General features: G+C 49.3%; 3 protein-coding genes and 1 non-coding gene across 4 annotated transcripts in view; 1 reads left to right on the top strand and 3 right to left on the bottom strand.

Moving 5' to 3' along the window:
• Window positions 1–1,638: 1,638 nt before the first annotated feature.
• On the bottom strand, window positions 1,639–61,952 carry Gnb1 (G protein subunit beta 1). Its single transcript, XM_051172214.1, has 12 exons — window positions 61,839–61,952; window positions 44,676–44,724; window positions 37,400–37,496; window positions 29,343–29,381; window positions 27,830–27,936; window positions 21,182–21,245; window positions 17,554–17,716; window positions 8,686–8,752; window positions 6,469–6,670; window positions 4,699–4,915; window positions 2,621–2,736; window positions 1,639–1,917 (listed from the first exon to the last, which is right to left on the bottom strand). Exons 3-11 carry the CDS (start codon window positions 37,454–37,456, stop codon window positions 2,630–2,632), a joined length of 1,023 nt encoding a protein of 340 aa, XP_051028171.1. The 5' UTR covers window positions 37,457–37,496; window positions 44,676–44,724; window positions 61,839–61,952; the 3' UTR covers window positions 1,639–1,917; window positions 2,621–2,629.
• A 17,279-nt stretch (window positions 61,953–79,231) lies between these two features.
• Window positions 79,232–80,779, bottom strand: Tmem52 (transmembrane protein 52). The gene is made up of 5 exons (XM_051171222.1): window positions 80,649–80,779; window positions 80,516–80,579; window positions 80,366–80,407; window positions 79,745–79,923; window positions 79,232–79,660 (listed from the first exon to the last, which is right to left on the bottom strand). Exons 1-5 carry the CDS (start codon window positions 80,716–80,718, stop codon window positions 79,416–79,418), a joined length of 600 nt encoding a protein of 199 aa, XP_051027179.1. The 5' UTR covers window positions 80,719–80,779; the 3' UTR covers window positions 79,232–79,415.
• A 2,297-nt stretch (window positions 80,780–83,076) lies between these two features.
• Cfap74 (cilia and flagella associated protein 74) overlaps window positions 83,077–122,526 on the bottom strand; it is a 51,550-nt gene continuing 12,100 nt past the window's right edge. Inside the window, exons 7-39 of the mRNA XM_051171706.1 lie at window positions 120,928–121,101; window positions 119,976–120,086; window positions 119,245–119,347; window positions 117,705–117,862; window positions 116,363–116,564; window positions 115,414–115,572; window positions 114,324–114,503; window positions 113,870–113,988; window positions 110,085–110,151; window positions 109,676–109,765; window positions 107,635–107,799; window positions 106,865–107,000; window positions 105,815–105,891; window positions 105,035–105,157; window positions 104,224–104,345; window positions 99,192–99,320; window positions 96,118–96,205; window positions 95,395–95,568; window positions 94,809–94,942; window positions 92,366–92,642; window positions 90,735–90,833; window positions 89,504–89,643; window positions 87,016–87,150; window positions 86,776–86,885; window positions 86,564–86,619; window positions 86,350–86,469; window positions 85,976–86,131; window positions 84,843–84,972; window positions 84,529–84,683; window positions 84,173–84,305; window positions 83,750–83,880; window positions 83,418–83,552; window positions 83,077–83,291 (exon numbers count right to left, since the gene is read on the bottom strand). Coding sequence (XP_051027663.1) covers window positions 83,190–83,291; window positions 83,418–83,552; window positions 83,750–83,880; window positions 84,173–84,305; window positions 84,529–84,683; window positions 84,843–84,972; window positions 85,976–86,131; window positions 86,350–86,469; window positions 86,564–86,619; window positions 86,776–86,885; window positions 87,016–87,150; window positions 89,504–89,643; window positions 90,735–90,833; window positions 92,366–92,642; window positions 94,809–94,942; window positions 95,395–95,568; window positions 96,118–96,205; window positions 99,192–99,320; window positions 104,224–104,345; window positions 105,035–105,157; window positions 105,815–105,891; window positions 106,865–107,000; window positions 107,635–107,799; window positions 109,676–109,765; window positions 110,085–110,151; window positions 113,870–113,988; window positions 114,324–114,503; window positions 115,414–115,572; window positions 116,363–116,564; window positions 117,705–117,862; window positions 119,245–119,347; window positions 119,976–120,086; window positions 120,928–121,101 — 4,390 coding nt within the window. The 3' untranslated portion in view covers window positions 83,077–83,189. The remainder of the gene's footprint in view (window positions 83,292–83,417; window positions 83,553–83,749; window positions 83,881–84,172; window positions 84,306–84,528; window positions 84,684–84,842; window positions 84,973–85,975; window positions 86,132–86,349; window positions 86,470–86,563; window positions 86,620–86,775; window positions 86,886–87,015; window positions 87,151–89,503; window positions 89,644–90,734; window positions 90,834–92,365; window positions 92,643–94,808; window positions 94,943–95,394; window positions 95,569–96,117; window positions 96,206–99,191; window positions 99,321–104,223; window positions 104,346–105,034; window positions 105,158–105,814; window positions 105,892–106,864; window positions 107,001–107,634; window positions 107,800–109,675; window positions 109,766–110,084; window positions 110,152–113,869; window positions 113,989–114,323; window positions 114,504–115,413; window positions 115,573–116,362; window positions 116,565–117,704; window positions 117,863–119,244; window positions 119,348–119,975; window positions 120,087–120,927; window positions 121,102–122,526) is intronic.
• LOC127212132 (U6 spliceosomal RNA) lies at window positions 115,875–115,978 on the top strand. The gene has a single exon (XR_007833513.1). It is a non-coding gene; the product is annotated as a U6 spliceosomal RNA (small nuclear RNA).

Raw genomic sequence — 122,526 nt, 5'->3', positions numbered from 1 at the left:
GTTATACAGCTGTCAGGTCGGCAGTCGGGGCCCGAGCTACCCCCAGCACTGAAGCTGACCCTCAGGAATAACCACCACGCCAGAGTCCCTCATGTCAAACTGCTTTATTACATCTTAAATAACAGTACAGTTTAGTATAGTATCTACCTTGCATCCAGCCTCCTTGCAGTACACTGACTTAAAATTAAATACAAAAGGTGAAAAGGGTGCAGGGTGCAGAGAGCTCTACAGAGTCGTTTGGTAGGAAGAGAAGGGGCTTCGCTGTATCCCTTTGCCAGGTCCAGGCCTACCGCACAGTCACAGCACAGTTTTGTACAGGACGCTGCAGAAAACAGGACGGCGAAGCCACTACTGCTATGTGGGTGCAGGGTACGGGGGGCAGGGGGGAGAGGGCCCACAGAACACTGCTGTCCAAACGCTGCTGCTCAACATGGCTTGAGATGACCACCACGAAGATCTGCATGGTGTAAAGGGGTCGCCTCAGATGCAAAAAGGCTGTTCCATGGAGGCTGCTTCCAGGAAGTGGTGACGACGCAGCAGAGCGGCTTTCCCCTCCCACCTGAACCCAGCAGCCATCATTCCCAACAGGACGGTTTGTTTTGTTTTTTAAAAGTAAAGAAAACAGTGACTTATCCCACTACTCAGTGTGTAAAGCGCTTGCTGCTTCCGATATGTGTGCAGAGTAGCAACAGTAATGGACAAAGCCGCCACGGTTACAACTTGAAGAGGTTATTTCTTAAAAGAAAAAGGACATCTAAGGACTGAGTCCTATATGCACTTTAGAGCATTTCTACAGCATGCGATTCTAAGAGTAAACCCACCCAATATGGCAAACAATCAAATTGTTTAAAATTTAACTTAGAAAGTCTGAGATCATTATTTTCAAAACATTGATTTGTACATTGTTTCATACACAAATAACCAACTGACTATCCAAGCACAGGACAGGGACCTCTCTGGAAGAACAAATCTCTGACAGCAGGGGCAGGACGGCTAGTGTCACATGACTACAAACTTCCCTCCAACTTACAGAAAACCCAAGGTAAGAGCAGAGACTAGACAGCCGGGCGGGAAGGGTGCTGGGGGAGTTCACTGCTGAGCAAAGGGGAGGGGCTGACCAAGCGTTTGTGGCCATCGGAACATGTGCTTGGCTACTTTGCTTCGGAATTTTTTTCTTCCACTATGCTGTGTTTGTGCGAAACAGTCATCTGTGACATGAGACAAAAAAAAAAAAAAGAGAAGAAAAGAAAAACCAAACCAAATCAAAACAACAACAAAAATCAACTGATTGAGCCAGGGACAAAAATGCATCATAAGTCAGAGACTATCATAAGCTCTGGTTTTCTTAACTACTGAACATAAAGGAATATATTTAAGAAAGAAATATGAGTGATTCCAAAGACCTGTTACAAATGATTTGTATTTAGAAACAATTACAGATAAAAAATTCACCTTGTTTTTCATGAATGTCACAGAACAGAATCACTAAAATGCAAATGAATTAGAAATAGACGTGTCTGTTCTCACAATCACACTCAGGGTTACCTTCTGGTTAACATTTTTATTGTATTTCCTTTTAAAATTCACCCAAAACACCCCCCCCCCAAAACAAAAACAGAAAAGAAAAAACAAAAAACCAACAACAACAACAAAAAAGAAACAGAACCAGAACAGAAAACAGGACAGTGGCCCCGGAAGGAATGCACAATTTGTTTAGTTACAGCACAGAGATCCTTCTGTCAATGGGAGTTGTGCTCTTGGTTTCAGCAATAAGTGAAGGAAAAAAGATCTTGCCCTTTTGAAGTTCTGAGGGGAGGTGTGGGTGTCCGTGTTAGTATGGTATGGTTGGACAGGATATGCTATCGCTGTAGCGCGTCACGGTTGGAATGGTCTTCCAGTCACCATGGCATCCATCCACTGCTGCTGTGAACAGAGCCTGGGGTCAGTGTGTCAGGAAAGAACCTGAGCTCTTCCCACAGCTGCACTGTCTGTCACAGCTGCGGCCGTCCTTCTGTTTGCTACAATGCCAGATCAACAACATCCCCTTTGTTAACCTATCACCCTGCAGGAAAACGTCGCATGCTGAGATCTATGTGCAACTCCACTAACAGGGCTGCTGCACTGCCCACTGGCCTTACTAACAGGGCTGCTGCACTGCCCACTGGCCTTACTAACAGGGCTGCTGCACTGCCCACTGGCCTTACTAACGGGGCTGCTGCACTGCCCACTGGCCTTACTAACGGGGCTGCTGCACTGCCCACTGGCCTTACTAACGGGGCTGCTGCACTGCCCACTGGCCTTACTAACAGGGCTGCTGCACTGCCCACTGGCCTTACTAACAGGGCTGCTGCACTGCCCACTGGCCTTACTAACAGGGCTGCTGCACTGCCCACTGGCCTTACTAACGGGGCTGCTGCACTGCCCACTGGCCTTACTAACGGGGCTGCTGCACTGCCCACTGGCCTTACTAACAGGGCTGCTGCACTGCCCACTGGCCTTACTAACAGGGCTGCTGCACTGCCCACTGGCCTTACTAACAGGGCTGCTGCACTGCCCACTGGCCTCACTAACGGGGCTGCTGCACTGCCCACTGGCCTTACTAACGGGGCTGCTCCATTACCTACTGGCCTTAGTTCCAGATCTTGAGGAAGCTGTCCCAGGACCCTGTTGCCACAGCCATGCCATCATCAGTCACCCCCAAGCAGCTGACTCGGTTGTCGTGTCCAGCTAAGACACCTGGGAACAAAAACAGCATGATCACACACGTGATGTTTTGACAAGAGCAGATGGCTCCCCTTGATGGACAGCACTCCAAGGCTCTGCTTCCGCAATTAGCTGAGAGCAAGGGAAGGGCACTAGGAAGGGAGAAGACGCTGGCCCAGTAGGAATTAGCCTGCGGTCTGTGGCAGGGCGTCCAGGCACGGCAGATTCTTTCTATCCAGGACACGGATGCATGGCTCAGGAGGACAACAAGGTGACACGCACTCAAACCTAGAGGAAGAAATCCAGACCCCGCCCCTTGTGTCAACTCACAGAAGCAGCTTAAAATTATACGAAGAGCTAGGCAGCGGTGGCACATTTGTGTGAGTTCCAGACCCACTTGGTTTATAAAGCAAGTTCCAGGGCAGCCAAGTCTACAGAGAAACCCTGTCTCAAAAAACCCAAATAAATATTTTGTTGTTTTTCAAGACAGGGTTTTTCTCTCTGTAGTCATGGTTGTTCTGGAACTCACTTTGTAGACCAGACTGTCCTCTAACTCAAAGATCTGCCTGTCTCTGCCTCCCAAGTGCTAGGATTAAAAGTATCCAACCCCACTGCTCAGTTAAATAAGTCTTACCAACTCCCTCCCCCTAAAAAAAACAAAACAAAACAGAACAACAACAACAACAACAACAACAACAAAAACACCAAACTCATCCCCCAAAAACCTGAAAACCTAACAACTGCCCACATGAGTATACGAAGCCTGAAGTGGAGATCATGGAGCTGTCACACAGCACAGCACAGCCAGGACTGTTCTCCCATGGAAGGGCCTGACGTTTCAGAAACACGTTCCAGCTCCTGTGGCCACTGATGCACCAATTGACACCAGAGCTGGAAGGCTTCCTGTAACCCAGTTTCAGCTTCCCTGGTCTGCAACACCAAAAGTCACAACGTTTTTTTTTGGGTTTTTGTTTTTTGTTTTTTTTTTGAGACAGGGTCTACACAGCCCTGGCTGTCCTGGAACTCAGAGATCCAGCTGTCTCTGCCTCTGAGTGCGGGGACACTTCAGCAGTCTGACAGGGTATTTGAAGCCACAGTGGGGGCCAAGACTCTGGGCCACAATTCCCTCTTCTACCTCCTCCCCCAAAACACAGATTTGCTGAAAAAAATTAAGCATCTACTTTAACTTCAAGTTTAAGGCTAGCTTGAGCACAAAGGGAGACTTTTTAAAAAAAGATTTACTTTTTTTTTTTTCTTTAAATATGTGAGTGCTCCAACTGCATACAGAGCCTGCAGGCCATAAGAGAACATTGAACATTAAATCACATTATAGATGGCTGTGAGCCACCATGTGGGTGCTAGGAATTGAACGCAGGACCTCGGGAAGAACAGCCAGTGCTCTTAACCTCTGAGCGATCTCTCCAACACACAAAGGGAGACTCTTGAAACAAGAATGTTCTCATCTTTTGTACAACTTGTATTTAACCCACTTGATTCCGATTCATAAACTTCATCAGCACACACTGCTCAACAGCCTTGCAGTGAGGAAGACCTATGGCGGTGCATCAGTTGTCAAAGCTGCACAGGCTCAGAAAGCTCAAGATGGAACTGGCCACGGTGGCAAATGACTGACCAGGATGAGTCAGGGGAAAATCGATGGCACTTGCCAATAATGCAAGGACGACATCCTGACGTACTAGAGAGTTCCAGGCTAACCATGGCTACTTTGTAAATACCCACATAGAACAGATGGCACGTGGACAGAGCTCAGAGTGTCGGGCGTGCTGTCATCTCATGCACTCCCCTCACACAAGAGCTTCCAGCATTCCCTGCTGAGCCAGAGCCCAGGCTCTGTGGCTTTTAACTGTGCCTGTGCTGGGCTGCGCCACAGCAGGGCTGATGACACAAGGTCCATGCTTCAGCTCATCTCAGTCTCACTTCCCCACAAAGAAGCAAGTGAATGTTCACGAACACAAAGACCATGTGGCCACTGACCTGCTCTGTCAGCCTTGAGTGCATCCCAGACGTTGCAGTTGAAGTCGTCGTACCCAGCAAGGAGGAGGCGGCCACTCTTGGAGAAGGAGACAGAGGTGATGCCACAGATGATGTTGTCATGGGAGTAGGTCATGAGCTCCTGGTCTGCACGGAGGTCAAACAGCCTGCAGGTAGCATCGTCTGAGCCTGTGGCAAAGGCATTGCCATTGGGAAAGAACTAGGAAAAAAAAGGCAAATCAAGACATACATACGCATTAAGGCCTGGGACCCAGGTTGGCTGATACAACACTTGCCTAGCATGGGTAAGGTCCAGGGTTCAGTTACAGGAACAGAGGGGAAAGTGTGGTGGTTCCTATCTGTCAACCTGAATTTTTTGCACGCATGCGCACGCGCACTCATTGAGAAATAATGTTGGTCCCAGCACTTGGAAGGCTGCGGCAGGTAGATCTTTGAGTCTGAGGTCTACACAGTGAGTTCTAAGACAGGCGGGGCTACACAGAGAAACCTGTCTCAAAGAAAGGAAGGAAGGAAGGAAGGAAGGAAGAAAAAGGACTAGAGAAATGGCCCAGCAGCGACCCAAGTTTGGCTCTTAATTAGTTAGCTTATAACATCGTTTTTCATGGGTTTTGGGGTTTTTTTGAGACACGGTCTCTCTACGTAGCCTTGGCTGTCCTGGACTCGCTTGTAGACCAGGCTGACCTCAAACTCACAGTGATCTGCCTGCCTCTGCTTCCTAAGTGTTGGGATTAAAGGTGTGCACCACCACCGCTCGGCCACAACAGTTTTTTAAATCCGGTTCCAGACAGGCGTGGTGAGGCACGCCTTTTAAAATCCCATCACTTGAGAGGCACATGAGTTTGAGGACAGCCTGGTTGACAAAGCTAGTTCAGGACAGCCAAGGCCACACGAGAAACCATGTCTTGAAAAACAAAACTGTTAAAACAAACAAACAAACAAACAAAACCCCCCACAAAATCCAGTTCCAGGGCATCCACCACCCTTGTCTGGATTCTGTGAGCACCTGCACTGACACATGCACATCCCACCAACAGCAGCAGACACACTTAAAAATGTTTACTATAAAATGAAGTATTTTACTTATTTTTATCTGTATGGGTGTTTTGCCTGTATCACAGACATACAAAGCCCCTGGGACTTTGGGACAGTTGGAAGCCACCTGCTGGGAATCAAACCCAGATCCGTTGAAAGAGCAGCCAGTGCTCTTAATGCTGAGGCATCTGTGGCTATTTGGGTGGGTCCTGGACCCACTTGTATACCAGGCTGGCCTCGAACTCACAGCAATCCACCTGCCTCTGCCTCCCGAGTGCTGGGATTAAAGGCGTGCATCACCAAGCTGGGTCCATTTGTGGTGGTTTGAATGAAAATGGTTCCCACAGGGTCAAGTATGAATGATTGGTCTTCAAATGGTGGCAATGTTTAGAGGTATTTTAAGGTAGAGCCTTGCTGGATCTCACTCCCAGGCAGCGGCCTCTCCCCGCCCTGTTACTGGACCACACACTGTAGGCCCGTAGCTGCTTCTCTGGCGAGGCCTGCCTGCTGCTGTGCTCCTCACATGGATGGCCATGGACTCACACTCCGAGACTCTAAGTGCCATTAAATGCTTTTCTCTGTAAGTTGCCTTGATCGTGGTGTTTGTGAAGGAAACAGAAAAGTAACTATTCTGCTACCTCTCCTGTCCCTAAAAAACTATTATAACAACAACAACAATAGAGAAGTGAAGAGATCTAGTGCGACACAAGCTGAACTCACACATATGGCGTTGATGTCGGACTCGTGTCCTGTAAAGGTCTGCCGGCACATCCCTTCTCGCACATCCCAGAGCTTGGCTGAAGCATCACAAGCACCAGAGACAAACAGTCTGGTGTCAGGAGCAAGAGACAGACTCATGACATCTCCAGTGTGCCCAGTAAACGTGGTTGTCTGCTGGCCGGTCTCGATGTCCCACAGGGCACTGAAGCAGGAGTAAATGGCAAGTCAGCATCAGTCACACATGGGGACCACCAGCTGCCTAAAACAACATCAACTTTTTTTTTTTTTTTTTTTTTTGGTTTTTCGAGACAGGGTTTCTCTGTGTAGCCTTGGCCATCCTGGACTCACTTTGTAGACCAGGCTGGCCTCGAACTCACAGCGATCCGCCTGCCTCTGCCTCCCGAGTGCTGGGATTAAAGGTGTGCGCCACCACGCCCGGCTACATCAACTTTTTTTTTCTTTCTTTCTTTTTTTTGAGACAGGGTTTCCTCTGGGTAGCCCTGGCTGGCCTTGAACTCACAGAGGTCTGCACGCTCTGTCTCCTAAATGCTGGGATTAAAAGCGTGCACCACCGCACCTGGCAACATTCTTTATACTACCCAGGGTCACAGGTGTGTGAAGACACACACATTTACTTCTGTAACCAGATTTTGTTTAGGAAAAACAAACCAAGGAAACCAACACCCACATGGATAAGCATATGGGCCTCATGGCTGCTATTCCAGGTCGCCGCACACCAGCCTAAAAGAAAGGAGCCTGCTGAACCTCTGTACCCCCATTTTCCAATTCATAGACACCATGGAGAGAGTGCTGGGTAAATACATGGCTCAGAGCAACTCTGATGCCCCAGATCCTCTTTCATAGGGCCATAAACTGAGGACAGTCATCATGGATACACATGGTATTCCAAGGGCCTCTGCTTGACAGTGCTGAAAGGTTAATGACACCAACAGCTAAATCAGCAGCTGGCTCTGAAAGTGACAGCTCTGTGTACTTCCTACTGAACCTGCAGAAGCAACAGCATGGGAAACTGCCCGTCTTGTTAACCTCAGAGAAAGCCTAGCAACACAAATCCAATCAGCCCATTTCAACATAACCAACAGGCTATCTTTGCTAGGCATGAGACACCGGAAACATTTGAAGCACAAGTTTCATACATTTCATCCAAGAAAAAAAAAAAATCAACACATGAAATTTGTGATGACTAATCTTCCGTTGTCAACTTCACTACATTTGGAATCACCTAAAGCCCAAGCAGCTAAAACCTGGGCCACACTTTCTGGTGGCAAATCACATAAAAGGACATGGAAAAAGGAAACTTAGAGCCGGGCGTGGTGGTGCACGCCTTTAATCCCAGCACTCAGGAGGCAGAGGCAGGTGGAGCGCTGTGAGTTCGAGGCCAGCCTGGTCTACAAAGCAAGTCCAGGACGGCCAAGGCTACACAGAGAAACCCTGTCTCAAAAAAGCAAAAAAAAAAAAAAAAAAAAAAAAAAAAAAACAAACAAACCACAAAAACACAAAAACAAAAACAAAAAAAACCAAACAAACAAAAAAAGCAAAACAAAACAAAACACCAAGGAGACTTAGCTTTCTGCCCTTTCGCCTTCGCTCTTAGCGGCAGGTTCATCTCTCTTAGTGTTCAGACATTCCTTTACTGGTATTAAAACCTACTCCAGGCTTCCACTGTAGAGCGGAAGTAGGCTGAGACATTCAGGTTTGTGCACTAAACAATCCAGAAACCCAGAAGAGCAGCTCACATCTACAGCTGCTCTCGTCAGACAGCACCTGGTCGCTGCGATGCTGCGAGGGGAAGGGTTATGGGAGTGTGTTCCCATCTACTCCATAAGGAAATCGGAAAGGGCTGGCGCTGAGCGCTCTGCACTGAGCTGCACTGAGAGAGTGGAACACAGCCCACGGGGCAAAAACACCACACATATGAGTAAAAATAAACAGAGAAAAGTAAGAAAGACATGCACTCAATGTACAATTATAGTCTAATATCTGCATTTTTGCTTTGTTCAAACCTAAACTCTGCACATCTACAGACAGTGAATGAATTACATACTGCTAGTCTTGTGGTTTTAAATTACCAGGCCACAATCAAAAATCTAGACAGTCTTAACTAGTGACAAGAATCATCTCACAAGCCTCGCCCTACTAGAGTGAACCAGAACGCAGGGTTCTCAGGCCTCATTCCCCGCCTTGTCAGGTACTCACCATGTGGTGTCTCCAGAGCTGGTAACTATCTGATTGTCATCCAGGAACCGGCAACAGGACAGATAACCTGGAAAAGAGCAGACCCAAGTCTAGCAAGGCCCAATCCTATCATCTTCTCAATATAGAAATTTTGGTAGTGAAAATACCCAGAACTTCTGTTTTGGTGGGGACAGGAGCCCTGACTGTCGCGGTGTGGGTGAAGCTACGGCTGGGCAGTCAGTGACAGACAAGGGACAGTGCCTCAGACAGCACCACACCCTGCAGAGCACACAGTGATAAGCCATGCCTGGGAACACTCAGCCCTCACTCTGCCTTTCCACCTCTACCTGCTCCTCCTTCTTTTTGACTTTTCAAGACAGGGTTTCTCTGCGTAGCCTTGGCTGCCCTGGACCCTCTTTGTAGACCAGGCTGGCCTCGAACTCAGAGATCCACCTGCCTGCCTCCAGAGTGCTGGGATCACAGGCGTGTGCCACCATGCCCAGCTTGCCTTTCCATCTTGCGGTAAGGGCTCCCTTTCCTTTTGCCCTCATTTGCTTGCTCATTTACTTGCTGAACGAAAACTGGCTCAGGGCCTGATGGGGCAGCCGGGACACAAAGGAGCTCCGAGCCCAATGAGTAGAGAGACAGCAATGGAATCAGGATAGGAAGGGCTTACAGGCCTAGCAAGAGGGACAGGAAAAGACGCCAGCTCCATGGCAATGTTCAGTGGGAACATCCACACATGAGTGGACTTGCTTTCTCAAGAGCTGTGATGTAAGCCAGGCGTGGTGGCGTACACCTTTAATCCCAGCACTCGGGAGGCAGAGGCAAAGGCAGGAGGATCTCTGTGAGTTCCAGGCCAGCTGGGTCTACACAGTGAGTTCAGGACAGCCAGGGTGGTTACGCAGAGAAACCCTGTCTCAAAAAACCAAAACCAAAGTAACCAAACAAAAAGAGCTGTGACATAAAGAAGACATGGAAAAGCTCTGTTCCTGCTGATGCTCACTGGAAGGATTTCCTGGAAGGTATGGATAGAGCAGGGATAATAAGACTGTGTCAAAATATAACAAAAGTTGAGAGAAAAGAGTTAAGTCATTGAAAAATAACAGTCATATAGTTTCGCTATGGAGGAGGAGGAAAATCTGCTAAGCAGAGGAACAAAGTGTGAACAGTTACATAAAGCTCTACAAGATGGCAGTGCACTGACAACTCCCAATGTGGAGTCTGCGGACAGCACTTGCTGGACGTTGGTTGCGTGGCTGTCCCTGAAAGTGGCACCTCCTTTCTGTTGGAATGACATGGAGGGAAGCCGAGGGTGAAGCACCTGGGCTTCGCTCCTGTCTGGGATTTTCACAAGCCAGTGAGAGTAGGACACCAAGTTGGGTGGCAACAGAAATAATTAATTTCCCAGGTGTAACTTTCAGAGCAGACTTAGCCTGGAGATAGAATCATTTCTTTAATATCCAAGGTCACGTCAGGGAAAATAAAACAATAGAAAGAAAACCAAACCAAGGCAACAATAAGAAAAAAACAAAACCCACTGTGTTCATAAATACGTAAAATATCAAATTTCTCATTAGATGCAGAAATTATACACAGAAAATGATTTAGCCACTCACTCGACCAAGCAGCAATGCTGAATGGCCATGCTACGCTTCACCAGAAGAGCAAAGTGTGCCTGCTGGACCAGAATATTCCAGAAAAGTATCTGACACTACACACGGTTTTAGAAGGGAAGCTCAGCCCGGGCCTCAGGGATCAGCACCGAGACCAATCAGTGTCTCAATTTCAGCCTCCTTGAAAATAGTATCTTTGTATGTGTATGCCTGCCCTCAGAATTATTATTATCATTATTATTTTTTTTTTGGTTTTTCGAGACAGGGTCTCTCTGTGTAGACTTGGCTGCCCTGGACTCGCTTTGTAGACCAGGCTGGCCTCGAACTCACACCGATCCACCTGCCTCTGCAACTAGGCTGGCCTCAGATATTACCCTGGATTTGCCTCCTGAGTGCTCGGATTAAACATGTGTACCACCATGTCTGGCTAATTATTTTCAATAAAACAATTTAGAATATGTATTCTGCCTGTAAGTTTTAAAATATTAACATAAATAAAACAGTAATAATGAACGCTCTGTCTCAGTTGCCTCTACACTCTATTGTGTTTTAAAGCCTTGGAGGGCTTCCTGCCTGGGAGCAATGGGACACAGAGCTGACTACCAGAAGCCAACGGTGCGTCTCTCATGCTGCTGGAGAGTCCAAGGACTCAGTCACCTCCTGGAACACCCTTCAGACATGCCAACGCAGCCTCAGAAGTCCTCAAACACATTGCCAGGGATTCGATAGTTAGCAGCAAAACCACACAGGCAGCGAGCACACCCACACAGACAGCTCAAGTGACAGGAAGACAGGTAAGAGTTTTGATGCTATGTGTTTCTTAACCCGATGAAACCAAACAGGTATTTCAGAGGAACATAACCAAATCCAGAGTTGCTATGACAATTATAATGCCACGGCTGTAATTCAAACCTACCACACTAAGAAATGGCACACTGTCATCCATACTCAAGAGGAAAGGGCCATGAACACATACCTCAAGATCAGATGCTACAATTAGCCGACATTTAGCAGTTAGCGCTTGTAATTATGCAAAAACATGAGAAATAATCTTGTTATAAATAAGACAACAGAAAACCTGTGTGTGTGTGTGTGTGTGTGTGTGTGTGTGTGTGTGTGTGTGTGTGTGTATTGAAGGGATCTTTTTTTAAAGATTGATTTATTATTACGTACAGTGTTCTCCCTGCACGTACACCTGCAGGCCAGAAGAGGGCACCAGATCATATTATAGATGGCTGTGAGCCACCATGTGGTTGCTGGGAATTGAACTCAGGACCCCTGGAAGAGCAGCCAGTGCTCTTAACCTCTGAGCCATCTCCCCAGCTCTAGAAGGGATCCTTACAAAAGCTTATCTGACTGTGCTTCCAGGGTTCGCCAGCACGCTGAGCATTCTCGTGTCTACTCTCAGGTGAGCTTCCCTCATCGCTGGCCATTGCCAGGAAGGTGGGAACGGTAGCTGTTGTCTCCTGCTGGTGATACAACCAGGGCAGGAAGTAGGAACTGAAGAAGTTCACCCCAAAGCTATGAAAACCACCGTAACAATTTAGCGAAAGACAAAGACCTGTGGGTTCCAAATGCCAAAACGCAATGACTACCAAAAAAGTCACAACCTAGGCACAGCACAATCAAACTGCTTAAAATCGAGGATACACCTTTAATGTGTTCTTTTGTTGTTTTCCTTTTATATGCTGAAAACTGAAAAGATGGCTCCGTTGATAAGGACACTGGCAACTTTCCTAGAGGGTAGCTCACAACTATCTTAACTCTGGTTCTAGGAGAGGCCCAACGCCTCTATGGCTTTGCTGGTACCAGGCATGCGTGTGGTGCACCAACACTCATACAGGAAGATACCGTGCACATTAGGTTGACAGTGAACTCAAAATTCTGTATGCCCAGCAAAAACATCCTTCCGTCTAGGGCAGCAAGAAGGATCCGTGTGTACTGGTGTAAAGTGTGTACAGGTGCTTGATGTCAAGCCTGACCAGCCCAGTTTTGCAGGAACTACATGGCAGAAGGGAAGAGCTAACTTCCCACAAGCTGCCCTCTTAGCTACGCACACAAGCATCCACACAGAGGTCAAGGGCTGGCAAATGGATCATCGGGTAGAGGAATTTACTGCCACACCAGAGTTTGGTCTTGAGAATCCACACACAAGGATAATCATTGGATTATCCTTGATTTCCACATGCATGACCCTCCCACCATGCAAATAAACACAATAAACATTATTTAACCCAGAGGTGGTAATGGTGCATGCCTTCAATCTCAACACTCAGGAGGTAGAGACAGACGGATCTCTGTGAGTTCAAAGCCAGCTTGGTGTACAGAGCCAGTTTCAGGACAGCCAGAACTACACAGAAAAACCCTTTCTTCCCCCCACAAACCCCACCCCTAAAACTAATAAAGGCCAAATAGGCCTACCCTAACCACTGTAACCTCATCTGGCTTCAGTTAATACATGGGAAACCTAGAAAATTCCAGATCAAGATAAATAAATAAATAGATTTCTTAGAGGTATGGTAAACCCTGTCCTTTTTGTTTGTTTTGGTTTTTCGAGACAGGTTTCTCTGTGTAATCTCGGCTGTCTTAGACTAACTTTGTAGACCAGGCTGGCCTTGAACTCACAGAGATCCGCCTGCTTCTGTCTCCTGAGTGCTGGGATTAAAGGCGTGTACCACCATGCCCAGCTGCTTCTTTGTTTTTTCAAATTCAAATCATAATGTTATTCTTTCTGACTTATCAGTAAGTGGTATGGCCTTCCAAAGATGCTGGCTAGCAGCAATGAACTGAGGCTCTCAGTTAGGATGTGAGAATGTTAAACAGGCAGCCTAGAGTGTCTTCACTACAAGGACATATGGGCCCATGATGCTGGTGCACACTTCTAACACTCAGGAGGCAGAGTTAGGCAGAGTTCTCTAAGCTCAAGACCAGCCTGATAGGGATCTGCAGCAGGCTTGAGTTTAACACTGATATTCTAAACTTTCAAAGGATTTCAGGACATAACCCCATCGTAAGTCAGGGAAACTGTGTGTAAAATATGAGCTTACCCATATGTAGGAAGAGGGCTTCACCCAGCTACTTTCTTTGTTCTCAAAAGCAGCCTCTCATGTAGTTCAGGCTAGTTTCAAGCTCACTATATAGTAAACAATGAGCTTCGACGTCTCACGTTCCTCCACCTTCCATCTCCTAAGTGCGTGGGCAATACGGGTACACCGCCAGACTCAGCTTTATGCTGGGCTGAAGATCTAACCTAAAGTGTCATGTATGGTGGATAAACACTATTTCCAACTGAGCAATATTCCCAGCTCCTAAAGGCAGAGACTTTAAACACAATGAAAACCAAGACTTAACTCTATGCTGGGTATAAAAGATACTTTACTAGAAAAACAATCAACAAGAAAAAAATAACATAATGTAGATAGGCAGTGAGCGTGAGGCTGAGCTGGCTAAAAAACCCAGGTAAGAGCCGGGCGTGGGGCACAAGCCTTTAATCCCGGCATTTGGGGTGTGCGGGGTGGTGGTGTTATGAGGGGGGGGGGGGGGGGGGGGGAATCTCTCTGAGTTCAGGCCAGCCTGGTCTACACAGCCAACACTACAAAGAGAAAACATGTCTCTAAAAACCAAAAAAAAAAAAAAAAAAAAAAAAAAAAAAAAAAAAGAGAGAGAGAGAGAGAGAGAGAGAGAGAGAGAGAAACCCAGATGAAGTAGATTCACAGCAGAGTACTCGTGAGAGGGGCACTAGTCATAACAAAAAGAAGGGACAGCGACAATAAATGCACACGCAACGCACCTACTATCAGTGCTCAATACACAAACGTAGGTTCTGCTATGTCAAAAATCTTTTTCCTAATGAACATACAAACACAAATGCCCAACTGCTAGAGAATACAGTTTATTTCCACATTTTTGTAGCATGGTGTCTTGGTAGACCACCAACTCAAATTAAGAATTGTGCTGAGTCCGGTGGCAATTAGTTAAAAACTAGTAAGTTACATATTTCTTTTAAAAAATTTTAGTGTAGGGACTGGAGAGATGACTCAGAGGTTAAGAGCACTCACTGGCTGCTATTCAAGAGGCCCTGAGTTCAATTTCCAGTAAACATATGATGGGTCACAACCATCTATAATGAGATCTGGTGCCCTCTTCTGGAAGGCAGGATGTTATAGACATAAGAAAAAAATATAAAAAAGAAAAAAAAAACAGAACAGCAACAAAATTTTAGTGTGTGGATGCTTTGCCTGTGTAGTGGCGTGAATAGAAATGGCCCCCATAGGCCCATAGGGAGAGGCACTATTAGGAACCCCACATTGCTAGAGTAAGTGTAGCCTTGCTGAAGGAAATATGTCACTGGGGGTGGGTGGGATTTGATGTTTCAGGTACTCAAGTCAGGCCCAGTGTGCCTCTCTCCTGCTGCCAGAGAATTCAGGGGTAGAACTCTCAGCTACCTCTCCAGCACCATGTCTGCCTGCCGTGTTGATAATGGACCAAGTCTCTGAACTGTAAGCCAGCCCCAGTTAAATATCTCCTTTAAGGGGACTGGAGTGATAGCTCAGCAGCTAAGAGCACTGACTGCTCTTCCAGAGGTCCTGAGCTCAATTCCCAACAACCACATAGTGGGTCACAACCATCTGTAATGGCATCTGATGCCCTTTTCTGGTGTGCATGAAGACAGTGTACATAAGATATAAATAAGTGAGCCAGGCATGGTGTTACAAGCCTTTAACCCCAGCACTTGAGAGGAAGAAACAGGTGGACTGCTGTGAGTTCCAGGCCAGCCTCCACAAAGTTGAGTCCAGGACAGCCAAAGCTACACAAGAGAAACCCTGTCTTGAAAAACAAAACAACAAAAAGATAAATGAGTGAATCTTTAAAAAAGTTTTCCTAGCCAGGTGTGGTGGTGCACGCCTTTAATCCCAGCACTCGGGAGGCAGAGGCAGGTGGACCAATGTGAGTTCGAGGCCAGCCTGGTCTACAAAGCAAGTCTAGGACAGCCAAGGCTACACAGAGAAACCTTGTCTTGAAAAAAATAAATAAATAAAGGTTTCCTTTATAAGAAATGCCTCGGTCATGGTGTCACACCACAGCAGCAGGATGGCCTGAATGGATGCCTATATAACACATCCATGCCTAGTGCTCACAGAGGTCAGAAGGCACAAGATTCTATGGAACTGGAGTTCCATACGTATGACTGTGGGCCACACATAGGTGCTGGGAATTGAATTCACGGCCTCTGGAAGAGCAGCCAGTGTTTTGAGCCAACACTCCAAATCTCTAAATAAGAAATTTTAGATATCGATTTTACTTTTGATTCTCTGTGTATGGGCAACATGCCTACCCAGAGGCCAAAAGAGGACAGACATCAGACACTTGGTGTCCTGCTCTACCACCGTCTGCTGTATTCCCTTTCAGACTAGATCTCTCACTGAGTTAGTGGGGCAATGAGGTCACATGACAAAAGCATAAGCAGGCGTGTGTCCAGTGCCCGGCATTGTATGTGAGTCCTGGAATTTGAAGTCAGGTCCTTATTATGCTTTTGAAGTAAGTGCTCTTATTTATTGAGCCTTCCCCACAAGTGGTTTTCTTTTTCTATTAGATATTTTAAAGTTAAATACTGCGCTTCTTTTTTGAGACAGGGTTTCATGTAGCCCAGGCTGCCTTTAAACCCACTCTGAAGCCATTATGAACTTGATCGTCTACTCCCACTGTGTGAGTGATGGGACTGCAAGCACACATGATTGACTATGTCTGGTTCCACGGTGCTGGGATGGAACCTAGTACGTTGTATGTGCCAGACAAATAGTCTACCAATGAACTGATATTCCCAAATTCTAGGACAGGAATTTAAATACTATTGATCAACATTTACAGAAAGCAATGCTTGCAGGAATTTTGCAACCCACTTTCCTTTTTCTGAGACAGGGTTTCTGTGTAGATCAGGCTGGCTTAGAACTCAAGAGATTCGGCCGCCTCTAGCTCTTTGTTGGGATTAAAGGCACATGCCACCATGCCGGCAATTTTGCCATTTTTAAGTTCTTATATGTGAGAAAGAAGAGATCTAAAACCAGTGGTTAAAATTTCCACCTAAGCAGCAAACACTCTCAAAGTCAGCAGGGTAACATTCTGTTTTTGTTTTAAGACAAGGTCTCTCTGTGCAGCCTTGCCTGTCCTGGACAAGACTGGCTTTAACTCAGAGATCCGCCTGCCTCTGCCTGTGCTGTAATAAAAGGTGTGCACCACTGCACCACCACCCTGCCTGGGCAGTGTAACTTTAGAAGCACAAAGGATGCATCCTTACCTGGACCAAGCTAACTCTTCCATCATAATGGCAAAGGTTTAAAAACAGTATTTTTTGCTGGGCATGTTGGCGCACGCCTTTAATTCCAGCACTCTGGAGGCAGAGGCAGGTAGATCGCTGAGTTCGAGGCCAGCCTGGTCTACAAGTGAGTCTAGGACAGCCAAGGCTACACAGAGAAACCCTGTCTTGAAAAACAAACAAACAAACAAAACAAAACAAAACCACTATTTTTCATGACAGTTAATTATGAACAATCCGTCACTTACGTGGGAACGGGAAGGTAGTCCTAGTGGTGTGTTGTCAGAAACACACTAAAGGGTTTTTGAGGACAGAAGATAGAGCCATAGAAAGAAAATACTATGATAGGACCTTCTTCTTTGGAAATATACTTTGTCCTAAAATGCAATGTGAATTCCTGGCAAAACGATATGCACCCAACATTTTAATGTTGTCCACATTCAAAAGACCTGAATGGACTGCAGACGTCTTCTACAAACAGAAAAGGCTGCGCACATGAACACAGTCTTAGATTAGGGAGACTATCCTGTGTTAAGGTCTGAGTAGAAGGCAGTTTAAAACAGGACTGTGCTGGGCATGGTAGCGCACACCTTTAATCCCAGCACTCAGGAGGCAAAAGCAGGTGGATCTCTGTGAGTTCTAGGCCAGCCTGGTCTACAGAAATTGAGTCCAGGACAGCCAGGGCAACACAGAGAAACCCCATCTCAAAAATCCAAAACCAAACCAAAATTAACAAAACAAACAAACAAACAAAAAAAAGAAGGGTGGCTGCAAAGTGTGTAAAGAGAACAAAGTAGCTGGAAATTCAGAAATTAGCCTAAGAAACCAGTTTACAGTTGAAGCCATATTGGGCCTGGCTTGGTTCATGTTCAGAAAGTTACTGGCTGCTACGATAACTTTTAAGGAATACTATCTGTCCCAGTAAGCAGCTCACATTACTGCAAGGGTAGAGATGTGTACCTGTGTGTCCTGCCAGCTCACGACTCACACGCACATTCCCTTCACGAGTTTTTAGATTGTAAATGGAGCAGATGTTATCCAGTCCACCACAGGCCACATAATTCCCGGAAGGAGCATATGCACAGGTCATGACCCAGGAGGAGCGCAGAGGGATGGCATGGACCTAAATGATAAGAGCACAGACAGGCAACACCATTAAGTTCAAGAAAATATAACTACAGCTGGGTGTGTAGGGCACACCTTTAATCCCTGCTTTCAGGAGGCAAAGGTAGATGAATCTCTGAGTTTGAGGTCAGCATGGTCAACATACTGAGTTCTAGGACAGCTAGGGCTACATAGTAAGACTGTCTCAAAAAATAAAATAAAATAAAAAATAAAAACAAACCACAACAACCACAACCACAAAAACCCCAAACCAGGGGCTGGAGTGACAGCTCAGAGGTTAAGAGCACTGCCTGCTCTTCCGGAGGTCCTGAGTTCAACTCCCAGCAACCACATTGTGGCTCACAACCATTTATAATGTTTATAATCTGATGCCCTCTTCTGACGTTCAGGTGTACACATAAACACAATAATGAATAAATAAATCTTAAAACAAAAACAAACCCCAACCCTAGTAGATGGGTATTATGGAAGTTTTGGTTTCTCAGTTATGTTATATAAACATGTTTTTTTTTTTAAAGATTTATTTATTTATAATTTATAAGTATTCTGCCCAAATGTGCACCTGCACACCACAAGAGGGCACCAGATCTCATTGTAGATAGTTGTGAGCCACCATGTGGTTGATGGGAATTGAACTCAGGACCTTTGCTCTATTAACCTCTGAGCCATCTCCCCAACCCACCTTTTTGTTTTAATTCCAGATGTGGGATACGGCACTCTCCATAGCAGCGGACTATTTGCCTCATGAGAAGCAGTTAAGTTTACTTCTGAGGACTCTGGAGAAGGGATAAATACCAGAGCTAGGGGTGGAGGGGATGAAAACGGGGAGGTGGGGGCTCAGAAGGAAGCATGCTGCTGCTTCCGCTGCTGGTACAGAAGTCGGTGATACCTGAAATAAAGACGGGACATGCCCCAGGGAATGACCACCCTCACCATGAAGAAGCAGCTGAAGAGAACCACGCCCTCTCCCCACTAATCTTCTTGCTCTCCTACCTGGTGTTGGGGTGGTGGGAGAAAGAGGTAAAAGGAACCAAATAAACTAGTTTAAATAGCACCTCCAGGTGGGTGTGATGGCACACACTAGTGAGTCTGACACTTGGAAGACTAAGAGAGAAAGAGCAAGAGTTTGTTTTATTGTTCTTTTTGGTCCTGAGAAATTAACTGACATAGGCAAGTGCTCTATCACTAAGCTGTGCATCACCAGCCCTAATGACACATTTGACATCTTAGGCTACATATAGTGAGATATTATGTCAAAGAAAAAGCAACAAGAAAGCAACACAGAAGGATCACTGTGAGTTCAAGGCCAGCCTCGGCTACATAGAGAAACCCTGTCTCAGAAAAATAAATGTTTTTGTATCTTTAACAATTCAAGGAGGAATGTTAATTTGATTTTTAAAAAGATGTATTTATTAATTATGTATACAGCATTCTGCCTGCAGGCTAGAAGAGAGTACCAGATTTTACTATAGATGGTTGTGAACCACTATGTGGTTCTCAGGACCTTTAGAGGAGTAGTCAGTGCTCTTAACCTCTGAGCCATCTCTCCAGCCCCGTTAATATGACTTTTAAATTTTACTTATTTTTCCCTTTAATTTTATAAAAATGGTCATGAGTTTAAAGGGGGGAGGGGGAACGAAAAACAAGCCAGGTATAGTGGTTCATGCTAATCCTAGCACTAGGAGGCTAAGGCAGGGAAATGACTGTAAATACAAGGACAGCCCAGGAGACAGTAATCGGTCCATATTCTCCCCTCACACTCACTCTTTACTTTCTCTTGCTCTCTTTGAAATAAGCTACCTGGGGGGCTGGAGAGCTGGCTCAGTGGTTAAGAGCACTACCTGCTTTTCCAAAGGTCCTGTGTTCAATTCCCAGCAACCACATGGTAGCTCACAACCATCTATAATGTAATCTAATGCCCTCTTCTGGCCTGTGGGTGTACATGCAGACAACACTGTATACATAATAATAAATAAATCTTAAAAAAGAAAAAGAAATAAGAAATAAGCTAATTGATAACATAATCTTCTTGTTTCAATAGAGTTATTAAATTTTCTAAAATCTTTTATATGTATCTAGCGTTTCTTAGGAAAACACAATTGAATTATTTTTTCTTTTTTTGGGCCTTACCTGAACTGATGACAGCATTAAAATTTGTTTTGACGTTTATTTTTAGTGTAGGAGCATTTGATTAAATATGTTTGCCACATGAGTGCGGTACCTGGGAAGGCTAGATTCCCCTTGAAACTGGAGATACAGATGGTTGTGTACCACCAAATATGTTCTGGGAATCAAACTCCAGACTGTCTGGAAGAGTAGGCAGTGGTCCAGTGTGTGTGTGCTTGTGTATACACACATGCCAGTGCAGGTGACCACAGAGGCCTGAGGTTGGTTCTGGGAATCTTCCTTGACCAGTTTCCATCTAATTCTTCCGATCATCTACATGGCTATTCTAGCTAGGAGACTGCTTTGGGGCTTCCTTGTCTCTGTCTTCCGAAGGCTGGAACTGCAGCCTGGCCACACACTCACCCAACGTTTTAAAGTGGGTTCTTTCTGTTGATACTATTTTATTTTATTCTTTTGGTTTTTTGAGATAGGGTTTCTCTGTGTAGGCTTGGCTGTCCTGAACTCACTTTGTAGACCAGGCTGGCCTTGAACTCACAGTGATCTGCCTGCCTCTGCCTCCCAAGTGCTGGTTAATAAAGGCTTTGTTGATACTATTTTTTTTTCTTTTAAGTAAGCTTCATGTTGTTCAAGATGTTCAAGGGTTACTACACGGTTAACGATGACCTTTAAGGCCTGACGCTGTTTCCATTTCTCAAGTGCTAGACTATGAGCACGCTGAGCACACCCAGCATGATTTATTTCAGTAAGGGAGCATTTCATCCCAAGGTCTGTGCCTATCAGACAAACATTCTACCAAGCATCTCTGTGTTCTCTTTTGCTTCCCTTCTCGCCCCACCTCTTTGGTGGTTGGTTTCAGCAACTGGCCTCACTAGTTCCTATCTCAGCCTCCTGAGGAACTACAATTACTGACTTTTACCATTCTGCTGGGTTACATTGTTTTTATTTTTTAAGGTTCTGGGAATCAAATCCAAGGAATTATCCCTGATAGGCAAGGACTCTACCACTGAGCTACATTCTCAATTCTCAACTAAATCTTAAGAGTATAGTCTCTGTGTAGTCCTGGCTGTCCTGGACTCACTTTGCAGACCAGGCTGGCCTCGAACTCACATCAATCTGCCTGCCTCTGCCTCCCGAGTGCCAGGATTTAAGGCGTGTGCCACCACTGCCCGGCACAGCAGCTCTTGTAGAAGAAACACAGGGAAGCACTCAGCTCCTATCTCCGTGGTAAGACAGGAGGGAGGCACAGCACAACTATGTGCTGAGCCCAGGGACCTCAAGGCCCCCAGCACTGTCATGAACAGACTGTGTGAACACGGAAAAACCGTGCACTGCCTACCTTGTTTGTGGTGTAGCTGTCCCAGATGATGAGTTTCCCATCCTGAGAGGCGCTGACAAGGAGCCTGGAGCAAAAGGAAAAGAACAAACAAATCCTGGTGATGTCCAACTAGAGCTTGTTCTGTTTTTGTTTTTGAGACAGGGTTTCTCTGTGTAGCCTTGGCTGTCCTGGACTCACTTTGTAGACCAGGCTGGCCTCGAACTCTCAGAGATCCTTCTACCTCTGTCACCCAAACACTGGAATTAAAGGCGTCCACTACAATGCTTTGAAACCACATTTGCTTAACATTAAATATACTTAATAATAAGAAAAAGAGGATCTAACTGCTGGACCAATGTGAGACGGTGATTATCAGATGATAGCTCTTCCTTTATCAGCTGAGGTGGTACTGACCTGTTTCCGTAAGGTTTGTTTTCTTGTTTCTGATACAGGGTTTCTTCTCTGTGTAGCTCTTGCTGTCCTGGAACTTAAAGATATCCGCCTGCCTCTGCCTCCTGAGTGCTAAGATTAAAGACATGCACCACCACACCCCACACAAGGTTTCTTTTTTATTCCAGGTTAAATTAGATACACAGACCAGTCCAGAGCCGTAAGTAGTATCAAATGTTTGCAGTACCATTTTGTTCTGACACAAAGAAAGCTTGAATATTGTGGGGAAAGCCTGAACCACTCCCCAGTCAGGAGCCAATTTAACCCATTCTAAACACCCATCCAGTTAGCGGCTGCTGTTGTGGACACAAGCTAAAGTCATCTAAGGAAGACGGAACCTCGACGGGGAAAACGCCTTCATCCTATCAGCGGGACTACACTGTGGGGCATCTTCTTGATTAGTAATTAAGAGGGAGCAGCGTACTGTGGGCAGTGCCATCTTTGGGCAGGTGGTACAGGATGGCGTAAGAAAGCAGGCTGAGGGGCTGGAGAGATGGCTCAGAGGTTAGGAGCACTGCCTGCTCTTCCAAAGACCTTGAGTTCAATTCCCAGCAACCACATGGTGGCTCACAGCCATCTATAATGTGATCTGATGTGCTCTTCTAGTGTACAGGTGTACAAGCAGGCAAAACACTGTATACATAATAATAAATAAATAAATCTTAAAAAAAAAAAAAAAAAAAGGCGAGCAGGCTGAGGCAGCCCTAAGGAGAATGCTAGTCAACAGCATTCCTTTTGGGGTTTGCCCATGTCCTTTCATGATGGACCACACCTCTTCATGTTGCTCTTGCCCACGGTGTTTAACCACACCCTGGGAATCACACTGGAGCACACCCATGGGTTTACCCACACCCCGGGAATCACACTGGAGCACACCCATGGGTTTAACCACACCCCAGGAATCACACGGGAGCACACCCATGGGTTTACCCACACCCCGGGAATCACACTGGAGCACACTCATGGGTTTACCCACACCCTGGGAATCACACTGGAGCACACCCATGGGTTTAACCACACCCCGGGAATCACACTGGAGCACACCCATGGGTTTAACCACACCCTGGGAATCACACTGGAGCACACCCATGGGTTTAACCACACCCTGGGAATCACACTGGAGCACACCCATGGGCTAGAGTGGCGTGACAGTTCACACTGCAATCCATAGACGTATGATTGACAGGCCAAGACCAGACTTGACTATCTAACTAGTTTGGGGCCCAGACTCTACCCCTCAAAACCAAGGGAAAACAAATAAACATTAAACTCCCCAGACAGACAAGAGTAGAATAGCAGCCTCTGTAAAGCTAAGGCGTTTCCATCTTCATGGTAGTAATGTGACCTAAGGAGGCAGAACTGCACGCAGTCCAGCCCGAGACCACCACCTAGAGTGAATTACAATTGCTCAGGCCTCTGTCCTGGTCCAGGGCAGCTGGGCTGTGTGTGGAGTCTGCTCTTCTCTCTATCTGCAGAATTAGCAGGGTATTATAAATGGCAAGCACAACTAGCTGGCAAAGAGATCTGTGCTATCTGGGAAGCAATCTGCGTAATGCTGGGAGCCACAGCTTCTCAGACAGAGGGTCCTAATACACTGCGTTCTTTTGTTTCAAGGAAGGGCAAGAGGTTCATCCAAGGCTACAAAGAGCTATTTTTCAATATGAGTGACAAACAGGTTTTATTTTTTAAAATTTCAGTCAAAACATATACATTCTAGACATGTTAACTACAAATATATTTGGGCATGTTTGGATTTTTGAAGCTGATCAGAGACTTGAGGTAAAGCTCAATCAGGTTATTCTGAGCCCTTTGACACTTTCCAAAGTGCTTGCACCACCACACCCCGTCAAGCCATGTTTTATTTGATACATAAACTTACTTTATAAAGAACACATATGTGACAAGAAAAAAATGCTTTCAATCCTTTGTCACAAAACTTATCACAGAACTGGGCACAGGTACCAAGTGTGTTGCTTCTCAGCACCGCCCCCCCCCCCCAACCCCTACCCCTCGTAGAGACTGAATTCAGACTCCTGCACAAGTAAATTGTGCACCTCAGCTCTTTGGAGCCTTGGGAAACACAAAGCAAACTCAACCACTAAGCCCTTATGTCTCCCTCCCCAGAAGACTCTTTCACTTTTCTGGAGATAGGGTACTGAGTAGCCAAGGCTGCTCAAGGTCTTCCCAGCTCCCTCTATGGTGCTTAAAGTCGGCTCTTCCATGCCTGCTCGGTCGTCACACCTAGGGTGCTTTCAACCATCTCCAGAGGACAGCGTAAGGTCCCTCCGCTGCTCTATTTCTGCCTGGTCTTTTTGAGGCTCTGGGCAAGGGTATTAAAAGACATCTATAGCAGCTCATCCTCTGACGTAAAAAGTCACCTTCAGAGAGCTCAGTAACTGCTAACTCAGTGAAGATTAAGACAATGCTAAGCTGTGAGCCAATCCTCCAGAAGGTGAAAGGAAACAAGCCTTCTAACATCAGGTCATGTGACTCAGAGGAACCAACACAGCTCACTGTGCTAAGTTCTTCCCTCTCTGTCCTCCAAAAGGGAGAGAACCTGAGAACTAGCCAAATAGCTGCCTAGACCAGGAGGAGGTAGTCGCAGCCCAAACACGGCATTCTCTGCACTTTACTCAGAGGAGGATCCAGCCACAGATTAGGCTCTACAAAGGAGAGATGGGGATAAGAGAACTCAAAGAACTGGAAAAAGCATCTCGAATATTATTACAAGTTAAGTTTTAGGGCCGGAGAGATGGCTCAGGTAAAAGTGTCTGTCAAGAAAACTCCTTCACTGATCTGAAGGGTGTGGCGGGTCACACACACCTTTAATCGCAGCACTCAGGACGATCTCTGAATTTGAAGCCAGCCTCATACACACAGAGTTCCAGGACATTCAGGGCTATACAGAGAAATCCTGTCCTGAAAAAACAAAGTTAACTCTCCCCGCAAAAGAACCTCCCCCTCCACCACCAAAAATAAAGAAAGAAAGAAAGAAAGAAAGAAAGAAAGGAAAGAAAGAAAGAAAGCACTGGATCCCCTAGAACCCACACGGTGGTAGAAGAGAGCCGGCTCCTTGGAGTGCCCTCTGGCCACACACGCCTGCCCTATAAATGAATGTGCTGATAAAGAGGACTTGTTACCCTGCTCTTCACTCTCTTGCCACCACACCAAGCCCAATAACCTCTTACTATGAAGGCAAGAAATATGAAAATGATGTAAAAGGGTGGGGTTATGCCTACCCAGAACACCTCACCTCCCTGAATAGGCATTCTGAATGGTAGGACACAGCCACTGACTAGCCAGGACACATGCTCACCTAAAACAACCCTGAGTACTGCTTCAGAAGGTTTTATTTGCTGCATTCAAACTTGCTATGTAGCTGAGACTGATTAAAGTTGCTTTGGTCTTCCTTGCTGCACCTGGTGAATTCTGGGATTGGAGGCACATGCCCTCCCAACCCTTAGTTTACACTGTATTAGCAATATCCTAGGGCCTACTGCAAGCTAATCAAGTACTCTGACAACTTAACAGCTCCAGTTGATTGATTAATCAGTCTTTTCAAGTCTCAGGGTTATGTTGTCTGGTTCAAAAGACAACAGTAAAACAAATGTCATGGTCCCTGCATACCACCCGAGAACGAGAACAGACCAAAAGCCACCCACAAGCTTCCCTTAAGGCTCTTGCTCACATGCACATCATGATTCTGAACCTGTGATAGACACACCTTCCTTCAGACCCAGGTTTCTGAGGTAAACCATGCTCATGCTTAAGACTAGATGAAATGTAAGGCTTCATATCTCACCCTAACTGCCTTTCACTGCTCAGGCCATGTGCCTGTCCCGAGATCTTTGAATACACCTGCCTGCTGAAGGATGATGTAATTCCTCCAGAAGCCCAGGGCTTAGGGCTACTGAGTAATGCACAGCTACTGTTATGTCCTCACACATGGAAGAACCGCTGCAGACGTCACAACCTGTTTGTTACTACTTACCTTTGATAAGGCGCTCTCTGATGGACTAGCTAGTAAGAATTTTCCTTTCTTTCTCTCTCACATTTAATTTTATACATCTTTATAGGGGTAACTTTGCATTTCACCATTTTCTAACTTTTTTTTCCTCTCTTTTGTTTTTGTTTTTGTTTTTTTAAAGACAGGGTTTCACTGCATAGCCCTGGCTATACTGGAACTCACTCTATAGACCAGGGTGGCCTCCAACTCAGCGATCTACCTGCATCTGCCTCTCAAGTGCTGGGATTAAAATGTATGAAGAACACAACAACCCCGACAATCCCAGCACTCGGGAGGCAGAGGCAGTAGGATCGCTGTGAGTTTGAGGCCAGCCTAGTATACAAAGTGAGTCTAGGACAGCCTCGGCTACACAGAGAAACCCTGTCCAAAAAAAAAAACAAGAACAAAAAAGAAAGAAACAACAAACAAAAAAAGCATGCACCACCACTGCCTGGTCCATTTTCTAACTTTACTTATTTATTTTGAATGACCTTTATTTTTAATTGACATTAACTATGGACTATATAAATTGCCTAATGTTTACATTACAAAACGATTAGACTAAGTGGATTAACAGAGCCATTACCCCCCACTGTTAGCATCTTTTTGTGGTGAGAACTTTTAAGATCTGTTCTTGGGCTGGAGGTGTACTTTGGTGGTAGGTACAGATTGCCTAGCAGGCATGATCGATCGATCAATCAATCAATCAGCCAATCTGTCCTTTGAAATTCTGACAGCAACTACTCAATGCACTCATGATCTCTGAAACACACTGTCCCTAGCTGAAGCTTCACCGTTTGAGGAACAATACAGGCAACCCTCCCCTCTTCTTTTTGATGGGACTGCTTCCATCATTAAACAGTCCCGTAACGTGCTCATCTGTACAAGCAATTGTATGGGGCCCTGCAGAGAACTAAAGATAGGATCTTTTGTTCTATAGCTATTTAACCCGACAGCAGATAATTTCACAAAGAGAAAGCCAAGCAGAAATTGCACTCTGATAACAGAAAATGAAAGAAATGACTCAAAAGAGAGAAATGTTCAGACTCTGTTGGTCTGGAAGGGGCATGCTACAGTCACACGCTTTGTTTCATTTTGAGTGGAAAAGTTTGAAGAGAAACTCAGAAATCCAACAAAGGGTAGTTTATAGACATTAATTTATATTCCATAAGGCTTCCCAGTGAGGATGAAAAGACCACTGATGCCCACATTTAGTTTTTGGGACCACAGTACACAGTTGTAAACTGAGTACTTTTCACCTCCGCTGCCAACTCTTACCTTACAAGGTGACCCACAGAGCAGCTAAAAGGGGAGGAAACGCAGGAGCTGGTGTGAGAGCGATGGTAGTGCAGTCACCAGCTAATCGGAGGCTCCAGTAAAGCCTGCACCTGTCAACGGGAGACTTGGCTGCCAGGCAGACATCATACTGTCTATCCCACCTTCCACACCTAGTTCTGAGACAAGGGCCTCACTGTGTACATCAGGCTGGTCTTGACACTCAAAGATCTTTTTGCCTCTACCTTTTGAGTAAACTACTGGGATTAAAAGTGTGTGCCACCACACCCACACCAACTCAACTTTTCTTTTTCTTCTTTTTGTTTTGTTTTTAGAGACGGGGTCTCTCTGTGTAGCCTTGGCTGTCCTGGACTCACTATCCAGACCAGGCTGGCTTCAAACCTCATAGAGATCCGTCTGACTCTGCCTCCTGAGTGCTAGGATTAAAGGCATGCACCACCACTGCCCTGGCACAATTCAACTTTCTTTCATGTTTTTAAATTTATTTATTATTTATACAGTTTTCTGCCTGCATGTACACTTGCAAATCAGAAGGTGCTATAGATGGTTGTGAGCCACCATGTGGTTGCTGGAAATTGAACCCAGGACCTTTGGAAGAACAGACAGTGCTCTTAACCTCTGAGCCATCTCTCCAGGCCCCAACTCAACTTTCTAACCTAAAAGATGATGATCTTTTAGAAATCCTAGTAGTCAGCCAATATTTCTTTCTTTCCTTCTGTGGGGGATGGGGGGGGGGGCAGAGCTTAGGGTTTCTCTGTGTAGCATTGGCTGTCCTGGACTCACTTTGTAGACCAGGCTGGTCTCAAACTCACAGTGATCCACCTGCCTCTGCCTCCCAAGTGCTGGGATTACAGGTGTGGACACCACGCCCGGACAGCCAACATTCCGTGTACTGCTTTGGAAGGGCCTGTTCGTACCTTGAGTCTGTGCCCCAGTGCATGGCATAAATCTTGGCCAGGTGACCTCTCAGCGTTCTCCTGGTTCGCATCTGAATTCTTCCCACTGGATCAATGTTGTTTGTGATCTTAAAAAATAAAATCAGTGCAGATTAACTTCAGCAAATGGACTCTCCACTTGCATTCTGTGGGTTCTGTTATATAATGTCAACTGAGAACCAAAAATCAATTTAAATGGAAAATCCCGTGTTTACTTTAAAATGTTTCTATGGGTATGGTGTATACCTGGGTGTTTGTGTGCATGAAGTGTATGCAGGAGCCCTAGGAGGTCCCACAGGAGCGAGCCACCATGAGTGCTGCAAACAGAACCCAGCTCCTCTAGAAGAGCAGCAAGTGTTCTGGACTGCTAAGCCATCTCTCCAGCAGCCAAGGCATAAACCTTAAACTGCACATCTGTTAAGTAGCACGGTAAATTGCCCATCCTGGAGTGCCTGAGGTGTGAGTCCCTTTGTCCACTGAGGCCGAGCTACAAGCATACAGTGTGTCTATTAGCAATACACTGCAGCCACCATGTTCTTCATAGGCCACAGTGCCTGTGCTGCCCACTTCTGTCATCTCAGTATGAGCAGGAAGACTCTGAGATCATGAGCATATGCTCATGTAACTACTACAGACAGCTACAATTTTATTATTGGTTATTAAATTATGAGTTAATTCCACCTTTATATAACACACAAATCACACATTACCACAGCCATGGGGGGGGGGGGGTAGATCTATGTCTGTCTATGAGGTTTGAGGACCAGACTTATCGATTCTCCAAGGAGGTGTGGTGTATGTGTGTTGGGGGGAGGGGTGCTAGGTAGTTTTTATTGTCAACTTGACACATTAGGGTCACAGGAGAAGAGGGACCTTCAGATTCCTCTGTGGGCGTATCTGTCTGGACTGTTTATTGATGTAGGAGAGTCTAGCACAACATCGTGAGTGATCCCACCTCTACACAGATGATCCTGGGCTGTCTGAGAAAGCAAGCCAGTGTGCAATATTCCTCTATGGTTCCTGCCCTGACTTCCCTCAATGATGGCTCATTACCTGCCAGTGTAAGCCAAAATAAATTCTTTCCTCCCCGGAGTATTTAGCCCAAGTGCTTCATCACAGCAGCAGACTACACAACAGGAGTTAATGGCCAAACATGTATTTTAAATACTTTTTATTTATTTGGGCAGAGGTCAGTCTCCTTCCCCCATGTGAGCTCTGGGGATTGAACTCAGGTAGTCAAGCTTGGTGGGGGGCACCTTTACCTGCCAAGTCATCTCATCAGCCCTGAACATGCTTTAAAACCAGTCTGATTCTCGCGGACACAAGTCTGGCAGTGAAACTGTTCGGTTATACGGCAGAAAATCCACTGGCCCTCACTGCCTCACCTACCATCAGAACAAGCTCCGGATGAAAAGCCTCCTCACCCCACATGAAGACGTAAAAGCCCACCCGGGCTGTGCGCTGTGGGTGACTGATGGCTGGGATGCTCTCTTACCTGGGAAAGAGTCGCGTCTGCACAGGCTTTCCGAGCATCCTATGAAAGAACAGACAGAATGATTGGAATTTCACACTTTCAACCTCAGGACCCTCCCTACCAAAGGTTCAGGCAGCCCCACAAACTGTCAGGAGCAAAGCACAGTGTCCATGAGGAAGCACTCTTGTTGCTTATCTCTTCTCAAATAATCCCAAGTACACGGCCATTTTTTTCCCAAAATATTGTATTTAATTTTAATTCATGTGCATTGGTGTGAAGGTGTTAGATATGGGACTACAGACAGTTGTGAGCTGCCATGTGGGTGCTGGGAATTGAACCCCGATCCTTTGGAAGAGCAGGCAGTGCTCTTAACCACTAAGCCATTTCTCCAGCGTGCCACCCCCATGGCCACTTTTGAGTTGTGGAGGTCAAAACAGACACAACTCACAATCCCTAACCCTAACTATGCAAACTCTATGGGGACCCTGGAACTACAAACAAGCCTAGGTGAAGCCACACTGGAAGCTGGCCCCACAGTGAGCAGCCTGGAGCCAAGATTGACTTCCCACAGCCGACACACACCCGCTGTCTTTGTCACAGTTTACACAAGAGCACAAGGGTTTCAAGGAAAAGAGATAGGCTGAAGACCAGCGAGCTACTGAGGTCAAACAACTTCTTTTTGAGAATGCTTCGCCCAAGGACTTCACGATCAAGCCAATGATTAAATCTAAGCTCTATAAAAAGAGCAAGGGACCTACAATGGTTAATAAACTTCCAACAAGACTGGTAACAAAATAACAGCAGGCCATCTTTTCTGGCTATATAACTCTCCCAATGTAGCTAACATCTACAAAACGACATACCACCATATTTTTTTCTTTAATTTTTACCATAGCAATTAAAGTGTTTTCACTAGTAAGTGAAATAAGCCTTGAAATCTCAAAATAGCACACAGTTATAAAGATATCCATTTTAAAGGAAAATGAAACAATTCTACTTTTTTTTTGGGGGGGGGGGATAATTCTACTTTGAAAAGCTCACAATTTCGGGGGATGGAGAGATTCAGAGGTTAAGAGCACTGCCTGCTTTTCTAAAGGTCCTGAGTTCAATTCCTAGCAAGCACATGGAGGCTCACAACCATCTAAAATGAGATCTGGTGCCCTCTTCTGGTGCACATGCAGTCAGAACACTGTATACTTAATAAATAAATAAATCTTAAAAAAAAAAAAAAAAATTTAAAAAGGTCAAAATTTCAGTACAGGCACAATTCAAAGAAACTCCTGACAATCTTGACTAAGACACTGACCACCTGCTTCCAAAGCGGCCGTTGGCAACAGGCTACAGGTAAAGCAGATCCCTGTTCAAGATAAGCTGCCGCACAGAGCAGTGGGGGCCGGGCGTGCTGGCCTTTAATCCCAGCACTCAGGAAGCAGATCACTGTTGAGTTCAAGGCCAGCCTGGTCTACAAAGGGAGTCCAGGGCAGCCAAGACTACACAGAGAAACCCTGTTTTGAAAAAGCAAAGCAAAAAGAAAAGAAAAAGAAAAGGACTGTGGGAATATCAGAAACTGATGCATGGTAAATATGCGGAGATGGCTATTGCTGTACGAATAAACTTCTAGGTTCCAAATTCATCCTCAATGATTCTGCTTGTAAGCAAAACAAATTATGTAACCAAGTATTTCTACATAAAAAATTCTGAAGCATAAAACAAGGGTTTAGAACAGCAAGTCATTGTCAACACCCCTTTTTCATGCCAATCAGTAAAGATACTTTCAAACACCTTGCTTGTTGATATAATGTATAGCTTTGGGTTTGAGAGACTAGTAAGAATTTTGGTACCCAAAGACCAAAAAGGTTGAATGTTCCTGATACTGCAACTACTACTAACACAAGGAAAAAAATGAAGCAGATTCCAGCCATCTTTGTTTTGGTCAGCAAGCAGCTCCAACTTTGCTTAAGTGAAGACAAAGCCATGAACACTCTTCAACTTACACCTGTGATTTACAGAGGACAACTTGTGGGAGCCAATGCTCTCCTTCTACCAGGTGGATCTGTAGACTGAACTCAAGCCATTGGGAAGGGTGGCAAGCACGCTTTTATTTACTGAGCCATCTGGTTGGCCTGAGAGGGCCGCTTAGTCCTGGCTGGCTCTGTTAAGCCAGCTGCTGGTGGCACACGCCTTGAATCCCAGCACTGGGGAGGTAGAGGCAGGTGCATCTGAGTTTGAAGCCAGTCTAGACTATGGAGTACGGTTCAGGACAGCAAGGGCTATTCAGAGAAACCATGTCTTAAAAACAAAAACAAAAACCTGTTTTGTTGGCAAAAACCTAAACAAACAAATGAACCCAAGACTGACTGGCATGTATCAACATGCGAGTTACAGAGTAAGGAGGGCACAGCACAAGGACTCCAGGGATGGAAGTCAGAGGTGCAGGCTTACACTGCTGGGTGGCAAGAATCTTTACTTGATCAACTACCTCGTATGTTCTGCTTCTGATTTTTATGTGCTTGTTTTGAGACAAGCTCTCTATATAACCCACCTGGCAGTCCTTGAACTTGTTATGTAGATGAGGCTGTCCTAGAACTCAGAAAGATCCATTGCACTCTGCCTCCTGAGTGCTAAGATTGAAAGTATGTACCGCTGGGGCTGGAAAGATGGCCCAGAGGTTAAGAGCACTGGCTGCTTCTTCCAAAGGCCCTGAGTTCAATTCCCAGCAACGACATGGTGGCTCACAACACTCTATAATGAGATCTGGTGCCCTCTTCTGGTGTGCAAGTGTATATGCAGGAATACTGTATTCATAATAAGTATTTTTTTTAAAAAAGTGTGAGCCGGGCGTGGTGGCGCATGCCTTTAATCCCAGCACTCGGGAGGCAGAGGCAGGCGGATCGCTGTGAGTTCGAGGCCAGCCTGGTCTACAAAGTGAGTCCAGGATGGCCAAGGCTACACAGAGAAACTCTGTCTCGAAAAACCAAAAAAAAATATATATATATAAAAATAAAAAATAAAAAAATAAAAAATAAATAAATAAATAAATAAAATTTAAAAAAAGTGTGTATGCTGTCACACCAGGCCTCCTGCTTTTGATTTTAAGACAGGGTCTTATTTGTAGCCCAGGCTGGCCTGGAACTCACTAGGTAATCTAAGCTAGCCTTCAAACTAACAAAACCCTCCTACCTTCCTAGAACTATGAAGATTAAGTACCATGTATGCCAAGCTCCAGCACGCCAACATGATGGAGACTACACTGCTGGGCAAGCACTAGACTAGTGAGCTGTGAAACATTTGCAGCCCTTGCACTAAATTCTGTTACAAGCATGTATTCAGTGGGCAATTGGTAGAGAACATTTTACTTTTTTCCTCCTTTGTATCATAGCCTTCTAAAAAAAGAAAGTGGTTTTTGTTTTTTGATTTATGTTTATGCAAGTAACCATAGAAACCAGAAGAGAGTGCTGGATCCTCTAGAGCTAGTTAGTTATAGGTAGTTCTGGGATTAAACTCTCTAGACTAGGAATTTTACATTCCCCACTCCCACCCCCAGACAGGGTTTCTTTGTGTAGCCTTTGCTGTCCTGGACTAGATTTGTAGCCCAGGCTGGCCTCAAATTCAGAGAGATCTGCCTACCTATGTCTCCCAGAGTGCTGGGATTACAGACTCGGCTCAGAATTTTACTTTTTAAAAAGAGTATTCCTGGCCAGGTCAGGCGGCACACAGCTTTCATCTCAGAACTTGGGAGGCAGAGGCAGGGGGATCTTTGAGTTTGAGGTCAGTAGTCCACGTATCAAGTTCCAGGACAGTCAAAGCTAGTGAGACCATGTCTCAAAAACAAACAAAAGCCTCCATTTCCATCTAGAGACTTAACGGCCTTAACTTGTCCTCACCAACCCATTGTAAAGTAGTGCAGTGTTGAAAGGCAAGGCCCAAACCCCAAGCTTATCATGAGGGCTCAATCAGAGCTACCCCACAAGGAATGGTCAAATGGTGCTGTCTACAATGGAGTTCTTTGGCCATGAATTACTTTGCACGTTGAACATAGTGAGTGTAAACTGAGGTATGCCCTTATAGTGAGGCATGAGGCGACCTTTAAAATAAAAATAAAACTGAAATGTAAGTACTACAAAGTATCTCAGTAAGAATATATTGACTACCAGGTGTGGTGGCACACGCCTATAATCCCAGCACTCTGGGAGGCAGAGGCAGGCAGATCTCTGAGTCTGAGGCCAGCGTCAAAGCAAGTCCAGGACAGCCAAGGTTACACAGAGAAACCCTGTCTCGGAAAAAATGAAGCAACAACAACAACAAAAAAAATCTATTGACTGAAATAACACTTTAGCTAGATGGGACTAGATGAAACTTGTTAAGATTGTTTTTAGCTGCTTTTTACTTTTTTCCCTTTGAGACAGGGCTCCTGTTGCCTCCTAGACCTCAAAACTTATCTCACTAAGGATGGCCTTGAACTCTGATCCTTGGGCTTCTTCTACCTCTTGAATGCTGCAACTACAGGGGCACATGTGAAAGCAGAAAGGAGGGCACTAGGGAGAGTGGAAGCATGGGGAGTGGGTGAGCCTGCATATTATGTAGACCTTGCATGGCATTTATGCATGTCCAAGCTAAATCTGCATCTGCTGTGAAATGATTTCAGCCCCAGCAGTTACATGGCTATAACCATGTAGCTTTTCTGAATATTTCCCCATCTCCTTTCTATCTCTGACCTAAGCATGCTTTCTAATCCCTTCTCCCCTCCCTGTCATGGAGATGACCTCCATGTTGGCTTAATCTAAAAATAGTATAGCTACCTCCACCCTGATCCCCTTTAAAAAGTTCAAATTACACCAGGAAGTGGTAGTACATGTCTTTAATCCCAGAACCTGGGAGGCAGATGCAGGGTGTCAGCCTGGTCTAGAGAATGAGTTCCAGGACAGCCAGGGTTACACAGAGAAACCCTGTCTTGGGGGGAGGGAAGGGAAGAGTTCAAATCACAAGCCAAGCATGGTGATATACACCTTTAGTCCTCAACACTTGGGAGGCAGAGGCAGGTGTATCTGTGACTGTGAGGCCAGCCAAAGCTGTATGAGACCCTATCTCAAAAACACAAAAGACAAGCAATTGCAATCACACTATAGTTTAGGTGTATTTTAAAAATAAACCTGAAAAATAATTTTCAGGTAGCTATTTGGCACAACTCATTTGTCCCTCAGAATTTTAATTTCAATATTCTTAGTTTTTAGAATGTGGGACAAAGAAGCAATAAAAATCTCTAAAGCATATGGCCAATGCACAGGCCTCCAACTTTCTACACTCCTCCTTCAGTCTCCAGACTCACCAGCATTACAGGCATGCCCCATTGCACCTAGCTTTTAAGGCTTTTTTTTTTTTCCTTTAAATTTTTATTTTGTTTTTTGTGTTTGTACCTGCAGAGGCCAGAAGGTGGTGTCAAATTCCCTGGATTATGAGTTACATAAGGTTGTGAGCCACTTGACCTGGGCATGGGAACCCAGCTGGGGTCCTCTCAAAGTGTGACCTGTCTCTCTAGCTTTGTCATCTTCTGAGACAAGTCCCATGGGCCTAGGCTAGCCTTGAGCTCACTGTGTAACTGAGGATGACTCTGAACTCTCATCTGTCTGTCCTCCAAGTGCTATCATCAAAGGTGTGTACCACCATGCTCAGTTCCTGTCTTTACATTTTTTGTTTTCAAGATTGACTGACTGGGGCTGGAGAGATGGCTCAGCGGTTAAGAGCACTGGCTGCTCTTCCAGAGGTCCTGAGTTCAATTCCCAGCACCCACATGGTGGCTCACAGCATCTATAGCACCTATAATGTGATCTGGTGCCGTCTTCTGGCCTGCAGGTGTACATGCAGATACAACACTGTATACATAATAAGTAAATCTTTAAAAAAGAATTGACTGACTGATTGAGTTAATGTGTATGAATGTTCTACTGTGGAGGGCGCCGTGAGTGGATGTAGCAGTTGTCAGTAAAGTGCTGTTTGGCCAATCAGCTGGGCAGGAGGACAGGAGCTTCTGAGGGGGTTGGCAGAATTGGTAGCTGAACAGTAGATAGTTGGGAAAGAAGCCGCCCCAGGAGTCATCAGTTCAGCAAGTTATTGGTATATATGTAGGTTATGAGGCCATAGGCTGATAGTAGTTTAGATTCTGCCCAGTGAAGTGGCTGCAGCTTTAAAATACACTATAATCTCTGTGGTTATTGGCACCCTAGGCCCCTCTGCTAAGTGACCTGCAACACTCTGTTTACATGCACCCCAGAAGAGGGCAACAGGCCCATTACAGATGACTCTTACCACTGTGTGGTTGCTGGGAACTGAACTCAGAACCTCTGCAAGAGCAGTCTGTGCTCTCAGCTGCAGAGGCATCACTCCCGTCCACTGGCTTTAAGTTTTTAAGTCATGCAAAATTTCAGGAGAAGCCAGGCATGCTGCGCAATCCCAGTCACCAGGGGAGACTGACAGAGGAGGATCACTTGAACCCACAATCAGCCTTAGTATCATAGTAAAAGCCCTGCCCCACCCCTAAGATCCTAACCCTAAAAACATTTTAGGCGAGTTCTAGGGCTAGAGGTACAGTTCAATGTTATATATAGTATTTGCAATTTAGGAAAATATCTTCTGATATTTAATTTTTCAGAAAATAACTATCCCACAGCAAATATTTAAGAATCGGCAAAGTGAGTCCAGGACAGCCAAGGTTGTACAGAGAAACCCTGTCTAAAAAGAATGTGTTTTATTAGTTGTAGTGGAGCAGACACACTGAAAAGCACTGACTGGAACAATCTACACTCAGACATCAAGTGAAGAGCTTACAGCACAGGATATTTTCTGTTTTATCACTTGCTCTAAATCTTAGGCAATTCTGGTATGTTTTCTTTTCCTTTTTATTTTATTTTTTAATTTTTAAATTTTAAGATTTTTATTTTATGTGCATTGGTGTTTTGCCTGCATGTCTGTGTGAGGGTGCAGGATCATAAAGTCACAGAGAGCTGTGAGCTGCCATGTGGGTGCTGGGAACTGAGCCCCAATCCTTTGGAAGAGCAGTCAGTACTTTTAACTGCTAAGCCATCTCTCCAGACTTTCTTAAATTAAAAAAAAAAAAAAGTTGGCTAAAATAACGCCAACTAGATTTTTCCATCTACTCCCCCTGGCAGCCTGAAGACAGCAGACTATCGTGTAGACAGGTACTGACTGTTGCCAACAACTTATGGAGACTCTGAAGGGCACCTTTGTACTTACAGACAAGAGGATGAAAATCAGAGAAAGCTAATTCAAATATACAAAATACTAAAGTAAAAACCTGGGATTTTCCTAGTGGGTCTTAAAGTCGTTTTTTCATGCTCTTTAGATAAAGTTTAGGGGAAGAGGAAAATGAAAACTACATATTTGAATTAACTGTTTCTGTCTAATGTTGCATTCAAGGCCTATTTGGTCTACACTGTGAGTTCCAGGACAGTCAAAAGTTTCACAATAGACCCTGTCTCAAGTAAAAATAAAATACAAAGTCCAAAACCAAAGAACCCAAATTTGCCTGGCACATCTCTAGCAAAGTCACTCCCCACCTCAAAGTAAGGAGTCAAACTGCACTGAAGTGTGTCTTTCTTTAGTTCTGTACTCAGGAAGACACGTCTGCTCTCTGTGGTGCCCAGGAGCTGTTAAGTACATTCCAGTGGTTGTCCTGGGACACAAACCATTTCAAAATTATGAAAAAGAAGACAGACACATCTAAAATGCCATTTCTACTAGATCCTTTCCTCTTCAATCTTTCTGTTGTCAATTTAGCAGCCTTGCTCTTCAGAGCCGATGCCACCTTCTGATAGAATGGCCCACGGTAGCCACAAAGGAGGGTCCAAAACCTAGTTCCTCAGGGGAAGAAGCTCAAAAGCTTTGATAAATTTTACAAAAACATACCAATTACATCCAAGCAACAAACTATAGTTAGTAAGAAAACAAAATCCCTGAAACAACATAATAGCCCAGGCATCTGAACGTGCACATGTTAGCCCCATCTCACCTCACTCTGCTCCCAGCCCTGACCTGACCATAAACAAGCACATGCGGCTACTTACTCTAATTTGGTTCTTCAGTTGCTCGGCCTCCTGCCGCAGCTGGTCAAGTTCACTCATCTTCAGGTCTCAGTGCTTCCCACACTTCAGAATCCAAGCTCTGCCACAGAAACACGGCATGAAAAGGGTAAGCTATGGTGTGATTGCTTAACGGAACACTCCAGAGTTATGGCCTCAGCAGAAAACTTTGTGTAGCATTTATAGAACTTGTCCCTACCCTTTTTTTCTTTTTGGCTTTTTCAAGATAGGGTTTCTCTGTATAACACAGCCCCCGGCTATGTCCCTTTATAGACCAGGCTGGCTTTGAACTCACACAGACCCACCTGCCTCTGCCTCTGTGTGTGCCATCATGCCCAGCCTTATCAGAACTTTTAAAACCCCATCTAAAACTGGGTTAAAAACACAGTCATTATTTTTAATATACTTCTAATATATTACTGAAATTATGGTGGTGAACTGAGAAAGAGAACTGTTAATGACAACAGTGGTGGCACATTCCACTACTTAGGTGGCTGAAACAGATCTTAGGCTCAATGCCTATCTGTACCACAAAGACCCAATCTAAAGAAATGAATAAAATAACCTGAAACAGCAGGGCCTATCTAGGGCGTGGTGGGGTACTCCTTTAATCCCAGCATGGGAGGGTGGGGTTAGGGGTGTGGGGGAGGGTATGTGGTAAAGACAGGTGGATCTCTTTGAGTTCGAGGCCAGCCTGGTCTACAAAGAGTGTTCCAGGACATCCAGTGCTACACAGAGAAACCCTGTCTCGAAAAAAAAAAAAACAGAAGGAAGATGATCCTGTCTCAACTCTTTCTCAAAAGTGAAAGTTAATAATATCAAATGGCAGGGGCTGGAGAGTTGGCTCAGCAGTTAAGAGCATGGGCTGCTCTTCCAAAGGACCCAGGTTCAGTTCCCAGCATCCACATGGCAGCTCACAGCTGTCTGTAATTCCAGTTCCAGGAGATCTGACACCTTCACATATACATACAAGCGGCAGACCACCAACGTACATAAAAATTAAAAACCATTCAAATGCTTAAACAACTATTGTCCTTTTCTTTGTCCCATCCCAACCAAGACAAGGCTTTTCTGTGTAGCTCTGGCTGTCCTGGAACACTCTGTACACCAGGATAGCTCTGAACTGAGAGCTCCTCAGTGCTAGGATCATTGTTATTGTCATTAAGAGTAAAACACATCTAGAGTAAATCATCTAGATGACCCCAAAATTGTTAAAGTCCCTCATACTTTTCTATTCTACAGATCCGCACTATGGAATCCCTTCCAATCCAGTGTGCCTTTGTGCTGGGTGGACAGAGAGAAGGGTCAGTTCACCAAGCGCTTGACCTGAGAAGGGTGAGTCTGAGACCAAGAGGGGCCTACAAGGTGCAGCTGCGCACTGCGGGGGAGGGGGCCTCCAGGTCCCAGAGCGGCACCTGCTGCTGCTCTCAGCGGTGTTCTCGTGCTCTGCTGGTGCTTCTCACCCTGCTCCTGCCTTTTCTTAAGACAGAATTTGCAGCCTAAGATGGACTGAAACTTAGCATGGTGCGCAGTGCTAGTACTGCAGGGCTGTGCCAACAGGTCGAGCTACAGTGCGTGTTTTCAAGTGTGTCTCTTGAGTGGATGCCGGACTCATTAGCGAAGCTTCACCAAGGAAAGACTGGGCCCCTTCTGTCTTTAGTATACAAACCTAAGGACTGAAGTTTAGGAATATCCCTGTATGACAATCAAGTCCCAAATGAATAAAAGCACAGATGGAGCCGGGCGGTGGTGGCGCACACCTTTAATCCCAGCACTCGGGAGGCAGAGGCAGGCGGATCGCTGTGAGTTCGAGGCCAGCCTGGTCTACAAAGCGAGTCCAGGACAGCCAAGGCTACACAGAGAGATCCTGTCTGGAAAAACAAAAACAAAAACACAGATGGAAAGATGTAATGCCATGTTTGCATAGGTTTTGCTTGCTTTTTGTTTTTTGTTTGTTTGTTTGTTTTTTAAGACAGGGTTTCTCTGTGTAGCCTTGGCTGTCCTAGACTCACTTTGTAGACCGGGCTGGCCTCAAACTCACAGGGATCTGCCTGCCTCTGGCTCCCAAGTACTGGCATTAAAGTGTTTTGCCTGCTTTACCTTACACAGGGTCAAGGCAATTTTACAGTCAGGCCACTATCCTCCAGCACTCCTTACCCTATTAAAAATCCTTCCTCCCAGTTCAGCATTAACCTAAGAAAAGCAGCAGCCAAAGTCATAAAGTACCTGAATTAGTCTAGTCAGCAAGTAGCATCTGACCTGGACATAAACACTAAAGCCTTACATCAAAGATTGAAAACAGCACACCACCAGTCCTCTGTAAACAGAGGGTCTTTCTGAGCTGCCTGAACAGCTGTTCAGGTTCGGCAGCCAGCAATTTTACATCCATGTTACTACTTTTAGGCAATATAGCTGGGTGACTGTCATACATGTTTCTGGCTGTACAAGCCTGATGGCCGGAGCTCAATCCCACGCAAAGGTGAGAAGAGAAAACCAGTCCACAGCTACCCTCTGTCTCCCCACACAAGAACAGAAAGAAAAAAGATCTTAATAACTAGTGCTTGTTTTCACATTTTATCTATTTAACTGTATATACGTATTGGTGTGTGCCACAGCACATAGAGCCAGGACCGAGGGTAACCTGATGAAGCTGGTTCTCTCCTGCCATGCAGCACTGCAGCGAGTGCTGTTACCTCCTGAACCAATATTACCCTTTCACAGTTTGAGTCAAGTGCAGCACACAACTGAAGAGCATGCCGTAGTGCTATTTATACTGCTTTAGTAATTAAAAATGAATGTTGTTTTTAAAGGTTTTACTTACATATAATCACTTTTGCCTTTCTCTTCAGTGTCGTTAGTCCTTTGGCCCTTCTGAAAACCTCACCTGACTGGGCAGCTCTTCTCCTCCAGAGCATGTCCCAGGTAAGCTCTGGCTGTGCTGAGGCAGCACTTTCCAGCCTAATCCACTAAGACAGGACCTGCTGAGGCCTCAGGACTGCCCATGACCCACATCTGCCTTTAGCTTTAACTCAGAACTGCTGTTTAGGAAGCTTAAATAATTTAAAAGAATGGAGCTAAAGGCATAGCTCAGAAGTAGGTGCTTGCCCTCTATGGAACAAACAAGTTGATGTGCTCTTCTTTAACACACAGCATCTTTAAATAAAATGTTAGTGTGATTAGAATAGCTCACACAAGGGGATGAGATGTAAAACTTTGGGACAAAGGCAGCAGCACCAGCAGAAGACCCCTGTGAAGGAGGTCATAACCTCAGCAAAGGAGGTCACGACCAGGCACCTCAGCAATGGCCTCAGGGAGGTCATGAGAGGGTACCTCAACAGTGACCTCAGGACCCCACTATTACACAGTTTACTAACAATGACATTTGGGCTGCAAGCCTCCCACTGATAAGAAGGGCCAGAAAAGACACCTGCTGTTAAACCTGATTTTGATTGCCCAAGATATGCTTGGTGGAAGGGAGAATCAACTTGTATACTCTGCTGTGCATACACACACACACACACACCACCACCACCACCAACAACAACAACAACTATTAATTTAAACTATTTTAAAAGTGCTTGTTTTGAAAAATAACTTCAATTTCTTCAACATACAAATAGGACTTCACTAAGTCACTTCGGTCTGGTCTGGAAAAAACATCATCTATAAAGCTGGATGGTGGTAGTGGCGCATGCTTTGATCACAGCACTCGGGAGGCACAGGCAAGCAAATCTGAATTCAAGGCCAGAGGCCAGCCTGGCCTACTAAGTTCCAGGACAGTCAAGACTACTTGGAGAAACCCTGCCTTGAAAAATAAACATCACCTATGTCACAGAGCTAAGACAAAAATTAAGTCTCTCAGTGATTATACTATTGAAATGTCTCCAACAGAACAACTCCAAGGTTAATGGCTGACATTTGAGTAGAAGTCACATCAGCCAAGAACACTACTATCCTTGAGACGCGATTTCCTTTTTTCTTTGGTTTTTCAAGACAGGGTCTCACTGTATAGCCCTGGCTATACCAAAACTCTCTGCAGACCAGGCTAACCTCCAATTCAGAGATGGCAGGACTTTCTAAACAATTTAAGGTTATGATAGTGGCTGGAGTAATAGGTCAACGCCTTTGATCCCAGCATCAGGAAGGCAGCCTGGTCTACAGAGTGAATTTCAGGCCAGGGTTGCACAGTGAATAAGACCACCTGTGAAGCCAAAGCCACGCCAACAGCACAGCTGAGGAGCTCTTTAGGAAGCAATTGCCAATACATTTTGTAAGTGTGATGATCTGTAAGTGGTTTTATGTTTAAAGGGACAAAGTATTTAAGAACAAAGAGTCTCTTCAAAACAGGCAGGAATCAGAGACACAGGTAAAACACGAGACAGCGGAGCTAGTAAGGACTCTAGTTTGCTGTTGGTTCTCCAAGTGGTTACATCTTTGCATGTAGTTCAGTGTTCTATTAATACTCACCTTTTAAACTCGGTGAGGGGAGACACACTTCTAATCTCAGCACTCAAACAGCTACGACAGGAACACTCTGATAACTGGGTCAGCCTGGGGTATGCACTGATATCCTGTCTCAAATCTCTTTGCTGCTACCCCACTCCCAAATTATTTGTAGACTTTCAATCTCGATGTTTGACTGAAAGTCCAAATGTCAGAAAAAAGAAAAAATTCAGATATAGTCATTTTTTAAAAAATGGAAACTCAACAGAAGATAGAAGAAGCTGCTGGTTTCCTGCTAGATGTCCGTGCAGATGTCTAGCCCCTCATCCCCAATAAACAGTGGGTCTAGCATCTTGGCTTTCTACCCTTTTCTCCAATTTCTCATGCTATATGAACGCCATGGCCAGGGATCAGCATGACTTGAAAAACTTGTACGTACTCAGCACATGATTTGCCTTAAAGAGTGATAGCTGGGGGGCTGGAGAGATGGCTCAGAGGTTAAGAGCACTGGCTGTTCTTCCAAAGGTCCTGAGTTCAAGTCCCAGAAACCACATGGAGGCTCATAACCATCTAAAATGAGATCTGGTGCCCCGATAGCTGGTCTAACCAATCAGTGACAACTTACTCTCAAACACTCCTCACCTGAAGTCAAATGAAAGCGGCAGCACGCCCTTTCCAGAGGGAGGAACTACAAGGACAACTTGTGCTTAGCAACAAAGATATTAAAAATTGAGCAATGGCTGGATGATGGTGGCGCAAGCCTTTAATCCCAGCACTTGAGGCAGATTCTGTGAATTCAATGCCAGCCTGAGCTACAGAGCCCGGACACCCAGGGATACACAGAGAAGCCCTGTCTTAAAAAACAAACAAAACCTCAAGATGATTTTGGCTGGAGAGATGGCTCAGAGGTTAAGAGCACTGGCTACTCTTCCAGAGGTCCTGAGTTCAAGTCCCAGCACCCACATGAAGGCTCACAGCCATCTGTAATGTGATCTGGTGCCCTCTGCTGGCCGGCAGGTGCACGTGCAGGGAGAGTGCCATATACATAATATAAAGTAGTCTTTTAAAAAATCGAGCAATAAACCAGGCGTGGTAGTGCAAGCCTTTAGTCCCAGCACACGGGAGGAAGAGAAAGGCGGATCACTGTGAATTCAAGACCAGCCTGGTCTATAAAGTGAGTCTAAGACAGCTAAGGCTACACAGAGAGACCCTGTCTCCAAAAAAAAAAATTTTTTTTTCTCTTTTTTTCCCCCGCTCAAGCCTAGAGCCTATCAGGACCTAAAGCCTTGCTAAACACTGAATAGGGATTTGACACAAAAACAAAAAAACTCTTGGGTCTCATTGTGTTGCTCTGGCTGGTCTTAGCTCCTGACTTCAAGCAATTCTGCCTCAAGCTTTCTAAACAGATAAAACGTGTGGTGCCTGGAATATCTTAAGAACACATCCTTTTGAGCAACAACTACCTTGAAATAAAACTAGGGACTCAAGGGGGCTGGAGCGATGGCTTAGCAGTTAAGAAAGCTTTGCTACCCAGGCATGTAGACCCACGTCCAGATCTTAGCACACAAATTCACAGTTGCAAACGTCTAATGCACTTGTGAAGGGTGAGACACGCTCTCTTGACACAAACACAATTTAGAGGATGGAGAGACGACTCAGGTTGTAAAGCTCTCAGCAGACACATCTGAGCACCTGAGCAGATCTGGAGCACCATGCAGAAAACTGCGCATGACACAACTGCCTATATAATCCTAGCACTGGGAGCCTGAGACAAACAAATATCTGAAACTTACTTATCAGCCAATTTTAACTTAGTGGAAGACATTGTTTCAAAAAACTAAAATGGAGGGTCTGGGAGATGCTCTGGACATTAAGAGTGCATAGCACTCTTGCAGAAGACCTGAGTTTAATTCAGCTTTTGAGAGTATCTGAACTCTTTGGCCTCTGAGAGCACCTGCACTCACATGCAAATACCCTACACAAAAACACATATTTATAGTTAAAAATAAAACTTAAGCCAGGCGGTGGTGGCACATGCCTTTAATCCCAGCACTTGGGAGGCAGAGGCAGGTCAATCTCTGGGAGCTCAAGGCCAGCCTGGTCTACAAATTCCAGGACAGCCAAGGGTACACAAAGAAACTCTGTCTTGAAAAACAAAGCGAAACAAGAATAAAACTTAAAAAAAAAAAAAAAAAGAAAAAAAGAAGCAGCAGCAGCAGCAGCAGCAGCAGCAGCAGCAGCAGGGTTATAGATGAAGGCATTCGACATCCTTCTACTTTATACACATTTGTGGACACAAATAAAATTTCAGAATAGAGAAGCAGGTCAGATATTGGTAGCTTATACCTGTTATCTCTTTAAGGCTATGGCGTGATACACTGAAGAAGGGGTGGGAGCAGCAGCTTATGAGGTGACTGAGTGGGTAAGAATACTTTCTTGCTCTTGCAGAGGACTGGGATTTTGTTCTCACAACTGTCTGTTAACTCACGTTCCAGAGAATCCAATGTCCTCTCTGACCTCCAAAGACACTGCATGCTTGTAGTATACAGATACATTATGTAGGCAAAACAGCCATACACACAAAATAAATTAAATCTTTTTTAAGGCTAGAGAGCTGACTCCAACGGTTAAGAGCACTAGCTGCTCTCTCAGAGGACACGGGCGTGAAGCACACCTTTATTCCCAGCACTCAGGAGCCAGCGCAGGCAGATCTCTGAGTTCAAGGGCAGCCTGGTCTACATAGTGAGTTCAAGGACATAGTGAGGCCCTCTCAGAAGCACCCACCTCAAACAAAAGCCATATATATATATGAAGCTACCTTAGTTCAGAAGTGCTTCTGGCCCAGCGTCCCACACATGCAAGTCTATCTGTAACAGCAGAAAAGGTTGCTATCATTAGGCTGCGCTAACAGCGACGCAGCTACACTCTAGGAAAAGAAGACATAAAACACCCTCTTCTCTAGCACTTTCTCCCCACAAGCTGCTCTACTCCTTACAGTACTCAATCCCCGCCCAGCAGAGGCAGGCGGATCTCTATGAGTTCGAGGCCAGTCTGGTCTACAAAGAGATCCAGGACAGCCAAAGCTACACAGAGAAACGCTGTCTTGAAAAAAAAATTTTTTAATTATACTCATTTTAAGGGAAAAACCAAACCAAAATAAATAGTAAGTAAGTAAATAAGAATGGAAACCAGGCATGGGGGTGCATGCCTTTAATCAATACAGTCTTAGATCTGAGGTCAAGGTCAGCCTGGTCTACAAAGTGAGACCCTTTCTCTAAGTAAGTAAATGACAAACACACTTCACAAAACAGAGAAACAGGGCTAGCAAGATGGCTGACTAGGCGGACAAGAAACTTGCTGCCTAGAAGCCACACCAGGTAGGAGAACCAACTCCCAGAACCTGTGTTGACCGACCAACCGCCCCCGCCCCCACCGCCACGTATATAGTAGATAATTCCATTTATAACACAAGCAAATTAGGCAAATCAGCCCGGCACAGTGGCAAAATCCTAACCCTGTAATCCCAGCACTAGGAAGACAGAGGCAGGCAGATCGCTGAGGGCGGCCAGCCAGCCAAGGGTTAGGGTTAGAGCCTAAGCCTGAGTCTCAGAAGAAAAAGTGTGGGGGGAAGCAAACACGCAGAGGCAAACACACAGGCGTGTCAGGGGCCATGTATGAAAAGTGAAATTTTACTGTGTACAGGACTTCCTTTTGGTAACAAAAATATCGTATTAAGTAGAGGAGGTAGTTGCACAATATTGTAGATATACTAAGTGCTACTGAATCATTCTCTTAAAAATGCTTTAATTTTCTATTATGTGAATTCCACCCCCAAAAAGAAAAGGTGGGCGCTGAAATGGAAGTGGGAGCACACAAGTCAATCAGCTACACCCACCTCCACAAATCCTGTTTGAAAAGGTCCCAGAGGTACATGGCTGAGGAACCATCAAATTCTCTTAGTTTGAAAGGGGTCTCAACCTGGCACCCTGATATTTATTTACTTTTCATTTACTTATTTTCCAAAACAGGGTTTCTCTGTGTACCGGCCCTGGAACTCCGGTAGACCAGGCTAGCTTCAGAACTCAGACATCTACCTGCCTCTGTCTCCCAAGCATTTTTTTAAAAAGGGTTTTTTAGTTTTACTTTGAAGACAGGGTTTCACTGTGTAGCTCTGTCTGGAATAGGCGCTACACAGACAGCGTGCTTCTGCTTCCTTGAGTGCAGGGATTAAAGGCGTATGCCACCATATCCATCTCGCTCTGGCTTATTTGAGGTGAAGTCATTCTTTGGGGAAGGTAAGCTGTTCAGCAACTGGCAGGTGTACAGTAGACTCCAACTCCTAATGTCTGCTGTAACACCACCACCACTAGCCCAGCTGCAGCCCCAGGTAAGATTTCCTCTGTAGTCAGGAGACAGGGATGCACATCTTTGATCCCAGCACTAGGGAAATGGGCAGCGGATCTCTGTGAGTTTAAGGCCAGTCTGGTCTACAGAGCAAGTCCAGGACAGCCAGCCAGGGCTACACAGAGAAACCCTGTCTCGGAAAAACAAAAGACAAAACAAACAAAAAAAGGATCAAATTCTCACTGCATGCTTGGCACAAAGAGTCCATTGTTTGGCTAACGGGGGCTTTTTACTTTCATGAACTTTCTGCTTCCTCCCAATCCTAATGCAGCACGCACTGGACCTCCCTAAGGCAGAGGAACGTGGAAGAAGTCTATGAGTAGAATGAGTTGACTTGTAATTGCCTATGTTTTCACAAATTAAACATACTGTTCTTTTTTTTCTGTCTCAAAATTGTTTAAAAGAAAAAAGTTTAATATTAATTACATCTTTAAGGAAATGGTTAAATCTAGAAGCAAAATATTAAACTATTCTTGATGCTTTCTCCAATTTCTCTCATCTAACTCAGACTCTTATAGGAAGGAGACAAGGATTCTGACAGGCCCCAGGACAGGAAGCACATATAGGAAACAGGAAAGCCAGGGGGCTGCAGAGACAGCTCAGCAGTGAAGAGCACTTGCTGTTCTTGCAGAGGACCTCGGTTCAGTTCTCAGCGCCCACACCAAATGGCTTATAATCAATCTCCTGTTCCCAGGGGCTTCAACACCCTCTTCTTAGTAGGCATGAGGAATGTGTCTAGTGCACATGTGTACACACACACACACACAAATTAAAAAGAGGTGACAGGCTGTTTGTACAGACCTCTACCATTTCTGAAAATCTTTTCTCCAGTTTTTCCATTGTCCTCTATAATATTAAGTAAACAATGGTATCTGGTCCTGTCCAACAAGGCTTATCAACCTCCGTACAACCCTGCCAACTATCAGTCTGTCTCGAGGAAAGGTCTGTGCTAGCTCATTTACTTGCTGTCCCCAGGGCAAGCACTGGACCGGAAAGGGTGAGTGGGAAAGAGGCACAAGTAGGCCAAGCAACCATGGGGCCCTGCAACACAGGTTGTAAGCTATGTATTATGTCAGTATTCATCTTTTCATTCTGCACCATCCAACTAGAGAAACTAGTCACAGAGCACCATGCATAGATTCAAAACACATCATCAGGTAATAACGGCAGGTGGCGGTGCACGCCTTTAATCCCAGCACTTGAGAGGCAGAAGCAGGCGGATCACTGTGAGTTCGAGGCCTGCCTGGTCTACAAAGCGAATCCAAGACAGCCAGGGCTACACAGAGAAATCCTGTCTCAAAAGAAAAAAATGTTCTTGTTGCCTTCCCAGACCTCCACGAAGTAACATTTCACAGGGCTGCATAAAGGGACCGCACAGGATACACAGAAATGTAACTTTTATGAATACACAGCTAGGCATGACAGTAAACATGGCAAACACACAGCTGCTCAGGACGCTGAGAAGCATTAGTTAAACCCAAGGGCTCAGGACCAGCCTAGGCACCATAGGAAGATCCTTTCACAAAACATCACAGGAGCTGTAGAAAAGCCTGGCCCTGAAAACCATGGCATCAGGCTGATTTCCTCTCCCAAGAACCCAACAAAATAAAACCTGTAAATTCTATTTAAAAAAAAAAAAAAAAACCCGGCTAGTTAGAAAAGAGCACCTGAGCAGCCTCAAAGCTGGGCCGTCGATTGCGCCACACCTCAGCCAGCCACTCATTAACCTAAATTACTGACTTCTACAAGCAGAGCGTTATCATAAAGCATTGTAAAGTGTATTTCAGTTAAACATTCAGGCCAAAAAGCATAATTACAGCAGAACTCTCAGACCCCCACAGGAAAGGGAGGTGCAGGAGCCCAGGTGCAGGGCTTGGCAGGGCTTTTCACACAGTCCTTGCCCTCCCTGGCTGAACCCCAGAGGCCTCAGCCACGTAAGTAACAGCCAAGAAAGCACAGGAACCTATGTGTCTAATCACAGTTATTCATCAGTAGGCGGTTCCTCTTTTTTGCTCCTTCTTACAGATGACCCAATTAGCCTCCAACTGCCCACTACAGAAACTTCTGATTTTTCTTTCTTCAGTTTTTCGATATAGGATTTCTCTGTGTAGACCAGGCTGTTCTCAAACCCAGGGATTCACCTGCGTCTGCCTTCCAAATGCCAGTATTAAAGATGTACACCACCCGGCAAAACATCTGATTTTGTTGTTGTTTTGGGTTTTGCTTTCAAGACAGGGTTTCTCTATGTAGCCTTGGGTGTCCTGTACTCACTTTTTAGACCAGGCTGGCCTCGAACTCAAGAGTGATGGGATTATAGGAGTGTGCCACCGCATCTGGCAAAGCGGTTCTACTTGGGTTTGAATCCCAGACCTCCAGACTTAAAGCCTGGTACCTCACCAACTGAGCCTTGAGACACAGTCTCTCTAGGTAGCCCTGGCCACTCTGGAAGTCCTTACTTAGATGAGGCTGGCCTTGAACCCAGATCTCTTCTTGCCTCGGCCTCCCTGGTGCTTGCCTCATTTAACCCTCAGCACACCTGAGATGGGGACAGTGACGTGGAATGGGGAGAAGAAAGTGTGCAACAATGGACATGTGAACTGTGAGGGAAACACAACTGGCTGGAGAAGACAGCACAGCTGGAAGTGGGAGCACAAGTCTTCAATCTCAGCACTAAGCTAGGGACACACAGTGGGTTCTGTCCCGAGAGAGAAACACAACGGACAGCTAGGGCTACACAGTGGGGCTGTTGAGAGAAAGGGAGGGGGGGGAGGGGGAGAGAGAAGGGGGAAGGGGGAGAGAGGGGGGGGGAGGAGAGACACGCAGAGGGAGAGATAGACACACACAGAGAGAGGAGACAGAGAGGGGAGGGGGACACAACTGGCAGCAATGTTGTTGCTCTTCCCTCTAGAGTCAGAACTAAAAACAAACAAAACAAAAACAAAAACAAAGCAAAACAACTGAGGGGCTGCTGAGGTGATGACAGCTGAGAGCTGCCTGTCTTTCCAGGACTCAGCTCTGGCTCCCAGTGTTCACGCGGCAGCACACAGTTGTCTGTAACTCCTGTTGTAAGGGATCTAACACCCTCTTCTAGCCTCAGTAGACAGACACCAGACATAAATAGTGCACAGACATATATGTAGGTGAAACACTCATACACATAAAACAAATCTTATAATACATGATAGTGGCAGACACTCTGCTCTTGAAATGAACTGGAAAATGTCACAATCAAGTGACCTATGACTTAAGTTTATGAATGGCTCCACCAATACCAGGCCAATTATCTGCTATTTTTGCTGGCAGGCATATGCCCGCCTCCCTGCACTGCTGACAGCAAACACCTGTCCTGTGGATTACACGCTAACATCAGATTCACTCAACATACAGGCGCACCCAACAAACAAACAAGCAAACAAACACTACAGACCTGGGTTAGCATGGTAACACCAAGTTCATCTACTCTGGAGGGAGTGTCAGACAACGGAGCAGAGAGCCAAGGATTAAAGGAATTTATTTCTATAGAGAAATTCAGCTAGCCCCTTTGCAAGGCCCTGAAAGTACATCTCACTGAAGACCTCCCATTTCTCCCCTTTATAGTCACCTTAAACACTCCCGTCAAGCACCCAAACACCCTAGCTTTGCATTATCGCTGTGGGCCCTGGGAGTCTTCTCCACTATCTGTGTTCCACCCTTCACTGGAAGTGTCACCTCTGACCACCCTTGCACTCCCACAAGACCTCCATGCACTAGCTCTTTTCACTTGTTCTTTGAGAGCTACTGTTCCTCATGCCTATTCACAGGACAGACCTCACACAAACTCTGGGTTTTCCTCCCCTGGAAAATGCAGAGTGCCTGACTACAGGAAAAGGACCTCCAGTCTCTATAATTTGCAGCTCACCATCCCTTTCCATTCTCAATCACTCAGGATCCCCTCAGTTTGGTAGGTTAATTTGTATTAATGATATTCAGAAGTTAAGATTAAGAAGATTTAAAACTTTGTGGGTTTTTGGTTTTTTGGTTTTTCAAGACAGGGTTTTCTATGTGTAGCCTTGGCTGTCTTGGACTCACTTAGTAGACCAGGCTGGCCTCAAACTTGAAATCCACCTGCTGCTTCCCTAAGTGCTGGGATTACAAGCGTGCACCACCACACCTCGCTACTGACCAGTCAATCTTTTTTTTTTTTAAACCTGTGAATCTTGAAGTGTAAATCCATAAACTCTTAGCAGTTCCTGAAACCCTTGTAAGGGTCCCTTAAGCGAGAACTATCTGTAATCGCATGAACATTTTACTTGACTGCAATGTTGAATCTGTACTGACTGATGACTATTTTGCACAGATCAAGGCTATGCTACAAACTGGCCATTTTCACAGGGCTCAGTTCATCACTGGGCATTGTCTTTAATCCCAGACTCAAGAAGCAAAGGCGAGCTTAGTCTATATAGTGAGATCCAGGCCAACCAAGGATTTAAAAAAAAAAAAAATTCATTAATTCTTCACATTGATGATTTGAATTTTTTTTTTCTTGGTTTTTTGTTTTCAAGATACAAGTGAGGGGATAACAATCAGAAGGTTCAGATATTCTGTAACTCGACTGCCCTGTGGCAGCAAGGGAAGCAGGCATGAGGCACATAGGCAGGCACTGTGCCCCAGAGTTAAACAACTGTGGCTGCTCAGACATGGATAGCTTCTCAAACATGAACAAAGAGAACTAGATACTTAAAATAACAAGTGTTATGGCAATAAAATAATAGGAATATTTAATATAATAAAATAGAACATCTCAGAGAGACTGCTCAGGGGCTAAGTCACTGGCTTTGCCAGAGGACCTGGTCTGATTCTTACTCCGCACATGGTAGCTCACAACCATCTGCAACGGCAGTTCTGGGCATCTTCTGGTCTCTGAAGGCATGTATATGGTACACAGACATACATGTAGGCAAAACACCCACATACATAAAATAAGAAACTTTTTTGTCTTTCAAGACAGGGTTTCTCTGTGTAGCCCTGGTTGTCCTGGGAATTCATTCTGTAGACCAGGCTGGTCTTGAACTCAAGAGATCTGCCTGCCTTTGCCTCCCCAGTGCTGAGACTAAAAGGCAGGTGTCTCCACCACCTGGCCATAAAATGTTTTTGAAAAAATAGGAGCCGGGCAGTGGTGGCCCATGCCTTTTTTTGGGGGGACTGGGAGGAGGGGGGGTTCGAGACAGGGTCTCTCTGTGCAGCCCTGGCTGTCCTGGACTCTCTTTGTAGACCAGGCTGGCCTTGAACTCACAGCGATCCACCTGTCTCCACTTCTGGCCCACGCCTTTAATCCCAGCACTCAGGAGGCAGAGACAGGCGGATCGCTGAGTTCAAGGACAGCCTGCCTACAAATCAAGTCCAAGACAGCCAAGGTTACACAGAGAAACTCTGTCCTGAAAAACCAAAACAAAACAAAAACAAAAAAAATGTAAGTTTTCGGGCTGAAGAGATGGCTCAGAGGTTAAGAGCACGGTCTGTTCTTCCAAAGGTCCTGAGTTCAATTCCCAGCAACCACATTGAGGATCACAACCATCTATAAGATGTGGTGCCCTCTTCTAGTGTGCAAGCGCACATGTGGGCAGAAGACTAGGTAAATAACAAAAAATAAAATAAATAAATAAATCTTTAAAAAGTTGTTTTCGCCCAAAGGTGCTTGTGAGGCTGAAGCACCAACGAAGAGCCGTGTATGGACTGGACCTGGGCCCCTAGCAAGTGGAGAGGAGGCTGTCTCAGACGAGGACCCGGTTGCATGATTTTTGATCACTGGGCTGCCTCGCTAGGACAGAGGAAGAGGAAGTGCTCAGTCCTGATGCAACTTGATGTGGGGGGCGGGTCCCCTTTTCTGAGGAATAGGGGAGGGGAGATGAAGGAAAAGGGAGAGAGGGGGAGTGGAATGTAAAATGAATACATTTTTAAAATAAAAAAAAAAAATAAAAGTTTTCAAACAAAAGTTGGTGTTTTTGTTTCTGTTTCTGCTACCATGACAGACAGTATCTAGCATTTAAATGGTAGGCGTGTGTTATAGGGATGAAACCCCAAGCCTTGTGGATGCTAGGCAGACGCTCTACCACTAAGGTACACATCCTCAGTGGACTCATGAGATCTGAGGATGGTACTAGTAAAATGGCTTTTGTTAATGATCAAATGAAGCATTGTCTACATGTGAACTCTCTCTTTACATCAGTGAACTTTCCTTTCCCGAATGACCTATACATGCTGCTTTTAACTCACAGATAGATAAAAGATCCATTCAGAGCATGAACTGGGGTAAAATGGCTTGATGTAGCTATTTGGAAATTTGTCAGTTTCAGATTCCGAGTTAGAACTATTCTTAAAGAAACTGACCGCCTGGGTACATAGTGTGGGTCAAATGAAAGATGCCTTGCCTGAAAAACAAGGTTGGGGCTGGAGAGATGGCTCAGGGGTTAAGTGCACTGGCTGCTCATCCAAAGGTCCTGAGTTCAGTTCCCAGCAGCCACATGGTGGCTCACAGTCATCTGTAATGAGATCTGGTGCCCTCTTCTGTCTGTTGCTCTCAGCTGTCAGGCAGGCATACATGACATACAATGCTTAGATATACAAATAAATAAATCTTTAAAAAAACAAAACAAAACAAGGTTGGGCTCATGAAATATCTTAGCAATATACCCCCCCATAGTAAATAAAAATTGTTTAAAAAAAAAAAAAAAAAAAAAAAAACACCGCCGCAGAGTGTACGGAGAGAGCAAGCCTGTGACGTCATCCTCTGATGCATGCGCGCGCACGCACGTTAGAAAAGGAGAAACGGACCATTTGGGCGGTCAGGATGGCTCTGTGGCAGTGTTTGCCTCCAGCGGAAGCCCTGGACTCCATCCCGCCACTACAACCAATCTTTTTTTTTTTTTTTTTTGGTTTTTCGAGACAGGGTTTTTCTGTGTAGCCTTGGCCATCCTGGACTCCCTCTGTAAACCAGGCTGGCTTCAAACTCACAGCGATTCGCCTGCCTCTGCCTCCCGAGTGCTGGGATTAAAGACGTGCACCACCACGCCCAGCGACTACAACCAATCTTAAAGAATATTTATTTAACAAGACTGTAAAACCCCTTTCCCTGTGAGAGGCTGCTTTCCTTCTTCGTTTTAATTTTTTTATTTTTCAAGACTGTTTCTCTTTGTAGCCCTACTGTTCTGAAATTCTGAATAAGATCTGCTTGCCTCTGCCTCCCAAGTGCTGGGATTAAAGGCATGGGCCACTATGCCTGACTTCTTAAAAGTTGTCCATCTTTGAATATGACCTATTTGAGTTCTGCTGGAAGCCAGAGGAAGGTACAGGGTCCTCTGGAGCTGTAGTTTTTTTCCTCCATAAAAATGTTATTTTTAGTAACATGCTTTCCAAGTGATTTAATATATATACGTTTGGGAGGAGCAGGCTTTATGGTGTATATGTCAAACATTTGGGGATGCTCCTACGTGTGTGTGGAGGCTGGAAGTTGACTTGGGATCTAATACTTTCCTTAGTTGTGTGTATTTTGGTGGAACTTTACACTTTCTTATTTATTTACTTATTTATTTATTTTGGTTTTGCGAGACAGGGTCTCTCTGTGTTAACTTTGCCTGCCCAGGACTCACTCTGTAGACCAGGCTGGCCTCAAACTCAGAGCGACCCACCTGCCTCTGCCTCCCGAGTGCTGGGATTAAAGGTGTGTGCCACCACACCCAGTTTATTTATTTTAATTACATGTGTATGTACACATATGGATGTGGGTACCCTCAAAGGTTAGAAGAGGACATCAGACACCCTGGAGCGAGATGACAGGCAATTGTAAGTTGCCCAGTGTTAGTGCTGGGAACTGAACTCGGATCCTCGGAAAGACTGCATGTGTTCCTAACCACTGAGACATCTCTAGATGGCCCTCAATTTTTGAGACAAAAGTTTCTGACTGAAAGTGGAGGCAGCAGGGCTGTGAGACCTGCCACCCTCCCCATCCCAGCCCCTCTCAGGACTGGGACACGCTGCCACATCTTGCTTTTTAGGTTCTAGGGATTCAAACTTGGTTCCTCATGTTGACTTACCCACTGAACCAATTTCCCAGCTTCTGGTTTAACGTTTAAAAGCTTTGCAGTCCTGGACTACAAGGATGGAATAGTGGGTAAAGCTCCACACTTAACCCTGATAACCTGCGTTTAATCCTGGAATTGTAGAAGAGAGCTGACTCATGCAAGTTTTCTTCTGACTTCCAGCTCTTCACTCCTCCAAAACTTAAGTTAATTTAAAAGAAGGGGGTAAAGGGGGGGATGGGGGGGATGCTGGAGAGATGGCTCAGAGGTTAAGAGCACTGGTTGCTCTTTCAAAGGACCTGGGTTCAATTCCCGGCAACCACATGGTAGTCACAACTCTCTGAAGTCCAGAATCTGACAACCTCACACAGACATACATACAGGCAAAATACCTAAAATAAAAATAAATATAAATTAAAAAAAAAAAAAAAAAAAAAGATTCACGGGTCAGAGTAAGCACTGATCCCAAGGCTCCAATCATCATCAAAATGCTATTAACTCCCAAAGACCTCCACTCTTCTAGAGCCTGAGTCACATCACAGAAGCCATGGTTCACTGGTGTGTGTAGTTAGTGTGGCATCAGCAAAGGTGATCTCTCTTCCTGAAGCTTAGAACTAACAAGAAGCTCAACATCAGGCTAGAAGCCTGGAGTCCAGGAATTCCCTAAAGAGAGGCCCTGAAGGGGGGAAGAACTCCAACACACTTGGGCAGGGATGCGCAGGGCAAGGTGCTCAGGGACTGTCCTGCGCCCGGGAAGCAGAAGGTGAGGGTGCAGTAGCCACCACTGAAGCTGCACAAACCAGTCACCATCTGCCCAGCAGGCACCAAGTCAGAACTAGACTCAGTGCCTCAGGCAGCCCCAGGGCCCTGTCTGCCACCAGCTTCACTCCACCTGCAGCACCGCTGAAACCCCCCCGCCAGGCTCCTCCCTCTCTGCTCTGAGCATGCTCCAGACTTACACATGGTCCCCATCTAGCCAATCTGGAGCTCTCTAGATCAAAGTTCCCAATTTTTTCCAAGACTCTGATTTTTCTGTATCTACTTCTCCCTGGGGAAATGTCTGGCCTTGGATAAATAATTATTGTGTGCTTATTATGTGCCAGACACTGCTCTGTTGCTCAAGACAAGGCAGATAATGGGGTCTGGCTGCTGCTTGTTACATGAAAAACACACTATCTGGGCTGGAGAGATGGCTCAGCCATTAAAGGCTAGGCTGACAACCAAAAATATAAGAAAAGCACACTATCTCCTCTTCTCTCCTGACCTCAGGTTCACGTTAGAGACTTCACCATGATCTACAACTGCTTAGGTATCTCTGAGAGCCACTGGCTTCCTTAATCCTGGTCAGGCTCCCACTTTATCCTCAGGACCCAAAAAAGAAGGTGCCGAGTAAGCATTTGAAATATTAAATAACTGGGAGGCAGAGGCAAGTGGATCTCCGTGAGTTTGAGGCCAGCCTGGTCAACGAGTTCCAGGACAGGCAGAGCCGCTACACAGAGAAACCCTATCTAGAAAAAAAACAAAAGAAATACTAAGTAAGTTAATTCACATAAAGGAAAGGGATTATCAACAGACAAGTAGATGAGCATCTATATTCTTTTTCTTAATTGATTTAATTGTATGTACATTGGTGTTTTGTTTTGCCTGCATTTGTCATGGAGTTGGATCCCCTATAACAGGAATTACAGACAGTTGTGAGTCACCATGTGGTTGCTGGGAATTGAACCCAGGTCCTCCGAAAGAGCAGCCAGTGCTCTTAACTGCTGAGCTACCTCTCCAGCCCCATCTATATTTCTTATATTTCTATTTTTCTTGTAGGGAGTGTTTTATGATCACCGCAGAGCTGTTGAGTTACCAGACTACCACACAACTACTACAAGCTAACAGGCATGTCTCACCCATGCTCACAGTTTTCCATCTAACAGTCTTATGAGCTAATTAATATATATATGATCTCTCCCCTCCTGATAAAATACCTTATAAAATTTGAGACTACTGCCAGGCGTAGTGGCGCACGCCTTTAATCCCAGCACTCTGGGAGGCAGAGGCAGGTGGATCTCTGTGAATTTGGGGCCAGCCTGGTCTACAAAGCGAGTCTAGGACAGCCAAGGCCAACACAGAGACTACTAATTATTATCTTTTTTGTTCGTTTGTGTTTTTCCGGACAGGGTTTCTCTGTGTAGCCTTGGCTATCCTGGACTCACTTTGTATATCACGCTGTCCCAGAACTCACCGAGAGAGATCCACCTGCCTCTGGGACTACAGGTGTGCGCCACTGCGCCTGGATATAACAATCTTTTTATCAACAGCAAATGGATTTCACTAATCCTTAGAACCATCTTATGTAATCTTAGTCTTGTAAATTGGAGAAATTTTAGATACACTCAAAATTCTGATTTAAGACAAATCACTAAAGGCATGGTGGCCCACACCTTTAATCCCAGCGCTTGGGAGGCAGAGGCTAGTGGATCACTGTGAGTTCGAGGCCAGCCTGGTCTACAAAGCAAGTCCAGGATAGCCAGGGCCAACACAGAGAAACCCTGTCTCGAAAACCAAAAACAAAATACAAACAAAACAGGCTGCAAAGATGGCTTGGCAGTTAAAGAGCACTGACCGCTCTTCCAGAGGTCCTGAGTTCAAGTTCCAGCAACCATATGGTGGTTCACAACTACCTATAATGTGATCTAATACTCTCTTCTGGCCTGCAGGCAGAGCACTACAGACATAAGTAAACCTTAAACAAACAACACAAAGGCAAGAGAGAAAAAGGTTTTCTATCATTGGAAGCAGCAGGTGACCAACACGGCTCCTTAAAGCCAGCACTGCACAGGGAGGACAAAGAGCAGCCAGCAGTCTGCAGTGCCTAATAAGTCTGCATCTCTGAAATGAGTTATGCAACAAAATTCAAGTTTTGAAAAGGCACAGTCCCCATTCCTATTCCAGAGCAGTTAGCACAATGCATCCGTTCTTCACAGAGACACCCATACAGCAACACAGGACCACTCTGCCATCACCACCCGTAGTTTGGTTTGGTAAATGTCATTTTAATTTCAGTATGTCCTTTTCTCCTCTTGTTAAATAATCACTAAACAACCATTTAATTGAAGTTCTACTTCATTATTTCTACAAATATTGTTAACAACAAACACAGTTCTGGGAGAACGTAATCCCCAGCACTAGGGAGAGCTGTGGGATGAGGCTCCTTGAGAAGCCCCAGACTGGGCAACACAGGGAGCTCTGTCTTTAAAACAAAACAAACCCCCCAATACAAACCTGGAATTGTTCCAATAGGGTCTCATGCAGCCCAGTCTGGCTTCCCTCACAGTGTAGCTAATGACCTTTGAAGCCCTGATGCTGCCTCCACTCCCCAAGTGCTGAGATTACAGGTACATCACTCCTAAAGTCAGGTTAAGATGAAGGAGCCAAGGGCTGGGCGTAGTGGCTCACATCTTTAATCCCAGCACTCAGGAGGCAGAAGCAGGTGGACGGCTGTGAGTTCAAGGCCAGCCTCATCTACAAAACAAGACCAGGACAGCCGGGGCCACACAAAGAGACCCTGTCTTGGGGTAGTGGGGGATTAAGGAAGCGAGTATGGTGGTGCATGCCTTTAATCCAGCACTCAGGGAGGCAGAGGCAGACATAATGCTCTGAGTTTGAGGCTGGGAGCCAAGGCTATACAAAGAAACCCTGTCTCAAAATATAAATAAAGATTTAAGAAGATGCCAGGCATGATAGCTTACACCTTTATACTCAGGAGGCAGATCTCTGTGGATTGTGGGTTCAAGAACAGCCTAGTCTATGTAACCCTGTCTCATAATTAATAATAGTAATAATGTTATTATAAGGATTAAGAAAAAATTAAAGATTTAAGATTAAGAAAATGAGCTGGCTCAGCCATCAATAACACTTGTTCAGCCAGACACAGTGGCGCATGCCGATAATCCCAGCACTCGGGGAGGCAAAGTTCGAGGCCAGCATGGTCTACCAAGAGTATTGGACAGGCAAGGCTGGGCAGAAAGCCCTGTCTCGAAAAAAACAAAACAAAACAAAACCTTAAATAAAAATTAATAGCCAAGAGAGCCGGGCATGGTGGTGCACGCCTTTAATCCCAGCACTCGGGAGGCAGAGGCAGGCGGATCGCTGTGAGTTCGAGGCCAGCCTGGGCTACAAAGTGAGTCCAGGATGGCCAAGGCTACAGAGAAACCCTGTCTCGAAAAACAAACAAACAAAAAACAAAACAAAACAAAAAAAATTAATAGCCAGGCAGTGCTGGCGCACGCCTTTAACCCCAGCACTTGGGAAGCAGAGGCAGGCAGATCTGTGAGTTCGAGGCTACCCTGGTCTACAAAGTGAGCCCAGGACAGCTAAGGCTACACAGAGAAACCTGGTCTCAAAAAACAAAACAAAAATAAATAATAAAAGATGATGATAATAGCTGGGGCGTGGTGGCGCACGCCTTTAATCCCGGCACTCGGGAGGCAGAGGCAGGCGGATCGCTATGAGTTCGAGGCCAGCCTGGTCTACAAAGTGAGTCCAGGATGGCCAAGGCTACACAGAGAAACCCTGTCTCGAAAAACCAAAAAAAAAAAAAAAAAAAGAAGATGATGATGATGACAGAGCACTTGCTCTCTCTGCATGAGAACTTGGGTTTTATTCCCAGGTCCCAGTCTTCTGGCTTCTACAGGAACCAAGCACAGAGGGGTGCACACACGTACTCAGGCAAAACACCTATACACATAAAACACTAAGATTTTAAAAATTTGTAAAAAACCTTAAGATTCTAAATTAATGTTCCATGTCTTTAAACTTATGCTAAATAGAGGTTTAAAAATATGACAGAGAGCTGGGCATGACGGCTCATCCCTGAATCCTAGCATTTGGAAGGCTGAGGCAGGAGGGTCATGAGGGATCAGAGGCCAGCCTGGACTACAGTGAACACTGGGGCAGCCTGGGTTAGAGTGAGGTGTTCTTTTAAAAACTAAAGGGAGGTTGGGAAAGACACACCATATGGCCAAGTCCAGATAATAAAACTGGGAATATCTATTACCAATCCACTAATGCTAAAGCCAAAGCCCACAGAAAGAATTTAATCCAATTGAGGGACTGAAATGAGCCAAATCTCCTGGGCAGAGAAAAACAATCCAATGAACAAACTAGTAACCACAGGTTCCACACTTTAACCCTGCAGCTCAGAGGATGAGCAGCGGCCACACAGCCCGCTGACCGTAGGTGACTCCAGACTGCTCCTGCCTTTCTCAAGGCTACACTTGGAGCTGCTCACTTTTCCAATAATACCAACGGGCGATACATTTCCTTAAATCTGACTTAGTGCAAGGATGTGGAGGAGGCATCTCCCCTTTCCCCACAGGGACCCCAGGGATTTACTCGGGTCCTCAGGCCTGAACCTCCAGCTCAGTATTTTTTCACTCAGTGGAACCAACAACCAACAACATGTGCGCAACAACTACCTTCTCGAAGTCAGCCATTTCTCCAGTGATCAGTATCCACGCACCTGGATAAACTCTGCAGTCATCCTTACTAGTGGGAAAGTTTCTACTCTTAAAAAGGGTGACAAAGCCAGGCACAGTGGCACACGCCTTTAATCCCAGCACTCGGGAGGCAGAGGCAGGCGGATCACCGAGTTCGAGGCCAGCCTGGTCTACAAAGCAAGTCCAGGACAGCCAAGGCTAACAACACAGAGAGACCGTCTCGAAAAAGTGGGGGGGGTGGGGGGGGGTCAACGTTGTGCGTTCAATCTCCTGCGTAAGAAGATCCTTGCAAGGATCCAGCAGATGAAACACAACCCTGACACTGGGCATCTGACACTCCGCCCAGAAGCCGGGCAGCAGGCACACGTACATATCCTCAGACAACCCACTTTTGACTTTACAGACTCTCACCTTCTAAGAAAGCTCGCACACTGTGGCTGTGAAATAAACCCAGGCAGGACCCTACACCTACAATCCTGTCTCCCCCAGGGAGGCGGCACCACATTCCTGTACAGAAAGGCTGGTCTCATGAAGGCAGAACCTAGTTCCCAAAGCCTGTCCTCACTCTTCCATCCCCGGCCACACACACAATGTGAGACAGGAGAAAGGGGACTGCTCCTTCATTTTCTCTCTGCAGTATTAAGTACCTTCCAGAAGAATCCAGAAGACATCTTAGCATGAGAACTAAAAACCTTATTTTCAAATAAAGACTGTTTCTCCCATCACTAAAACCACTACAGCTTCAAATGTAAAATAACAAACTATCTAGAAACTTAGTTTCTAATGAATTGATTACTCAGTTAATTAACTAATTCTAATTAAGTGATTAATGCTTTTTCTGAAGACACATTTAGTCTCCACAGAAGTGGAACTTTTCACAAGATTAACACTGTCCTTTATTTGCTCATCATGAAAAAATTGACTGTTTTTCTTGGTTAATAATCTCACAGGCTACTTAAACACACACATACACACACACACACACACACACACACACACACACAGCAGCTTCATCGCTGCTATCAGCGTGAAACATTAACAATACAGTAGAACCATTACTACCAAACCAACACTACACCTGAAATTTCAATATTCCTGCACCCATGTCGTTAACGTACTTAGTTGCAAATTCCACTAATTCTCCTCTCCAAAATAAAAATCCTAGCATAACCTCTGTTAAGATGGACATACAGAGAATACTACTTCGGGATGCTAACTGTGCCGTTTTAAAAAATAAAAACAAAAAACCTGAAAAAAAAATGTTCAAATATATCAAAAGGTCAAAAGCCAAGCTGCAGTTCCCCCAGGGGAACCCGAGGCTGTGCAGACGCAGAAAGGCTAGGCCACCCGCCGAGGGCTCTGGGCAGGACGTCCCCTCCCAGCACGGCGGCTCCCAGGCGAAGCCCGGACGGCAGCGGACGGCGCGGTCCTGCCTGACAAAGGCGGGCATCGCCATCTTGTCGCGGCGGCCGGACGCGGCGCCCATTCATTCGCGGGCGCCTGGGGCCGGGATCGCCGGGAAGCGCGGCAGGCGCAGGCCCGCATCCGGCAGGGGCCCCCACGATCGCCGGGACCCGGGAGAGCCGCCCCGGTCCCACGCCCGCCCCGCAGGAAGGCGCGGCCGGGAGGGCAGAGTTCGGCTTTTGTTCCCGCGGGGACCCGGCGCGCCGGACATCCCGGCCTAGCCAGGCGGTCCCGCCCAGGCTCGAACCCACGACCCGGGGCTGCATCCCCGTTCCCTTTTCTTTCTTTTTATTTTATTTTATATATTTTTTTAAATCCAGGACCCCCGCCGGGGCCGGCACGGCGGCCTAGACCTCCCCGCCACAGCCTGGATCCCGGGACCGAATCCCGACCGACACTGGGCCCCGGCCTTGACCCAGGACCCCCCCCCCCGCAACCCGCAGCCCCGCAGCCACCCGGGAGCCGCCTGGAACCCAGGCCGCGCCGCCCACCCAGCACACACCGGGGGTCGCCGGCCCCACCCAGCCCGGGCAGGCGCCGCCGCCGCTCGCAGACCCCAGCCGCGCTCACCTCGCCCACGCCGCCGCCGCCCGGTCGCCCCGGGTCGTCGCGCTCGCGGCCCGCGGGCAGGAGCCGGCGAGGCTGGTCGGGTCCGCGCGGCGGCTGTTCCAGTCCCGGCCCCGCTACCCTCGCCGCCCGCGCCCGCCGCCGCCGCCGCCGTCCGCCCCTCAGACGCCTCCAGCCATCAGGATGGGCGCGGCGGCCCCTGCCCGCAGCCTCGGGAAACCCCACGTCGCGTCCCCGCGCACGGCCGGCGTGCGCGCGCCGCGCCTTCCGCCCCGCCCTCCTCCCCCCTCCGCGCGTGCGCGGGAGGCTTAAAGGAGCCGTGACCCGGCATGAGGGTCTTCGGGGCTCGGAGGGTTGTGGGAGGAAGGCTGGACCGCCCTGGCCCGCTGGTGTCGGCTCCGGTGACACGTGCCCCAGCCGCAGGACCGTGTGTCCTGCCTGCATGACCAGCCGGGAGGGCCGGAGGGCGAGCGGGAGCGGCCTAGACGAGGCGAGAGTAGCCGGGTGGGACCGGAAGGTGGTCTGGGAGTAACTCCCAGAATCTTTAAGACCAGCCATTCATTCGGTCAGGTCCCATCTTGCCTCTCTCTCCTGTCACTCCCGCTCTGTCCTTTCCAGAAGAGGCTCAGGGCCTCCCTTAACTTCCTCCAGGCTGCACTAGCCTCTCTTAAGCCAGGGCCGCAACCCTCCGGCGGCCTCATCTCAGCATCTCAGCCTGGCTCCCACGTTGGCCTCTGGGACCTGGCACCTCTCCGTGCTTGCGAGAGAAGGCTTTTCCTTCTTCATGCTTGCTAGCTCCCACTCCTGTTCACTCCTGTGCACCGTGCAGCCAGGCCTGCCTCGCCCTCCCTATTGCTTCTTGAAGCAGCCTTTGGGTGGGCTCCACAGTTTCCCCTCCGTGTCCCTGGGTGCTTCCTGCCAGGCCATAGAAATGTGGTGGCGCACACCTTTAATCCCAGCACTCGGGAGGCAGAGGCAGGCCTGGTCTACAAAGCGAGTCTAGGACAGCCAAGGCTACACAGAGAACTCCTGTCGCGGGGGGGGGGGGGGGGGGGGACTGTCCCTGGCTTTGTTCAGCCTCATACTTTCTTCATAGGCTTTCCCTGTGCCAGCCCTCACTCAACTGACACATCATTTCAGGAGTCCCAGCTCCTGCGAGTGGGCAGTGACGTGTAGATTCAGATGCTGCAGATTCAATGCTACTAAATGCAGTTGCTGAGCAGACACCCTGCGGGGGGGACACATTTATAAATGAAAATACATTTATATACTGGACATGTGTGTGGTTTGGTTTGGTTTTTTGTTTTTGTTTTTTGTTGTTGTTGTTTTGGTTTTTCGAGACAGGGTTTCTCTGTGTAGCCTTGACTGTCCTGGACTCACTTTGTAGACCATGCTGACCTTGAACTCACAGTGACATGCCTGTCTCTGCCTCCCGAGTGCTGGGATTAAAAAAGCCTTGCGCCACCACACCCAGCTGTGTGTGCTTTTCTTGAGCACACTAAGTGTACAGATCTCTGCAAAACACTGTAGGGTCCCTGCGTAGGCTTCCTTCCTTGTGAGTGACCCGCTCTGAGAGTAGGAAGCCTGGCTCCAGTTACCTCAAATGTAGCCACCCCTGCTGTCGGCCTACCCGGGGCCTCTGATCCCTGGGCTTCCACGTCCTTCACCCCATCTGACCAAGGCCTGACTTTCTTTCATTCGTGCCTGTCTTTTACTTGAAGCTATCAGTCCACCCTCTCCTGACAAGAGTCCAGGGTTCCCTGTCGCCCTGTCCTGTCTACTGTCACTGTGACTCCATCTTCTCAGAAGGTTCTGGTCCATAACCTTGTGAAGGCCAGGCCTTTGGCGCTGTCACTTCTGCACAGCTGTTCCCAAGCCCTTGCTGGCCCGGTCCTAAGAGAACATCCATTGCCAGCTTCATTTCTCGAGTGTGAGTGGCCTATCCCCAGCAGTCTGGCCGGGCTCTTTTCTGTGACTCCTGTGAAGACTTGCTCAGCCACCACACATGCCCCACCCCCAGAGGATGCTGGACAATATTTACGGCCTGACAAGAAATGAATCTAAGTGGCATTCCGAGTTTGGAGTGGAGGGCCAAGACCCAGCAACCAGAACGATCACTACGGGGGTGGGGGGGGGGGAGGGACAAGGTCACTGCTGGGCCCCAGGCTCCTCTCCTGCCAGTTCCACGGAGAAGGGCTGGAGCACGAGGACAGTCCAGTACCAGTAGAAAATCAGAGGGTCAGGGCTTCTGTGTGTCGTCAGGTGGCCTCAGAGTCTAAGGTGGTCATCACACGCCAGCAGGCCTCGTGTCCGCCCTTCAGGACGTCCCTGGTAAAGGACTCAAAGTAGACATGAAAAGAGGAAGAAGTAGGAAGTATAGAAGGGAAACGGACAGAGGCAGTTAGCCCAAAGTGTAGTTATCTCTGCAGAGCCCTATGGTTCCAGGGGAGGGAGCGGACTGGTTTAGGCTATGGATCTCCCCTGTCCCGTGAGCCACCTCTGCTCCCAGCTGTTGTCAGCCCATGAGTAGGGTCCCCACCGAGGACACTGAGCCTAACGTGGTTGATATGGGTGGCTGTTGGTTTAGAGACAGGATCTTGCTATGCAGCCCAGGGTTAGCCTCCCCGGGCTCTGAGCTTCGGCCACTGTGCCTCCATACGCTCCCCGGGCTCAGTGACTGAGGAGGGTGGGGCAGAGCCTTCCCTGGAACTTGCCCCACAGCAAGTTTGCTGAAGTCATGACAGATGTGTTTATGGACAGGGTGTTAGGGGCCAAAGTTGAGGGAAGGAAGGAAGAGGGGAGGGGCTAGCCCCTGATTCTCAGATCCCTAGCAGAAGCCTCAGGCTGCCTCCTGGCCCCACCCCTCCCTGATATGTGCACTCCCCAGGCGGCAGGAAGCGCTGGCCCTGGACCTTGGTCACTCTCCACCTCGCAGGTCCTGCCCTGAACATGATAAAAAGCCTTCCCTTTTGTATCCCCGAGGGTCTGAAGCTACCTTCTCCGTCCACAACCCTCCACCACCGCCACCACCCACCACCACCCCCGTTAGCCCAGGCCTCTTGAGTTTCATGGCTCCCACACTGCTGCCCAGCCCCTTCCACAGTTAGACAGCACTCTGAGGGATCCCTGCCTCCAGCCCAGAGTCCAGGCCTCTCCTAATTTTCCAGGCACACTCCCTTCTCAGGAAACGTCTCAGAAGGCAGCTGGCAAGTCCATAGCCACACCCAGTCAGATGTGACCAGCCGAGGGCCCATTAGCAGTGGCTGCAGGACTGAGTCTGCCTCTAGGGTGGAAGCAGTGCCCAGGGGCTGGCTCAGTGCCCAGCCTCCTCTAAAACCCAGGGAGTATGGATGTATAATTCAGATGCCCCTCCCCCACCTGCTCTTCAGCAGGAAATGGCCTAACAGGAAAGTAGGTCTTCTTAAACCTGAATTATTCAAACAATCTAGGCATGTGACCAGGACCCAGAGCAAGGCAGTGCCCTGGTCCCTTGCTCCAAACCAGGCTTTGAAGAGGCTTGAAACACCAAGGAACATTTCTAGATTTCCAGATCTGGTAAAAGAGCAAGGTAGTGTCCAGTAAAGTCCCTTTGTCATGGCTGGCTTCAGGCCCCATGGGCATCCATCCCTGTCCTGCTGAGAACTGTCAGTTTCTCCACCACACAGCTATCCCATCATCACTTCCCGTAAGTGAGACTTCAGCCTGCCCCCGCCCCCAACTCCCAGCACTGAGAAGAGGAAGGAAAGAGAGGAGGGACATGTGATGGTGCCCAGGGACTCAGAATGTAGGTGACAAGTGCTAATTGGTTCCTGTGGGCTTCCAAAGGCAGGGCTTGGTGAAAGAATGGGGCCACAGCTCGTGAGGAGACCCTCGGACCTACTTCACGCACCTCAGCATAATTATCAGCGCCCATTTCTGCTAAGGCCACCTGGACAGGACCCATGCAACTCACAGTCCTAAGCTCCAGGGGCACATCTCTCCCCGGGAGTCGGGAAGCAGGCAGGTAGTGCTCATAGGCTGGTCTTCTTTCTTTCTTTCTTTCTCCCCAGCTCACTCACGGAGGATTAGCCCTGGGCCCACTCTTCCCCACCTGCTTCTAACCCTGACCCTTTTGAACACTTACTTTCAGTTACAAACCAGACATCCGGTATGCGGGGCACTACAATTACATGGAAAGGAAGGGATGTCAAAAAACGCCCAGTGAGCCCAGCACAATGATCACCCCATCTGGCTGGGGAGGCCGGGTCTAGTTTAAAGCCAGCTTGGGCTTCATAGAGAGAGCTGTCTCAAAAATAAGTGCTGGCAAGATGGATCAGCGGCTAGAGCGCTCATCACAGGAGGTGGACATCGTGAGTTAGCACTGCAGTTTCAGAAGCACCTGAGGTATCTGTGAAAAGACACTGATCGGGCGTGGTGGCGCACGCCTGTAATCCCAGGACTCAGGAGGCAGAGGCAGGTGGATCACTGAGTTCGAGGCCAGCCTGGTCTACAAAGCAAGTCCAGGACAGCCAAGATAGCACAGAGAAACCCTGTCTTGAAAAACTAAACAAAAAACAAACAAAGAAGACATTGAAGGGTTTCCTTCAGATTTCAAGGGGCCCTGGTGGCAGGAAGCTGGACGCTGCTATTGGTAGCTCTGTTTAGATAACACGTTCCCAGCACAAAGGACGGGACGGCTACCTGTTACCAGGCAGGAGAAAAACCCTGCTAAAAAGAAGAAACCTTGTAGGTGTCCATCCCACACACAACCAGTCTTCCTACTAAAACTAGAATTTGGAGCTACGCATGGTAGTGCGTATAATCCCAAGACCCAAGAGGCCAAGGCAGGAGAGCTGCTATGAAGTCAAATCCAGCCTGGTCTACAGAGCCAAGTCCAGGTCCTCATAAACTACCAAGTGAGACCCTGTCTTAAAAAAATCAAAACCAGCCGGGCATGGTGGTGCACACCATTAATCCCAGCACTTGGGAGGAAGAGGCAGGCGGGTCGCTGTGAGTTCAAGGCCAGCCTGGTCTACAAAGTGAGTCTAGGACAGCCACAGCTACACAGAGAAACCTTGTCTCGAAAAAAAAAAAAAATCAAAACCAAGGGGTTGGAGAGATGGCTCAGCTGTTATGAGCACTGGCTGCTCCTCCAGAGGACCCAGGTTCAATTCTCAGCACCCACATGGCAGCTCACAACTGTCTATAACTCCAGTTCCACTGGATCCAACGCCTTCACAGAGACATGCGTGCAGGCCAAACACTAATGCACATATGCACACACATACACACACACACACACACACACGCACACACACACACACGCCAAACACCAATGCACACATGCGCGCGCGCGCACACACACACACACACACACACACACACACACACACACACACATGCATGCACCCAAAAGAAAACATAAAACTTCAGAATTTGGCGGGCAGTTAGAAACTACACCTAAAGGAAGCTTTGCTAGTTGTGGGGGTCATGCCTGAAGATCCTGTCCCATACAGGAGCGAGTGGACACTTGTCAGTATGTCCAGGGAGTGCTGGGAGGGGTAACTGAGAAAAACACGGTGCCAGCACCCTTGTACTGCTCAGTCCTGCCCAACGGCTTCAGCAAGCGAGGGTTCCCTTCCCCCAGCCCTACCCCCAGATATCCTTTACGGCATCTCAGTCTGGGGCCACCATTGCTCCCTCCTTCCCAACAAGTCCCCAGTCCTATTTCTTGCCCAGTCTGGAAAAGCAACTTAAGCAAAGGCCACAGCCATTTTCTTGGGCTTCTGCCATTCTCTGCAGGCCATAGGTTCCGGGCCTGATGATACAAGAGGTTGAGGGTGCAGAGGCCTATACCCAGATCCCGAGAGATATACAGATGACAGGGCTTGAGTGAACAGGGATGTAGGGTGCAGGTCTCGGTGGCCAGAGACGAGGCCTGAATAGGTGGCCTGGTGCGGCAGCCTGGTCCAAAGACAACTCTGAGCCCTGAGCCATTTTGTAGTTCCCTGACCAAAACCTTTCCTTCCCGGACAAGGTGTTACCTACAGACCTGGCCATACGCAGGAAGGGGGTCCTGGGGCCAGTGAATAGAAACACATGCATACTATAGACCAGTCTGGACCCGGGAGCCTGACATGGACCTGAGGTCATGAGAGCTTGTCTAGGGCTGCTTGGTGCAGGCCCCTGGCCTCCAGCTCTCTTCTCAGCTTGGAGCCTTGCCTCGGGGAAGAGAGTTCCTGACATCCTGGGGCCTCATCTCCCAGCAGATGGCACCCTGGGACCCACTCTCCTGAGACTAGGCTTTTCCAACATCTTCCAGGTAAACATCTCACACCTGTGGCAGTAGCAGTAGGTCAGGCCACCCAGCTGTCAAAGTTTCCATGGGGTCCAGGCTCCTGGGGGTTCTGGCTAAGGGGACACAGGAGAGCTGCTAGCGCTGAAGTTTTCCCATACTCCTGTGCCCAGCAGGTATGGGCTGCTGAAGATGGGATGTGTGCTTGCAAGTGCCCTTCCACACTGGGAAGCTAGCTGAGGTCACCGGACAAGACAAATGCACAGTGGACGCGGGGAGGACATCTACAAGCCTTGTCTGGGCTCTGGGCACTACAGGACTCCCAGCACAGCCTGCTGCAGGGTGTTGGCGTGAGGTGCAATGGGCCCAGGACCCCCGGCAGTCAGGGTTCTGGTCACAGAGTTCCGGTACATAGAGTCCTAGATCACCCTCAGCCTGAAGATCCGTATACCACACCCTTTCTAACAGAAAGATGACAGACTGACATTCTGTGAGGAAAGTTCTGGGTTGCAGCCTTCACCTGCTCTCTTCACTGTCCCCATCCCCCACCTCCTGTAACCCCCTTCCCCTCTCCGAGGCTCCAGCTGCAGGCATGGGGGTCTCCACAAAGTATCTCACAGGGCCTCCTGGACACAACCAGAAGCCAGAGTCCCCTCCCCAAATGTCCCTACTGACTCTCAGTTCCCCAACTCTACCTTGTCAAGTACTTTTTTTCTTTTTTTTGGTTTTGGTTTGGTTTGGTTTTTCAAGACAGGGTCTCTCTGTGTAACCTTGGCTGTCCTGGACTCACTTTGGGTTTTTGTGTTTTGTTTTGTTTTTAAGACAGTGTATCTCTGTGTAGCCCTCGCTGACCTGGACTCACTTTGTTTTTTGTTTGTTTGTTTGTTTGTTTTGTTTTGTTTTCAAGACAGTGTATCTCTGTGTAGCCTTGGCTGGGCTCACTTTGTAGACCAGGCTGGCCTCAAACTCACAGAGATCCTCCTGCCTCTGCCTCCCGAGTGCTGGGATTGAAAGCGTGTGCCACTGCGCCCTGCTGGTTTTCAGATTTTTGAGACAGGGCTGTCCCTGCCGTTCTAGAGCTCACTCTGTAGGCCAGGCAGGCCTGGAACTCAGAGATCTGCCTGCTTCTGCCTCCTGAGTGCTGGGATAAAAATCTTATGCCACCACCACCCAGCAAAATGTGAGAGAGTGTCTCATGTATCCAAGGCTGGCCTCTAACTCACTGTAAGTCAGGAATGACCTTGAACTCCTAATCCTGAGTCTATGTTCCAAGTGCTGGGGTCAAATGATACATCATTACACCCACTTCTTGGTTTTTTTTTTTTTTTATTTAAAACAACTTTTTTGAGACTAATTTTTTTTCTCTTTTTTTTTTTTTTTTTTTTTTCCTATTTTCTTTTTGCCTCCCAAGTGCTGGGATTAAAGGTGTGCACCACCACCACTGGCTCTGAGACAGGATCTTACATAGCTTAAGCAGGCTTTTAGCTCGTGATCACTGAGCTCAGGACCCCTGAGTGCATGCATACTTCTTCCTTTCTACCCTGCTGGTCTACTGATTCCCACATAGCGGCCCCACGCTAACTGCGAAGTCAGTCTTCAAATCTGGGGTGGGACGGACCAGGCCTTTCTCTTTGTCCCCTCCCTGCCCGCTCTGGGCCATCCAGCCTCTTCCTTAGACCAGCTGACCTCATGTATGAGCCTGCCCATCCTGTCACCGACGCTGCCCCAGGCCTCTGACTAGGACCCCGGTGATAACTCATATTTCGCACCAGCCCCTTCTGAAGTGGATGTAAGGCATCCTGAGCTGAGCAGGGACAGGGATGAAGGAGTCACCCCACTTCCTCACCCAGAGCCACTGAGCTGTGATCCAAGCTGGACCCTGGGCCTCACTGTGCAAAACACAGTGAGAGGTTAGCCTTCTGCAGAGCCATCCCAAAGCTGAGCTTCAAGCCCAGGGCAGCACCCCAGGGGCTCAGCCCACACGTGCTTGGCAGGCCCTGGATCCTGCAGGGGCGGCTTCCTCTTCAGTGGGCCTCTGGGGTCCAAGAGCTGTTTGTCTAGAATGTTGCCCCTGTGGTTCAGTCACCTGGCACCTGGGAGATGATGCAAGGTTTGCCTGGAGGAGGCAACACTGAGAGAGAGGCAGGGCACAAGGGCAAGCCAGGGCTCCAGGCAGCACACTGTGCTGTGGTTTGGGAGGCTTTTGGTCTCTAGCTGCTGATACGCATGCTAGAGCCAGCAACATCTACCGCCTTCAGCTGCCCTTCCTGGGGAGGCTGGGCCAAAGGTGCTCCATGTTTTGAAAACCAGCATAGCAGGCCGTGACGGGAGCTGGGGGGGCCCCTGGAGCTTCTCTCTGTGACATCCCTGTGAGATCAGCTGGGCCCTGCGCGATGCCTCTGGGGCTCATGCCTAGGCCTGCCCTGAGTCCCCTGGGGTTGGCCCTGTAAACTAGCTTAGGCTTCTAAGGGTCTGTCTCCTGGTCTGCCTCTTTGCCCTTCGGCCACTCTCTGAAGTTTATTACACACACACACACACATACATAATATTATATATCTAATAGACGTGTATAATATGTATATACTATTTTTTTTTAAAAACAGGGCCTCACTATGGAGACTTGGATCTCATAGAGATTTGTCAGCCTTTGTCTCGGAAGCATTGGGATTAATGATGTGTGTCACCACACCCAGCTTACCCTCTGGGGTCATGTGTCGCTGCTGCTGCTTCTCTTTCTCCTCTTCCTCTTCCTCCCTCTCCTTCTTCTTGAGACTAAGGTCTCTTTACGTAGCTCTGGCTGTCCTGCTACTCCCTATGTAGACCAAGCTGGCCTTGAACTCACAAAGATCCACCTGCCTCTGCCTTCAGAGTGCTGGGATTAAAGGCGTCCGTCACTACCTCCCTTTCTTGACGTTTAAAAGGGACTATAGAAGGGGAAAGCAGTTCTGCCGTGCCGTACAACAGGAGTGGAGGCCGCCTTTGATCCAACACTGACTAGGTGTTGCTGGGTCCTGCTGGAAGCAGGTTTATGTCTCTCTGCTGCTGCCTTTATCTGCCCACCACAGTTTGTGGCTGTTACCTCCTGGGCCAAATGCCTGCACTGCCTGCACTTCCCCAGCCTGTTTTCCTGGCAGATGCAAAGGCCACTTCTCCCACTGGCCACACTGGACTTTATGTACAGGGCGGTCTCTGCTCAACGCCTTTGGATAAAATGGCCCTGCTGCACACTTATGACAGATAAGACCAAGGGCGAGCCCTTCCCAGTCCCACCGTGGAATCCGGGGCCTTGGGCTGCTCAGCTGAGCCTGAGCCAAACTGTGGCTGGCCAGAGCAGGAAGCACAGCGTGGTGCTGCCAATCCAAGGGCTAGGTCCAGGCCTGCTGGCTCGCCCGGTGGGAACACGGCGCCACAAGTCGCAGGACGCTGTTTGTAGGGACTCAGGTTAGAGTTCCGTGTGTCCTCCCCTCCTCCCTCCCCGCCCCCCCCCCACACCCCCCGACAGAGTTAGAGCCTGCAACTGCGGGGCTGTGGCTGTCCGTGAGTTTTCCAGGTGCCTGAGATGAAATTTATGTCTATGTTTGTTCTTTGCAATTGTGGAAACCGGAAGGTGATACTTACACGGCAGCGATTCGAAAACAGGGAACGGAGGAGAGTGCCCCACCCCTGGTCTCCAGCACAAGCTTTTAGTTCCAATTTCCATCCAGGCCATCAGACTCCCGAGAACCCCGGCGCCCGGGTTGCGAGCAGTGCTCGAGCGCCCCCTGGTGGGAGCGAGCAGAACTTCCGAGCGGCGCTGCATCCGGGCTGGTGGAGCGAAGCAAAGAAGGTGGGGCTAAAAGTGGAGCCTGGACCGAGACAAGTGTAGACCAGGCCGGCCTGGAACTCAGAGATCCGCTCGCCTCTGCCTCCCGGGCGCTGGGATTAAAGGCGTGCACCACCACCGCCGCCTCTGCAGTCCGCCCAACCCCTCAGAAACATTGCTGAAGGAAAATCCTAGCAGGCCTGATGGCAAAGCCTGAAACCCCAACACTCAGGAGATAGGGAGCGCGAGGGATTACGTGTTCCACGGCAGCCTGGGCTACGTGGTGAAAAGCTGGCTCAAGAAAGCAAAAAGAAGGTGCTGGAGAGATGGCCCAGCAGTTAAGAGCACTTGTTGCTCTGGCTAGAGGACCCAGGTTCGCTCTGAACCGTCCACACTGGTGGTGCACACCTGTTTACAGCTGCTGCCTTCACCAGGCATTCATGCGGCACACATATGTGCGTTCAGACAAATACACAGGAAATAAAACTAAACATTCCTTTTTAAAAGAGTAAGGGGCTGGGCAGACAGCTCAGCGGTTAAGAGCAGGGGTTGTTCTGAACCCCAGAGAACCAGGGTTCAATTCCCAGCAACCACATGGCAGCTCACAATTCCAGGGGATCTGGGACCTTCACAGACAAATGTGCAGGCAAAACACCAATGCACATAAAATAAAAATAAATGAATCTTTAGGGGAAAAGAAGAATAAAAAGGACTGGGCAGTGGTGCATAAGCCTTTAATCCCAAGCATTCCAGAGGCGGGGCAGGCAGATCTTTAAATTCAAGGCCAACCTGGTCCACACAGAGATTTCCAGGACAGCCACAGCTACGCATAGAAAAACCCTGTCTCGAAAACGAACAAACAAACGAATGAAAAGGAGATAAGATCTGGCAGTACATTTCCTGTGTTTTGCACCATCTGTCCCTTCCTCTTTCTTCACTAAAGGGTAGCTGAGGCACAGCCTGGCCTGGCAGAGATGGTTCCAGAGGCCACCTGACAGGCAGGTTTCTAAGGGTGGGGAAAGCCTCCCTTCTCTCTAGTGGATACGGTCTGGTGGCTGGCATGTTCATCCAGCTCTCTTTGGGTACAGGAACCCACTCCTGTGGTGGCTCGAATGTGTGCAGAGTTCGGGAACGTTGGCAAATGGTTGTTTCTTATTTATTTATTTATTTTTGGCTTTTGGTTTTTGGAGACAGGGTCTCTCTGTGTATCCTTGGCTGTCCTGGACTCACTTTGTAGACCAGGCTGGCCTCACAGCAATCTGCCTTCCTCTGCCTCCCACGTGCTAGGATTAAAGACATGTGCCACCATGCCCGGCTGTTTCTTTTTATAATGTTGCAGCCAAGGCTTGTGCTGTGCTGCAACTTTTTGTTGTTGTTTGGTTTTTTGTTTTGTTTTTTCAAGACAGTATTTCTTTGTGTAGTACTGGCTATCCCGGACTTGCCTTTGTAGACCAGGCTGGCCTCGAACTCACAGAGATCCGCCTGCCTCTGCCTCCCAAGTGCTGGGATCACAGGTATGCGAAATCTGACCCACCCCTTTTCTACATGCTGTGACCCACATTTCCAGGAAGATGGGGAGATAAGGATCCAGTTTGGGGGAATTTGTAGATGGTGGGGAAGCCAGAGGTCACCAAAGGAAGGGAAGTTAGGGCCTAGTGGGCGGCTGTGATGATTGTAGCTATCAATGTGACACACCTGGAGTCACCTAAGGAGTGTCTCAGTTGGCCTATAGGCATGTCTGTGGGGTCTTCTTAATTAATGCGCACTGTGGGTAGCACCTTCAGTAGTTAGGGGGCCCTGAGCAAGCGAGCATGCATGATGTCATCTCTCGGCCCTTGGCTGTTGGTGTGGCCCGAGCTGCCTGGCTCCCCACGGTGATGGAGCGTGACCTGGAACTGTGAGCTACCTAAGCCCGGTTGTCCCTTAGGTTACTGTTTGTCAGGATATTTCACCTTAACAGCGGGAATGGAACTAAGACGCTGGATCCTCGTCGTGGAAGCACGAGCGAGGGCCAGGGGCTCCTGGGAACTTCCTGTCTTATGCATGTTCTCCCAAACCTCTGGTACCCATGGCCACATGCTTGTCTTATCCAGAGATTGTACAGCATGCTCTACAGTAGGGAATGCCTCAGGGTTCCTGGAACACACTGGTCCTGAGCCTTTCTGGCTTTTGGCCCCTGTATGACCTTTTGGATTAGAGAGATAGGATATGTGTTTAAAAATACACACACACACACACACACACACACACACACACACACACACACACATGTATCTCTCACACACACAAATGTTGGGTAAGGACAGTGAATGAAATTAAAGAAGTGGGTCACATGATTATGGAGGCTTTTTTCTATCTCTCTGGTTTTTCAAGACAGGGTTTCTCTGTGTAGCCTTGGCTGTCCTGGACTCTCTGTAAAGCAGGCTGGCTTCGAACTCACAGGGATCCGCCTGCCTCTGCCTCCAAAGTGCTGGGATTAAAGGCATGCGCCACCACCAGCCAGCCTTTTGTTGGTATTTTTGAGACAGGGTTTCTTTGTGTAGTTTTGGCTGTCCGGGACTCACTTTGTAGACCAGACTGGCCTCAAACTCACAAAAAGAAACAAAAATATATAAATAAATAAAAATAAATAAAATAAAATAGAACTAAAAAAAATAAATAAATAAATAAAATAAAATAGAACTACTCACAAATGCAAAGAAGTAGAACAATCTGAAGTTCTGCTAATGTACGAAGAACCAAAATATGATCTCTGTATTTATTTTTATTTTATTTATTTATTTATTTATTTTTGTTTTTTGTTTTTCGAGACAGGGTTTCTCTGTGTAGCCCTGGCTGTCCTGGACTCACTTTGTAGACCAGGCTGGCCTCGAACTCACAGCAATCCGCCTGCCTCTGCCTCCCGAATGCTGGGACTAAAGGCGTGCACCACCACACCCGGCTATGATCTCTGTATTTAATGGACACTGCTAACCTACAGATGGACAAAGTGCTGGCTGTGGGCAGCAAGGTGGCCCAGCGGTAACTTACCACCAATTCGGACAATCTGAGCTTGAACCTCTGGAACCCCTGCAAGCTGTCCTCTGATCTCCATACTGTGGCACACACGTGAACACACACACACACACACACACACACACACACACACACACACACAGGCTCCGGCTGTTAGCTGGCTTGGGCACCAGGGTTTCAGGACTCCAGGGCTGTAGCCTAACTCTGTCAGCAGATAGCAGTCTGAGACACAGGAAAGTCAGTCTACTATTCACAGCCACAGTCAGGTGGGAGGTGGGAGGCATGGCTGCCCAGACCCGTGAGGTCATCTTTCTGTAACCTGCTGCCTCCTGGCTGTGACTGTAGGCTCCAGGTAGGGTGGCCTGTGTCTGGATGCTGTGGTTCCTCCACACCCCTGGAAAAAGCACACAGGTGTCCCCACAACTACATCAAACCCAGAACCGGGCATCTCCCACTGTCCTTGTCCTCACTTCACCCGGGAGACAGGCCCATCGCACACCAGAACCTTCCTGTCTTCGTATTATATGTAAAGGTGATGCTTCTTTTTCTTTTTCTTGTTGTAATATTTATTTATTTATTTGAGTGTTCTATTCACATGTATGACAGAAGAGGGCATCAAATCCCGTTATTGACGGTTGTGAGCCACCATGCAGTTGCTGGGAGTTGAACTCAGGACCTCTGGAGGAGCAGACGGTGCTCTTACCCCCTGAGCCATCTCTCCAGCCCCAAGGTGATGCTTCTTTCCTTTAAGTTTTTAAGTTCAGGGCGGAGGAGATGGCTCAGCCAAGAGCACCTAGGCTGTGCTGCGGGGCTCTCACTGCAGGCACACACCATTGGCCTCAGCAGCTGAGCTGCTTGGAGCAGGGAGCACCCTGCAACCCTGGCTGTTCTGGCAAGCAGAGGGCTGTGCTGTTGGAGCACAGTGAGTGCCACACATGTCCAGAGTCCTCAGGCAGGCATGGGACAGGTGGGCCAAGGTCATGAGTGATCAGGGTGGCTGAGATGTGCAGGTGTAAACCTCTGAGTGCTGTGGTCTCTTGCCAGCAGGGCTCCTGCTCACTGCCTGGACAGGAGCAGGGAGGAGGACCCCAGCTACAGTTGTGGGGGTCAGCACTGCTGCCTGGTGGCTTGCTACCCTCCTGAGAGAGCACAAACGTGTAAGTCAGGGCACAGGGTATCTGAGTGTTCCTGTGGCACCTCGCTACTCCCTAGGGAGTTGTCTTTGCTGTTCTGAGTGGGAGGGAGGTCAGGTTTCCCATAAAACCCCAGAATAGCCCCCAACTGCCAGGAGGCAACCTGCCAGCCTCTCTGTGGCGGCTTGCCCTGCTGCACTTGCTTGGCCCCAGGCTGTGCTCATGCTTTTTCACTACACTGAGGCCCTTCAGGCCCGACTGTGCAGGGTAGCTGGGATCCCCGAGGTGCTTGCTCAGTCACTCTGCCGTTGGTAGAGAGTGTTTGCCATGTCTTGGCAGTGGTATTGGTACTGAGTCCAGGAGTATGAGAGATCGGCCGGACAAAGGCAGATGGCAACCCTGCAGCAGAGCAGAAGTGACCTTAGCTGAGCCATCTCCGCAGCCCCGAACTTAAAAACTTAAAGAAGAAAGCTGGGCGTGGTGGCACACGCCTATAATCCCAGCACTCGGGAGGCAGAGGCAGGCGGATCTCTGTGAGTTCGAGGTCAGCCTGGTCTACAAAGTGAGTCCAGACCTACAAAGGCTACGCAGAGAAACCCTGTCTTGAAAAAGAAAGAAAGAAAGAAAGAAAGAAAGAAAGAAAGAAAGAAAGAAAGAAAGAAAGAAAAAGTTTTTAAAAAAAGATCATATTTCATTTGTTTGTGTGTGTGTGTGTGTGTTCACACATGTGGGGATGTAGTGTTTGGTTGTGAGAAGGGAATGGCTCGTACAAGGTTCTAGCGCTGGCTAGCTTTTCTCCGGTCCCCTGCCTCTGGCCGTTTGTGCTCATCTTCAGGGTGAGGAGATGGCCAAGCTGAGAAAGTTCAGGAAGTGGCCCCTGTAGGGAAGCACTGGGCCCATCCTGAAATAGGAATGGCAGGATTTCCTATCCCTGAAAGTATTTTGGAATCTGTATCCTAGGGACCCTGGGTAGTTTAGCCTAGCTAGACTTGGCTGGCAACCAGTGCTCAGCATGCTCTGCCCAAAGCAGCCTGGAGTTCACTGCATTTTCTCCTTGGTAAGGTCATCTCATCACTGGGTGGAACCGCTGATGTGTGGGCTGGGGAGGGATTTTGAGTAGGGCCTGCAGGCAGATAATGCACCCAAGGTGGGGAGGGGGGCCTCCTGGGAGCCCAGGGAGGGGCATGGAAGGCCCCAGGAAGAAGCCTTTCACATCAGTACTTCCCTCCTACACGCCCAGCATGAAAGGACCTTCCTGAAGGTTTTCACAGGGAGCTGCTGCTGCAAGGGTGCGCACAGGCGGTTAGATGTTGAACTGTCCCCGGACGCTCCTTTTCCCAGGATGTCTTCTCAGGTCTGTGACCTGACGCCAGGGGGGCCTTTATCTGGGGACCTTCACCATGGCCTCACTGGGCATCTTCCTGTATAGGTGTCCCTCACCTGGCCTTGCCTGGTGTCACGTAGGCTTTTCAGTCCCTGATGCCACCTTACAAGGCTGGCCTGTGCCCTGGTCTTGTGTGGGCCTTCATGACTGACTGCCCTTGCTCTCTGCTTGCTTACTTTTGCATCTGTCAGAACTGCACTCACATACTGGCTTGTTCCCGGCATCATCTCTCCATTGTAGCCTCCTTTCTAATTACACGCCCCGAGGAACAGCGAAGGAGGGCAGAGAGGAGCGCCTGGCGAGGCTAGGTGTCTTTGAGATGTCTGATGAGGCGAGCAGTGGGAAGGGGGAGACTGGAGAGTGGAACAGCTCGTGAGCCAGCTGGGCGTTCAGCGTCACCGAGAGTGACCTGGCCTACTTGGGCAAGGATATGGACAGAGACAAGAAGTCAGGGCTGGCTTGTGGGGTATGGGTCACCTGTGCGTGTGAGTGGGGACAGATACAGCCAGAGAGGAAAGGGGAGAAGTGGCACCGGGCTCTAACTTGGTTCCAAGGCCAGTAGGACTCTTTGTGAACAAAGGGTTCTTTTTATGTTTGGTTTTTCAAGATGGAGTCTCTCTGTGTAGCCTTGGCTGTCCTGGACTCGCTTTGTAGACCAGACTGGCCTCGAACTCACAGCGATCCGCCTGCCTCTGCCTCCCGAGTGCTGGGATTAAAGGCGTGCGCCACCGCCACCCCCCACCCCGGCAACAAAGGGTTCTTTAAGTGCGATGGCTTCCTGGTGCTGATGGACTTTACTATGAGGAAGCTCAGAATCGGGAGGGCAGGCTGAGGGCAGCTTTGACGACGACGGCAAGGACTACACAGGCTGGGACATGCTCGAGGAGGACCTTGGGCCTAGGGGTTGGTGGCGCCTGAGTGAATGGGGAGTTCATAAAGCTAGCAGCAGGTGGTGGCTGAGCAGGAGACCTTGGCAGCTGTGTGCTCAGGAAAGCATGTGAGGCCCTCAGTGAAACGGAGGCCAAGCCAGGGAGTAGGATGGGGACCATGAGTGTGAGCGGTGGACGAGCCTGGAGCTAAAGCCTCCGGGCCAGGGAAGGCTGCTAACCTGCCCTTCTACCCCACCCCCACGCCACCCCCCCATCCCTCACCCCCCTACCCCCCCTCCCCGTGACAGGAAAGTCCTTCAAGTTGCTCCAGTAGTATGTCTGCTGCAGTTGTGGGAGGCCAGCCCAGGGCATCTGCTGCCCACGGCCACCCTCCCTGCCACCACCTCTGTATCGTGCAAATGTTTCACACAGACTCTACCGTTTTTGTTTTTTTGTTTTTTTTCTCTCACTGTCCCAGCCTGGAGGAAAGACTTGGTAGAGAGGTGGGCCTGGCCGGGTGGTGGTGGCGCACACCTTTAATCCCAGCACTTGGGAGGCAGAGGCAGGCGGATCTCCGTGATTTCGAGGCCAGCCTGGACTACAGCGTGAGAAAAGTATGTGAGACAGTCCTGGGCACACAGCTCAGATCATTTCTCTCTGACACCTGGCCCTCCCCACAAACACCAGCAGGAGAGCAAAGGGACCCCCACTAGCCCTGTCTGTCTCACTGGGGTGGCTCCCTAAGGCCTCCTGGACACCCTGGGGTCACTAGAGCCCTTTCCACAAAGGCAGACTCCATGTTCACGTAAGCTTTATTTTTCCCTCAGAGATCTGACATGCCAGGGCAGCTTGAACTCCCAACATCAGGCTCCTTTGGGCTGAGGGTCTGCTGGGCCCCAGGAGGTGGAGGGAGGAAGGGGCCGATACAGGGCAGGCCCACCATTGCATAGCAATGAGTCAGCAGCAATGTGCTGGCTGGCTGGTCCTTCCCAGGGGAAGGATGATGGCACAGGTGAGGTTCCTTGGTCCTAAGTGCCAAGAATCCAGGCTATGGTTTAATGGCTCCAAGAGAAAGAATTCCCACCCTTTTCAAAGGGGCACGACTAGGGCTCTGGCTCCTGGGGCCCTCCAGAGGTCTCCAGGCCCAAGGCCTCGGGCAGAGGGCCAGTTTTCTGGGAGGGAGCTGCGGCTTCCTCTCTGGCTTTCGCCATCTTCACAGCCTCATCATAGGAGGGTGGCAGCTCGGAAGCGTATAGGCTGTAGGTAGGAGGGACCAAGGAGTCAGTGTCCGGCTCCCCGAACGACAGGGCCAACCGCATGGCCAGTGGGAACTGCACCGAACTGTAGGCTGCAGGGAGACAAGAGTGGGGGTTACGGAGATGGCCTGGCAGTCAACCCCACAGTGTGCTCTGCCCACCCTGCCGGCACTCACAGGTCACAGTGCTGTGCGCGGGGCTGTCGCTGTCCACGGAGATACCCGTCACGTCGCAGGGCTGCCATGGCGGTGGCACGCGTGTCTGGGTGTGTGGCTGCTTCTTGAGGCAGCAGAACCGTACACAGCTGGCTGTGACCACACACAGCAGCAGCAGGAGAATGGCGAGTAGGATAAGCCTGGCGAGGAGGAGAAATGGTGTTCCCCTGGAGTGGGCACCTGCACCCTGGGGCCGGTCCATGCCCATCCACCAAAAGCAGGATAACAGAAAAGGTGGGGGGGGGGGGAAGAAAGCGAGAGAAGTCTCTCTACGCCAGAAGCTTCCTCAGCTAGATTCGGGCCTGGTCTCTTCAGCTAGGGCCAGCCCTGGCTGGCTCTCTAGGGTTGGCCAGAGGTAGCCTTGGGTTCACTCCCAGGACACACTGTCCCCAGCCAAGCGCATTAATCCTCGTGCCTTCTGCTGACTATAATCAGGTCTCGCTTCCAAGGCTGCCTGGGGCTCAAGGGCTCTTCTGACAGCGACGAGGGAGTTGGGGGCAGCAGATGTAACAGTTGAGGCGGAAGGGGTCTGGCAGGCGTAGCCTAGATCTACCTTCAGAGGAACCGTCGGTTTCCACTTACCCCACATGCCATAGGCTGCTCCAGCGGGCCTGGGGCGGGCACCTGCGGGGACAGCGGCACCTGGAGCGGGTGTGGCATCTGCAAGCTCACTCCACCGCTCCAGCCTTTCCCAGCGCGGTCCAGGCTCTGCCTCTCCCCCCAGCTACTTACTGATCCGCGGGATCACAGTTGCCATCTGCGGAGCCCAGTGTCACCTGCGGGGGACAAGGGTGAGCTAAGGTGGGGCGGGGCCGAGCTCAGGGCCGCCCCACTTGGCATCAGCCTGCCGCGCGTGCGGCCCAACCCACCTGCGACAGCGGCAGGAGCGGCAGCAGCAGCAGGGTCCCCGGTGTGGCTGACGGCCCCGGGGCCATGTTCCGCGGACCAGGCGGAACACAGTCCAACGTCAGCTCAGCTTTTTGAGGCCCCGCCCCTGGCCCTTGTCAGCTGAAGGTCCAGGGTCACGCCCACCTTGGTCCGCTTCCCTCCTTGCTCCCTGCTCTCCGTTTTTCTGTCTCTAGAGGTTTGAGAATGCACACGCAGACACACACACACACACACACACACACACACACACCCTCACCACATAACACATACACACACACACATCCACACACCACACACTCTCTGCGTCTTCAAGGATCAAAGGTCTCACTCTGGCCACGGGATGTGGGTCGGTCCTGAAACTTGCGAGCTGGGCTGCCCTGGGTTGTGGCCTCTCAGCTCAAGTAGAATCCACCCTCATATTCCACAGTCCTCTAGGTAAAGTTGACCTAGGTGGAAGTTTACAACCGTGAATGTGCTAGGCCTTTAGCCTTCCAAACCACCACTCAAGGGCACTTGCCGTGACTCCTCGGTGTAGACACTCCCCTTTGGTCTGGAGGCACCACCCACCCGGCTCTGGGCTGCTGAGGCACTGCAAACAGACCACTCTTCACAACCCTTGGCTTTAAAGGTCACACTCCTTGGGAACCAGCACTCCTCCTTCAGCCTGGGATGCCTGCTGTTTCTACCGCTGAGGTGGCTGCTGCTTCCTGGGGTGCTGCAGGCTGGCTGATCCCACTGTAAACCATGAGACTGTTAACTTAAAGACCTGCTTCTAGTTGTGCAGCGGCTCAGCCCTAGCACACACCTTGTCTGATGGTCTCTTGGTGAAATATTTTTTCGTTGCCTTTTTATTTTTCCAAGACAGGGTTTCTCTTGTGTAGCCCTGGTTGTCTTGGACTCGCTTTGTAGACCAGGCTGGTCTTGAATTTACAAGGATCCGCCAGCCTCTGCCTCCCAAGTGCTGGGATTAAAGGTGTGCATCACCACGCCCAGTTTCTGGTTGCTTTTTTAACCACCTGGGGATTCCTCTGCACCACTGTTGATGCCATCTATGAAGTCATGAGCGTGGTGGCCATCCACATTGTAGCCCACAGACTGTGCAGTACCCAGGATCTCCTTAATAGTTCCAGAAAGCTCTCTGGCTAAAGACTGGGCATGGTGGCACACACCTTTAATTCCAGCACTCAGGAGGCAGAGGCAGGCAGATCTCTGTGAGTTCAAGGACAGCCTGGTCTACAAAGTGAGTCCAGGACAGCCAAGGCTACACAGAGACACCCTGTCTCAGGGGAAAAAAAAGTGTAGCCTGAGGCCTGGGTCAGAGCCTGGAGAAGAGACAAGGCTCTGCCTTACGGAGGACATTGGCAGTATAACCTGGTCTGGGTTCAGAAGGAAGTGGCCTGCCTAGGGGAGTGTCCCTAGAGCATGTCTTCATGAGTCCTAGACCAGTTTTGAGGCCACAATCAGTCTGCTCTAGTCAGGGAAGCAAAAGGCCTGAGGCCCGGGGCCTGGGCCGGCTACCCACAGGGTTGCTGGGCAGCGATCCTACACTGTCACTGGCTCACTTAGGGCTGTGCCAGGTTTCAAGATACCAAGCACGCAAGACCTTGAGAGCAGCGTTCAGGAGAGGACACGGGTAGACATGGCGCCCCATCAGCCTGCCAGGCCTGGGAAGGCTGAGGAGGCTCTTGTGGTTGCTTGTCCCCATTGGGCGGCAAAGCAGGCATGCTGCACCGATAGGAGGCAGGCTGCACGGGCTCTGAGGAAAAGCATCCAACGAGCCATACTTCAGAGGGCAAGAGCTGGCGCACAGTGTTGGGGTGGGGTGTGTGAGTGCAAACTGCATCTCGCGAGCTGGGCCCCCCCCCCCCCCGTCCCTGGGCTTGGAAGTGCTGGGAGGGTCAGGGGACCTTCTCTGGACTTCGGAATTTCTTGTCCTCCTCCAGTTTCTCCCTGTACCTGTACCTTTCCAGGCCTGAACCAGGCTCGACCCTGGCTCTGCACCCCCAAGACCTGCTGTTATCCTCAGTGATACAGATTAGGAGGGGTCTGAGTCAGGGTGAACTGCCTCTGGCTATCTGGAAAGATCCCACCCTCTGGGAGGTTCTTTCTAGGCAGAACCCTGTTTTGTGGGTTGGGGTCTGTGAGGGGGGTGTGGGTCAGGCTCTCCTCCCACCTTGTTTTGTGTCATCCTCCTCATCCCCCCAACACTGCAGACTTATGTGTTGGTTCTCACAGTTTATTGATAGGTCTGTGCTGACATCTGGGATCTCTAGCGTCTGGGGAGATGGCGGGGTGGGGTGCATCTAGGAGCAGGCTGTGTATGGGGAGTTGGATGGACTAGTACTTCTGGTGTTGGCGCTCTTACACTGCCCTCGGGCAGCAGGGAGAGCCGTGTCTGTAGGGCTGGGGAGCCCTGGCTCTGACTGGCGCTGTCCTGCAGGAGTGGCCTGGCCACAGCCTGGGAAGGGATTCACGAGTGCGCAGGTGCACCCAGGAGGCTCTGCGGTTTCCTGTGGCCTCAGAGCCCAGCCACCACGTAGGCTACAAAGTTGACTTTGTAGGTTTCCTTCACATCTCCCCGGAGCTGCAGCAGAGTCGACACCATGAGTGGATGGTCGGGCTGCAAGAAGAAGATCCTTAGCCGGCTTTCCAGACAAATCTGCCCTTTGCCAAGCCCCTGCCTGCTCCACCTCACATGCTTGTTGTAGCCACTCCTCCCTGCCGGGCCGAGGGTCCCAACACCTACGTCAAAGTCAGCAGGTGGTGCCCAGGAGATGTTGATGGTCTTAGTCTGGCCGCGCTCCACAGAACCCCTGGCGGGCTCGATGGAGAAGCCCTTGTGCTGAAGCCAGGCCACATTGTCCAGGCTGAACTCCACAGTCTGTGAGGCATAGATGCTGCTGGAGGTTAGAGGCTCAGGGATCCCCACAAGTCAGTAGGACTAGAGGAATGAGGGTGCCCAGTTCTCCCTACTCCTCAACTCTCACCAGGGGTCCCACCCATATCTGCTGCAAAAATCCCACACAAGGCCAGTGAAAGGCAAGAGCAGGGAGGTGACAGAGCTGGGGCTGCGACCACCTTCCTTGGTGATGGCTGCGTGGTCCGGATACAGCCCACTTGCAGCTCTCGGGTGGCAGGCGGGGTTGGCGCGTCTGTGTCAAACTGGACATAGTTCATGGTCACCAGAATGGGCTTCATCTCCTCAGCTTCTGCATGGGGAGAATCTAGCTGAAAGGTGGCTAGACGGGGGGGGGGGGGGGGGGGGGGGGAGGGGGGGGGCGGGGGGGAGGATGTGGCCTGGGAGTCAGGGCAGTTATGGGGGGTGGCCGGGGTGAGCCTGGAGAGCTGGAACTCTCCAGAGCAATCTCCTGCCTGGCTCTGGAAATCTGCCCTTCTCCACTGGGCCTCAGCATGCTCACCTGCTGGCTTGGGGTGCTAGAGGGCCCCCTCGCTGCTCCATGGCATTAACCCTGCCCTCCCCTTCCCTGAGCCAGCAATCACCTTCTCTGTGCTCTGGGTCAAGGGCAGGGATCACGGTCAGGGACTCCACGGGCACATCCAGTGCGTCTCCTCCCTCCACAAACATCATGTGCTCACGGGCAGCACCCTTCAGGAGGATCTGCTGGGAGACTTTCTGGGGACAAGAAGCATAGCAGGCTGCCCTGTGGCTGGACAGCTGGGAACTGAGGCTGATTCAGGGGTGAGGCCTGGAGAGCCAGGGATGCTGGTCTCTGTCTGACAGCCTCCACCATGGAGGGCCAGGTGATAAAAGCTTCCAGGACAGGGCAGGTAAGTGACCCACATGGGTTCCTCCTAGGATGGGATGGGACCTGTGGGGACCCAGCTCTGAGCTTCACCTTTTCAAAGAGCACCACTTGGAGCAGGTCAGAGAAGTAGAGGCTCTCATGGTCTGGACTGAAGGTCACAGTAAATTCCTGAGCCTTCCCCGGGAACATGAGGCCCTCAACCGGGACAATGCTGAACACACTCTGGCCATTGTAGTTCTGTGTGCCTGTGAGCAGGATAGGAGTTATGGTCGGCACCTCCAGTCCTACTCCACTGAGGTCACACCCCTCTGCTTTCCTTTGTGTTCAGCCTCTCCACCCGAAACAAGGCTGCCACTCCCAGCATGGTTCTGCACCCCTGTGCCCCCGGCAGTGCGTTAACTCACCAACAATTTCAGTCCTCTGCTCACGGGAGGCCAGGAACTTTGGCAGCTGCTGCCGGGTCTCGGCCCTTTTCTTGGAGAGGCTCTCCAGCCGCACCCAGAACTTTATGGGAAGTGAGGACTCATTCTGCAGCTGCAAGACCATGGCGTCACACAGCTGGCATCCCTCGGGCTGCCCGAGGCCTGTGCACGGTGCCCATAGCTAGGACACCTGCTGCTGGACCACACCTTATGAGGAACAAGTGGCTCCAAGCCACCCAGAAACCACAATGGCAGGGTTTGGTTCTTCCCTGCCCAACTGTGTGGCCAGCTCTGCGTCTGTCAGCTGTTCTTCAGGCATCCTCCTACCTCAACCACGTCCTCGGCTAGTCTCGTCCCCTCCCTCAGTCCCCCTGTGGAAAGCGCAGTCTGGTGCTTTGCTTCAGGACCCCACCAGAGCAAGTGGGCAGGAAGGGTGCTTGAGCTCGGGGTGAGACAGGCCCATGCTCATGGAGACCAGGGGGCCAAGGTGACAGCACGGGTCTCCTTAGAGGTCTACCCACTGCAGGGCACCTGCACAGAGCTCCAGAGCAGTCGATAAGTAGCGTCAAAGCAGTGAAGGCCTGGGGCATGGAGCACCCTGCAGGCCAGTGCCTGGGCTCAGGGTCAAGGGAAGGGTGCTCTCAGCTTTCCCTGGAGAGGCTCTGGGGTTCCTGCCAGGAATGCACCAGAAATGGCAGCCTCTTGGGAACAAAGCATTTGAAGAAATGGCTCCTCATCCAGCAGGGTACTTTCATTGTAAAAAGAAGCCAGATGTGCCCTTCTCCACAGCAGCTCCCTACCAGTGCAACCTGTCAGAATCATTAATTTTTCAAGAAATTCTATACTTCATATACTGTATACTGATTAAAATAATAAACCACTTCAGGGGGAAAAATCCTTTTCCAGGCCCAGATGTGGTGGCACACACCTTTAATCCTAGCACTTGGGAGGCAGAGGCAGGTGGATCGCTGTGAGTTCGAGGCCAGCCTGGTCTACAAAGTGAGTCCAGGACCACCAGGGCTACACATAGAAACCCTGTCTCAAACAACCAAAAAAAAAAAAAAAAAAAAAAAGCCTTTTCCAGGAAGCTGGGCCAAGATAAGGGCTTAATTCACCTTAAAACTTGAGGAGACGGCCTCTCTGGCGAGCACATAGCCCATGTTGAGGGTGTTACCTTCAATGGAGCATGTTATCATGGAGGCCACACCTGTGCCCACCAGGGTGAGAGTCAGGGCGCCTCTCTTGGTGATGATCTCCAGCGTTTCCTGAGCCTAAGGAGATCAAGTCCTTTAGCAAAGCGCAGGCGTGGGAGCTCTACCCATGAGCAGCTGGCTGGTAGCACTGTGCCGCTGCCACAGCCTGGTGGTCTTTGCCTCCACAGACTGCTGGGGTCAGGAGGACCGGCTGTTCTTAGGGGCCTGACAACACAGTGGTGTCTGCCTCAAGTGTGGGGGTCCCAGGGCTGGAGCATGGCCGGGGCAGCGCTCACCAGTATGCTCTCATGGGGTGAGAAGCACAGCACCAGGGTCTCTTCCTCGCCAGAGCACAGCTTGCTGCACGGGTTTAGCAGAACGAAGGGGCCATTGGGGTTCAGCACTGAGAACTCCAACTGATGATTATCAAGGATAGAGACATATTCGGCAGGCGCTGCCGCACACCTTACTCCCACTCCAACCCTGCAAGCTGAGAATCGGTAAGGATACGGCAAGGTCCTCAGGGGAAATGTTCTGGAAGGTGACTTTCTTTACACTTCGATGTCCTGAAATGTGGTGAAAAGTCAGGAAGCAGCTCCTCGACCCCAGGAGCACATGTGCTATAGCAAGGTCAGGAAGCAGGTGTAGCTGGCATGGCCTTGGCACCCAGCGTGGGGCTACCCCCTAGGGAGTGAGGGCTGTGAGCATAGATAAGGGCTTACCCACAGCGATATCGCCGAAGTTAAAGATGGTCTGGCCATTGTTGGATGTCACCACAATAGATGGAGCCACTGCTGGACACCACAGCTCCAGATAGAGAGTGTTATGGGGGCTAGGACAAGGACAGTTAAGGGCAGATTAGGGTGACCCTGTGTCCCTCAGGCCTCAGACCTGAGCAGCAGAGAGGAGGGGGCAATGAGTGATGGCCAGCCACACCCTGTCCTGTCTCAAGAACGTCACACCTGAAGCTCAGAGGTTCTGATGCCTTCCTGTCTTTGAGATCACCACTGGCAATGACACAAGGGACCACAAACTTCTCAAACTTCCCCTGGAAGGCTCTGGCCAAGGTGGCTTGTGCGGTATGGTATTCATTGGAACTGGAATGAAGCAACAAAAGCACATTTGTGTGTGTCCCTCATGACCTCTCGGGATCTGGCCTAGGGCACAGTGTGGGAGCCGACCCTGCTCAGCTGTGAGGACCATGTCTACTCTCTAGGGCTCCGGGCTCCAATGGGCCCTCAGGGAAGGCCAAAGTATTCAAAGGCATAGCTTGGAGCCACCATGGTCCCAGATGGTGGCCACATCAGTTTTGTCTGATGGGCTAATGTTCCCACTCTTCTCTGGCTCCTGTAGGGACCTTCTCCCCAACTGCAGGTCCTGGTCATCCAGAAAGAGGGAGTAAATGGTTCTGTCACTACAGGGCCATATTCCTGGGTTCACAGGGACACTTCCCAGGTGGGCAAGGGGCCCAATTTGTTCATTAGGAAGGTTAGAGTCAGACTATAGAGTAGTCTGTTCACAGGGACACCAGGTCCACAGGGGGAGCCAAGGAGCAGATGCCTAGGAAGAGGCCTGGGTCTGGCTATTTCTGAAGCCAGAGTCCTGCAGACATACCAGTCAGTGACACTATTGCCAAGAGCTACCCTGTTAAGGGAGTGCACTAGGCATGTGGGCTGTCTAGGAGGTGATCTGGTGTTTGCAAGGTCTTATACCAGGATGCACCCCTAAACTGCTTCCAGCCTCTGACATGCTGTCAGGAGCCATTGATTTGGGGAAGTCCAGTAGGCAGGAGAGCTCTCTGGAGGTGACCCGATATTTGCATGGTCTGTATTGTGATGTACCCCAAAATTGCTTCCAACCTCTGACTACCTTGTCAATTTTGCACTGTGGCATCTCTCTGAAATCTGGCATTAGCACCGGGCATGGTGGCGCATGCCTTTACTCCCAGCACCCAGAGAGGCAGAGGCATGTGGATCACTGTGATTCTAAGGCCAGCTTGGTCTACAAAGCGAGTCCAGGACAGCCAGGACTGCATTCATGGCCAGCTCAGTCTACAAAGTGAGTCCAGGATAGCCAAGATTACACAGAGAAACCCTGTCTTGAACAACCAAAAGTAAATACATCTGGCATTGGTGTGAATTGTTATTTTCTGGGTACTGACCAGCTCTGATTGAGCAAACTTCCTACAGGATCTTATTGAAGATGTACTATTTGTTATTCAGATGAATTTATTCCTGATTATAGAATTCCTGGTTTGACTCAAATAGTTTTAAAAGTTAAAGTTAGTTTATGGCTGCATAAACTCCAGATGCCTTTGTGGACCTCCAGATGCCTCACTAAGGATAGCCTACTAGCAGATTTGTGGCTTCAGATAAGTCTGCACTGCAGATGGCACCACGAATCCTGGTATTTCACCATAAATAGAGGCAAGTTTGTTTAAATTTCACATGTATGAATGAAATCACCTAGAGACATCTGAATTTACTATGTTTCTTAGAATGAAAGACAGATAAACTTATTGTCCTGAGCCCATAATGAACTAAGAGATAGCTGGATAATGTATAGCCAGGTCCATCCTAACTGATAGGTTGTACACTCTTGTGAGTTTCAGACCCTATTAATCTCAGACCCTGCCAACCTTCGTCATTCTGAACTCACCATGAACTTATGTAACGGATACATAGATAAGAAATGTTTAGATTTAAAACATGTAACCTATTGTATTTTAGAATTCATCTATTTTTGTGATTAATTGTACTCCTTTGACTATGAGGTAATTCCCTTTCCTCAGAAGCATAAGTACAGTCTGCTACAATAAATGCGGGGAAAATTGAGCAGCTTAACCTCAGTTGACGTTAAGATGCCTGACTTCACCCACCTCTTCTCTTGAATGTATGTGTGTGAATGGTTTATTTTCTACCTCTCTCTTATTTCTTACTTTGCTGCAGATTCACACATAAGTTAGCAGACTCAGGGCCTTTTGTCCAGCCTAAGTTTACATCAACTTACTGGAGATCTCTGCAAAGAGGCCTATCTACAGCTCAAGGAGCCTCCTTTTATGGCCTCCATGCAGTTTCCAGCCAAAAGCTGCTTTTACAGCCTCAGCCATAGGAAAGTTGTGGTCAGTTTAAGTTCTCCTCGGCCGCAGTACAGCCGGTCCCTCGGGAAGAAGCCCTGGGCTCCCTTTCCTCTTTCTTCTTTCAATCTTCATCAGTGGCCTGAGCCATCGGCTCTGGCCACCCAAGAGATGAAGCAAACTGGAAGGGCATCCGCATCCAGCCCCAGAGACCCCACCCTGGACCCCTCCAGAGCACCAGCCGGACATTAACACACTGTGCTCCAGGCAGTGTTGGGGAAACTTCTGCTGGACGGGTGAGTTTCTCTGGTTGGAGTGGGGGGTGGGGGTGGGGGTGGGGTGGGATGCTGACTGGGAAGACCCCTCCATCCTACCTGGCACTGAGCACCACCGGCTTCTGCATCTCTGCAGTATGGGGAGTGGAGACCCTGGATGGTCGGTCCCGGTTGTGAACCCGAACCACAGACAAAGACTGTTTCCACAGCTCTTTCTTTTGGGCTGGTTCTTTTCGGAACTGTAACCAGGAACAAATGCTGGGGAGCTGCCCTGGAGGCTCATCCCTGGGCAGAGCAGGCATTACCCTGCTCCCCACCCCAGCTCTTCTGAGGCCTGGACTAGCAGGCCTGGTCTGCTGGCTGCTGAGTGAGAGAAGCCACCATTTCAAGTCTGAAGCAATTGGTACCCTCAAGTCAACTGGCTCCCTAGGGAAGCCTGACACAGATGCCACAGGGATTAACAAAGGAGGCAGTGGAAACAGGCAAGCCCCAGCACAGGGACCTCCAAGGACAAGCTCATGGCTAGAAATGTCTAAGACCAAGCCATAGACAAGATGGCTGCAGAATGGGGTCTTCAGTTCCCTCCAGTCTGTGGCTTTCTTTTTTTCAGGACAGCTGTAGCCTTGGCTGTCCTGGACTCGCTTTGTAGACCAGGCTGGCCTCGAACTCACAGCGATCGTCTGCCTCTGCCTCCCGAGTGCTGGGACTAAAGGCGTGTGCCACCACGCCCGGCTCCGTGGCTGTCTTGCACTTCAGTGCCCCATCAGCAGGTGGAATGTCGTCAGGGCTCTCTGCTCATGTATGTACTATAAGACACGAGGCCATGCTGTGGCAGAAGGAGAAGCCTGCAGCCAGTGGCTTCACAACCCCACAGCTGGGTACAGCATGCAACCCCGCACTGTACACAGTGTTGAGCGAAGCTTGCCTACTGTTTCAAGGCTGCCTTTTAAAGCTGGTTTCTGTGAGGCTATGCTGTGTTTTTATCCTAGTCCTGCTTTGGTTAAAACCTCAGCGGCCCCTGAGGGCCACTCTTGCCTCCCACTGTATGGTGGTGCTTTCAGGAGAGGGAGAGGACTTGCTTGAAGCACAGTGCCACATGGGCTGCCTTGAGAACAGGCTGCAGTCCCCAGTGCCAGAGACCCCCCACATCTGTACCCTCCTTCCCATGCTGCCAAGCACTTTTGCTCTCTGCATGCCCCTCCCCTCTGATCCCCGTGCCCCTCCCCTCTGATCCCCGTGCCCCTCCCCTCTGATCCCCGTGCCCCTCCCCTCTGATCACTGTGCCCCTCCCTCTGATCACCATGCCCCTCCCCTAAAATGCTCCACTCACGGTGTTGTTCTCTATTTCTTTGTTCAGGATCTGAGTGGCTTCCTTGAGGATTATCTCATGTGGCAGTACAGGCTGGAAGACCACCTGGACCAAACACTTCTGCAGAGGGACACTAGGATTGCCAACCCTTCCCCAGAAGCCCAGAGGGCAGAGGTGTCCCAGCTAGTACACCTCCCTCCTCCCACAGTAGCCTGTATTTTCTCTCTCTCTGTCTCTCCCTCTCTCCTATTTTTTTCTGAGATCTCTCTGTGTGCCCTGGCTGTCAGGTTTGGTCAGGTCTGAACTCTTTTCCTGCCTCTCTCCCTTTGAGGAACACAGGTCAACCAGATGTTCTGCCTGGATCCACCTACCCGTCCCGTGCACCCCTCAGCCTACAGAGGTCAAACACATGTCCAATCTTTCCCTCCCTCCCTCCCTCTCTCTCTCTCTGCTTTCTTTTTTTCCCTCTCTATAGAACAGATTAACCTCAAACTCAGATATTTGCCTGCCTCTGTCTCTCAAAAGTCAGGTGCTACTGAGCCTGGCTGCATTTCTTTAAGTTCACTTTGTTTTGAGATTTTAACCTAGATAAGCTTTTTCAGGAATGTTCTCCCTGATCACTATCCCAGGAAGCTGGTGGGGTGACATGTGTGTGGGGTCAGAACCTCACCAGACTAGAGTAAGAAGTGAAACTGGGATCAGGGAGCCCTCCCCCATTTGTAGCAAGTCCCCATGGAACATGTCTCAGGAAAGATTCCATGGTGACCGTGTGTCCTTGATGTTCAGGACAGGGAGGGGTTAGGGAATAAAATGAAGGTTAAGAGGGAAAGAAGAAGACAGAGGAGGAAAAGAGTGAAGGGGCGGGGTAGAGGGAAGAAAAAGTAAGAGAATAAGGGAGAAAAAGGGAGAGGAAGGAGAAGAAAAAAGGCGGAGTAGAAAGGAAACTAGAGCCTGACAGTAAGAACTCAGTGGGAGATGGGAGCCAATACTGACATAGCACTTTGTAAATCTGACAGAACCTGTTTTAAATAAGTATATCTATCAAAATCCTACTAGTGACGGGATGGAGGTGGGCCACACACTGGAACTCCTTGAGGCAGGTACTGTGTGGTCTTCTTTAGCTTTATCTGCTGTGAGCCAACACGTCACTGTTCTGTCAGTCTGCGTCCCTGTTCTGACGAACAGTCTGCGTCACTGTCCTGTCAGTCTGCGGCACTGTTCTGACAGACAGTCTGCATCACTGTCCTGACAGTCTGTGTCACTATTCTGACAGTCTGCGGCACTGTCCTGTCAGTCTGCGTCCCTGTTCTGACAAACAGTCTGTGTCACTGTCCTGACAGTCTGCGTCACTGTCCTGTCAGTCTGCGTCACCGTCCTGTCAGTCTGCGGCACTGTCCTGTCAGTCTGCGGCACTGTCCTGTCAGTCTGCGGCACTGTCCTGTCAGTCTTCCAGGCCCAGGCAGGCATGTGCTCCATCTGTTGCATAGTGGGGCTCTCTCTGCCTGTCAGGTCAGGTGAGGCTGAGTGGTCCCTGACTCATGCTCTTTGCTCTGCTGTGTTTAATTGCTTGTGGTTAAGTGGGCTGAGCCAGGCATCCTGGAGAGTAGCCTGGAAGCTCTGCCTCCCAGCCTGTTAGTGGGGCCCATGCTCACCTTTCCTGGTAACACAGTCCCCACGGATGGTGAGATGGTGATGGGTGAATTAGGGGGCAGCAAGAACTCAAAGGATGTTGGTCCCACTGGGGAGGCGTCCTCTGAGCCGATTCGAGGCACGGAGTGGATCAGCTTGTTCATGCTCAAGTGGGAGTTGATGACATACAATGTAGACACGGTGGTGTCATATAGGGAAGTGGCTGAAAACTTGATCTGGTAGTGGGACAGCTCCAGGGGTGGGTGGACACCTACTGCTAGGCAGGACACCTTGAAGTACCTGAAAGCAGCCAGTGTGGGTGGTGGTCACCTAGGCCACAGCACCTGTGGCCCCCCCTTCAACGCTGGGTGGAGGAGCGACATAGTCTCCACGTTCCAGCCGATGGGTGGGTCTGCTGTGCTGTCCCAGCACTTATCACAGTTATTTACCACCTGATTAACCAATTTGGAAGAAATGTGTTGGCTGATATATATTTTGGTAGGTGGCTGAGAAATATATAAGCAAAATTATATATTATTTAAAAATAAGTGGTTTCGGGCTGGAGAGATGGCTCAGAAGTTAAGAGCACTGACTTTTCTTCCAGAGGTCCTGAGTTTAATTTCCAATAACCACATGGTGGCTCACAGTCATCTATAATAAGATCTTGTGCCCTCTTCTGGCCTGCAGCTGTACATGCAAGCAGAGCACTGTATACATAATAATAAATAAATCTTTTGGCCATGTGGTGGTGGTGCACGCCTTTAATCCCAGCACTTGGGAGGCAAAGGCAGGCGGATCGCTGTTTGGTTGTTGTTGTTTTTCTCGGTTTTCTTTTTTTCTTTTTTCTTTTTGGTTTTTTGAGACAGGGTTTCTCTCTGTAGCTTTGGCTGTCCTGAACTTGCTTTGCAGACCAGGCTGACCTCAAACTCACAGGGACCCATCTGACTTTAACTCCTGAGTGCTGGGATTAAAGGCGTGCACCACCATGCCCAGCCCATTGCATGTATTTTTAATGCTTTAAAAAAGGACATGCATTTCCTATCATCTACAACACAGATACTGCCCAGTTGGTAAAGAACTTGTCCGATAAGTACATAGACCCTTACAGCCCTTAATCCTTAGACCCCTCCTGGCAAACTTCCAAGCCAGCAAGAGATTTTGTCACAAAGAAATAGTGGAAGGTGCCCGAGGAATAATACCCAAGGCTCTCTGACTTCCAGAGGCACACACATGTGCATGCCCACACAGGTACCTAACTGTGTACACAAACCATATATAAAATATGTTTAGATGTTCAAATATTCAAATATGTAAGTTTATATCTTTTGGGGAAAAGAGATTATTGTTAACATTTAACTGAATAAATGTACAAAATATGATAATGAGTAAATATAGAATACAAAAATTTGCTGGAATCTTTTATCTTTTCTTTTTTGTGCAGTCTCGGCTAGCCTATAACTCACTATATAGCCCAGGATGGCTTCAAACTCGATCCTTCTGAGCCAGGTGCAATGGCACACGCCTTTAATCCCAGCACTCAGGAGACAGAGGCAGGTGGATCACTGTGAGTTCGAGGCAAGCTTTATTTACAAAGCAAGTTCAGGACAGCCAAGGCTACACAGAGAAACCGTCTTGAATAAATAAATAAATAAACAAATAAATAAATAAATAAAAGAAAAGTGCGTTTGTGTGTGCATGTGCTCAACTGTATGAGTTTATGTGTCCCATGTGTGTGCAGGGGCCTGAGGAGGCCAGAGAAGGCATGGATGCTTGGAACTGGAGTTATAAATGCAGGTGAGCGACCACGTGGTGCTGGGAACTGAACTGAGATCCTCTGCAAGGGCAGTAAGTGCCTTTTTAACTGCTGAGCCACCTCTCTAACTCCTCTTAAATATTAAAAGTTTTTCATTTTGTTTTGTTTTTGGGTTTTTGAGACAGGTTGTATGTAGCCCAGGCTGGCCTCAGTCACATCACATGGCCAAGGACGACCTTCACATTACCTCCTTGTCACCACATCTGCTGCACGTGGTCCTGGGGATCAAATTCAGTGCTGCAAGCACACGAAGCAAGCACTCTGCCAAGCTATGCCCAAGACACCAGCTCACAAAGGCGAACATATTGTAATAACAGACCTCCCAACAGAACCCCAGGAAGGCAGGAAGTGACATTTCAAGTCTTGACAGTGAATAATGTATGAATACTTGTACCAAGATGCTTTTCACAAAACACTGACATGCTCACATATGCTTCTGGTCAGCAGCTCCCTCCTTGTCTCCTCACCTACAAGTGTAAGCTAGGACAAAGTGAAAGGTCGTGTGGACCTAAAACCTATCTGCTCCTGTGTCTTGGGCTCCTGCTGGCCCCCAGTGCTGTCTATTCCAGGCCTGCGGTCAGCCTGCTGGGATCTGAGGAGAGGAGGCCGGGAGGGCAGTGTGGTCCCACGGCCCCTCTGCCCAGCAGGCTTACCGGTTTATCTCCGATTTGCAGACCAACTCGAATCTGTATTCTTTAGCCTTAGTGGGCTGGAAGATCACATCGAGTTGCAAAGTCTCCAGTGGCAAGATCGTCCCAAACCCGTCATTGGGCTGGATGTCCACGTACTGGAAAACGGGAACACATCAGAGTGAAAAGGAAAAGCAGGCTCTGTGGAGCGGCTGGAGGGAACATGTGCCTGTGCTGTGCGAGCATGGTAGTTTGGGGTGCACACACGGAGGGTACGAGGGATGTGTGTGCATGTGTGAACGCTCACACACTGAGGGCGAGGTCATGAGCTAGGCGTGTGGGGATGGATAGGGGACAGCCTAGCTTCTTGGATGGATGGCGGCCAGGCCTGGGCGCCATTTTGGATTGTCCTGTGTTTGGTCAGGGAAAGTCTTAGGAGACAGGCAGGGAGAGTGTGTGGCTTTCGGGTGTACCTTACAGCTAGGAAAACGGGGGGCGGGGGACTTCCCTCCTGGACGAGGAGAGGGTCACGCAGGAAGTATAGAGGACAGCAGAGTGGCCGATGCCAGGCCTGCAGGGCCCTATAGTCCCAGGACTGACCAGCACATACCTTGGGAAGTCCAACGAACCCAAACTCCTGCGGCAGCAGTGAGAGGTTGCTGATGTTGAGCTCCGTCCTGATGGCCTCATAGATGGTGCAGTAGCCAAAGTTTATCTCTGAGGGGCTGATTTCCAAGTCTGAGGTGGTGACGATGGCTTGGACGGTGAACTCCACTGGTTTGATCTAAGGTTCAAAAAGCAAAGAACATTCTCCGGCACTGGAAGCTGTAGGCAACAGCTCCCAAATAATCAAGGCTGTCTGTGTCCCTGTGGCCAACAGCATACTGTCTCCAGAACCTGAGTTCCTCAGCCAGACGGTTACTCTGTGTCTCCTGGTGAATGAACATCTAAGCCAGAGAGCCCAGTGAGGGTGAGAGGAGAGGGACAGGCAGCCGGGGTGGCAGTGAGTGATGTGACCAAGTGCGCATATTTTGTTTGTAATCATGTACATATGTGGAGCCATGTTGGTGAGGGTGTTACATGTATGTACGTTACATGTACGTGTGTGTGTGTGTGTGTGTAGTGTGCCACTCTGTTGCACACTATGCAGCGTTGTGTGGCTAGATGGTGACACTGCCTGTCAGGCCGCTGGACATCCTCAACTGGGAATGGAGGGTGGGTTCCGGAATCAGGTCCTTCCTGTCACTGGGTATTGTCACCGGGGAGACAGGGCCTGGCTTCCCTCAGCAGCCCTGTTCTCTAGAGACAGCCCCAGAAAGTGTCCTGTACAGACCTGGTCAGCCACCCAGATTGTCATCGGAGCCTCCAGAACTCGACTGACTGGGTCAAAATATTTTCCTGCGTCTTCTGGGAGGGAGTGTCTGCAAGAGGTAGATCCACTTGAAGATGCTTTTCTTCTTTATATTTTGCACAATAAAACTGGTCTAAAATTGAAGGGCGAGGGTGCCTAAGAACACATATAACGATATACGCACGGACATGACCCAAGGAAACCCACTACCTCGTCATGCACTAACTTTAAAAAATACATGTCTTAGCCGGGCGTGGTGGCGCGCGCCTTTAATCCCAGCACTCGGGAGGCAGAGGCAGGTGGATCGCTGTGAGGTTGAGGCCAGCCTGGTCTACAAAGCGAGTCCAGACCAACCAAGGCTACACAAAGAAACCCTGTCTCAAAAACAAACAAACAAACAAACAAAAATCCAACCAAACAATAAATAAATGTCTTGCAATTAACTGGTCCACAAAATCAGCTAAGCGGGACTCACATGGGCCCGCCGGGTCTGCACAGGTCCTCTGCATAAATGTTATGGCTGTTAGCGTAGTGTTTTTGTGGGACTCCTAACAGTGGGGCATGAGGCGTTCACCTTGCCCTGTAGGGTCTTGTTTTGTCCTGTTTGGCTGTCATTTTCTGGAGGCCTATTCTTTTCTGTAAAGGAAATGGATGGGGGTGGATCTGGGGGAGAGGAGCAGTAGTGGAAGGAGGGGAAACTGCGGCTGGGTGACCAAGGAGCTACTCTGTATTCAATGTTAATTTCCTGTTCCCCAAGATCCTCAATGTCCTGCAAGCAAATTCTCAAGGAACCAAAATGTCGTCATGTGAACTTTGCCTCCAAAATGATTCCTGGTTGCTTAGAGCCTGAGCTGGGCAGGGGGGAGGCAGGTGGGATGAAGCTTCCTGAGCTCTGAGGTCGGAGAAGGACAAGGAGAGAGGAGAGAGGAAGGAGGAAAGAGCAGGTGGCCATGGGGTAACCGGGAGCAGGTGGCCTGAGCGGGTTGCTCTGAGGACTGGCCTGACGGAGCAGAAGCAGCTCAGGTGGAACATGTGCAAGCACTTGTGGGGATTTTGACTGGGGATTAGACAAGTTAGCTTAGAGGGCTAATATCTGCCCAGCTCCAGAGTTATAAGGGATATAACAGATCTAATAGGTCTCTGTGCCTTTTATTTATAAAATAGCAGGTTAAAGAATAATATGCCAGCATATTAATAATGAATTAATATTAATAGACCAATTGCATTTACAGCTGGGATATATTGTATGAGGGAAGAATCTATTTTCAATGAAATAAATAAAACAATGTTAATAAGCTTGGCTCAGCCAGGTGTGATGGCGCACACCTTTAATTCCAGCACTTAGTGGCAGCAGCAGGCAGGTCTCTGTGAGTTTGAGATCAACCTGGTCTCCATAGTGAGATCCTATTCCAAAAAAACTCCAAAAAAAACTAAAAAAAAAAAAGGCAGCCGGATGTGGTGGCGCACGCCTTTAACCTCAGCACTCAGGAGGCAGAGGCAGGTGGATCTCTGGGAGTTCAAGACCAGCCTGGTCTACAAAGTGAGTCTAAGATAGCCAAAGCTACACAGAGAAACCTTGTCTCAAACAGCAGCAGCAGCAGCAACAACAACACAACAACACAACAATGGCTTGGTCTAATTAATTATGCTACATTCTCACACTCTGTGTGTGTGTGTGTGTGTGTGTGTGTGTGTGTGTGTGTGGTGTGTGTGTGTGGGGGGGTGTGTGTGGTGTGTGTGTGTGTGTGTGGTGTGTGTGTGTGTGTGTGTGTGTGTGGTGTGTGTGTGTGTGTGGTGTGTGTGTGTGTGTGTGTGGTGTGTGTGTGTGTGTGGTGTGTGTGTGTGTGTGTGTGTGGTGTGTGTGTGTGTGTGTGTGGTGTGTGTGTGTGTGTGTGGTGTGTGTGTGTGTGTGTGGTGTGTGTGTGTGTGTGTGTGTGTGGTGTGTGTGTGTGTGTGTGTGTGTGTGTGTGTGTGTATGTGTGTGTGTGTGTGTGTGTGTGTGTGTGTGCACCAAGACGCCGTGCTACATCTCTCATAACCCTAACTCTATAATCCACTAACAGCTTATGTGTCTTCTTCTCTTCTTGCCTTCGGGAGCTTGTAGAGCACAGCTCTGTGTGAGGGTAACTCACAGGACTCTGTTCTCTCCCACCACCTGGGTTCTGGTAAGTGACCTCAGGTCCTCAGGCTTGCTGGGGCCTTTGCCTGCTGAGCTTTCTCTTTAGCCCAAAATAATAAAGGTTTTAGTGACAAAAATCAACAAACTGGTAAGGAGTCTATTATTAGAAGGAATCCTAAAAATCAATGTAAAAGCAGGCTGCCCACGGGACTGGTGTACGCCTCGGTGAACAAGAGGTCCTGGGTCCATCCTCAGTCCTCAGAAATAAAGAAGCATTTGCTTCTGTCAGGCTGCGTGGTATACACCTATAAAGGCCAGAGGGTCACAGGGCAGGGAAGGCAGCCTGAGCTACATGGGTACAACTCTGTCTCAAAAAAGGTTATTCCTTGATTTAAAAAAATTAGCATATAAAATACATGTACACATATAAAGAAAAAAGTTCCCCTTCAGTAAGCTGGACAGTCAGCAGGAGTGTCCAACAAGCAGCTCAGATTTTAAAAATCAGCCTCAGGCCCCCTTTGCTAGCCTGTGGGTGCTGGGGCCAAAGGCAGGTGCCACCCCGCAGCTCCCCAGCAGCTGAAGGAGATTCTAAAGTCCAGCTGAGGAAAGGTGGTAGACAGGAGAGACATGCCATGGAGCTGGACAGCCAGCAACCCCAGCAGCGCAGGCACCTCAGTGCAGGGAGGGCTGCGTGACAGAAACACCACATGGAGCTCTGCGACAGAGGCTAGCAGACCTTACGTGTTTGCTGCAGCCTGACACAGCCTCAGGGAGAGCAGGGTGCCCCCTGTGTCTGGGCAGAGGCCGAGGCAGGGCCTGCATGGAGGAGGGCCAGGGTGTTCTTGGCAGGTGCTCATCCTCAATAATGTGTGACCAGCACAAGGCTCTCATGCTCTCACGCCCTCCCATCATGCTCCAAGCCTTTCCCAGTTCTCACCGAGGCAGGAACTTTAGTTGAACGGAGTAGGAGGACTGGGCCTGGATGTAGCCTGTTTCTGGTAGCAGCTCTATGTGGCCTCTCAGCTCCTTACAGACTTCAAACTTTAGGCGCAGGGCCGCTTTTGACCTGCAAAGGTCACAGGTCACAGGTCACAACACCACAGGTGACTGCGCCCTTACTCCTCTGGCTGAGATGTTTCTCATGATAGAACAGTGTGCAGGGTGCAGTGCACATGGTACCCTGAGCCAAGCACAGCACACTGATGGCTAGAAAGCATTTTTGGTGCTGTTTCTTTTCTTTCTTTCTTTCTTTTTTTTTTAGACAGGGTTTCTCTGTGTAGCCCTGGCTGTCCTGGACTCACTTTGTAGACCCGGCTGGCCTTGAACTCAGTTATCTACCTGCCTCTGCCTCCCAAGTGCTGGGATTAAAGGCGTGCACCACCACGCCCAGCCTGAAATGAATTTGATTAAAAATTTTAAAAGTTGGGGCTGGAGAGACGGCTCAGTGGTTAAGAGCAGTGACTGCTCATCCAAAGGTCCTGAGTTCAATTCCCAGCAGCCACATGGTGCCTCACAGCCATCCATAATGTGATCTGCTGCCCTCTTCTATCCCATGTTCTCTTCTCTCGTGCAGGCACACATGCAATAGAGTGCTTATGTACATGAACAAATAAATCTTTAAAAAAAATTTTTTAAAGTTATTATTGTTGGGCCAGCGAGATGGCTCAGTGTTAAGCACTTGCTTCTTTTGCAGAAGACCTAGCACCCCATGGTGTTCGCCACCATCTGTAACTCTAGTTACAGGGGACTGATGCCTTCTTATGACCTCTGTGGGCACCAAGCATGCACATAACACATACATAAAAGCAAAGCAAAAAGGCCATGCATAAAATAAAATGAAATACAGTCTCTTTATGTTGTCCTGGCTGTCCTGGAACTTGCTATAGAGACCAGCCTGGCCTTGGACTTAGAGAGATCCTCCTGCCTCTGATTCCAAAGTACTGGGGTTTTACTTATTTTTTATTTATTATGTACACAGTATTCTGTTTGCCTGTACACCTGCACACCAGAAGAGGGCACCAGATCTCATTACAGATGGCTGTGAGCCACCATGTGGTTGCTGGGAATTGAACCCAGGACCTCTGGAAGAACAGCCAGTGCTCTTAACCTCTGAGCCATCTCTCCAGCCCAGTGCTGGGATTTTAAAGGCATGTGCCATATCTGGCCATAACAAAAAAATTTAAAATAAGAATTATTGTGTGTGCTTGGTTGTGCACACTGCATGTGTGGAAGCCAGAGGACAGATTTGTAGGGTGGCTTCTTTTCTGTATTTTTGTTGGTCCTGTGGATTGAACTCAGGTTGTAGACTTTCAAGGCAAGTACTTTTCTGCTGAGCCATTTTCCTGACCCTGATGTTTTTATGTTTCGTTTTTTGTTTTTAAAGACAAGGTTTCACTATGTAGCCCAGGCTGAAACAAACTATAAAACCTACAATTCTCCTGCTTCAGCCTCCTGAGTGCTGAGAGTATAGCCAACATACTCAGCTTGAGAAAATATAAAAAATAAAAATTTCAGCTGAAGCCTGGTGTGGTGGTGCACACCTTTAATCTCAGTACTCTGGGGGCAGAGGCAGGGGGATCTCTGAGAGCGTGAGGTCTGCAAAGAGAGTTCCAAGACAGACAAGGCTACACAGAGAAACCCTGTCTCGAAAAAAAAAATTCAGTTGAAATATGCTATAACTGGTTCTTAGGGGCTACAGCGCTTTACGGGAAGAAGTGCTGCAGGCATCTGCTGTGCGCAGGCGCCGGGCAGGACAATGGACGGCGTCTCTCTAGGGCCGTCTTCCCACACAGCTCTCTTCACAGCAAGTTTGCTGTATGTGGGGTGCTGCATGGACAGATGTTAGCTAGTGACACATGTTATGATTTACAACCAGACAGAAGGTTGCAGACATGTATGTATCCAGTCATCGGGGCCCACCTGTGTCTTCTGTCTGTTAAGTATTCTGTTCTCCCCTGAACCGAGTTACCAGCCAAAGGCACTGACAGTGGCCAAAGCACCCCCTTCCTTTTAAAATATAATTTATTTTATTTTATGTGCATTGGCGTGAGGCTGTCAGATCCCCTGGAACTGGAGTTACAAACAGTTGTGAGATGTCATATGGGTGCTGGGAATTGAACCTGGGTCCTCTGGAAGAGCAGGCAGTGCCATCTCTCCAACCCGTCAAATCCTCCTGTAAGGGAGCGCTGGAGAGCAGCCCTGGCTTGCTCCCCATGGGAGTCTCCTTTTGTTCCCATAGGTAGAATTGTTTCTTAGCCAAAGGAAGAAGGGGTAGGCTGGAGAGGGAGCCCATGCAGCCTTCCCCTGGATTGCCTGGGGATCATGAACAATTAGTCCTGGAGCCTTTGGGGGCTTTCTAGAAGGATCCTTGTTTGTCCTGTGGCTCTGTAGTCCATGGCATTCTTGACCTAGATGTGCCCCCAAGGGCTGAGCTCATGGTGATCTAGATATGGAACAATGAAGTTGTGTTATGGACATTGAAGGTTCTGAGGGACACTGAGAGAAGTATCTAGGTCTTCAGGGAGGGCTCACACCTGCACAGATGCCTCTGGAAGCATCCAATAAGATAGGACCAAGCAGACACAGGAAAAGCCTGTCTCCTCTCTCCTGCTCTTTGGATGACCACCAGAGCACACATGGTTACCAGAGCTGTGGTGACTTCTGATCTGCCTCTAAGCCATGCAGTGCCTATCTGCTACTACAGTTACCATGGCCCTGAGCTTCTGCTGCTAGGGACCCCGGACAGTATGGAAAGCAACTACTAAGGGTTCTCCAAGGTGTACCAGCCTCTGTCTGCCCCACTGCCTGCTCCACTGCCTGCCCTACTGCCTGCCCCTCTGTTTGCCCTTCTGTCTGCCCCACTGCCGGCCCCTCTGTCTGCCTCATTGCCTGCCCCACTGCCTGCCCCATGGTCTGCCCCATGGTCTGCCCCTCTGTCTGTCCCACTGTCTGCCCCTGTCTGCCCCTCTGTCTGCCCAACTGTCTGTCCCTCTGTCTGCCCAACTGTCTGTCCCTCTGTCTGCCCTACTGTCTGCCCCACTGTCTGCCCCTCTGTCTGCCCCACTGTCTGCCCCTCTGTCTGTCCCACTGTCTGCCCCTCTGTCTGCCCCTCTGTCTGCCCCTCTGTCTGTCCCACTGTCTGCCCCTCTGTCTGCCCAACTGTCTGTCCCTCTGTCTGCCCTACTTTCTGCCCCACTGTCTGTCCTTCTGTCTGCCCCACTGTCTGCCCCTCTGTCTGCCCCACTGTCTGCCCCTCTGTCTGTCCCACTGTCTGCCCCACTGTCTGCCCCTCTGTCTGCCCCTCTGTCTGTCCCACTGTCTGCCCCTCTGTCTGCCCCTCTGTCTGCCCCTCTGTCTGTCTCACTGTCTGCCCCTCTGTCTGCCCCTCTGTCTGTCCCTCTGTCTGCCCCTCTGTCTGCCCCACTGTCTGTCCCACTGTCTGCCCCTCTGTCTGTCCCTCTGTCTGTCCCACTGTCTGCCCCACTGTCTGCCCCTCTGTCTGCCCCTCTGTCTGTCCCACTGTCTGCCCCACTGTCTGCCCCTCTGTCTGCCCCTCTGCCTGTCCCACTGTCTGCTCCACTGTCTGCCCCTCTGTCTGCCCCTCTGTCTGCCCCATTGTCTGCCTACAGTACTGGTTCTTTGGCACACAACAAATGGTCTTCAGAAGTTAATACCTTTGTCCACGTGTGCGGGTAAAACCATATCAAACACAGTTACAAATGATACTAGGTTTTAAAAATTACTAAAGAATGCCAGGTGTAGTGGAGTACTTCTGCGATCCCAGTACCCAGAAAGGCAGAGGCAGCTGGATCTCTGAGTTCGAGGCCAGCCTGGTCTACAAATAGAGTCCAAGACAGTCAAGGCTACACATAGAAATCCTGTCTCGAAAAAACAAAAACAAAAAAATTACTAAATCAGTTTATACTGACAACTGTGTGCTTTGGGTAGGAAGGTTAAGGTCCCTCAGCTCCTTTGCATTCCATCCCTGCATGACCAGGAAGCACTGAAGAAGTGTAAGAGCTCAGCTCAACCCATTCCCCAGATAAATACAGCAAACCCCTCTTCCACGGCCCAGACTCCTCCATTAAATGCCCCCCAACTCCTCTATTAAACGGGCTCCCCCAGACTCCTCCATTAAACGGGATCCCCAGACACCAACAGCACACTGCCATCTCATAGCTCTCTGGTTTCCAAGAAGGAGTTTGGGGACATGACAAGCTTCACCTTCGTGGAGCAAGAAAAGGCCTGGTGGGAACCATGTCATGGGAGCACTGCTCTTCCAGGTCATGTGTGAAGGTGTCGTGACAGGGGCTGGGGATGGGTAGCAGCTGCCCTTCGGTCTGGTGACTAGTGTTTCAAAGCTGGTGAAGTCATGAAATCTTGGATGCTTCCATCTCTGGTTGTTCTTCAAGCAAAACACTTTTAATCTGCAGGCTGCCTTTGTAAACAATACAAACACACATGCTACTTCTGGACTTCGCTGTTCTCCTTGTTGCTGCTCTGCTCTATGTTCCCGAGGCCTTGAGACCCTTGCCTAGTGCCCCAGGCATGCAGCAAGTGCACTTTTGCTATGGCTGCCGAAATACTTTGCACAAACTCAGACCTAACATATCACAAAGCAACTCTCTGAGCACCTTGGAGGACAGAGGCCAAAGTGGAAATGACTAGACTCAAGATCAGGACACAGGTAGGGCTGGTTCCATGTGGAGCCTGCAGGGAAAATCCATTGTTTGCCCTTTTAGGTGTCTGGCATTCCATAGCTTTTGGTCCCTTCCTCTGTCTTCAGCCCTGTCTCTACCCTCGACTCTCCTGGAGTCTTCCAATGCCCCAACAACACTGGGATCTCCTGGATCTTCAAGGTCACCTTCTTCAGGGTCCACCTAGTCCTCTGCCACCCAAGGTGACCGTTCAGAGCTACTGTGTAGTCAGCTCTAGTCATGACCCTCCTGTTGGCCGCCATTGGGGCTCACCTTGTGTGGACAACAATGGAGTCCTGGTAGAGCCGGTCGTACGTGCAGATCTTCAGGTCCACAGTGGCCCTTGGCACCCAGACTGGCACATCTATGGCAATACCAGTGGCTCTAAAATATAGCTGGCATGGAACATGTGAACTCAACATGAGCAAAAAGTTTCATGGTTTGGTTTTTGCAGCTTACTGTGTTACAAGTATGAGGTTGATACCTAACCCTGGCATGTATTAAAGGGTTTTGTGATGTTTTTTCATGATTATCCTATTCTGTGGGATTCAGAGAATTGTAGCAGAATGTTAGCAGCACCATTGTATCTGGCATGACTTCTGGAGTGATGGCACCTAGGCTTTGAAGTAGCCTTTTGTAAACAGCCAGTGATTGTTACCTGAGGTTTATGGGGTTGCTCTGCAGAACGATTTAGTCCTGAGACATACCTGACAACCAAGAAGTGTCTCACGGCTGAGAACGGCTTAGGTAATGGTTCCTTCAGACAACCCTACATCAGGTAAGAGGTTTGGGGTACAGAAATTGACTCCCTAAAAGTGCCTTTTGTGTAACAATAAAGAGGCTCTGCAAAGTGGATTCAGGGTTCAGCCCTGCAGAGACTGATCCCCTCCCCCCACCCCCTGCGGCTGCAGAGTCTCTCTCTTCTATCAGTCCTGCCTCATAACCCAAAGCACTGACACAGAGTGATCTATCATAGCCATATTTCTGGTTTTGAATGTTTAAGTGTATAGTAAGACAAGGTAAAAGGTAGACTGAACCTTTAGTGGTGGCAGTCAGTCACCTCGATGGCAGCAGGGGTACTCACCGTGGAACACTGTGGATTCTTAAACATGACCTTGAACTTAGTCTGGGTCTGTCCTGGGATAACTGGGGTGAAGATAATGGGTACTTTGATGGAACTGAAGGGGCCAATTTCTCCCTCTGTTACCTGTGGAAGAAGAGGAGTGCGCCATGTGTAGGCGCTTCCTACTAACCCCTATCCTTGCCACCACTGCAGGGCGGGTGGCAGCAGACCTGTCCCTGGGGTGTCCATTTGGTCATGTACAGCCATTGGTTCTAAGGCCTGCCTTGCTCTGAGTGCTTCCTGGTGTTGTGTCTTAACAGAGTTGGGGTGGGGGCTCACACAGCAGTGAGCCACCTGTGGCTTCCCGTGCAGCATTAGAAGCAGGAAGAGCTTGGTAGAGGATGTCTGCATTTTCTCTCTTGTGTATAGGATCTACACGTCCGTACCACCCTGCCACCTCCAAGCCCCTGAAGTTTCAAAGATCCGATTCCTGATTCTAAGGTTCACAGTCCACTAGGATTGGGACAAGAAGGAAGGCAGCCGGAACGGCTCTCGGCATCTTCCTCCGCTAGTTTGTGTGAATGCACATTGCACCTGGAGGGCTCACTGTTGGTCTCTCTAAGCCGGACCTCACATAGGAAGCCGGGCCTGCTGCTCTGGTCCTGCCCACTCTCGCCACGGGGAGGGGTACCGTGGCGCTAGGTGAGACAACAGGGGCCTGGAGAGTGTGGGTCGGGCTGAGGGGGATGCACTGCTTCCTGGCAGGAGGAAGCCGAGTTTCAGCAGGTGGGGTGGACTGACCTCCCCCAGTGTGATCTCTGCCGGCTCCTCATTGGGAATCATGGTCACGGCACTGGCCACGGCTGTAATATCTGTTTCTGGAAGACAAACAAGCCTAGGTCAATTATCAGTCTGGAGAAAAAGCCAAATATTATCAGATTGAATAAAACTAAAAACATGTAAGACTTCTTTGCCTCAAAGTTTGAAGCTAAGGAAAAACACGATGACTCTGCTCACTGGTCAGCGTCTGTACGGGCTGAAGACTCTGTATGTCAGTGTATCATTTGCTTGTTTAGTTGGTTGCTTTGGTTTTTTCGAGAAAGCGTTTCTCTGTGTAGCCTTAGCTACCCTGGACTCACTTTGTAGACCAGACTGGCCCTGAACTCACAGCAATCCACCTGCCTCTGCTTCCCAAGTTCTGGGATTGAAAGCATTCACCATCACGCCTGGCAAGTTTGGAAATCTTAAAATAAAAATTACAGCTGGAAGGTGGTGGCACTCAGGACACAGAGGCACCCTGGATTTCGGAGTTTGAGGCTAGCCTGGTCTACAGTGTGAGTTCCAGAACAGCCAGGGCTGAGAGCGGCTGCAAGAAGGACCAGAGCCCTGACAAAGTACTGGTTTTTCCAACTCAGCACAAGGACTGCTCAGTTTTAAATGGCTCTCGTGTCTCCTCAATACTGCTATGATGAGAAACAAGAACTGTCCTCGCCTCAGAGCCTGGAGGCCCTGACAAGCACGAGCAACTGCAGGGACCATTTCATAGGCAGAGCCTCCAAAGCCCTCAACCCCACGCAGCCCGTGACCAGCTGGCTGTCCACAACGGGGGCTTCTGCTGATGCTGTTAGTTTCAACACAATGGAACTCCAATGCGCACCGTAACCAGTGCATGTTTGCAGGAATGCGTGTTCTCCTTGGCATCACCGAGGCCACAGGGCTGTCAGGCTTTACTTGAGACTCTCTGGCTGCACTGGTTGACCTGAGATCCTGAGGTGGCTGTGCTGAGTAGCTCCTGGCTGCCTCAGGAGTCAGCACAGCAAGCCTGAGGGAAGCACCCTCCGCCCAACTCACCATCTGGTTTCTCGGACCCTTTCCGGCTGCGCACGTCGGGTGGGGAGGACTCGTTGCCATCAAGCGGCTGCTCGGCAAGACTGGCCATGACCTTCTCATACAGGCTTTTTTTGTCGTCGCAGGTGAAGAGGCTGCTCTGAAAGGAAGCTCAGGGTCTAAGGCCATCGGTGTCTACAGACACTCTTGTCACCGGGAGGGGAAGCCACAAGTGCATCTGTGCCCGGGGGTGCTGGTCCTGTGTGTCTATCCTGGGTCTTTAGGCCACAGCATCAATGACCTAGCGTAGCAATGACTGTCTGCTTTACCCTGGCCAAGCTGCCTCCTCTCTGTCATCAGCACAGAGGCTCCATCCTAGACCCCACCTGTCTCAGCTGAGTCCACACTCTTTATACCCTGCTTAGCCTCCTGGGCAACCTAGCTACCTGCCCAAAGCAAGCCTGGCTCCCAGTCGCCCCATCCCACTTGCCTTGCTCCCTGGTTCTGACCACAGCCCTTTCTCTTCCTCCCTCCCCCCAGAAGCCCACTGTCTATGCTGCCTTGGCCGCAGATACGCTGGTGGCACTGGCATCTCTTAGGTCAGATTTTTTTCTGGGGCCTTTGTTGGGGCACCAGAACAGAGCCAACAGGTTTGCTCCATGCTTCTCCTAAGAATGCTCAAAATACCCAACACTTGGGAGGCAGAGGCAGGCAGATCTCTGTGAGTTCGAGGCCAGCCTGGTCTACAGAGTGAGTTCTAGGACAGCCAAGGCTACACAGAGCAGGGGACTCACTATTTTTATGATGGGTTGGGATTCATCCATGTCACAGGACTCAGAATCAAGGAGAAACTTGAATCTGGTGCCCAGGCCTCCAACGTTGCTCAGTGTGATGATCCGGGATGTGGTCTCACCCACCACGTAGCTCCCAAAGTCAATGAGCTCCTTGTCAAGGGACAGCTGCCAAAGGACACAAGTGTAAGCCAGGGTGGCCTCTAGGCTGGCTAGCTCCTCAGTCACAAAGGGAGTGTAGGTCCCTGCAGAAATCGGTCCAATGTCTCGCAAGACAATGTTCCTCTCCTGAAGTCCCAAACACCAGGGGAAGGCTGAGTCATCTTCTCCTTCACAGTGAGGCCTGTGACTCCATGTAGGACAGACAGGCACACCATAAGCACCTGTGCACTGTAGGTTGGAGCAGAGCCCACTTAAGAAGACACAGATTCATGTAGTGACCAGGACAGCTTGGGGTTCCTGAGTCTAGTTTTTCCTTTTTTTTTTTTTTTTCAAGACAAGGTTTCTCTGTGTAGCCTTGGCTGTCCTGGACTAGCTTTGTAGACCAGGCTGGCCTTGAACTCACAGCAATCCGCCTGCCTCTGCCTCCCAAGTGCTGAGATTAAAGACGTGTGTCACCCTGCCCCCCCAGCTTCCTGAGTCTAGTTTTAAGAGTCAAGCCAGCAGCTCCCTGATTGAGAGATGGCGGTTGAAAGAGAGGAGGCATAATTGTGTGGGCGTGGTGGACAAGCTCAGCTCACAACTGTCATTCTGAGGTGAGCTGTGCTGAAGATACAGGGCCTGCAAAGCATTGCTGTTCAGAGTGGGTCTGTGCTGTTCATGGTCTCCATGGGGCAAGGGCTGCAGAGTCTGTGCCGGAAAACACTCATGCACATAAAATAAATAAAAAGAAGTAGTTATAAAAGACAGCTTATATTGAGTTTGCTTTTGACACTTTGATGAATGCATAAATTATATTAGAACTATTATAACTCCCTATCTTCTCTACTTTTTCTCACCTCGCTATAAGTTGGGAACCATTTTTAGGAAGCTGGTGCTCTGTGCCTCGTGTGTCCCACACTTGCACCTACTGGAGACAGTGGGTCACATTTGCTGTGGATGGAGCATTAGTGGCAACCACGAGCTCTGCTCATTTTGCTGGTGTAACATAAGGACTCTCAGTTTTTCGTCTTCCCTCTGTCCCTCCCAGCACCGTGGAGAGGCCTCCCTCTGCACCCCTCATCTTGCACATGCACGAGTGCCCTGGCCTGGCTAATAAGTCATCGGAAGGTGTGAAGCAAGTACAGGAAGAAACGTGTTGGTACCGCTGGTGTGGGTTTCTATCCCTCCAGCCATTCTCCACTAGAACGCCATGCTGGATGGACACTGCCCTAGAAGCTACAGGTCAGAAGGCCGCGGTCAGACACCCACGGCAGAGCCGCCTGACCCGGCTCGGCCCACGTCGGTCAGATCACAGTGAGCCCGTGAGCTTATAAGCATGTGTGGGACTAAAGACTTGCTGAGACTGTCACAAACAGTGAGTGTGTGTGCTGTACTGTGTCACCGTGGAAAGAAACAGTGACATGGTGGGTTCTGTGTTTATCAGATGTCAACATTTAAAAAGAGATTTATTTATTTATTTTATGTCTGAGTGCTTTATCTGCCCACACACCTGCAAGTCAGAAGAGGGCATCAGATGCCAGTACAGATGGTTGTGAGCCATCATGTGGTTGCTGAGAACTGAACTCAGGACTTCTGGAAGAGCCGATTGAACCATCTCTCCAGCCACTAGATGCCAACGTTTTTAAAAGGGTGTTGAGCCTGATGTTGCTAATTTACTCTGAAGTGGACCCACAACAACAAACCCGAGGGGACCCCATAGAGAGCAGGGTTTATCTAGAAATTTCTAGCTCTGGTACGATTATTCACTTTTTCAGAGTATCTCATGTCACCGGGCCTAGGCCCAGGTTGGAGTCTGAGTGGCGCTGCCACTGGGCCAGGGTCTGTGGTGGAGCCCTGGCCTCAGCCCTTAGTGTGGAGAGAGAGTCAGGGAACTGACACTTACAGAGCATTTTTTCGTTGAGCATTTCAGTGGAACAGAAAAGGCGCCAGTTTGAGCCAAAAATGAAACATTTCCTTCCAGATCTTTATTTATCTAAAAAACAAAACAATCCCAGTCACCACAAATCTGTGTGACAGCACGGTTACCCAGGCTGCATCTGTGTAACCGTGGCCTGGCCCTGCTTGCTACTTGCCTGGTGGAGCCCCAAGGGAAGAGCCCCAAAGTGCCCACCTATGCATATCCTGAAGAACTGCTTTCCCACCTACGAGGGCCACGCAGGTAGGAGACAGAGAGAAAACCCAGCAAGCTTTGCTCCTCTAGCACTTGGTAATGGTGCTGAATTTTGTTTGGTTAGTTTTGTTATTGTCAGGCCAGAAAACCACCCACACCCCTGTGTGATCCTGTGACTCACCATAGGCTTGAAGGTGACAAGAACTTCACATGACATGCCGGCTGACATGGGACCAGGGGGGTCAAAGCTGCAGGAACAGGGATTCACAGCACGTGAGTAGTTAGGTCACCACGGGGAGTGGGTGCTCACTTCATCACTACATACTCAGCTGAGCCCTTCTGTTCCAGGTACCACACCTCTGCTGAGCCCTTCTGCTCCAGTGACCACACCTGTGCTGATTAGTTTTATGTCAAATTAACACAGGCTAGAGTTATTTGAGAGACAGGAAACTCAGTTGAGAAAATGCCTTCACAAGACCCAGTTAAAGGCAAGCCTGTATAGCATTTTATTAATTAGTGACTGATGTGGGGGGGCCCCAGCCTATTGTGGGTGGTGTCATCCCTGGGCTGATGGTCCTGGGTTCTATAAGAAAGCAGGCTGAGCAAGCCCTGAGGAGCAAAGCCAGTGAGCAGCACCCTCCATGGCCTCTGCATCAGCTCCTGACTCCAGGGTCCTGGCCTGCTTGAGTTCCTTGTTTTGGCGTCCTTCATTGATTGGACAGTGATGTGGAGGTGTAAGCCAGATAAACCCTCTCTCCCCAGCTTGCTCTAGTAACCCTCACTAGGCCCACGCCTCTGCCTAGATGCACTGGCAACCGGGCAGCTCCAGCTCTGCTGTGTTCCTGATGAACAGGAGACACCAGACAATCTTCAAACCCGTGTCCAGTGAGTGAGCCAGCACACTGAGTAAGGCTCATCTCCACAGTCAGCTCCAGAAGGGGGGCGGCTGTGAGGTGTGGCTGCCCGGGACACATGCCAGGCCTTGGATCAAGGATGTTGAGTTCTAACAGTAACATAGGCGAGGGGCTGTAAGTTACAGCAAAACAGCCCCACCTGCAGGGACTGGGATGGGAGATAGTCTGTCCATCGGAATCCTGGGTGAGTTAAAGGGTCTTCCTACAAAATCCCTAGTATCAGGCCTATTTTTACAATGTTAAATTTTATGCCAGGCATGGTGGCACATGCCTTTAATCCCAGCACTTGGAGGCAGAGGCAGGCTGATTGCTATGAGTTCCAGGCCAGTCTGGTCTACAAAGCAAGTCTAGAACAGCCAAGGCTACATAGAGAAGCCCTGTCTCCAAAAAAAATTTTTTTACATAATTTGCTTGGCTTGGAAATACATAAAAACTTAGTATAAAAATGTGTCTCTGGGTGCTGGAAAGATATCTTAGTCAATAAACCACTTGCTCTGCAGACATAGGGACTAGAATTCTGACCCCGGAACTCGAGAACAAAACAGCACTGGGGTGGCAGAGACAGGAAGATCCCCAGGGCTCTTACCCTGGAGACTACCTGGCGAGTGGTCAGGGTTCAAGGCTATGCGTGTGTGCGGTGTCCATGACCCGATGCAGCGAGCAGCAGGCCCAACGCTAAGAACTTTATGCAATAAACTATTGGAACTATTGTGTGATCTAGTGGAGCTTCCAAAAGGCACGTGGTAAAATAGTAAAGTCAGAAAGACAGGGAGTCATGGGCAGGAAGAAAAAGAAAGGCACTGTTAAGAAATGCCAGCTCATCTGAAGAGGAACCAGGAATTTTTAGAAATGAGAAACAGTGCTGAGAGAAGACACACAGTCAGCAGCTTCGGCAGCCAGCCAGACACAGCTGAAGAGACCAGGGGGCTAGGCACATCTCACGCCCTGAATAGGCCGAGTGTGAAGCAGGTGCCACAAGGACAGGAGGCTGCAATGGGTTTCAGAGGGGAGCGAGATCTGTGGGCAGGGGTAAGGTGCTTCCAGCACTGTCAAAGATGCCGCAGGACCCTGAGCACCAGTGGTCTCGGTGCAGCCAGGGGAAACTCAGGAGCATGCTAGAGAGTCACAACAGCAAGAGAAATCAGGAGGCAGAAATAAATGCCAGCCTTCACGTGTGGAGGAAGGAGGGCTCTGCGGTCGCTGGGGTGATGGTGACCACTAGCCTGGTTCATCCATTCACTCTCAGAAACTACAGGCCAACAGCAGCAGGTGACTCAACATTGCTAAAAGCCAGAGAAGCTCTCAGATCTCAAATTAACACAGTGGGTAAAATAAACAGTTTTTTAGCAATACTCCCTCCATACAAGACTTTGCAGACAGCTAAGAGATTCTGCAAATTGCAAGAATGAAGGGACAGAGAATCCAAGATCCTATGCCCACCTCCACTCAGTTCCCAAGAGGTCAGCACATCTACCTATGCCAGCTCTGACAGCTGCTCATGGAGAAAGTCCCCAGACAGTCCCACAGGCGCAGCCTCATGAGGACATCATGCAGGGTAGAAGGGAGGGGCAGCTGGTACCTGAGCAGATGATCAGGGACCAGTTTATATAGAGCCCCCACTTTAAAATTACACACCACTCCTCTTCCTCCTTCAGAAAACACCATGTGGCAGATAACACTGGTGCAGGGGAAGGCCTGGAGGACCCAGGGGCCCGCAATTAGGAGACTGCAGCTGGATACAGTGAAACACACCCATAGTATCAGCTATCTGTGAACTGAGGCAGGAGCCAGTCTGGATTACAGGCTGCGTACAAAGTCAGCCTAGGCCTAGAGTGAGACTCTATTTCAAAAACAGCAAAAGAGAAAAGGAAAAACGAAACAAAACAAAACAAAAAACAACCCAGAAAAGATGAGGTCATATGCTGAGAAACAAAAAAAAGTGTTACTGAAAATGTTGCAAAGTGAAAGCTAGAGGGGGAGGGTGGGAAAGCTGGAGGGGAGGGTGGGAAAGCTGGAGGGAGAGGGTGGGAAAGCTGGAGGGGAGGGTGGGAAAGCTGGAGGGAGAGGGTGGGAAAGCTGAAGGGAGAGGGTGGGAAAGCTGAAGGGAGAGGGTGGGAAAGCTGAAGGGAGAGGGTGGGAAAGCTGGAGGGGAGGGTGGGAAAGCTGGAGGGAGAGGGTGGGAAAGCTGGAGGGAGAGGGTGGGAAAGCTGGAGGGAGAAGGTGGGAAAGCTGGAGGGAAGGGTGGGAAAGCTAGAGGGGAGGGTGGGAAAGCTGGAGGGGAGGGTGGGAAAGCTGGAGGGAGAGGGTGGGAAAGCTGGAGGGAGAGGGTGGGAAAGCTGGAGGGAGAGGGTGGGAAAGCTGGAGGGAGAGGGTGGGAAAGCTGGAGGGAGAGGGTGGGAAAGCTGGAGGGGAGGGTGGGAAAGCTGGAGGGAAAGGGTGGGAAAGCTGGAGGGGGAGGGTGGGAAAGCTGGAGGGAGAGGGTGGGAAAGCTGGAAGGGAGAGGGTGGGAAAGCTGGAAGGGAGAGGGTGGGAAAGCTGGAGGGGAGGGTGGGAAAGCTGGAGGGGAGGGTGGGAAAGCTGGAAGGGAGAGGGTGGGAAAGCTGGAGGGGAGGGTGGAAAAGCTGGAGGGGAGGGTGGGAAAGCTGGAGGGAGAGGGTGGGAATGGGGAAGCAATGAGCGTTAAAGGGGCCCACAGAAAAAGCAAAGAAGGGACAATATACACACAAGAAGAGTCTTAGGAGAAGAAAACTGAAACACTAGCACAAAGAAAAAAGTAAATTTCAGTTCAGAAACACAGTCTTGAAATCTTCATAGTGAGACAGCCAGTTGCCAAGGGGACTGCTGCAGCGCCCAAACCAGCACCCAGTGAAAGTGCGACGCGACAGGCGGCCTGTCAGGGGCCCAGAGCTGGTCTCTGTGACTTCAGTATCAAGGGATGGAGCAGAAACCTCTCCAGCTCTTCAAGGCAGGGAGGCGGGCGGCAGGGGGGGGGGGGGGGGGTGGCGGGGCTGTGGGGCAGCACAGTCTCATGCCCAGACTCTGCTCAACTCACTCAATGTGGATGAAGTCCTTCAGTTCCTCCTCCACACCCACCAGCTTGCAGTAGTTGATTGTGTAGGTAGCATTTATCAATGTGATCTTCTTCTTGTACACTTTGCCAATATCAAAATCCTGCAGAGAGAGGGGGGCGTGACGACTCCAAGCCCCCAGAAGGGGAGGACGGTCTATCTGGTGCCGACTCATGGGAGCCTAAGGACCCTGAGTTCCTTGAAGCCTGTGAGGGACAGTGAGGGGCCGGCCTTGTAGCCTCATCCTCAGTGGATGAGTCTTAGTCCTTCCCAGGCCCCTATGAGGGAGTGCCTAGGGCATCCTACTCCTGAGGCGGTCAACTCCGCCCTTGCACACCAGCCCCAAAGCTTCTCTGGTTCCCATAGTGGAGACAGAAAGCATGAGAGGCACGAGCCTGAACGGCAGGCTTCCTTCCTGGGCCGTGCATCAGGCCTTACCTTGAAGTGGATGACCTCGGGCTTGCTGTTGAATGGGCGACCCTTGAACTCTCGCCCAGATACCACCTGCTTGTGGACCACCCCACTGCGCAGCCTCTCCACAGTACGAGCCAGGATGTCCTTGTCCATCTTAGTTCCACCCACCGGTTTTCGGTCCATGTCTTCCCTGGGCACCTTGAGCTAAGAAAGACAGAGGCCCACACGCGTTCGAGGCCCGATGATGAAGGAGGTAGAGGCAGGGCAGGACAGGAAAAGGCCTAGCACCCAGGAAACGACTCAAGCTTCGGGGGCAGGAGGGGGAGTTGGAGAATTCTGCAAGGTATACTTTCTTGAGAGGCAAGGTGAGTGCAAATCAGGCAACCTCACTAATGTTGGCAATTGGAAAAGGTTGCAATCCAAGATGGGCCTAAAAATTTCCTTTTGCCATTATGTGAGATCTGCCCGGGGCCTTGAGCATCCATGTCACTGGCAGATTTCTCCCTGGTTCTCCAGGGTGCAGAGGGCCTGATGCTTGCCTCTGCCCACCACCTTTCTGCTGGATTTAAATGGAATGGCCAACCCAGTCTGCCTTCTTCACGGCTCCCTAGAAGCAGGAAAACCAAATCTCTTGGTCCTGGCAGTGGGGTTAACTAGTGTCCACAGAAGCCGAGAGGACCCAGCTGCAGAAGGTATGTGAGCTGTGCCTTTTGGAAACTGTAGCATTCTGGGTGATGCATGTTTCTTGAAAAGGGCCACTAAAGAAAGTTTAAACTCATGGGGTTTTGGTGTTCTGAGACAGGGTTTCTCTGTGTAGCCCTGGCTGTCCTGGACTCACTCTGTAGACCAGGCTGGCCTTGAATTCACAGAGATCCCCTGCCTCTGCCTCCCGAGTGCTGGGATTACAGGCGTGCGCCCTCCCATCCTCCCATCCCCCCACTTCCCCAGTCCATATCTCTTGGTGATTATGGGAAGGCAAGAAGGACCTAGAGTTTGGAAGAGGCAGTGCCAGGCACAGGATGGGGCAGTAGGTGGACAGTTGCCTCTAGGAATCTGGAGTCTCATTGTGGTTCAGGGTACCTCTGCCAAGGACCTGACCGAGGAAAGCAGTTACCTGATATGATTTGTACTCTTTGCTCCAAAGCCCTGGGATGTCTGGTTCAGCCAGTATCTCATCCTCTGTACTGCTGGCTCCCAGGTCCACCTGCACGGACTCGCTGGATATGGCTTTCAGTAGACAGAAAGGTTTGGGTTGAAACGCCATCTCATTTTCCTGCCAGCAGAAGTGTGATGGAGTAAGACAAGCTCAGCACAGGACGGAGCAGGCACAGTGAGCAGGAAGAAAGCAAACCCTGGGACCCTACCGGGACGGCCTGACCAAGTGCACTGTGTTCTTCTATTTCTTTGTTTTGTTTTGTTTTTCGAGACAGGGTTTCTCTACGTAGTCCTGGCTGTCCCGGAACTCACTATGCAGACCAGGCTAGGCTTGAACTCACAGCTATCTGCTTGTCTCTGCCTCCCCAGTGCTGGGATGAAAGGAATTCTTTTGTTGTTTACAGAGAATTGTATACACATAAATCCTTGTAACTTTTCCATATAAAATTGGAACGATACAGAGAAGATTAGCATGACCCTTGCACAAGGACGACACGCAAATTTGTGAAGCATTCCATGAGCTGGCGTGGTGGCGCATGCCTTTAATCCCAGCACTCGGGAGGCAGAGGCAGGTGGATTGCTGTGAGTTTGAGGCAAGTCCAGGACAGCCAAGGTTACACAGAGAAATCCTGTCTTGAAAAACCAAAAAATAAAATAAAATAGAATACAACATACACACATCTATGGATTACTGAATGCCTTCCTGTATTGTTCAGCAGACCCCACAAGAAAGTCCTCTTCGTCCACCATCCCGGCAGTGATGCTCATTGTGTTGGCCAACGTGAGGAACGTACCTGAGGGAGAGCAGGCCCCTGGCGGGCATCACAGGCATGGTCACACCTGGGCCTTTGGCCCTTCCCGCCTGCACTTTCAAGTGCCTGACCTCAACTTGAAAATGTCCTACTTACCAGCAGGTGGGTGTCAGTCTTGACGGTCTTCCCTTCACAGAAGTCAGAGATGTACTTCCAGGTCCTGTCTCTCAGAGTCCACTTGTCTGTGGCCTTACAGGGGGGATGCTGTCTCTTCCTCCTGTGCTCTTCCTCAGCTTCCTCTTTCAAAATCCGGCTTACAATTTCCTGCTTCCGGAGTTTCTGCTCCTCTTCAAAAGCCCTGTGGGTAGTGCTCCTCAGTAAGAGCCAGGTGCAAGCTGGGCAGTGGCGACAGGGTTAGGTATGGTGTTCCTTTTGCTCTCTGGTCCTCCAGCCTAGGCGGGGTCTGGTGTAAGGACGCCGTATCTTGGATGAGCTCTAAGCTCCAAGGAGAGTGTGACAGACAGAGCTCATAAGGGACACTAGACTGGAGATGACGTGAATCCTCACCTGACCTTTCCCTGTCTTGCCCTGGGCAGCTCTGTGTTTTTCTTTCTTTTTTTTTTTTCCTGGTTTTTTTGAAACAGGGTTTCTCTGTGTAGCCCTGGCTGTCCTGGACTCACTTTGTGGACCAGGCTGGCCTTGAACTCACAGTGATCTGCCTGCCTCTGCCTCCCGAGTGCTGGGATTAAAGGCGTGCGCCACCACCGCCCGGCGCAGCTCTGCATTTGCCCTAGCTAGCTTTCACCTGTCTCACTCAGTCCAGTCTAAAGTCCCTGCATAACACTTGGCCCTCATGAGCCGCCACCCTAGTGTCTAGGCTGACAGCTGAGGAGACCCAGACGAAATAACAGGCACAGACAACACTAGGGTGTGGTGACAAAAGGCACAGACAACACTAGGGTGGTGACAACAGGCACAGACAACACTAGGGTGTGGGGACATCTCCCTCCCTGTTCTCAGATTCACGATGGTCGTGTCTTGCGCGGGACCACCCAGGCAGCCCGTGAGCACCACATCACCTGATCTGTGTGTAAGGTGGGAAGGACCGGATGTGGCGCAGGCCTTGTTACAAACCGTGAGACCAAGGAAGAAGCACTGGCCACTGGCCTGGGGAGACCACAGCACATAGCAACGGGTGGTGAGGGAAGAGTGAGCCCTAGGCACCCCGAGGAGGTCGTCACAGGAGCTCAGGGAGCCGAGAGGAGTGAGGAAAGCGGTATCCTAGCCCCACTAAATGCCTGGACCAAAAGCCCCTCAAGTGGTAGAGTCCCTTGGAGACCTCTGCGGCGGAGGGTTGCGGGGCGGGTCCTGCAGTCTCCCACAGCCCATGTCTGCTTCTCCTGAAAAGTCTGGGCAGAGTTCACTTTGTTGCTTTTCAGTGGTGAGGCTAAGCTTTCTGGTTCTCTTTGGGCCCGGACAGGTGTCTCCCAGCTCTCACCGCCTCTGGGCTTCCAGTTCCTGGTGTCTGCGCTGATGGGAAAGGTGCTTGAACGCATCTCCACCCTGGGCCAGGATCACTTCTTTCTCGTTAAGGGCCTTTTGCGTAGCCAGTTCTGCCTTTTTTTGGCCCCATGTTTGGAACTTCTTTAGTGTTTCCTGAAGATAGAGAACTCTAAGGTCACAGTACCAGCATGTGCCCACACGTGCCCACACACACGAGCACACACTGGCACACACACACGCACGCATACACACACACATGCACACACACACAAGCATGCATGTATGCACACGCACAAGCACACACACACAAGCATGCACGCATACACACACACAAGCACACACACACAAGCATGCACGTATGCACACACAAGCACACTCACATTACTCATATTCAGATCTTTTCTTTGAATCAATGCTGAAACCTGTGGGTCCCCTTGGTATGGGACTCTGTGTGGTTGTGTGATGTTAGGTGTTTCTCACCCAGCCTGCAGCTGTGGGTCCCCTAGGTATGGGACTCTGTGTGGTTGTGTGATGTTAGGTGTTTCTCACCCAGCCTGCAGCTGTGGGTCCCCTAGGTATGGGACTCTGTGTGGTTGTGCCATGTTGGGTGTTTCTCACCCAGCCTGCAGCTGTGGGTCCCCTAGGTATGTGACTCTGTGTGGTTGTGCCATGTTGGGTGTTTCTCACCCAGCCTGCAGCTGTGGGTCCCCTCGGTATGTGACTCTGTGTGGTTGTGTGATGTTGGGTGTTTCTCACCCAGCCTGCAGCTGTGGGTCCCCTCGGTATGGGACTCTGTGTGGTTGTGTGATGTTGGGTGTTTCTCACCCAGCCTGCAGCTGTGGGTCCCCTAGGTATGGGACTCTGTGTGGTTGTGTCATGTTGGGTGTTTCTCACCCAGCCTGCAGCTGTGGGTCCCCTAGGTATGGGACTCTGTGTGGTTGTGTGATGTCCACCCTCTCCTATGGGTTCCTTGCCTCTGAGTCTTCAGGCTGTGGTGGCCCGTCCTTCCCTGTACCACACACCCCTACCTCCCCAGAGCTCTGGCCTTTCACTATCCTCTCAGGGCAGAGCTAAGTTCTTCTTTTTCTCCTGGACCACAGTTCCTGTGTGCAGTCCAGGCAGGAAGCCTGTGATGGAGGCATGGCAAACGTTCAGGGAGCAGCTGAGCAGGCTAGTTGGTTAGCTATTCCAGAAAGGCTGGGGCAGGGGCCCACGTGGCTGGGGGCGTGGGATGGCACTGGGGCCTGTGTGGCTGGCAGGGTGGGGTGGGGTGGTGGTTCTGTGGCCCGTGTGGCTGGTGGGGGGTGGTGGTGTTGCTGGAGCCTGTGTGGCTGGCGGGGGTGGGGTGGTGGGGGGTGGTGGGGTGGGGTGGGGCCCGCGTGGCTGGCAGGGGTTGCTGGGGGTGCTAGGGCCCGCGTGGCTGGCGGGGACGGGTGGGGTGGGGTGGGGCCCGCGTGGCTGGTGGGGGGGGGTGGTAGCGCTGGGGCCCGCGTGGCTGGCGGGGACGGGGTGGGGTGGGGTGGGGCTCTGCCTACCCGACTGGCAGTGATGTTGTTCTTCAGCGCCAACACCGCGTCCATGCGCCGTCTCATGTGCTTGCGGGACTCCATCTCCTCCTTCTGCTCCCGCTCACGAATTCTGCCGTAATGCACATTTTATTTATTTTTTGTGTTTGTTTGTTTGTTGCTTTGAGACAGGGTCTTTCTGAGTGATGTGTGTGCCACAGGCGGGCATGGTGGTACACGCCTTTAATTCCGGCACTTGGGAGGCAGAGGCAGGTGGATTTCTATGAGTTTGAGGCCAGCCTGTTCTACAGAGTGAGTTCAGGACAGTCAGGGCTGTTAAACCGAGAAACCCTGTCTCAAAAAACCAAAAAATAAAAAATGAATAGTGTGTGCCACTATGCTTGTTGTAATATGAATTTCAATAGGAGCATATGCAGGCAATGCTAACAATTACAGAGTTATATGAGCCTTAGATGCTGGTTATTTCTACAATACAAGCGGACAAGCAGAGCATGCTCTGCCCTCCAGGGCCTGGCCCTCAGGGACAGGTGACTGGGGGTGTTCTCTAGACCCTGGGGCCTCACTGTCTCTCATGCTCCTTTTCAAATACAAATAGCAGATTTAAAAAAGAACTCCAGTTTTATTTGTTTCTGATGATTAAGTAATTACTTAATTAGGGAACTTCAAAGTGAAATGTAGGAACCCACATTCCTGGATTCTTCAAGGGTGTTGACAGAGGAAACTTAAAGGTGAAAACCCACCTCCCCAGAGAGGCCTTCAGGAACTTCACCGCAACTCTGTGGTTCCTCTGGGCATCGTCCACCAGCTTCTGATGTCTCAGCCCGAGCTCCTTTTGCACATGCAAAGATTTCCTGCAGAGACACAGGGAAACAGATGTGACGGTGACACAGGGCCACAGGTGTTACGGTGCCCCTGGGGCTCTGGGATGAGGAAGTCACCAAAACCAGGAATGACCCAGGCTGAGCAGGAGTCTGGCAGGAGAAGCGAACAGCAAAAATGATGAGACAAAGAGAAAAGAATGGGAGCCGGGAGCCATGGCGCACGTCTTTAAGCCCAGCACTTGGGAGGCAGAGGCAGGCGGATCACTGTGAGTTCAAGGCCAGCCTGGTCTATACAGTGAGTCCAGGACAGCCAGGGCTACACAGAGAAACCCTGTCTCAAAACAAGCAAACAAAACAAATAACCAAAAGGGGGAAAAAGAGATAAGAGTGGTTTCTCAGCCGGGTGTGGTGACGCACGCCTTTAACCCCAGCACTTGGGAGGAAGAGGCAGGTGGATCACTGTGAGTTCGAGGCCAGCCTGGTCTACAGAGCCAGTCCAGGACAGCCAAGGCTACACAGCGAGACCTTGTCTCGAAAAACAAACAGACAAACAAACAAACAAAAAGAGTGGTTTCCTATCTTGGGAGGGCAGAGCCCAGTTGAGCAGAGACAGCGCCACCTCAGAGCACGCACAGGAGCTGCGCTTGTGAGCTCCAAGGCTTGTGCAGGCAAAGGAGCATCCAGATGTGTGATGGGGCCAGAGAACAGCACAGGAGGAAAGGGGTGAAAACGTGCAGAGGGGAGGCTCTGATGGTCTCCATGGTGACTGTCGTAGGCAGGACCCATGCATGGCACATACACAAAAAGAAGGAGCTGTGAGCTGAGTCTGGAAAGACTTGGTGTACAAGGGCCAGGCCTGTGTGGCGCTTACCGGGCCCTCAGCAGGCGGTTCCGCTCCACCTTCTCGAGTGCCTCTTTCTCCTTTTGGAGCTGCTGCGCTGCGTGCACCTCGAGGCTCCTCTGCCTAGCTTCTGCTTCCTCTTCACTGTGCTTCCGGACTTCCTCAAACTGCCCCTTCTGCATCTCAATGTGCCACATGGCATTCCTTATGAAAATAAAGCATCTGCTGTTTATGGGAGCTGAGGGTTTGCAGACCTGGGTCCAACCATTTGTGAAGCCTCCATCTGGGGATTAGACAGATCTTTATTTTGATAAGCGCTCTAGGCAGATAGCAGACACCACTAATGAGGAGTCAGCGCCCTCCTGTGAGGCTTCCACTTGGCTCAATATTATCAGAGAATGAGGCCTCACACCTAGTCTCTAAACTTAGGAAAATCACCATCACAAGTCTAGCCTGAGCTAGCATCTGGTCTCAGGCACTCACCCGGCCCACGGATGGAGTCAGCCCGCTGTGGTGGCCTAGCCTGGCCTGAAGAAAGCAGTTAGCAAATGGGTTTCGGGAGCTACCTGGGGCCACTCCAGGTCTTCAAACAAGTTTGGGAAGAGGCCCAGAGAACGGCAGCAGACAGCCCTGCCCCGGGCAGACCTGGGCCACAAGGTGGCTGCCTGACTCTGTCATCAGCTATTGGTGAGTGCCGCGGCTGTGGCGGCTGTGACGTGCATAGCGCCCCGCAGGTTCCCAGCACAAGCCCAGGAAGTCTGCAGTTCGTCTTCATTTGGGACAAGTAGCAAGAGTGTAAACCAGAACTGTCTTTGCTAGAATGTAGGACGCCATGTAGCCACGTGTCTGCAGCAAGTCAAGGATGGTTTCCAGCCGTCACAGCGCACGCATCAAGACATGTGCTGCACAGTACTGACAGTGACTTAGAAGACCTTCTCCTGGGGCCTCACTCTGCCTGGAGGAGTCGCTAGACCAGAACTAATGAGAGAGGTGCTTGACTCTGGGACTCCAACACTGGGAAGAAGTATTCAAGCTGAACTTTTCATATCTGACAGTAAAGCAAATACTTCAAGCTTGTCCTGCAAAGCTGTAGATTTTTAATGTGTTAACTTGTTTTAGTCAGGGTTTCTATTACTGTGATGAAACACCATGACCAAAAAGCAAACTGGGGAGCAAAGGGTTAATTCGGCTCAGGCTTCCACATCACTGGTCATCTTGAAGGAAGTCAGGGCAGGAACCTGGCAGCAGGAGCTGATGCGGAGGCCATGGAGGGTGCTGCTTACTGCCTTTATAGATGGTTGTGAGCCATCATGTGGTTGCTGGGAATTGAACTCAGGACCTCTGGAAGAGCAGCTGGTGCTCTTAACCTCTGAGCTATCTCTCCAGTCCCTCAGCTTGCTTCTTCATAGAACCAAGGACCACCAGCCCTGGGATGGCACCACCCACAAAGGACCAGGCCCTCCCCCATTGATCACTAACTGAGAAGATCTCACAGCTGGATCCCATGGAGACATTTCCTCAACCGAGGCTCCTTCCTCTCTGGTGACTCTAGTTTGTGCCAAGTTGACACACAAAACCAGACAGTACATTTACATTAAGAAAGTTTTCTTCCATTATTATATTATTTTT

This window comes from Acomys russatus, chromosome 29, assembly GCF_903995435.1.
Source record: "Acomys russatus chromosome 29, mAcoRus1.1, whole genome shotgun sequence".
NCBI classification, from domain to species: Eukaryota; Metazoa; Chordata; class Mammalia; order Rodentia; family Muridae; genus Acomys; species Acomys russatus.
The sequence above is the reverse complement of the archived record's forward strand: the minus strand, read 5'-3'. Positions and strand labels throughout refer to the sequence as shown.

Bases quoted from the DNA above. Each gene is read 5' to 3' on its own strand.
- Gnb1 (XM_051172214.1), bottom strand. From the start codon at position 37,456: ATGAGTGAACTTGACCAGCTGCGGCAGGAGGCCGAGCAACTGAAGAAC. The intron at 21,246-27,829 runs GTACGAACAGGC...CTTTTGCTCCAG, and splicing joins CACTGGGGCACAGACTCAAG to GCTCCTTGTCAGCGCCTCTC. The intron at 17,717-21,181 runs GTAGGCAGTGCA...CTTATCATTTAG, and splicing joins ACAGCTACACCACAAACAAG to GTCCATGCCATCCCTCTGCG.
- Tmem52 (XM_051171222.1), bottom strand. From the start codon at position 80,718: ATGGCCCCGGGGCCGTCAGCCACACCGGGGACCCTGCTGCTGCTGCCG. The intron at 80,580-80,648 runs GTTGGGCCGCAC...GCCCCACCTTAG, and splicing joins CCTGCCGCTGTCGCAGGTGG to CTCACCCTTGTCCCCCGCAG. The intron at 79,924-80,365 runs GTAAGTGGAAAC...CCTCCTCGCCAG, and splicing joins AGCAGCCTATGGCATGTGGG to GCTTATCCTACTCGCCATTC.